Source organism: Ornithorhynchus anatinus, chromosome 18 (genome assembly GCF_004115215.2).
Source record: "Ornithorhynchus anatinus isolate Pmale09 chromosome 18, mOrnAna1.pri.v4, whole genome shotgun sequence".
NCBI lineage: Eukaryota > Metazoa > Chordata > Mammalia > Monotremata > Ornithorhynchidae > Ornithorhynchus > Ornithorhynchus anatinus.
The window spans coordinates 26184463-26299228 of record NC_041745.1 but is presented as its reverse complement, the minus strand read 5'-3'; the positions used below and the strand labels follow the sequence as shown (position 1 = coordinate 26299228).

Genomic DNA, 114766 nt, shown 5'->3' with positions numbered 1-114766 from the left:
CGGCAAAAAGGGTAAAATGACATAAAATAGGGATCTCCCCCACGTGTCTAGGGTTTGGGAATTTTTCTAGGGAGGCACAAGCACACACCCCCTATTATTATCATCGGATAGATGGTAGAACCCAACGGCCTGCTAAGAAATGGGAACTGGGCCACCCATTGCCCCCAGTGGGTCCAGAAGTGACACTGAGTCGAACGGTGACACCCCAGGGCGCACAATTAGATCATATTGTCAAAATAGATTTGGAATTTTTTATTTCTGGTGCTTCTTAGGCGCCTACTATATGCTAGGCTAATGAGGTTGGACCCAGTCCCTGTCCCACATGGGGCTCACAGTCTTTTCATTCATTCATTCAATAGTATTTATTGAGCGCTTACTGTGTGCAGAGCACTGTACTAAGCGCTTGGAATGGACAAATCGGCAACAGATAGAGACAGCCCCTGCCCACGGAAGGGCTTACAGTCTAATCACGGGAGACAGACAAAAACAATAGCAATAAATAGAATCAAGGGGATGTCTTCAACCCCATTTTACAGATGAGGCAACCGAGGCACCGTGAAGTGACTTGCCCAAGGCCATACAGCCAACACGTGGCAGAGGCAGAATTAGAACCCGGGTCTAATTCTCTTTGCCTTCTGCTTTGCACTTGGATTTGCTCCCCTTTTTCACCTGTCCCTCAGCACCACAGCAATTATGTGAGTAATTTGTAATTGTGTAAACAATTATGTAAATAGTGATGATGTAAACAATATATATAATTTACTTATATTAATGTCCGTCCACCCCCCTAGACTGTAAGTTCCTTGTGGGCAGGGAACATGTCTACTAACTCAGTCATAGGGTACTCTTCCCAATGCTTAGTACAGTGCTCTGCACACAGTAAGCACTCGAGAAATGCAGTTGCTTGATCGACAGGTCCTTCTGACTCCTAGGCCAGTGCTCTGTCCAGTCATTCATTCATTCATTCAATAGTATTTATTGAGCACTTACTATGTGCAGAGCACTGTACTAAGCGCTTGGAATGTACAAATCGGCCACAGATAGAGACAGTCCCGGCCCAGTGACGGGCTCACAGTCTAATGGGGGGAGACGGACAGCAGAGCAAAACAGAACAAAACAAAAACAAGACATCATCAAGATACACAGAATCAAGGAGATATACCCCTTGTTAACAAAATAAATAGGGTAATAATAGGGTAATAGATAATATATACAAATGAGCACAGTGATGAGGGGAGGGGAAGGGGGAAGAGCAGAGGGTGGGAGAGAGGGGAGGGAGAGCAGAGGGAAAGGGGGGCTCAGTCTGGGAAGGCCTCTCGGAGGAGGTGAGCTCTCAGTAGGGCTTTGAAGAGAGTTAGTTTGGCGGAGGTGAGGAGGGAGGGCATTCCGGGACAACGGGAGGACGTGGCCCAGGGGTCGACGGCGGGATAGACGAGATCGGGGGACGGCGAGGAGGTGGGCGGCAGAGGAGCGGAGCGTGCGGGGTGGGCGGTAGAAAGAGAGAAGGGAGGAGAGGTAAGAGGGGACAAGGTGATGGAGACCCCTGAAGCCTAGAGTGAGAAGTTTTTGTTTCATGCGGAGGTTGATAGGCAACCACTGGAGGTTTTTGAGGAGGGGAGTGACATACCCAGAGCGTTTCTGTAGGAAGATGAGCCGGGCAGCGGAATGAAGAATAGACTGGAGTGGGGAGAGACAGGAGGAAGGGAGATCCGAGAGGAGGCTGACACAATAATCCAGTCGGGATATTATGAGAGCTTGTACCAGCCCGATAGCAACATGAAGCAGTACTGCTTCTCTTCTTCCCTTGCCAGTCCGTGATCAGGAGAGACTAAGCTGGTTGTGGGCAGAGAGCTCATCATGGGCAGGAAATATGTCTGTCGATTGCTATATTACATCCCCCAAGTGCTTACTACAGTGCTATGCACACAAAAAGCGCTCAGTAGATACAACGATGAATGAATGTAATGTCAACCAACTCTATTGTATTATCCTCTACCGATAATGTGCGCACAGTAAGCACTCCATAAATACCGCTGATTGATTGAAATGGGTCACTGCCAGAAGGATAGTGAAGCCCAGAGTGTTACTTTAACAACTCCTAAATTGTTTTTTATATGTGTCTCGTAGACTGATCCTGAGTGATTTAATGAGCTCTCTGTTGTAGACCAAATGATTCAGAATAATTTTTGTAAACTGACCCTTCTTCTAGTGGGTGTGGGCTCCTGTATGGTCCAGATAGCCAATTTTTAGATTATCCAAAATAAAGAGTTTTTTATAGGATCAAAGAGAAGGGACCCAATATCAACCAATCAATCGTATATCCTGAGAGCTGTAGTCAACACAGCACAGCTTAGGAGAGTACAGTATAACAGAGCTGGTAGACATGTTCCCTGCCCACAACAAGCTGAAGTCAGCAGTGCTATTTTCCCGCCTACTAATAGCTGCAGTGAAACCCTCCCAAGCATTTGTTGTCAATTCCTTTTAAAAATAATAATTTACTCCCAAGGAAATTAGCGATTCGCCAACGTCGTTCATTTTCACTTCTAGTTATAAAACTCCCGGTTTTTCTCAAGTTTAATCAGGCAAGGAAAGGGAAATGAAAGGAAAAGAGAAAAATCAATCATTTGGAAGCGATAGCGTGTGTAGCTCTGATGAGTTGTATAAACAAATGGCAAGATGAAAATTAGCTAACAAACAGTGTTTAGTGAATAATCTTCTCTCCCTCACGGGGAACTTATCTGACTAGATTGAATTTTGTCTTTTATTTGCCCTGCTTGCTCGTTGGCAGTGCCATCTCAAGGACGTTTCACTTACACCAGACCCCAGACTGCAAAAGGCACCGAATTTCCACTGGCATCTGTAAACTGGCCACCTGTTCAAATTGGCGCATTTTAACAGAAGCACAAATGACCGGTAGAGAAAAGTTTCACAGAATCTCACAGGGAGTCATTTACAAAACCACAATCATCAGAACGGCAAACCACAAATCCCTGCCTTGAGGCATCTAATTGTTTATCTGGTTGGAACTTGAATGAAGGTGGTTTCAAGCAAGCTCTTCTTAAAAGGGGGTAGAGATCTGGGGGGGGGTTGTCTCTTTATGTCTTAATCATTTTAGTTCTCCTTGAGAACACAAGAGTTCTCCTCCCTCCTAGAATATAGCATATAATTGCCCCCAGGTGCTCATTTGCCTTCCACCAGTGATAGGGTAGGACTTCTAATAGTTGTTTTTCGTAGCCCACAGTGAGGTCCTTGACCCATCTGAAATATTTACTCTATTAAAGAAATAAGAAGCTGTTTGCTTGTTGGATTTAGATCAATGTAGGGCTCCTTTAATGCTTACGATAAGAGGTCTGCTGGGTCTGGATGAGTATTTTTTCAGTTCTCTATTCTGGGTCCATCAGCTATTCTCCCTCTTTGACTGAGGACCCCTAGCAGTTCAGAAATGAGAATAAAGTAACCCCCTGAGAGGTAATCTCCGAATAAGAAAGATTTGTAAGTACCATGGGAACCCTCAGAATGACAGATGAATTTTACAAATGGATATTTTGTAGAAGTGTGTTTCTTTTCTTTTCACTTTCAGTGCACTTATCATCATGGTAACATGATAGTCTCTTTTACCCCTAAGGAATAGGAAAGCCAGCAAAATGCATCCTTTTTCAGCGAGTCGAGACCGTCACTACCTTCCATCTGAGCAGTGAGCTGCCGCAGTGAAAACTCCAAGAGTCAAAAAAGGTGAGTGCTGTAAACTCCCTCTAGTCTGTAAGCTCGTCGTGGACAGGGAATGTTTCTGTCATATTGTGTTGTCCTCTCCCAAGGGCTTAGCACAGTGCCCTGTACACAGTTAGCACTCAATAAATGCAATTGATCGACTGATAGGAGGAAAACCACTATTCTTTGAGGGAAAACAGTCGGAAAATGGCAAAGGTTGGGTAGGAACGAATACCACAGTCATTATTATTGTTATTAGAAGCAAGCAGAAGAGGAAGCCAAAGTGTGTAAAATAAGGTGTGGATATCAAAGCACACATAGGAGAGTTTAGAGGGCATTGAGAAATTTCCATGGAGAACTATTTATGCATAGGAATAAACATGATAGAGGAGTCAGAATGAATCTAAAACTTTTTCTGGACTTTTCCTTGGAGCTATCATGTATTTACTAGAGGGGGTTACGATGCTCGTCAAAAGGGAATTTAATTTGAACTGTGGATGGTTTTGAAATTATACAAAAAAGTAATGCATATTTATGGCTTTGATTTTATTAACTTATATATTATGCAAATTATTGGGCAGTTTAGTTGCTTCTTAATAACATCTCAAACAAGCTTTTTAGCTATAAAGAAGTCTTTAAGGGACTTCATTTGGAAAATTCCAACTGAGATAAGGATTAACGTTTGCACAAGAGCCCACCAGAAAACATTGCTGTTGGTATCTTCGCTTGTCATTCGAAAATGCTCCTCACGTGCCTGTACACAACGAGAAAATTACATCATTCCTTAAGGAACCATAAAGTTGTCTAATCTTCGGGATTGAGGTGTGACACCCATCCAAAGTGCTTTTATTTGTCAGTGAGAATCGACATGGTCTAGTGGAAAGAGCACAGGCTGGGGAGTCAGAAGGACCTAGGTTCCAGTTCCAGCTCTACCACTTGTCTGCTGTGTGGTCTTGGGCAAGTCACTTAACTTTTCTGTGCCTAAATTACCCCATCTGTAAAATGGGAATAACACTGGGAGCCCCAAATGGGACATGGGCTGTGCCCATCCTGATTATCTCAGATCTGCCCCAGTGCTTACTAGAGTGCCTGGCACATTCGTTCAATAGTATTTATTGAGCGTTTACTATGTGCACAGCACTGAACTAAGCGTTTGGAATGTACAATTCAGCAACAGATAGAGATGATTCCTGTCCAATAACGGGCTCACAGTCTAAACGACCGGCACGTAGTAAGCGTTTAACAAATACCATTAAAAAAAAAAAAGATCTGATTCACAAGTACAGTACTTAATGTTGTAAAGTAGAGGGTTTCCTTTACCCAAGTATCAGAGACGATGTTGAGGAGTATAAAATATTCAAAAAGGGTTGTGACCTTTGTACTCTTTAAGTAATCAATCATATAAAGTCTAGGAATTTATTGAGAGGGAATACCCACCCTTTGAAAAGTTTGTTCTTTGACGATATGCTCAATTTGCTCAGTGTGAGATGTTCGAGTTTGAAGCTCCCTTGGTTCACCTTGTCCTACTCTTTAAGTAATCAATCATATAAAATTTAGGAATTTCTTGAGAGGGAATACCCACCCTTTGATAATTTTGCTCTTTGACGATATGCTCAATTTGCTCAGTGAGATGTTCGAGTTTGAAGCTGACTTGGTTCACCTTGTCCTTTGCTTGAGCAATAGCGGAATCGAGATCATGTTCTCCAACTCGAATGTCCAAGTGGATACGCTATGAAAACAATAGAAATGAAACTCATTCCACGTTTTAAAAGGACCGCCTTCCTGCCTCCACCGCCTTAATAATAAAATGGCGGCATATGTTAAGCGCTTAGTCGAGGCCAAGCTCTGTACTAACCACCAAGGAAGATTCAGGGTAATTAGGTCAGATACAGCCACTGTACCATATTTAAAAGCTTTCCTTGGAAATTTCACACCTATCTCTCTCTTCTCAATACTCCCTCCTCTCCCTCTCCGACGTTCTCCCTTGTTCTCCTTTTCTTAGCCATTGCGTATTGTTTTGTTGTCTGTCTCCCCCTTTTAGACTGTGAGCGCATTGTTGGGCCGGGATTGTCTCTGTTGCCGACTTGTACATTCCAAGTGCTTAGTACAGTGCTCTGCACACAGTAAGCGCTCAATAGATACGAATGAATGAATGAATGAGGAGAGAGGAAACTTTCCAGTATGGAAATTTAATGCTTGTGAGGGTTTAAACCTTTCAAAAGGACCTCTTTCTTTCAAGAACAACTCCTTGATCATTCATTCAATCGTATTTATTGAGCACGTCCTGTGTGCAGAGCACACAGAACCCAGATCCTCTGACACCCAGGCCGGTGCTGTTTCCACTAGGTCCCGTTGCTTGTCCATCCTCTAGGGCGGCAAGAGCACTGGCAGGGGCTGTAATAATAATAATAATTACGGGATTTGTTAAGCGCTATGTCCCAGGCACTGTACTAAGCGCTGAAATGGTCCGGATGCTCAGAGCCCCTTCACACGGCGCGTTGTAGGAGCCCAGCGGGAGAATGAGGCGCACGGGCAGGAGAGGAAGCGGAGAGGGGCCTGGGATGGCAGCACTCGTTCCATGAGTTCCTGTGGTTTTCTCCTGGCTCTGCCTCACTGAGCCAATTTTGGGATTGTGTGGCTGGCCCACACGCCCCTAACCAGTTTCCCTTCCACTGGGAAACTGAGGCACCGGGAGAAGCAGTGGTCAGAAGGATCCGTGTTTTAATCCCAACTCCGCCACTTGGCTGCTGTGTAACCTTGGGCAAGTTACTTCGCTTCTCTGGGGCTCAGTTACCTCCTCTCTCCAAGGGGAATTAAGACTCTGAGCCCCATGTGGGACAGGGACTGGGTCCAAGCTGGTTAGCTTATATTATCTACCCCAACGCTTAGTATAGTGCCCGGCACAGTGTAGCGCTAAACGAACACCATAAGAAACAAATTGCGGAAACTGGTCTAAGTCAGTAGTGTATCCCCTGAGATCCGACCCTGTCCCGGACCTGAGAGTAACCCAAAAGTACTATCCACCACTTGTCCGTTGGGTGGCCTTGGACAAGTCATTTCATTTCTCTGTGCCTCAGTTACCTCATCTGTAAAAAGGGGGATGAAGACTGTGAGCCCTATGTGGGCCAGAGAGTGCGCCCAACCCAATCTGCCTGTATCCACCCGAGCACTTAGTACGCTTAGTACGGTACATCTGTAAAATGGGGATTAACTGTGAGCCTCACGTGGGACAACCTGATTACCCTGCATCTCCCCCAGCGCTTAGAACGGTGCTCGGCACATAGTAAGCGCTTAACAAATACCAACGTAATGATTATTATTACAATTCTTGGCACGTGGTAAATGCAAAACAAATACCATAATTATTATCATTTCTTCTTATTATTACTACCACGGGAACTCCAGGAATTCCTGACTATCCCCATGCCAAAGTCAACTTCCGGAAAGAAATATAAGAACTCAGTCAATCGTATTTATTGAACGCACACTGTGTGCAGAGCACTGTACTAAGCACTTGGGAGAGTACAATATAACAGAGTTGATAGGCACTACCCACAGTGAGTTTGTGTAGAGGGAGCATTAGGTTATCACTCTGATAGCCTGAAAAAAGTATGTTCATCTAAATGCCTAACTTTCTACTAAGGAGTGACTTAGATGCCGGAACGGGTCCTTTCTGCTGGGGAAATTCTTCCTAGAATCCACCCTAAATATCTCCCGCTTCTCATGTCTCATGGCAACGCTCTTACTCTACCTTCTGAGGAGGTGGAGAATACCCGGTCACAGCAAGGCGTAGTGGATAGAGCATGGGCCTTGGACTCAAGAGGTCATGGGTTCTAATCCTGCCACTTGTCGGCAGAGTGACCTTGAGCAAGTCACCCAAGTTGAGCAAGTCACTTCGCTTCTCTGGGCCTCAGCTACCTCATCTGTAAAATGGGAATTGAGACTGTGAGCCCCATATGGGACAGGGACCGTGTCCAACCCGATTTGCTGGTATCCACCCCAGCGCTTAGAACAGGGCCTGACATATAGTAAGCGCTTAACCAATACCATAATTATTATTATCACTATTACCTTGGCTTAGGCTTGAAAACTATGTCAATACCACCCCTCAAGTTTTTCTTTCCCGGACTGAAGAATTCCAAGCGGCGCGGCTCAGTGGAAAGAGCGTGGGCTTGGGAGTCAGAGGTCATGGGTTCTAATTCCACTCCGCCACTTGTCAGCTGTGTGACTTTGGGCATGTCACTTTACTTCTCTGTGCCTCAGTTACCTCATCTGTAAAATGGGGACTAAGACCGTGAGCCCCACTGGGACGACCTGATCACTTTGTATCCCCCCTCCAGCTCTTAGAACAATGCTTTGCACATAGTAAGCGCTTAACAAATACCATTTATTATTATTATTATTCAGTCTGTCCTTTATTAATCAATCAATCAATGGTATTTCTTGAGTATTTACTATATACAGAGCACAGTGCTTGGTAGAGCACATTATAACAGTGTAACAGACACATTCAGAGACACCTTTTCATTAACGAAAATAGCCAAGAAATGTTCTTACCAGTTTACTTCCTCCAAATGTCGCAAGTCGCGTGGAATTAGACTGTAAACAGATGTTATGCTCTCCAGGTGAATGGGTTGTAAAAGAGAATTTTCCTTGCGGCCCATACAATTTGGACATCAGTATCTACAATTTAAGCGTTTAAATATTTTTAGTATCTAATTACAAATCCCCAGCTAGCACTGAAATGAATATTTTCGCCCCAGATGGGATTCTTTCGTGTTGTTTCCATTTTCCATTCTTAAAAATCAAACGTTCTTCGTTTGCTTTTAAAATCCATTTTCCAAGTTGTTGTTGTGGCCTTACGCGGCCGAGTCGCGGCCGACCCATAGCGACCTCACGCACAGATCTCTTCCAGAACACCCCGCTCCCCATCTGCAATTGTTCTGGTATTGGCTCCGTAGACTTTTCTTGGTAAAGATACGGAAGCGGTTTACCATTGCCGCCTTCGGCGGAGTAAACTTGAGTCTCCGCCCTCGACTCCCTCCCGTGCCGCTGCTGGCCGCCACGGGTGAGTTTTGACTCGTGGCAGATTGTCTTCCACTCGCTAGCCACTGGCCAAGCTGGGAATGGAATGGGTAGGCCTCTGCCTGACTCTCCCTCCCGTAGTCGAGACTGGTGGAGGACTGGAAACTCTCCAGGCGCGACCCTGAGAGCCCCATTTTCCAAGGACCGCTGATTAATCAGAACTCCCAAGATGAGAGCTATGAATTAAAAGCACTTCACTACTTCTTAGCCGCAGAAGCGCTATTCACTTGCAACGTTATCTAAAATGAAGTCTTTTAACACTGCTCGCCTTTGCCAATAATAAACATGATGATGATAGTGGTATCTGTTAAGTGCTTACTATGAGTCAGATACTGTACTAAGGGCTGGGGTGGATCGAAGATAATCAGTTTGGACACAGTTTCTGTTCCACACGGGGCTCGCAGTCTAAGTAGGAGGGAGTAGGATTGAATCCTCATTCTATAGATTAGGAAACTGAGGCACAGAGAAGTGACTTGCCCAAGGTCACGCACAGCAGTCAAGTGGAAGAACCGGGATTAGAACCCACTCGCCAAATCTTACCATCCCAACCTTCCAAAGGACTGAAGATACATTTCATTAGACACGATGCTTGACTTTGTCGGTCACGGCAATAAATTTAGGGTTGATGAAGATCACCTCATGAGGAGAATCATATTTTTGATCGTCTCTTAGTTAAGCAAAAATACAGCAGAAGTCAGAAACAAATATGTATAAAATCAAAATAACATCGTCTTTAATCGTCATTCAATCTTTAGCCAGAAATGTGTGGCCTACTGAAAACAGCCCAGGCCAATCTGCTTGGTGACCTTGGGGAAGTCACAACTTCTGTGAGCCTCAGCTTTCTCAACTGTAAAATGGGGATTCAAAACTAGTTTACGAGAAGCAGCGTGGCTCAGTGGAAAGAGCCCGGGTTTGGCTGTCAGAGGTCATGGGTTCGAATCCCGGCTCCGCCACTTGGCAGCTGGGTGACTGTGGGCAAGTCGCTTCACTTCTCTGGGCCTCAGCTCCCTCATCTGTAAAATGGGGATTAACTGTGAGCCTCATGTGGGACAACCCGATTACCCTGCACCTACCCCAGCGCTTAGAACAGTGCTCTGCACGTAGTAAGCGCTTCACAAATACCAACATTATTATAGTTCTCCTTCCTACTTGGGCCGTGAGCTCCATATGCGACAAGGACGCTGTCCAACCTGATTAACTTACATCCACCCCAGCACTTAGAATAGTGTTCCTAGCGCTTAGTGAAATCTCTGCTCTCCCACTGGCTCTCCGTGTGACGTTCCACGGGTCACTTAAGCTCCCGGTGCTTCAGTTTCTCATCTGTAAAATGGAAACAAAATGGGAACCAGCATGGCCTAGTAGACAAGGCATGGGCCCGGGTGTCAGAAGACCTGGGTTCTAATCCCAGCTCTGCCACTTGTCTGCTGGGTGACCTTGGATAAGTTACTTCACTGCTCTGTGCCTCAGTTTCCTCATAAAATAGGGCTTAAGACCATGAGCCCCATGTTGGACATGGACTGTATCCAACCTGATTATCTTATATCTACCCCAGCACTTAGTGCCTGACACATAGTAAGCGCTTAACAAACACCCTAAAAAACGATAATGTCACTCCTTACTTCACCATCATCGGTGGTATTTACTGGGCACTTACTTTGTACAGAGCAGCCCCCTGGGGGACAGGGATCATGCCAATGGATGATCTTGTGTTGACTCCACCACTTACCGCAACGCTTGGGTGTCTACTAAGTGCCCGATAAAAACACAACTCTCAAGTTTCAAACTCAACTTTCAAAACAGCCTCCATGGAAAATATTAATAACTTCAATTTCTATATAGTAATATATGCAGCGGAGAAATGGGAAGCTAATAACGTTGGTATCTGTTAAGCGCTTACTACGTGCAGAGCACTGTTCTAAGCGCTAGGGTAGACGTAGGGTAATCAGGTGGCCCCACGTGAGGCTCACAGTTAATCCCCATTTTACAGATGAGGGAACTGAGGCCCAGAGAAGTGAAGTGACTTGCCCACGGTCACACAGCTGACAGGTGGCGGAGCCGGGAGTCGAACCCGTGACCTCTGACTCCGAAGCCCAGGCTCCTTCCACTGCGCCACGCTGCTTCCCCAACTGTAACTGTAAGCTAGTTATAGTTATCTACACGCAGGGCTTATAGAGGTGCCCACTGTACCTAGATCTCGTCTATCTTGCTGCCGACCTCACACTTTACGTCCTGCCTCTGGCCTGGATCGCCATGCCGATCCAAGCATTTCTCCTACTCCGCCTTGACTACTGCATCCTTGCTGACCTCCCTGCCTCCTGTCTCTCCCCACTCCAGTCCTTACTTCCCTCTGCTGCTCAGAGTCTTTTTCTAAAACAATGTTTAGTCCGTATTCTCCCACTCCTCAAAGACCTCCAATGGCTGTCCATCAGCCATGGGCTTGAAAGGACTGAATCACCACTTGCCTCGCCGATTTCCTACTCGACGCAACCCGCGCACTTCTCTTCTCTAATGCCAACTCACTCACTTTACCGCCATCTCGTCTTTCTCACCGCCAACCCCTTGCCCACAGCTTCCCGGTGGTTTGGAATTCCCTTCCCCTTCATATCTGACAGACCACCACTCTCCCCACCTTCAAAGTCTTACTAAAATCACATCTCCTCCAGGAACCCTTCCCCAACCAAGCCCTCAATTTACTCTCCATTCTGTGTCACTTATGCACTTGGGTCTGATATTCATCCTTCCTCTGGCACTTACGTGCATACACACTTGTAATATATTTTAATGTCCATTTCCCCTTCCAATCTTGACCTCCTTGTGAGCAGAGATCGTTAACTACCCACTCTACTGAACTGTACTCTCCAAGCCCTTCCAAGTAAGCGCCGAATAAATTCCCCCGATCGATTGACATCGTTTACAAAATTGGAAAAGTTTTACCTCGTCACGGAATGTTGTAATGGTCACAAACATTCCTAAACCAGGAGCAGATTCAAGGAAATCATGGGTGGTTATATCCCACTGCTGTACTTTGAAAGATGCTGTTAGAAAGTAAAGAATCGATGTTTATTCAAAAATGAAGCATCCAATAGATGCTGTTAGACTGTTAGTACCACATTGCTTTCTGGTTTTTTAATGCATGCCAAATTAGGTCATTTCATTTCATCCGAATGATAAAAAACAGTAATGGCTCCAAATTTCTTGATGAACCAGATTATAACGACTGAGTAAACTACTTCCTATAAGCATCTAGAGGGAATTCCTGAATTCTTTCAGGTCCAAGAATGCCATTTAATAAATCACCTCATCAGTGTATTCACTGCCAAATATTCGATTCACTTCCAAACGTCTAACTTACACTCGAGGTGTAACGCAGCAGGCTTTACTTTGTTTTTTTTTAAAAAAAAAGTCATCAAATTATATACCCAACTGAGTTGTACCATCACCCAGAAGCGACCTGATCAAGTGGAACCTGTCACTCTAGACTGTAAGCTCACTGTAGACAGGGACCATGTCTACCAACTCCGTTGCATTGAACTCTCCCAAGCGCTTAAAACATGCAGTTGGTTGATTGGAAAGGGCATTTTGGGACCGAGAGGCAAGAGACCCAGGTTTAAGTCGCGGCTCTGCCCCTGCCTCCTGTGCGACTTGGGGCAAATCACTTAATTTCTCCTGACCCCAGTTTTCTAATCTGCAAAATGGGACTAAGATCATTTGTAAACCTTGGGTAGGACAGAGACCGTATCCAGTCTGACAACCGTAGCACATAAGAAATGCTTAATAAAAGCCATTTTAAAAATTATCATTATTATTGTATTTCCCATTGGAGACAGAATACCTGACCAGATGGACTATTGATCTGCTTCGGGATATTAGACTCTGAAGATTGAAAATACGGTCGGATTGTGAAGCTTTGATGAGAATTAAGTACTTGTAAATAGGAAAGTTCCTCTTTTTGTTGGTTATGGTCAGTCGATCTCTAGTACGCGCATTCCTTTTGAAAGTGGCTTTTATTAGTCAAAAGTGCTCTGGGTTTTATATTTAATAATGCATAAGACTTCTCGGGTCATCTTTCACAAAGAGTGTTTTGAAAATGTAAATTAAACCTCTTAACAATGGCTGAAACTGTTAGGGCTGCCAGAGAGATACAAACGAAGCATAAAAGGGGGAGTCTTTTACAGTTTCTTATTTTTTTTTTTTTAATTCCATCTCCTTGTTCGGGACCCATCGAAGCAGACTGCCAGAAATAAAATGAATCAAAGCAAAATGAAGCTGGAAATGAGCAAGACACTAATCCAAATAAACATATTTTGCATTATTCTCTGAAAGGTGCCAAACTCCGGCATTAGCAGACTGACTTCCAGAGACCACGAGCTTCAGAGGCAAGGACGCTGGCCCTCGAGCAACCTGTGAAAATGCGGTCCCCAGGAACCGACGATTTTGATTCCAAGAAGCCGAGGACAATTCTCCGACAAGTGCAGCCCTGAAGGAGCGAATCCATTTTGCTACCGCTCAGCCCTGTGTAGGTCTGTCTGCTTTGCACACGCTGAAGATCTTGCTTCCCACCCTGACGCACAGTAAGCGCTTAACGAATATCATTTCAAAAATCCGAAATACATTTGGAGTCCGCCGCTGTCAATGGTATTCGTCAAGAGCTTACTACGCATCCGACGCTGTACTAAGTGCTGGGGTAAATACAAGGTAATCAGGTTGGACACAGTCCATGCCCCACATGGGGCTCAGAGTCTTAATCCCCCATTGGACAGATGAGGGAACTGAGACCCAGAGAGATGAGGCGACTTATCCAAAATCCCCCATTACAGTCTGTAAGCTCCTTGTTGGCAGAGAACATGTCTAGCATTTCTATAATACTCAGTGCAGTGTTTTACACGCAATAAATGTCCGATAAAGCACTGAGTGATTTCCCTCTAAACCGAAAGTTTCTTGTGGGCAGGGAATATGTCTACCAGCTCTGTTATATTGTACTCTCCCAAGCGCTAGGAACCGAGTAATCAAATAGCAGTGAGTGAGTGATTGAAAGATGACATCACTATATAGATCAATGATGTATATTTATTTGCTGTTGTTTTAATGAGATGTTCATCCCCTAGATTCTATTTATTGCTATTGTTCTCGTCTGTCCGTCTCCCCCGATTAGACCGTGGGCCCGTCAAAGGGCAGGGACCGTCTCTATCTGTTACCGATTTGTACATTCCAAGCGCTTAGTCCAGTCCTCTGCACATAGTAAGCGCTCAATAAATACTATTGAATGCAAGAATGAACACTGCCCGGTCTTACCCTGGAGTTCCTATTCTTCGCCTTTAGCACGGTAACTCGTTTGGGTTAGTCGACTTGATTCTCCTTTTCTCCCCTTTCTCACTCCTGAAAGGCTAACCTGAACCTCATTCTCACTGGGATTGATTGAGCATTAGGCCTCGAGTGTCGACTCCCATTAACGTTGGTACAGTCAGAAAATAAAATGCAAAAGGAAGAAAAAGAATGAATATACGCCATAAAAATTTCACTTTTCACATATTTGACCGAGTAGCTTGTCTTTTTGCCAGGAATCCTCCCACTTACGACTTACTTACCGATAATTAATCCAGTTCCAAAATAGGATGACCGTATCAAAATCGTCCTTGTGAAATAGTGGCAAAGAGTACAGTAAATGTTAGCAGTATTCAAGAGAATAGTTCTAAGACTCCAACGGAGATTATTCTTAGCAAACATTAGTACGCTCAATATCTGTTCTTTTTTGAACATATTGTCAAGGAGTCTTCATTATAAAACACTTGGGGAACAATGTCTTTACAAGAGACCCATAGAGATTATCACAGGTATTTCGTGAGTTCAATTTTTGGGAGTCCGATGTCTAAAAAACAGATGGGTCTATGGCATGCTCTTGATTCTTTTATCTTCAGGACAGTGTAATTCCTTTTTTTCTGTGTCCAGCTATAACGAACCCATTCACAGTCATCAAAGGTTATTTCACTGAGAAACCCCAGAACTGGTAAAGCAGATTAAGACTAAGATGGATGCTGAAATGTTATACGCTATCTTCCTTCCCTTATGGAGGCTCACTTCTGAGGCCATTAATGTTCACTCACATTTTAAATTGGCTCCGTGTAAATTATATATTCCATGAAAGATGTAGGGTCATAAGTGTTCCATGACAGTGGCATTTGCTTCAAGGGATCCATATTATGGCTCCATGAAACAACATTTTGAGTTTAATCTAAAATGCAGTAAAGCAAATATCGCTTACCTGTTATCAAGGTATCGCTTGGAATGTCCTCTATTATGCATTTCTCCTCTCTTTCCCCCGAGTGGAAATAAAAAGCAGGTGAGAACGCAAACCAGAAGTTCAAAAGAAATAACAAAATTGAGATTTTCATGATCTTAGCCATTCTGCGCACTGTGGTATTTCTTCTAAAATGGATCGATTGCAAATGAGGATGGCCTCCTGGTCACCCTGGCTCATTGGGTGTTTTTTGTAGAATTGATTTCTGTGAGAAATGACATCTGCTAGTGACTCCCACGCAGATAATTGTAGTAAAAGTCCACAGAACACGATAAAAAGAAATGTAAACTGTGGAGCCTTTCCAGACTCAAAGGCATCAAAGTTAATTTTGTAGCTCTGACACACTACTGCTTCCTAGGGAGGTTTAAGGGATCAATTAATCCTATTTTAGTGTCTCAACATATGAAAAATATGCCAAGTGAACATTAAGAAAACAAAAAGGACTGGGAGAAATGTCATAAGAAATGCCCAGAAGTGGAATATGGCAAGTCCCAAAATATAATTAAACATATAAGTTATATTCCTCTCTTCTCAGTATTTCAGTAGAAATGCCCATTTGAGGCACCAATGCCATGTTGGAAAAAGCCAAAACCAAACTCAGGTTCATGGTACCCGTACAACTTCCCATTAGAAACCTCAGGATCCGTGAATATCGCACATCGCCCCCGCATTTCTAATAGTAATAATAATTTTGGTATTTGGCAAGTGCTCACTATGAGCCACGTTCTAAGTAAAGGGCTGGGGTATTTCTAATATAATAATAATAATAATAATGTTGGTATTTGTTGAGCGCTTACTAGGTGCCGAGCACTGTTCTAAGCGCTGGGGGAGATAGAGGGTAATTCAATAGTATTTACTGAGCGCTTACTATGTGCAGAGCACTGTACTAAGCGCTTGGAATGAACAAGTCGGCAACAGATAGAGACAGTTCCTGCCGTTTGACGGGCTTAGACGGTAATCAGGTTGTCCCACGTGGGGCTCACACACTTTTAATCCCCATTTTACAGATGAGGGAACTGAGGCACAGAGAAGTTAAGTGACCCGCGCACAGTCACACAGCTGACAAGTGGCAGAGCCGGGAGTCGAACTCATGACCTCTGACTCCGAAGCCCAGGCTCTTTCCACTGAGCCACGCTAATATGATAGGGTCAGACATATTCTCCGCCCTGCCTGAGTCTCACAGCCTAAGAGGGAGGAAGAACATTTTACAGTTGAAGAAACCGAGGCACAAAAAAGTCAACTGACTTGCCCACGGTCCCAAAGCAAGCCGGTGATGCAGCTGGGTAGGACCCCAGGTCATTCATGGAAAACTTCCATTTTAGCTGCTTCTAGGTCACCACTGAGCTGCTGGGAAATGTTCTACTTGGTTAGGAAGCCTAATCAGTGGTATTGGTCGAGCACTTGCTATGTGCTGAACACTCTACTAAGCATTTGAGAGAGTAATAATAGTAATAGCATGTGTTAAGCACTTGCTATGAGCCAATCACTGTACTAAGTGCCGAGGGAGACAGAAGCAAAGGTTGAACCCAGCTCCACGTGGGGCTCAGGGCCTCCGACTCCATTTTACAGATGAGGCAACCGAGGCCTAGCGAAGTGAAGTGACCTGCTGAAGGGCACAAAGAGGGCAAGTGGCAGAGCCAGGATTAGAACCCGTGACCTTCTGACTCCCAGGCCTATGCTCTATCCACTACGGCATCCTGCTTCGAGTACAAGACGAGAAAATTAGCAGACACGTTTCCCCGCGCGTAAAGAGCTTAAATAACGCTGTCAGGATCCAAGACCGGCACAAGTCTGCCCCCCCTGTAAAATTTCCTGATTTTGACCAAGTTCATGTTGGCGTACAGCTTTCCACATCTACGTCCTACCCAGCCGAAGGCCTGGGTGACTTGATGCCCGTCCACTCGCTTCGTTTTGTTGTCTGTCTCCCCGTTCTTGACTGTGAGCCCGCTGTCGGGTAGGGATTGTCTCTATCCGTTGCCCAGTTGTACTTTCCAAGCGCTTAGTACAGTGCTCTGCACACAGTAAGCGCTCAATAAACGTGACTGAGGATGAATGAATGAAGGTTTAGAGCAAACCCTCTCGAGGCAGGCTGATTGGGGCTGGAGGTGAAACTGAGGAGGACAGTGCCTCCTCTCTCTGCCAATCAGGCAATCCATCAGTGGCGTTTGTCGATCACTTGCTCTGAGTCCCCCACTGTACTAAGCGCTGGAGTACGATAGACAAAATGCAATGAAACAGGGTTAGTAGACACGTTCCCTACCCACAGCGAGCTCACAGCCCAGAGCCATAAGGAAGTTTACGAAAAACCTGCTGGGTTGTGATCGAATCAATCAGTGGTGTTCACTGAGCGTATACCATGTGCAGAGCGCTGTGTTAAGCACTGGGGTAGATACAAGCTGATCGGGCTGGACGCAGTCCGTGATCCCACTTGGGGGATCTTACTCTTAACCCCCATTTTGCAGATGAGGCAACTGAGGTGAACCGTCCTTAACTGTGACGCTATACCCTGGTTCTAATCAGCCTTTCGTTGAAAAAATAAAATTGTGGTATTCGTTAAGCGCTTACTATGTGCAGAGCACTGTTCTAAGCGCTGGGGTAGATACAGGGTCATCAGATTGTCCCACACGGGGCTCACATTTTTTAATCCCCATTTTTACAGACGAGGTAACTGAGGCCCAGAGAGGTTCAGTGACTTGCCCAGGGTCGCACCGCAGACCGGTGGTGGAGTCGGGATTGGAACCCACAACCTCTGACTCCCAAGCCCGTCCTCTTTCCACTAAGCCACGCTGTTTCTCTAATTGAAAGCCAGGGGGGAATTCCAAGAACTGTTAAGCAAAGCGCAGTGTCTCTTCAAATTCTTTTTTAAGTTTTCATAAATTCGTAAATCATATGGCATTTTCTAAACCTCTGCCTGCTCAGGCTAAGAGGAGACCTGAAGTACTTATCAATCAACCCGGGGTACTTACTGAGTACTCACGGAGCGCAGAGCACTGTAAATAAATAAATGGTGGTATTTGTTAAGCGCTTACTATATGCAAAGCACCGTTCTAAGCGCCGGGGGATACAGGGTGATCAGGTTGTCCCACGTAGGGCTCACCGTTTTCATCCCCATTTTACAGATGAGGGAACTGAGGCACAGAGAAGTGAAGCGACTCGCCCAAAGTCACACAGCTGGCGAGCGGCGGAGCCGGGATTAGAACCCACGACCCCTGACTCCCAAGCCGGGGCTCTTTCCACTGAGCCACGCTGCGTCTCTACTAAGTGCTCGGGAGAGTACACCAGAGTCAGTGGACATGTTCCCTGCCCGCGGTGAGCTTACGGTCTAGAGGGGGATTGTCTAGTGCTTCAATCACTGTAGAAAACCAATCTGGAAAATTCACGGTCAAATCCCGACCCTTTCCTCTGCGGGGACAGAGAGGAGTTTGGCTGAATTCTGGAGACACACCCATACCTAGCCGCTTCATTTTCCTTCTAGACTGTAAGCTCGTTGTAGGTAGGGAACGTCTGTTGTTACTGTGAACTCTCCCAAACACTAGCGTGCCTCAGTGGAAAGAGCCCGGGCTTCGGAGTCGGAGGTCGTGGGTTCGACTCCCGGCTCTGCCACTCGTCAGCTGTGTGACCGTGGGCGGGTCACTTCACTTCTCTGGGCCTCAGTTACCTCATCGGATTAACCGTGAGCCCCACGTGGGACAACCCGATGACCCTGTATCTCCCCCAGCGCTCAGAACAGTGCTCGGCACATAGGAAGCGCTTAACAGATACCGACATTATCATTATTACTTATTACAGTGCTCTGCGCACGGTAGGCGCTCAGTAAATGTGGTCGAATGACTTTTCTCTCTTCAGAGACAGTCAACGTTTCCTTTTGGCTTCGTCTGTGCTAGGACAAACCTAATTGTTTTTGCAAACAAATGTTTTACTTCATAGTCATAATCGCTCAAGGATAAATTTCAATAGCGAATGTTTGTTTTGCCACCAAATGTCTTCCAGCCAAAGCATTTACTGCTACAAATATCCCAGTCTATCCAACATTTATTTTTAAGGCATTTAAGATAGCCAGATGTTTTTGCAAATATTTATCCCTACCCCGACGAGCTTTCGTTCTGACCGGAAACTCTCTTAAATCTTACTATCTGCCCGGCGGAAACCTTGAAAAAGTGCCCGTGCTCTAATGGCAGATCAAACATTTTAAAAACATTTTCTCTGCGAGATCCCTTTGGGGTTAAGGTTTCCCAAACGGTTTTCATCTCCAAGCGGAACATTTTAAAAATCTCCTCTCCACCCACCCCCATCCCCAAGCTCGACCACTAGCACCGGTTAACGTTAGGTAACACCGTCTTCTACGACCACTTAGGCCACCTATCGAGCCGCAGATTCATCGTGCCCTTCGTCACCGGCACCGTCGTAAACCACGTATCGCCGTCGTCTTCCGCGCGCTTGAGTTAACGAGAATAACGGTGGTATTTGTGAAGTGATTGCTGTGTGCCAGGCAGTGTACTGAAGCTCTGCATGGATCGATCAAATCGACGATATTTACTGAGCGCTTCCTGTGTGCAAAGCACCGCACCACGGAGTCGGTAGAGACGTTCCCGGCCCACAACGAGTCTACACTTCATATTATCAAGTATGCGTTTATGTCAGTGTCTTTCCCCGCCCTAGGCTCGAAGCTCATCAAGGGCAGAGAACACGAAGCGGGGTGGCTTAGTGGAAAAGAGCACGGGCTTCGGAGTCAGAGGATGCGGGTTCTAATCCCGGTTCCGCCACCTGCCTGCCGTGTGACCCCGGGCAAGCCCCTTAACTCCTCCGCGCCTCGGTTTCCTCATCGAAAGAGAGGGATTTAGTATGTGAGCCCCGTGTGGGACGACCTGATCGCCTTGGATCTACCCCAGCTCTTAGAATAGTGCTTGGCACGTAGTGAACGCTTAGCAGATACCACAATTCTTATTAATCCCGTTACGCTGTGGTACGTTGTGCCCTCCCAAGCACTTCGTTTAGTGCTCTGCGCGTAGTAAGTGCTCAGTAAATCCCACTGCTTGCTCGATAAAACCATAATGCTACTATCGCTTCACGACTGCAGTCACTGCAAATATTACCGCTATTACGACCACTTGAATTGTCTCGCGCTACCGGGCCGTTTCCGACCCGCAGAGACTCCACGGACGCATCTCTCCCAGAACGCCCCGCCTCTATCTGCCATCGTCCCGGCGGTGGATCCGTAGAGTTTCCTTGGGCAAAATGCAGAAGTGGTTTCCCGTTCCCGCTCCTTCCACGCGGGAAGGTCGAGTCTCCGCCCTCGACTCCCTCCCGGGCCGCCGCTGCCCGGCGTGGGCGGGTTTCGACTGTAGCAGACGGCTTTCCACCCGCTGGCCGCTGGCCAAGCTTGGAATGGAATGGGTCGGCCTCCGCTTGACTCTCCCTTCCACGGTCAACGCTGGTGGAGGACTGGAAACTCTCCAGGTGCCATCCCGAGAGGGGGACGGCTACTACTACTGGATCACGGGCCTGGGAGTCAGAAGGTCATGGGTTCCAATCCCGGCTCTACCACTTGTCTGCTGTGTGACCTTAGGCAGCTCACTTCGCTTCTCTGAGCCTCCGTTACCTCATCTGGAAAATGGGGGCGAAGACCGTGAGCCCCATGCGGAAGCAGCGTGGCTCAGTGGAAAGAGCCCGGGCTTGGGAGTCAGAGGTCGTGGGTTCTAATCCCGGCTCCGCCGCTTGTCAGCTGCGTGACCCCGGGCAAGTCACTTAACGTCTCTGTGCCTCAGTTCCCTCATCTGGAAAATGGGGAGGAAGACTGGGAGCCCCACGTGGGACAACCTGATTCCCCTGTGTCTACCCCGGCGCTTAGAACAGTGCTCTGCACATAGTAAGCGCTTAACGGATACCAACATCATCATTATTAAGTCACTTAACTTCTCTGTGCCTCAGTTACCTCATCTGTAAAATGGGGAGGAAGACCGTGAGCCCCACGTGGGACAACCTGATGACCTTATATCTACCCCAGTGCTTAGAACAGTGCTTGGCCCATAGTAAGCACTTAACAAATACCAATCTATTATTTATTTATATGGGAAAGGGCCGTGTCCAAACCAATTACCCAGTATCCACCCCAGCGCTCAGTACAGAGGACTAGCGCCTAGCACCCAGTAAGCGCTTATTAAATACCATTATTATTATTACTTCTACCATTACTACAACAACAACGTCATCAAGGAAACAGCATGGCCTAGCGGAAAATGCCAGATTCTAAACCCATCTCCACCACGTACCGGCCGTGTGACCTTGGACAAGTCACTTTACTTTTCTGGGCCTCACTTCCCTCATTGCCAAATGGGGATTTCATACCCTGTTCTCCTTCCTACTTAGACTATGAGCCTCCTGTGGGATCTGGTTATCTTGTATCTCCCGCAGTGCTTAGTACACAGTAAGGTGATTAGCAAACATCACAATTATCATTACTACGGCTACTCTTTATGGGGGAGAGGTGACGAGCCCAAGCCATTCACAAACACTAATGCTGTTGAGAGGAAAAATTCTGAAGTCAAAGAGATAAAGAAGTAAGGTATACAAACAAAAGCTTTCTGGCCAATCCCTGTGGAATGGATGCAACTGTGAGGCTAGAACAATCTGGGAATGTCTCACAGAGGAGGGGAGTTTTCAGCAGCACTTTGAAGATGGGAAAGAGCTGTGATCTGGTGAATTTAGAGGGTGTGAAAAAGGGGCCAGAAGCAGAGGGTGAAACTAATCAAGAGTGTGGTCTGGAACTGATAAGTAAGAGAGAGCTGACAGAAGACTTTAAAGACAGCCGTCCGTGGTTTCTGCTTGATGCGGAGAGGAATGGGTCACCATTGGGGTTTCTGAGAGGTGGAGAGACGGGCAGAATGACAATTTAGAAAAATCATCTGGGAAACTGGAGAAGCAGTCTGGTGGAAAGAGAATGGGCCTGGGTGTTAGAGGACCTGGGTTCTAATCTAGGCTCTGTCAAAAACTTGCTGTGGGACCTCGAGAAAGTCACTGAACTTCTCCATGACTCAGTTGTCCCTCCTTCTTAAACTGCGAGCCCCGTGTGGGATGGGGACTGTGCCCAACCCAGTTCACTTGTATTTACCCCAATACATAGAAAAGTGTTGGACACACAGGAAGCACTCAACAAATACCATTAAAGAAAAACCGAGTTAAGTATGGACTAAAGAGGCCAAACACGGGGAGTTGGTGATAAGACCAGGGTCTTATATTTAGCCTCTATTTTCGCTATTGACAAGAGCAGAGTGAGCTCTGTTGAGCTCTGGAAATAAAAACCGAGAGAACTTCCAGGTCAGTGTTCACCTTCTCCAGAGTCGAAGCACATCCCCCTCCCTCTCTTTGGCAGGGTCTTTTTTAGTGGGGGAAAAGGGTCCATGATACACGGAAGCATTGCAGAGCGACTTCTAAGGATATCGATCGATCAACCAGTCGAAGGATAGTAGGTTTCGTGGAGTTGCCCGAGTAGCCTACCAGGCAGCCAAGAGGCTCATTCTCTTATTCCCGAACGAATTCAAGGAGCCGCCACCTCAGCCCAGATATAGATCCAATTTCAGCAGGTTTTTTTCTTCGCAGTCTTTCAACTGGCCATGGGCCTGGTTCAGTGGCTCTTCTTCCACTCCTTCTCCGCCCCGCCCCGCTCAATGAGTAGATTGCAATCTGCACCCTGAAGAACGCAAGAGTACATGCCGACTCTTTTATGGTATCTTGTAAAATGGGGATTAACTGTGAGCCTCATGTGGGACAACCTGATGACCCTGTATCTCCCCCAGCGCTTAGAACAGTGCTCTGCACGTAGTAAGCGCTTAACAAATACCAACATTATTATTATTATCTGTTAAGCTCTTACTAGGAGCCAAGCACTGTTCTAAGCACTGAGGTAGATACAAGTTAATCGGGTTGGACACGAAGTAGAAGAGAGAACAGGCACTGACTTCATATTGTAGAAAGCTAAGGTGCAAAGAAGTGAAGTGATTTGCCCAAGGTCACACAACAGACAGCTGGCAGATTTGGGGTCAGAGCCCAGGTCCTCTGACTCCCAGGCCTATGTTCTTTCCACTAGGACCTGCTGCTCCTCCAGTAAGCGCTTAACAAATACCATAAAAAAAGAAAAAAGAAAAACACATTTTTCCAATTCTTTCTTGTCATAAAGGAAAGCACTACTTACGTTGGGTCACCTGCATTTCACTCTCCCCGGAGGAGGTGAACACAGGAGGTCAGGCAGGACATGGAGAGGAATGGCTTCCTGTGATTTGTCTTGAAATTAAAAGTTTACTTCAGAATTTTCACCCAGAATCTATTTCTTCGCTGGGATTTTCCATGGAGGTTGGTGATTCCTTTGGATTACAAGCATCCATTACCTCTCCCCCGCATGGTGAGGAGAGTTCGGCTCAATAGCAAATGAATGACGAAAGGGAGATTAAGAAAGCCATGGCCAGCTCTTCGAAGAAGATTAGTACAGACCTGTAAGATTGCTACAGAATAACAGACTTTGCCAAAGACATCGGAGAATAAATGAGGACCAGAATAAAGGTGAAATGATTTATTTCACTTTGCCGAGCAGAAAAGTGTCATATTTTACTTCTAATCGTTATCTGTTGGTTATAGTATTTGTTAAGCGCTGATTATGTATCAGACACTGTTCTAAGCACTGGGGTGGATACAAGTTAATCAGTTTGGACACAGTCCCTGTCCCACAGAGGGCTCACAGTCTAAGTAGGAGGGAGAACAGGCATTGAATCCCCATTTTACAGATGAGGTAAATGAGGCACAGAAAAGTTAAATGATTTGTCCCAAGTCACACAGTGGACAAGTGGCAGAGCTGGGATTAGAACCCAGCTCTTCTAACTCCCAAGTTCCTGCTCTTTTCACTAGGCCACTCTGCTGCTCCATTCGTTAACCCTAAAATTGAGAATCCGTTAGGCACAGGGAATCAGGGAGCCTGGATTCTCCCAGCTACTCTGGAAACCACTGACGAAATGGGGTCATCCACGGTATCTCTGTAGTGGTGGGTGGACTTGTGAGACATCGTTTTAAAGTGCTTTCTCAATTTATAATGCTTCCTTGGAAGAAAACTGCTCTATATAATGTACCATCAAATATACACAGTATATCTATACTATAGAAAGAAATATAAAATATGTATTGATAAAAGAGTCTACTCTCTCTGAACTGAAGCAGTGTCTTCATGAAGACACTGGAAAAAAAGGTCAAACCTTCTTTAGTTTGCTCCCTTTTGCGTTTCATGGCTAACTTGGTGGGGAGGATTGTCCTGTAAGTCATGTAAACGTTTCCTTTCTTTCCTGAACTTGAAGATTATATGAAACTCAAATGCCTTTTTTTTTTTTTTTTGTCTGCAAAAGATTCTCTGCGGGAAGCGGGGGGACTCGTACCATAAAGCAGTCTCGAATGACAGAATGATAATAATGATACTTGTTAAAAATCCTACGGTTGTCAAGCACTGTTCTAAGCACTGGGGTATATACAACTTAATTAGATTGGACACAGTCTCTGTCCCATATGGGGCTCCCACTCTACGTAGGAGGGAGTAGGATTGAATCCCCATTTTACAGATGAGGTAACTGAGGCACAGAGAAGTCAAGTGACTTTCCCGAGGTCACACAGTAGGCACGTGGCAGAGACGGGATTACAGCCCAGGTCCTCTGACTCTCTGGTCCGCACTCTTTCTTCTAGGCCACGCTGCTTTTCTAAGATCTCTATAAGTCCTCTAAGATCTCTTTAAAATCAAGAACTCAATCTGGTCTTTAGATAAAACAAGATGGGTTCACCATTTTTCTTTTTTTACCTCCGTTTTTTGGATTACTTTTAGGTAGGCAAGAAATTTACATCCACCAATACTTTAGAAGAAAAATGAAAACATTTATTCATTGGCCACAAGAGCTATCATTAACAAACAAAAACCCTTTAGGTGAATCCCCTAGTATCCTTTAGTTCCGTCCGGTTCGAAGATGGTTTTATTGGTAATTTGCCGATTCCAAAGGAGCGAAGAACGAGTTTCAAGAATCCCACCAGAGATCCGGCGGAGTCACAACGGATTCTCAGACACTAGCACCCGTAGGTGCTTCCGCCAACTCAGTAAGAGGAGTGTCTTCTCCAATCCCGGGGCAAGTAACTATGCTGTTCTGTGGCACAGGACCTTTAATCATCCCATCTAGCCCGAAACCTCTGGCCACCCACATTCAAATAGGTGTTTCCCGAAGAGACCAACTGCATTTAAAAGGTTACCGAAAGGTCAACATCAAAGGTAATAAATGATCATCCATCATCGTTTAGAGCTACGTAATAATTAGCCGTAAAGGTCAAAATAAACCTCCGAGAATCTAGACTCTTACGTCCGAGAGCCGCAGTGGTCTGTCTCATTTAGAGATTTTGTTTTGGACCGATTTGTTGATAGAAAGGAAATTCCCTATCCCCAAAGTCTTCCTTTCTGCCACTAGAGGGTAATGCTAGTATTTACGGGATTGAAAGAAAATAATTTTGGGGAGGTTTGCTTTCTAAAATGCAGCGAGAAACTGTTGCGGAAACATTTAGAAAGGCAACAAAAACATCTCCGTCTCGAACGGTAAATGTCCTCCCCAGCCTCATAAAAGCCACGTTCAGTAAAACTCCACGACACCCCTGAATTAGAAAAGATATCATGGCTGAGGGGACGTGTCTGTTATAATGTCCCATTGTACTCCGCCAAGCGCTCAGCACAGTGCTCCCCGCACGGTAAGCGCTCAATAAATACGATCGAATGACTGCCTTCTAGCAAAGAATCGGCTCTGGGAAATCTATTGCATTTAAGCGATCCGTGCGCTAAACCTGTTAGACACAATTGTCAGGTTCACATTCGAAATCCTCTTCGAGATCCGGGCAAGGGGTCCCGTTGTTGGCGGACTGGACACGGACGTAGCGAGTTCTGCTTTTGGTCCCTGATTTGCCACAGGTGCCTGTGCACAGACCCCAAGAGGACCACAGGGAAACTTCGCAATCCAGGGGTGTTTCTGGAATACACGGAAACAGGAGAAAGATTCAGCGGGATGGAGAAAACAGGAAGGATGGGTTGGCTTAAAGAAAAAAACACACCAGAGAAAAGTAAGCAACGACGACAAGAGCTCTCAAATTCCACTTCTGCATAACCCCTTCCTTGATTAAACCTTCTATCCTCCACTCCCTCTCCCTTCCGCATCATCCACGCACTTGGATCTGTGATTATCGGGCACTTCTGTTCTTATCTATAAATTATGTGCGCTTAGTACTTGTCCACTGTGTGACCTAGGGCAAGCATCTTAACTTCTCTGTGCCTCAGTTACCTCATCTGTAGAATGGGGATTAATAATAATAATAATAATAAAAATGTTGGTATTTGTTAAGCGCTTACTATGTGCCGAGCACTGTTCTAAGCTCTGGGGTAGACACAGGGGAATCAGGTTGTCCCACGTGGGGCTCACAGTCTTCATCCCCATTTTACAGATGAGGGCACTGAGGCACCGAGAAGCTAAGTGACTTGCCCTAAGTCACACGGCCGACAAGTGGCCGAGCCGGGATTCGAACCCATGACCTCTGACTCCAAAGCCCGGGCTCTTTCCACTGAGCCACGCTGCTTCTCACATTAAGACTGTGAGCCCCACGTGGGACAACCTGATGACCCTGTATCTACCCCCGCGCTTAGAACGGTGCTTGGCACATAGTAAGCGCTTAACAAATACCGTAATTAGTAGTAGTAGTAGTAGTACAGTGCTTTGCACACAGTAAGTGCTCAATAAATACGATTGAACGAATGAGGATTAGAAATTTATGTCTGTCTCCCGCTCTAAACTGCAAGCTTGGTGTGGGCAGGGAACACTTTTAACAGTTCCGTGGTACTCTTCCCAGCGCTTAGGAAAGGGCTCTGCGCACACACAGTAAGCGCTCAATAAATATGACTGATTGAATGAATGAATGTCTAAGCACTCAATAAATAGCATCAATGGTGATGAGGAGAAGGATGAAGAACCCTAAAGGCCCCCCTTTTCAAACTTGATTGTTTTGGCTTTTTTAAAATGTGGGCCTGACATTTCTTTTTATATGTTAAATTTTAGTCAGTTTCCTCCTGGAGGGCATCAAACTGATCTGCTCAAAAATATAGAACTGTAGACATTTTTTTTTTAATTCCTATAATAAAAGCCATATGTTGCCTGGTAAATAAAAGCTTGCGTTTTCTGCTTTTGAAAATGAGATAACATTAAACTGCAGTTTAAAGGTTACTTGAAGTACTGGATTGTGGGTTATATTTACCAGCTGTAAAATGTTGCTATTGTGAAAAAAAGTTCTGGAAAGGAGCACTATCCGATAGTAGTTATAATCCTAACAGTAAATATTTAATAAATACTTAGCTAATGGAACTGTTAGTTACCATGCTTAACATTAACATTTTGATTAAGTATTCTAATCCCTCTCTTGGGTGCGGATATTAATATAGCTCTTTTCCCCACATTTTCCATTTTAATTCTGCTCCATTCCTTTGAATAAAGAAAATATTCGGTTTTGTTTACGGCTGAATCATTTGGTAATATTCTTTAATATTCCTTTAAAAAAAGTCAAGTGCCTCTCTTTGCACTCCCACATGCCTTAACTAATTCCACATGTTCGAAAACAAAATGTATTTTATTGGGAATTCACTGAGCCAGACTGGGCTAATAGATAACGCAGCGGGTAGAGATGCATCCCCGGCACTGCCGATCAATCAGTGGCATTTCTTCAGCCCTTACTATGGGCAGAGGACTGTACTAAGCGCTCGGGAGCAGTAGCACTGTAAGGAGAGTCCATCTGAATCCATGGACTTTAGTTTCCCCATCAGCAAAATGGGGCGTGTAAATCTACCAGCCGGCTACACTGGATTAATAAAATAATGTGGTAAATACACCTAGAGTTGGTTGAGATCCTTGAAAACGGTACTGCTCATAAATACCTGAATTGTCCAGGTCTCCCTAGGAGACCAAGTGAAAGCGGAGTGTGGAACCATTTTATGCCATAAAGACATCATTTAAGCCCTTCATTCATTCATTCTTTCAATCAATCCTATTTATTGAGCGCTTACTGTGTGCTGAGCACCGTACTAAGAGCTTGGGAGAGTAGAAACAACAGTAAACAGACCCGTTCCCTGCTCACAATGAATTTAGGGTCTAGAGGGGACGAGATCTTCTGCAGCCCAGAGTTTCAAAACTTTAAAAGCAGCACGGCCTAGCGGATAAAGCAAGGGCCTGGGAGTTAGAAGGACCTGGGTTCTAGTCCCGGCTCCACTACTTGTCTGCTCTGTGAGCTCGGGCAGGTCACTTCATTTCTCTAAGCCTCAGTTCCCTCATCTGTAAAATGGGGATTAAGACGGTGAGCCCCATGTGGAACAGGGACTGTGTCCCACCTGAGTAGCTGGTAGAACAGTGCTTGGCACATAGTAAGCACTCTTAACAAATACCATTAAAAAAAAATGCAAGATACTCTATCTGATGAGTTTTTGTCCCCATCAAATCACCTGGACCTAGAGGGGCGGCAAGCTCATTATATATTGTGGTGGGCAGATGAAATAATCCAGGAGAACTGCTTTGAGCTACTAAAACGAAAGGTGATCTATAAAATCAAGGTGGTATTATTATTATACACAGCATTCATAACCGAAGGCATAAAAACGTCAAAGACAAAATACAGTTATTCCCTGCCCCAGGTGTGGAAGGCCGTGGCACAGAGACTCAATAACGAAGCCTTTCATTTCACTTCTAGAGACCATTTGAAATCTGCCTTACGTTAGTAGTATATACATAATGAAATGGCACCGGCAGATTAGCGCACCCCATTCCACATACCCAGATTAATAATAACGTTGGTATTTGTTAAGCGCTGACTATGTGCCGAGCACCGTTCTACGCACGGGGGTAGATCCAAGGTAATCAGGTTGTCCCACGTAGGGCTCACAGACTTAATCCCCATTCTGCAGATGAGGTAACTGAGGCGCAGAGAAGTTAAGTGACTTGCCCAATGTCCCACAGCTGATAAGTGGCGGAGCCGGTATTAGAACCGATGACCTCTGACTCCCAAGCCCGGGCTCTTTCCACTGAGCCACGTTGGATGGTCCGATTCCAGGAGTTACATTGGTGTCAATACCTCCTTTGAGATATTGGGCATGTCTGGGCATGTCACTCCCCTTCTTAAACAACTCCAGCGGTTGCCTATCGACCTCCGCTCCAAACAAAAACTCCTCACTCTAGGCTTCGAGGCTCTCCGTCACCTCGCCCCTTCCTACCTCTCCTCCCTTCTGTCTTTCTACCGCCCACCCCGCACGCTCCGCTCCTCCGCCGCCCGCCTCCTCGCCGTCCCTCGGTCTCGCCCGTCCCGCCGTCGACCCCCGGGCCGCGTCCTCCCGCGGTCCCGGAACGCCCTCCCTCCTCAACTCCGCCAAACTGATTCTCTTCCCCTCTTCGAAACCCTACTTAAAACTCACCTCCTCCGAGAGGCCTTCCCAGACTGAGCTCCTCTTCTCCCTCTACTCCCTCTGCCGCCCCCCCTTCGCCTCTCCGCAGCTAAACCCTCTTTTTCCCCTTTTCCCTCTGCTCCTCCACCTCTCCCTTCCCATCCCCACAGCACCGGACTCGTCCGCTCGACTGTATAGATTTCCGTTACCCTATTTATTTTGTTAACGAATTGTACATGGCCTCGATTCTGTTTAGTCGCCATCGGTTTTTAAGAGACGTTCTTCCCCTCGACTCTATTCATCGCCATCGTTCTCGTCCGTCCGTCTCCCCCGATCGGACCGTGAGCCCGTCAGACGGCAGGGACCGTCTCTATCTGTTGCCGACTTGTTCGTCCCAAGCGCTTAGTACAGTGCTCTGCACATAGTAAGCGCTCAATAAATACTATTGAATGAATGAATGAATGAATATTGGAAACACTGATTTTGGAAGAAAGATTTAAAGGATTAAATATATGCAGCTTAGTTCGGCGAAGGCTGAAGGGGTCAGGAAAAAAAATCTAAAGGAGCTTAAACCATAGAAGGCAGAAATTGCTTATGAGTAACTCTCTGGGTCTAGAATGTGTTCTGCTCCATATAAATCTAAATAAAGACTCCTGTGATATGATATGTATTCCTAGACTGGAAGGAAGATTTTCCTGGTAAAGAACAGAAGCTTCAGTGACAGGTCATGGAAAAAAAAAATGTGGTATTTGTTAGGCGCTTAGTATGTGCCAAGCCCTGCACTAAGAACTGGGGTAGATACTGAGGTGGGACCTATGAGGGGCTCACAGCCTAACCGGGGGGGAGAAGAACAGGTATGAAATGCCCATTTTGCAGATGAGGGACTGAGGCACAGAAAACTAAAGTAACTTGCCGGAGGTCACCCTGAAGGCATGTGGTGGAGGCCGGATTAGAACCCAGGTCCTCTGACTCCCAGGCCCGCGCTCTTTCCACTAGGCCACGCTGCTTCCCGTGAAGACGTGACGTGACGGAGAAAAGCCGTAGTCACTACACCCTGAGTCATAATTCTGCTCTGGGTGGGGTAATAAGATAGATCATCCACCACCCTGCCGTCCCCAACTTCTCCAATCCCCGGAAGGACGAGAGTCGACTGGGCCTCCTGCCCTCATACCACCATGCTGGATTTCTCTAGAGGGTGAGGAGCGCTTGGAAACTAATGACACGCAAGCCACGACTCAGTGTGACATCACTTCGTGTACATTTACGGATGCTCGTCTTTCAGCTTCTCTGGATCCAGCAAGATGGGCTCAATACTCCCTCGGCATCTGGGGTGACACTGGGGGGAAGGGGAAAAAGCTCCCACCCTCCCTCTCCATCCCCATATCCCTCGAATATGTGGCAGTAAGAAAGCCAAACCCACAGCACGGCCTAGCGGTTAGAGCACGGGCCCGGGAGTCAGAAGGTCATGGGTTCTAATCTTGACTCCGCCACTTATCTGCTCTGTGACTTTGGGCAAATCACTTCGCTTCTCCGGCCCTCGGTTCCCTCATCCGTAAAATGGGGATTAAGACTGTGAGCCACACGCGGGACGTGGACCGTGTCCGACCTGATCAGCTTGTATCTCCACCAGCGCTTAGTACGGCACCTGGCACATAGTAAACACCTAACAAATACCAGAAAAAAAGCTCACTGTCGGTCTTCAACCCGATAATCCTTCCTGCCTGTGGGGGTGAGAACCGAGCTTCTTCGTTAGTTCTCTCCAGCTGCCATCTGCAGCCACGCTCCTATCCGAGACCCCTTCCTATTCATCGGTCATGGGAAGAGTAATGCGTGTCACGCTGTGGGTGCTCAATAAATACTATTTTAGGGATTAATCAATAATAATAAGAATGTTGGTATCTGTTAAGCGCTTACTGTGTGCAGAGCGCTGTTCTAAGCGCTGGGGTAGATACAGGGTGATCAGGTTGTCCCCCGTGAGGGTCACAGTCTTAATCCCCATTTTACAGACGAGGTCACTGAGGCACAGAGAAGTGAAGTGACTTGCCCACAGTCACACAGCTGACAAGTGGCAGAGCCGGAATTCGAATCCACGACCCCTGACTCCCCAGCCCGGGCTCTTTCCGCTGAGCTACGCTGCTTCTCTAAAATCAATTACCATTACCATTACAATTACCATTAAATCAATGGTATTTAGTGAGCACTTACCGTGTGCAGAGCACCGTACTAAGTTCTTGGGAGAATACAAAACAACTGAGTTGTCAATAATGTTGGTATCTGTTAAGCGCTTACTATGTGCCGAGCACTGTTCTAAGCGCTGGGGGAGACACAGGGGAATCAGGTCGTCCCACGTGGGGCTCACAGTCTTAATCCCCATTTTACAGATGAGGTAACTGAGGCACCGAGAAGTTGAGTGACTTGCCCAAAGTCACACAGCTGAGTTAGATACACTCCCTTGCTCACAAGGAGCTTGATAATGATGATGATGACCACGGTGAGCCACGAAACTGGAAAATATACTCTAAGGATGTACAGCAGGTGCAGGCACACTGGTTCTGTCATACTTTCCTAGGCGCTTAGTAAAGTACTCTGTGCACAGTGAGCGCTCAATTGATTGATTTTTTTTTATGGTATTTGCTGAAGCGTTTACTCTATGCCAGGCACTGTACTAAGGGACGGGGTAGATCCGCTTATCGAGTTGGCCACGTTCCACGTCCCGCAGGGGGCTCACGGTCTCAATCCCCATTTTACAGATGAGGTAACTGAGGCCCAGAGAAGTGAAGCGACCTGCCCAACACAGCAGGCAAGTGGCGGAGCCGGGATGAGAACCCCAGTCCTTATGACTCCCAGGAGGCGACGGCAACGCTGCTTCTGATTAATCGACTGATTGATTGACTGCCTTATTCCACCTGACTCCTCCTACAATCCCACACCCTCCACTTTTCATGGCCATCCCGGGACGGAGAGACGACCCCTCACGCTATTTTGTCCCTGTCCAAGGGAGGCTCTCCGACCATCCAACCGTGCTCCGGACTGACCTACTCGCTCTCAAGCCAACCTACTCACTGTGCCTCGTTCTCATCTCACCCCTCCCTCCTTCTGGGAACTCCCTCCCCCTTCACCTCCAGCAGACCACCGCTCTCTCCATCTTCAAGGCCCTGCCGAAGTCGCATCTCCTCCAGGAGGCCCTCCCTGATTCACCTCTCATCCGCCCACCCTATTTTCCCATCTATTGTCCCTTCAACCTTCGCATTCCCCCGCTCAACTCTGTTACGCTTAACGAACCCTGTGTATAGATGATTTGATATCTGTCTTCCCGTCTAGACAGTAAACTCACTTATAGACAGGGATAGTACGTACTCTTCCAAGTGCTTAGCACAGTGCTCTACGCAGTAAGCACTCAGTAAATACCGCACTTGCACATCCCTTAAGCACTTAGGTTCCTCCCTCCCCAACTTCCATTAGTACTTTTGTGCATATTTTTATAAGTTATTGCTTCCCCAGACCTATCGCTGATTTTATTAAATGTCTTCCTACCTAGGGTAGGTAACTGTGAGGTTGGTCATCAGGTCCATGAATAATTTTGCACTCTCCCATATGCTTAGTACAGCATCTGTCCGGAGTAAGTGTTCAATAAATACTATTGTCTGAGTGAGAGTTGAGCTGTTCAAGTTTCATCGTTCGGGCAGAGATGAAGCTGAGTACTAGATTAGAACAGTTTATGAGTATTGTGAGTCTATCCTAAATCACATAGATAGATAGAAAAGTAGAAACAGCATGGCCTAGTGGAAAGAGCATGAGCCTGGGAATCAGATTCCACCACTTACCTACTGCGTGATCTTGGGCAAATCACTTGTCTGCGCCTCAGTTTCCTCACCTGCAAAATGGGGATTCAATACCCATTCTCCTTCCTACCTAGGCTGTGAGCCCCATGTGCGATCTGATGATTATGTATCTGCCCCAGTTTTTTTTTTGTACACTTCCTGGTACAAAATAAGCCCTTAAATATTAGTTAGTATCCTTATAATCATTACATCTACTCTCCAAAAACACTTGGAATAGTTGTCCAGTGGATCACATCTTCATTTCTCCTCATTAAAAAAAAAACCAACAAACCGGGAATATCTGCAGATAATTACCTGAGAGGGCATCATCTATCTCATTCCCGATGGCGGGGAGGTCAGGTTGAGTAGGTGCGAAGCCCATTCTGTTCTGTTGAAGTTTGAAGAGGGTCACTCGAGCAATTGGGGGCAGAGATTTCAGCTTGGGATAATAAAATGAGTTGGCCGGATGACTCGGAGATGAAGACGTTATCTGAGGGAAAAAGCAAAGCAAAATCACTGGCAAGAGATGTGCGAGACATTCAAATATTTAGGCCAGGCTTAATAATGATAATAATAATGATAATCGTAGCATTTTGGGGTATCTGTTAAGCACTCACTGTGTGTCAAGTTCCGGTCTAAGTTCTGGGAAAAACAAAACCAAACCATTGGCAAGAGATGAGTGAGATATTTAAACATTTGGATCAGCCTTAATAATAATAATTGTGGTATTTGTTAAGCACTTACTATGTGTCAAGCTCTGTACTAAAATCTGGGAAAAACAAAACAAAGTCATTGGCAAGAGATGAGTGAGACTTTTAAACACTTGGGCTAGCATAATGATAATAATCATTATGATATTTGTTAAGCACTCTGTATCAAGCAGTGTACTAAATTCTGGGGTATATGCAAGATAATCAGGTCCCACATAATAATGTCGGCATTTGTTAAGCGCTTACTACGTGCAGAGCACTGTTCTAAGCGCTGGGGGAAGATACGGGGTTATCAGGTTGTCCCACGTGAGGCTCACAGTCTTACTCCCCATTTTACAGATGAGGTAACCGAGGCCCAGAGCAGTGAAGTGACCTGCCTACAGTCACACAGCTGCCAAGTGGCAGAGCCGGGATTCGAACCCATGACCTGTGTCTCCCAAGCCCAGACTCTTTCCACTGAGCCACGCTGCTTCTCGCTACATGGGGCTCACAGCCTAAGTAGGAGGGAGAGGAGGTATTGAATTCGGTAGATGAGGGAACTGAGGTACAGAGAAGTTAAGTGAGTCTCCTAAGGTCACACAGCAGGCCTGTGATGGCGCCAGGATTAGAATCCAGACCCGTGCTCTTTCCAGCGGTCCACGCCGCCTCGCTACCGAAACCCCTCCTTTGCTGCGCCTGGCTGACACCAGGTAGGCCGGAAGATGCCCGTTATCTTGTATATTCTGGAACGGTAAAACAATCGACCAAACGTATTTACTGAGCACTTACTGTGTGCCAAGCACTGTACTAAACACTTGAGAGAGCGTGATGTAACAGATATCCCTACCCACAAGGAGCTTGCAGTCTAAAGGAGGAGTTTATACAGAGTATTTGGAAAACGCAAGCCAGAAACACAACCCTTCTTCAACGATCTAAGCCTGAGCTTTTTTTTTTTTCTCAACAGTATTTGTTAAGCGCTTCTCTGCGCCGGGCACTGTCCTGAACACAGAAGCAGATACAAGGTCATCAGGTTGGACACAGATGAGGTAACTGAGGCGCAAAGAAGTTAAGTGACTTGCCCAAGGTCACACAGTGGACAAGTGGCAAAGCCAGGACTCGTAAGTATAATAATGATGATGATGGTGGCATTTGTTAACCACTTACTGTGTATCGAGCACTGTTTTAAGCACTGGGGCAAATACGAGGTGATCAGGTTGGACAGAGTCCCTGTCCCAGATGGGGTTCACAGCCTTAAGCCCCATTTTACAGTCGAGGTAACCGAGGCACCTCTGTGAAGTGACTTGTCCAAGGTCACTCATCAGACAAGTGGCAGAGGCAGGATTTGAACCCGGTCCTTCTGACTTCCAGGCCCCTTACCTATTCACTGAGCCGTGCCGCTTCTCTCCAGAAATCCTCTGGGGATTGGGGGGAGCGAGGGAAGAAGGGGTACGAGAGACAGAGCAGAGAAGTTAAGACGCAACAAACGGGCAGGGTGCCAGGGGATTGAAGTTTGCGGAGGAATCCTTTCTAAAGAAGGATGAGAAGCCTGAAACGGTATTTTAGCCAAATGCAAGTTGGCTTATTTGGGGCGAGCGAGGGGGGAAGGAAGTCAAGAGGGGCTGCCAATATCCAGAAACTTGGCCAAGCAGACCTTGTTTCAAAACTCAAATTATTTGGCCAGGGTCAAGTCCATCAGGTTTTTTTTAGAGTTTACACGGCAATCTGTTTTTAAACTTGGCCTCTCTTAGCACCAGATTAGATATTCGGCAGCGCAAACAGTGTGAGAGGACACTTCGGAACAGTCGTCTCCCTCCCCGACAAAAACAAAATCTGGTATCTGAATCACAGGATGGCCTCATCGCCAACCCCGACAACGTCGTCACGGAGAGCGGGCCGACTCCGCCGGAACAAAAGCCGAACCAGCTTCGTATGGAATCGGCAGAGGTGCCGTAGTTGAGGACACGTCAGGATTCCCCTCCGCGCTCCCTCCGTTCTGCTGGAAGCAGAAGTCTTTTTACATACGTCCCCGACACGTACCTCCGTAACTGTGTCCTGAGGAATAGTGGCGAAGTTTGGTGAAGAAAAAGTGAAGCCGCTGTCGGTCCCGGCGTCGTAAGGATAAAGATCTAACGTAACTTGTTCTTTCCACTGGTTCCCTTCGCAGAGATTTAAACTGTCGACACCAACAAACCAGTCAGGGCTCGGTATAATCTTCACTACGAAGGAAACCTAGAAATAGAAAAAAAAAGGACTAAATAGTATTATGCATCTACTATGATAATAATAATGTTGGTATTTGTGAAGCGCTTACTACGTGCAGAGCACCGTTCTAAGCGCTGGGGTAGACACGGGGTCATCGGGTCGTCCCACGGGAGGCTCACAGTCGATCCCCATTGTACAGATGAGGCCCAGAGAAGTGAAGTGACTTGCCCACAGTCACACAGCTGACGGGTGGCAGAGCCGGGAGTCGAACCCGTGACCCCTGACTCCGAAGGCCGGGCTCTCTCCACTGAGCCACGCTGCTAGGGGTGGTCAGAGGCCTGGACAATCAATCGATCGATCAATCGTATTTACTGAGCGTTTACTGCGCGCAGAGCACTGTACTAAGCATTTGGGAGAGTGCGATGTAACCGAGTTGGAGAGACGTTCCCTGCCCACAAGGAGCTTACGGTCTAGAGCGGGGAGACGGACGTTGATATAAATAGATAAATTACAGATACGTACGTAAGTGTCGTGGGACTGAAAATACAGGCAACAGATTCGAAAAGGCTGGCTTCGGACCAGCCCCGTCTAGGCTGATTTCATTCAAAGATATGCGTGTATTTCTTACATGCGTGCATTTACGTAAAATCCCTTCAACACTGGCGGATTTTTTTCAGTCCTTGCTTTGTAGGTTTCGGCAGTTGACCAAATGACACTTTTCTTTTTCGTTTAGCCCCCGCTAACAGCTGAGTATAGCAGAAAAAGAATCCCTTAGGTGAAAAATGAAAATGTACTTACTAAAGAGTGTCTCGAATGTACTTCCAGTTCAGTAGACGTTTGCCCTGTGCCACTGGGTATGGCCGAAGCTGAGAAGACGCCGTGAACGCTTTGAATCTTTTCGCCGGCTGCTTCTATTTCCTTCATTAACGCCCAGACTTCTCCTCTCTCAGCGAAATCCCGCACTCCGTTGCTGACGTATTCATTCTCTTTCCACATGTGATAGTCAGAGCTGTGTGTGGCACCTATTTGGGCGAGAGAGTAAGCTGAGTGAGCAGTGATAATAGCAATTATGGTGTGTGTTAAGCACTCGATATGTACCGACCACTGTTCTAAGCGCCGGGGCAAGGCAATCCGGTTGGATACGGTCCCTGGCCCACTTGAGGGTCCCAAGCACAGCCCGGTGGCAAAAGCGCGGGCTCGGCGGTCGGAGGACCCGGGTTCTAATCCCGGCTCCCCCGCCGGTCTGCTGTGTGACCTTGGACAAGGCATTTCACTTCTCTCTGCCTCAGTTCCCTCACCTGTAAAATGAGGGTTCACGTAGATTACCTTATATCTACTCCATCACTTAGAATAGCGTTTGGCATGTAGTGGGTGCTTCACAAATACCATGATCATTGTTAATTATTATTAATCACCATTTTACAGATGAGAGAACTGAGGCACAGAGAAGCGAAGCGACTTGCCCGCGGCCACACCCCGATGTCTCTCTTTGGTTTCAAGAACAGTGGCCCCACTGGGGAACCGACCCAGGGCTGGGCTTTGCTGGCTTGACTTTTCCATGCACTTCCATAAACGTAGTCCGGAAAGCAGGCTCAGACCGTGAACATTCCGGTGCCCTGCTCACAAGCTGTGCCACAATCTGTATTTCTACATCCATCAATCATATTTATATGAGTATTCACGTTAATAGCTGCCCGTCTCCCCCTCTACCCTGTAAATTCGTTACGGGCAGGGAACGTAACTGCTAATTCCGTTGCACTGTACTCTCCCGAGTGCTTAGTACGGTGCTCTGCACATAATGCAAGTTATCTAACTTCTCTGTACCTCAGTCATTCATTCATTCATTCAATAGTATTTATCGAGCGCTCGCTATGCGCAGAGCACTGTACGAAGCGCTTGGAACGTACAAATCGGTACCAGATAGAGACAGTCCCTGCCCTTTGACGGGTTTACGGTCTAATCAGTTACCTCATCTGTAAAATGTGGGACTGGGACTTTGTACAACCTGATGAACTTGTATCCGCCCCGGCACTTAGAACACATAGTACATTCATAACAAATACCGTAATTATTGTTATTTTATTATTATTACATGATAGGTGCTCAATAAACACCACTGATTGAGCATTTACCGTTTGCAGTATACTGTAATAATAATAATTATGTTGGTATCTGTTAAGCGCTTACTACGTGCAGAGCGCTGTTCTAAGCTCTGGGGGAGATACGGGGGAATGAGGTCGTCCCACGTGAGGCTCACAGTCTTCACCCCCATTTTACAGATGAGGGAACCGAGGCACAGAGAAGTGAAGCGACTTGCCCACGGTCACACAGCTGACAAGGGGCAGAGTTGAGCGCTTGGAAGAGTAGCACAGAGCAACATAACTGACACATTCCCTGCCAAAACAAGCTGGTAGTCTAGAGGGAGAGACGGACGTTAACAAAGAGACATAAATTACGGATTTATACACGAGTACTGCGGGGATGAGGGAGGGGTGAATAAAGAATCCCGGCTCTGCCACTTGTCAGCTGTGTGACTCTGGGCAAGTCACTTCACTTCTCTGTGCCTCAGTTCCCTCATCTGTAAAATGGGGATGAAGACTGGGAGCCCCACGTGGGACAACCCGATTCCCCCGTGTCTACCCCAGCGCTTAGAACGGTGCTCTGCACATAGTAAGCGCTTAACAGACACCAACATTATTATTAAAGGGATCCAATCAGGGCGACGCAGAAGGGATTGGGAGAAAAAGAAATGAGGGCATAGGGAAGACCGAGCCAATACACGTCCCAGATCAGCCCGACGTCACAGCGGTAAAAGACACACGTGGGTTCGGGCCCTAGGCCGGCTTCACTTACCTAACATTGACGACCACTGAGCCGGAGGCCGGAATAGGGGATACTGCTTAGGGAAGGCGATCTGATTCCATTTCCCTGTAAAGGTTATGCCGTACTTAGCAAGCTCCTCTGCCCTGCAGACAGAGTCTTCACCCACAGGCAGACAGCTGGCGTAACCCAGGAGGGTTAAAAGGAGAGTCCAGATAACTCTGCAGGAACTGTAGACGAGCGTCAGGTTTTCCATTTTCCCTGCATATGGAAAGGGGAGGGGGGGGGGAGAGAGGAAGAAACGATCCACGTTAGCAATATTAGTCGTGCGGCGTCAAAACGAGTGAGTCCAGTCTGAAGAAATGTAATGTGGTCTGCATCCGAACACAAAGAAAACACACACGCGAAGCTTCGAAGCTTAAGGCTCCCAACTCTGAGGATCGCAGATCCGAACTTTCCATACAGTATGCTGCAAATCTGTCACTCTACTTACAAGTGTTTCTAATGGAAAATAAAAATAATCTTAACCTTATTCGCGATAATGTAGTTGAAGAGATCTGTTTCTGGTTTTCTTCCGAAATCTTATTAGCCTCACATCTTGAATTAATTAGACTAGCAAATGTTTCTAAGGAAAACATTAATGGTAAATTTATTCTTTTAAAGATTAAATTGCATGTTACTTTGCCAAGAAACATGATTTATTTTAAATTTATGGTCTGAAGATGCTGTTCTACGGCACGCTCTTTAAAGTTAAATGAATCACAACTGTAATTCATTATTGAGCTGTCATATTTTGCATGAACTTTGTATTGTATGGAGAGAACTGGGAGAAAACATTGGAAAATGAACACAATAAAACCGCAGTCACGCTGGCATTAGACTTCGAGGACTCGGGCAGCTCTTCAAATTTCTAGATTTGGAAAATAGAGGAAAAAAAGACAGAGGGCTTTCGATGAGAGAAGATCGCAAAATGTAAGAGACCCCATCGGTGGCGTTTTCGTTTACGAAGAGCGTTCACGAACACTCACCGTTTCCTCCGAAGTCCAGCAGAGGTGAGGACACCTGCTTTTCTGGCGGCTGAGTTGGTCTTCAAGCGGGGACGGTGGGAGTCTTGCTATTTATGCCCGAAGAGGCTCTGCTCGGTCCAACGATTACTGTAATCTTTAGACGGTCCAGTTCACAAAATGCACACCACACACCCACTTGAACTCTTTTTGGATCGGTTATCGGTCTCCTGGGTGCCAGTTGGTCCACGGTCCTGTTAGAAACTCCTGATGCTGAGTAGACAAAGCGTAGTTTAAAAAAAAAAACAACTCATTAACACAGAGGCTCAACTTTTCTGGCGACTGCACCGTTCACTATTCTCATTAATGCCTCTGAGCTACGGGCGAACCGATTCCGACACTTAAATAGTTCTGGTGGGAATGCTTTATATGAGAGGCATGTTTTCTTGTAAGTTTTATTGCCTAACTGATGCTTCTTCCAAACATTTACTGAGATCACTCTCTCCCCTCCTCCACCCCCCGCCTTTCTCTCCCTCTCTCCCCTTCTCTCGTCTTTCTCCTCCCTCTTTCCTGTGCACAGTATCTCACTGTCTCTTTCTCTTCTAATACATCTGCAGGCATTATGTGGGTTCGGCTCAGAAGCGGTAGAGTGGGAAAAGTGAATTGTTATCACATTTTTACCCCCACACTTTAGCAAGGGAATTATTTCACACGATCCCCGATCCTCATATCTGTCACTCCTTTCCGCATCTATTTTCCGGCACTCCGCTTCTGACGAACGCCAGGTGCGCAGAGCAGGCTTGCCAAACTAAAGACCCCTGACCTCAGTGGTTCAAGGTTTCGAAGTGGTCAAGGGGATATTCCTGTTCTTGGCAGAACACAACTTCCTGTTTGTGCAAAAAGGCTTGAAAAAACTCAGAAGAATCTTTATGCATTCCAATAGCCCTGTTCAAACAACATTTTCATGAGTTAAGCACAAAAGAATCGGGAGCATATGGATTTGATTTCATATTGCTTAGGGTGACATATTTCATGAGAGAAAGGGTGGACTGTAGGTGTCTGGTGTCTTCCTAACTTTTGAAGGAGAGTTTCAGTGACACTCCCGCCCCCCCCCCCACACAAAATAACCTCGATGTAAGGTTCATTCAAACCTTTGGGAATTATTCAAGTCTAGAAATTTGAGGTTAATGCGTATATCTTTATTAATGTTTTGACCTCTCTGCGGCAACGTTTTATCCCACAGGTTCGGGGGGGAAAGGACCCTGAGAGGTCATCTCTTTCATCCTTTTGAGTAGAATCAGCTTTAACCACCCAGGCAGGAGAGACCTTTCGTAAAGGGAGATTCCTTAATAACTCTCAGGAAGCCCATCTATTGTCTGACATCCCCATCAGCAAATTCTTTCCTATGGCTAACCTAAATCCCTCAAGCTGTAGCCTTAAACCCAAGTTTTGTTCAATTCCCACTGGAGATGTTTCCTTCATATATGTTCAGTGTGATTATCTTCCATCTACCCCAGAGCTTAGTACAGTCCTTGACACACAGTAAACACTTAAATAGGGAAGTATCATGGCCTAGTTGATGAAGCGTGGGCTTGGGAGACGGAGGACCTGGGTTCTAATCTTGGCTCCACCACTTGTCTGCTGCATGACCTTGGGCAAGTCACTCAACTTCTCTGTGCCTCATCTATCTCCTCTGTAAAATGGGGATTAAGACTTTGAACTACATGTGGGACATGGGCTGTGTCCCACCAGATTAAAGTGTATCTACCCCAGTGTTTATTCCAGTGCCTGGCACTTAGGAAGTGCTGAATAAATACCATGAAAAGTACCATAATTATTAAATTCTAATTTCTGCATATAGACAAGACAGTGAATGGGTTTGTGATCTCCTCTGCTTGGCAGACATTTCTCTGCTTTTTTCTTATTTCTTTTTTTTATGGCGTTTGTTAAGCACTTATTATGTGTCAATCACAGTTCTAAGCACTGGAGTAGATAATAGTTAATTAGGTTGGACACAGTCCCTGTTCCACATGGGGCTCACAGTCTAAGTGGGAAGGAGGACCAAGGCACAGAGAAGTCGAGTGACTTGCCCAAGGTCATACAGCAAGCAATTGGCAGAGCTGGGATTGGAACCCGGGTTCTCTGACTCCTAAGGCCATGCTCTTTCCATTAAACAATGCTGTTTTCTTGAATCGAAGTAGACAAGGACAGTTCTCTTTCCTTCATTCATTCGATTATATTTATTGAGCCCTGACTGCATACAAAGCATGGGACTAAGCATTTGAGGTACTCTAATAATACTCACTGGGGTTATAGGAAAGGTGCAAAAATGTTACTTTGGGTGTTGGGCTTCGGGGAGCTTGGTGATAAGCAGGACATTACCTACATTACATCCCAGCTCTGCCACCTGTCAGCTGTGTGACTGTGGGCGAGTCACTTCACTTCCCTGTGCCTCAGTTACCTCATCTGTAAAATGGGGATTAACTGTGAGCCTCACGTGGGACGACCTGATGACCCTGGATCTCCCCCAGCGCTTAGAACAGTGCTGTGCATATAGTAAGCGCTGAACGAATACCAACATTATTATTATCACATTTATGAGCGTGACCTGAAAGTTGTCACTACAAAATGGACCCCAATTTCTCTCTCTCTCTCTTCCTCCTTCGTTCCCTCCCTCCCTCTATCTCAAATACAGTTCACATTCCTTTCTGCAGCACAGCCCATTGAAAGCAAGTCCCTCTGAAATTTTAAGTGGGACCTAATTTAACGTGGTCACGGAAATAGGGGCCCCTCTTCAGTGTGTCTGACTAAATGGATCTGACTAAAAGTCTTCCTCTTCCGGCCAAGTTCTTGGGGAGAGAAAATGCTGCTTCTCTTGGGGCTTTTAATAAATGCTAATTACGAGGGTCAAGTTGTAATAGGAAAAATGTCAAGAGATGATCTCTACCCAGGCAGTTTTAGGCTGCCCCAGAAGCACCCGTGCCCTGCATTCTTCCGGAGGCTAGGGAGACGCAGCGGCCAGGGAACAACTCCACGTTCCATCTCCTCCTTGCCTCAGTGACCCAACCCCTAGAAACTCTGTCCAACAGACTGATCACTTGGGAACTTTCCCAGGCTGCTGAACAGAGTAATTCCACCTTCTTCACATGCCCAAATTGAGATAACATTCAGGGCGGAGTCATCAGGATTTGTTTTGCTCCCCACGTAGGGTTTCCCTTATGTCTTGAGAATGGGAGACCAGTTTCTTTGAGGGGTTTTTTTGTTTTTAACCAATGGCCAGAAACCTCGCTAGACGTTCTAGGTCATGAAAAGGAGGAAAAGATCCCAGAGGGGAGAAGGGGAGAAATGTTAAGATTTTGAGTCATCTAAGGTGTGGGGAATTCTGGTTTGGCCAGTGATCTTTTTTCACAAATTACTTTCACAATTTGTTAACCAATTTTCCCAAATTAGAAATAGTCCTGGAACTGGTTTTTGGGTGGGTTTTTTGTTAAATGGTACTAGTTGAGGGTTTACTATGTGCCCGGCACTGTGCTAAGTAATGGGGTAGATACAAGCTAATGGAGCTGGACACGGTCCTTGTCCCACATAGAACTCCCAGTCTAAATCCCCATTTTACAGATGAGGTGAGGTAACTGAGACACGGAGAAGTTAGGGGACTCACTCAAGGCCACACATCAGACAAGTAGCTGAGCCAGGATTAGAACCTAGATCCTCTGAATCCCAGGCTAGTCCTCTTTCATCTCGGCCACACCGCTTCCGTTGATTTATGGAAGTAAACCAGACTGTGAGACTGGTGAGGACTGGGGAAGGGCTGGAAGTTAGTTTAGAGTCCCAGAGACCAGAATTAGCAACAGTGAGAATGGGGAGAGGGGAAGATGGAGTCAGTCAAAGAGTCAGTCATATTTACTGAGCACTTAGTAGGCAGAGCACCGTACTAAATGCTTGGGAGAGTACAGTATAACTATAAACAGACACACAGAAGGAGGAGAGGGCTATAAAAAGCCGGAGGGACCCACTGGGCTCGTAAAAGTAATAATAATAACAATGTTGGCATTTGTTAAGCGCTTACTATGTGCAGAGCACTGTCCTAAACGCTGGGGTAGATACAAGGTCATCAGGTTGTCCCACGTGAGGCTCACAGTTAACCCCCATTTTACAGACGAGGTAACTGAGGCCCAGAGAAGTTAAGTGGCTTGCCCACAGTCACGCAGCGGACATGTGGCGGAGCTGGGATTCAAACTCATGACCTCCGACTCCAAAGCCCGTGCTCTTTCCACTGAGCCACGCTGCTTCTCTAATAATAAATAATATTATTCTCTAATAAAATAATAACTGTAGTACACGTTAAGTGCTCACTAAGTGTCGGGCACCGTACTAAGCACCGGCCTAGATACAAGGTGATTGGTGTGGACACAGTGCCTGGCCCACACGGGGCTCACAGTTTTAATTCCCATTTGCAGATGAGGTAACTGAGGCACAGAGAAGTGAGCTGAGCTAGGGTAGTTTTTGGAAAGCTTCTTCCCTCTACTCCACTCAGCTTTTCTTAGTCTTAGAAGTTTTTGCCCTCCTCCTGTCGCCTATTAACATTTCTTGAACTCCATCTGAGTGTTCCTTTTTTTTTTTATGGTATTTGCTAAGCGTTTACTATGCGCCAGGCTCTCTTCTGAGTGCTGGGGTCGATACAAGCTAATCAGGTTGGCCACAACCCATGTCCCACATGGGGCTCACAGTCTTAATCTCCATTTTACAGATGAGGGAACTGAAGCGCAGAGAAGTGAAGGGAATCGCTTGAAGGCACACAGCAAAGTGGGGGCAAAACAGGGATTAGAACCCAGACCCTTCTGAACACCCGACCTGTGTTCTAACCAAGAGTCTGCTCTTAGCTGCTTTGTTGCCCCTCCCACTTACTGAGATCCAAGCTCTCCCTCCCGCCGAATTCCCGGAGCAGCGATGATGGAGAATCTACAGCCGCCTTGCTAGGAAGGAAGCAATCATCAAGGCAAGGCAAGGGAGGAGAGTTAAAGTGTTCCAACTGAACCCGATTCAAGATTGGTCCGTACCATTTTTTGAAGCCTAATTTAAAAAACACAGGAGGAGTCAGGCCTCCCTTCCACCCAGCTGCCTCCGCCCATCCAAACCGCGTCAATCCCTGAAAGTGGAAGACCGTGGTTATGAGGCAAATTGGCCCGTTCCCGGGCGAGAATGAATCCGGGACACGGGATCCAAGAAAGGGAAAGGAGGTAAAGGGGGAGAGAGGTCTGGAATGATTGTCACCACCCAGACCTGGAAGAACTAAACTGCCTCATTTCCCGAGCTCTCAATCCTGCACACTCCCAACAGTGGATAATCAGTCATTCCGTTAATTGTATTTATTGAGCGCTTTGAGCACTTAGTACGGTGCTTGTGAGAGTAAAATATAACAATAAACAGAAACAATCGTGGCCCACACCGAGCGTACAGTCTGCGGGGGAGACAGACACTAACGTAAATAAATAAACGACAGATATATTACCGAATAGTGGGGAATGTCTACCAAGTCTATTATATTGTTCTCTACCAAGCATTTAGTACAGTGCCCTGCGCTAAGTGGTCAATAAATACCACTCACTGAGAGGGGGGAGGTTCATTTCCTTCGTTATGGTCATCGTCCTACCCTTCTTCCTCTCCTCTTCCCCTACAGGGATAGCTCTTGAAACACTCTCTCTTCCATGCAGCCTTTCCTGACTAACCATTCATTCATTCAATCGTATTTACTGAGCGCTTACTATGTGCAGACCACTGTACCAAGCACTTGGAATGTACAATTCAGCAACAGATAGGGACAATCCCTGCCCAACAACGGGCTCACTGTCTAAATGGGGGAGACTAGAAAGGCATCAGCAGTGACCTTCAACTAGTCTGATTCGTAAACATTTCTCTGATAATATTTAATAGGTGGGAGAGCCTCTGAGGACGGAATGCAAATATTTCATCTGCATTCCTAATGCTCTTAATAGTAATGGGGTTCATTAAGTATTAACTATGTGCCAAGCACTGCACGAAAGGTGGGGATAGGTAAAAGAAAATCAGGTTAGGCACAGCCCCTGTGCCCCGTGGGGTTCACAGTCTAAGTAGGGGGGAGAACAGGCATTCAATCCCCATTTTATGGATGAGGACACTGAGGCCCAGAGAAGTTAAGCGGCTTACCCGAGGGCACACAGCAGACAAGTGGTGGAGGCAAGATTATAAACCAGAGCCTGTGCAAGTTGATAAACTACTCTTTTTTCATAGCTCTCACCAGCTGCAAGCCTGACTTTCCTCCCACATTCTCCCAGGGTTGGACACAGTCCCTGGGCCACAGGGGCCTCACAGTCTTTATCCCCAATTTACGGATGAGGTAACCGAGGCGCAGGGCAGTTAAGTGCCTTGCCCTATGTCACACGGCAGCAAGGGCCACTCTTTTCCAAATGTCACTGTCCTAGAACTGTCTCCCCACATCCTCTAGGCACATCCCAGATCTACTTTTGCTAGGGCTAAAGTCTCCTCCGTGTTTTAAGACGCTTCCTTCCATTAACACAGAAAATTGGTTTCTACTAGATTGTTCATTTCGGACTAGAGTTCATTCTGGAAACCATCATGGCCTATTGGAAAGAGCATGGGCCTGGGACTCAGAAGGACCTGGGTCCTAATCCCGGCTCTGCCACTTGTCCGCTGTGTGATCTTGGTCAAGTAACTGCTCTGCGCATCTGTAAAATGAGAATTAAAACTTTGAGCCCCATGTGGGACAGGGACTGAGTCCAACCCTATTCGCTAGTGTCCACCCCAGGGGTTAGTACAGTGACTGACACATAGTAAGTGCTTAACAAATGCCACAATTATTATTATTAGCACACACCTAGGAGTCAGGGGATCTGGAGTCTGATCCCAGCTCTGCCATTTGTCTGCTGGGTGACCTTGGGCCTCAGAGCCACTTCTTTGCTCTGGGCCTCAGTTTCCTCATCTGTCAAATGACGATTCAATACTTATTCTCCCTCCCCATTATGCTGTGACCCCCATTTTGGGCCAGGGACTCTGTCTCTAACTATATAATCTTGATTCTACCCCACCGCTTCATACAGTTTCTGGCACATAATAATAGCTTTAAAAACACCACAATCATTATTATAATGTTGCCAAAGGTATATAATTTTTACTTCTTTGCCTCAACATCATCTGTTCAAGATTATAAGCTTCTACAGGGGAGGGGCTGTGCTTATGTTACACATATGAAAGTGCTTAATATATGTATAATAAGCATTTTTGCAAGAGGAGTAGGCAAAGGAAGAAGGAGGGGAGCTCAGATGAGGATTATTTTTTAAATCAGGTTTGTTTTTTTAACTTTTGGAAGGGAGATGAGGAAAGAGCATATGGGATTGTCCTTAAACCATTAGAGATACATGGAAAGTTACATCCAGTAAATAGCCTGTTCCCCATTAGCTCACCCTGTTTATGAGAAGACCAAGACCACTAATGCTCTTTTCCTCGCCGAATGACATTGTTCCAACCAGAGCGCGAGTCCCCCTCCTGTTCGAATGTGCTAGTAAAGTCGCCATCTCTTTCCCAAATGTGGCAATTGGCTTGATGAGTCACAGCCTTGAAGGAGGCCTGGGTGGCCTAATTTATTCCCTACCAAGGGAAATTTCTCTTCCCAATTTAGGATTGTCTCTCAGGATGCAGAAGCTGAGGAGAAAATTCATTCAACTGACCAGAATTGGGATTTTTCTTTGCTTGATTAGCAAACAACTGAGAAGCAAACCTCACTTAACTTCTCTGGGTCACAGTCACCCCACCTCATCTGTAAAAAGAAGCTTTAGAATGTGAGTCCACTGAGAGAAGCGGCACGGCCTAGTGGATAGAGTACGGGCCCGGGAGTCAGAAGGACCTGGGTTCTAATCCCAGCTCCGCCGCTTGTCTTCTATGTGACCTTGGGCAAGTCATTTCCCTTCTCTGTGCCTCAGTTACCTCATCTTTAAAGCGGGCATTAAGACTGTGAGTGTCATGCAGGACAGGGACTGTGTCCAACCTTACAGATTTATATCTGCCTCAGCACTTAACAAAGCAAAACAAAACAAACAGCGCTTAATTTATTGTCCGGCACATAGTAAGCGCTTAACAAGAGGCCACGTACCTAGACAGAGACTCAAGTAGAAGAAATTCTGACCTGGTGGCACAAGCTTTAAAAAAAACATTTATTTTTAAGGAAATATTCTCATTAAAACATAAATGATGTTTCTATCGATAATAATTGTGGTATTTGCTAAGTGCTTGCTCTCCGTCAAACTCTGTGCTAAGCACTGGGTAGATAACGAAATAATCAGGTCAGATCCAGTCTCTGTCCCACACGGGTCTCACTAAGTAGGAAGGAGCAGGATTCAATCCACATTTTACAGATTGGGCCTGTAAACTCCATATACAACATGTCTACCAACTCTGCCGGGGAACGTGTCTACCAACTTTGTTGTATTATACTCTCTCAGGTGCTCACTACAGTGCTCCGCACTCAGTAAGTGCTTAATAAATACCAGTGACCGATTGATTCAGTGACCTGACCGAGGCCACACAGCGGACAAGTGGTAGAGCTAGGATAGTATCCGTTAAGCACTTACTATGAGCCAAGAACTGTACAAAGCACTGGGGAAGATACAAGTTCATCATGGTGCTCACGGTCCAGGTGGGAAGGAGATTAGGTATTGCATCTCCACCCTGCAGATGAGGGACCTGAGTTCTAGAGAAGTTAAATGACTTGCCCAAGGTCAAACTACAGACAAGTGGCAGAGCTAGAATTGGAACCCAGGTCGTCTGACTCCCAGGCCCATGCTCTTTCCACTGGGCCACACTGCTTCTCCTAGCACTTACTTCGTGCTTACTGTTGCTAAATTTAATCTGCCGCTGCTATTTGCCCATTTGATCTCGACTTCGTCTGCGTTTGCTTGGCCATTCAGAACATAGAAACGTCTTTTTAAAGAACTGATTTCTTTCCAGCGACAGAGAGCTGGATAATTCCGTGTCTGTTGCCCATTCCCTGAGCATGGTAACAAAATTCACAAGACAACCCTTGTTCCTCTGTTTATGTAGGGGGTGTACTGCTTTTTTCAGATGCCAGTGTCTATTTACACCTTAACATCAAATGTATTTGAGAAGGCCATTTTCTATACTTAAAATCTGTATGACATAATGGGGAGAATCTCTCTGAGCATGAACTATTTATTCCAGGGGAGAAGTTTAGGCAGGTTAGGAATAGGCTAGGCTAGCATTAAACCTTTCCAAACACTAGTCACCCCGGGACACCTTTTATAAATAAGTCAGCATCAGAGAGCCAAATGGTCATCCCGTAGAGTAGCCTGAAGGAGTTATTGGGGCCTCTCTTCCACAGCCTCTCTCTCTCTCTCTCGTGAATTGCGGTGCATGGCTTCGTGGCTAGAGCACAGACCTGGTAGTCAAATTGCGATTAAGTCGTCTTACTTTTGCCCGTCTGTCTCCCCCGATTAGACTGTGAGCCCGTCAATGGGCAGCGATTGTCTCTATCTGTTGCCGAATTGTACATTCCAAGCACTTAGCACAGTGCTCTGCGCATAGTAAGCGCTCAATAAATGCTATTGAATAATCCTGACTCCGCTACGTGTCCGTTGTGTGACCTTGGGCAAGTGACCTCACTTCTCTGGGCCTCAGGTACCTCATAAGTAAAATGGAGATTAAGACTGTGAGCCCCGTGTGGGACAACCCGATAACCTTGTATCTACCCCAGCACTTAGAACAGTGCTTGGCACATAGTAAGCGCTTTGCAAATACTATCGGTATTATCATCATCCACTAGGCCACCAGGTTCGAATCTCCATTTTAAAGTTGAGGAAACTGAGGTCCAGAGAATTAAGTGACCTGTCCAAGGTCACACAGCAGACAAGGGACAGAGCCAGGATTAGAACCCAGGTCCTCTGACTCCCAGGTCCTCCTTTTTTCAATAGGCCTTACATCTTTCTCCACACATTTTGATTTGAGCCTCTAATCTGAGTTAGAGGTTTCTGACTCTTTTTCCTAGGTCACTCAGCCTAACCTCAAAGAGCTGGTCTCTGCCCCATGTGCTAGGACCCCTGGAGACCACCGGCACTCAGGTTTCTCAATTTCTTCTTTCTGGAAAGATCCGCATGGGCTTTGGAGAGGCAACATTCCATCATGGGCAAGGAACATTTCTACCCACTCTCTTCTACAGTACTCTCCCATACGCTCTGGACCCAGTAAACACTCAATAAATGCCATTCATTCACTCAATAGTATTTATTGAGCGCTTACTATGGGCGGAGCACTGTACTAAGCGCTTGGAATGCACAAATCGGCAACAGATAGAGACAGTCCCTGCCCTTTGAGGGGCTTACAGTCTAATCATTCATCATTCATTCATCGGATCGTATTTAGTGAGCACTTACTGTGTGCAGAGCACTGTATTAAGCGCTCGGGAGAGTACAATACAACAGTAAACATTCCCTGCTCATGACGTTGACCGACTGATTGAAAACAGCCAACGCGGGATGGAGGATTTAGATGGGGTTCAGAAAAGAGACGCGTTCATGGCATTTTACCGACGGAAATTGAGCCTTCTCCTGACGGTGCTTCCAAATTAGTTCCGAACAAGAGTAAAAAGAAAGGCAAAGCTGCTTGCTTTCTATCTGTCATGGATATCAGTCAACAAATAGTCCAGAAGCCAGGTGGCCTTACTTCTTTGCCATCTGGTTGTCAGCGCAGAGCACCTGCGAGCTTTGGTTCAAAACAATGCACGGTAAATAGATTTGTACAGCGACACAGTTTTCCCACTGTCGTATTAAATGGCTAACGATTTAAAAATAAAACCAGAGACTGTTTAATTTCTGATCCCTGCCATTCTCCAAAGAGGGCTAGGACATTTTTTAGCAGTCTTCCATGATAACGTCTTTTCCCAGGTGTAAAAATAGTCTGCATCCAAAGAGATAATGGAGTAAGAGAAAGTTCAAGTATTGGGGACAATGGGAAATTTCTCTGTCTCAAGAAGAAACAAGTTACTGTTAAAAGCTTCTTGGAGCAGAAACCTGTTTGCTGACCAACGTTCATTGTTAGGATAAACACAGGGTAATCTAACAACAATTAATTAGCGGTATTTATTGAGAGTTTACCATTTGCAGGGCACTGTACTAAGAGCTTGGGAAAGGACAGTACAACAGACACAATCCCTGCCCACAGAGAGCTTATAGCTTTCGGGAGGAGATAGACATTTATTTATTGCCCAGTTGTCCTTTCCGAGAGCTTAGTACAGTGTTCTGAACCCTGTAAGCGCTCAATGAATGCAACTGAATGAATGAATGAATTCAAGTAGATTAGGGAGCCGGGAAAACAGTACTGTACAAGAATATTTAAAATAGCTTTGCGCTGAGGCGAGTTTCACTTCACTAAGGGGAACGCAGCTGAGTTCATAGTCAATGAAGAGGAGAGAGCAGATGGGGAAATAGAGAGGCTTAGTCTGGGAAGCCCTCTTGGAGGAGATGTCTTGTCTCTTGTCTCGCCCCATCTGGGAAGGCCTCTTGGAGGCAGATGTCTCCTGCCTCGCCCCACTCCAGTCCATACTTCGTTCCGCTGCCCGAATCATTTTCCTTCAAAAATGTTCAGACCCTGTTTCCCAACTCCTCCTCAAAAAATTTCAGTGGGTGATCATCCACCTCTGCATCAAACAAAAACCCCTCATCATTGGCTTTAAAGCACTTCATCACTTTCCCCCTCTTACCTCACCTTGCTACTCTCCTACTACAATCCAGGCAGCACACTTCATTTCTCTAACACTAACCTTCTCGCTCTACCTCGATCTCGTCTATCTCACTGTCGGCTTCTCGCCCACATCCTACCTCTGGCCTGGAATGTCCTCCTTCCTCATATCACACGGATAATTGCTCTCCCCCACTTAAAAGCCTTATTGAAGGCACATCTCTTCCAAGAAGCCTTCCCTGACTAAGCCCCCCTCTCCTCTTTTCCCACTCCCTTCTGCACTGCTCTTACTTGCTCCTTCATTCATCCTTCCTCCCATCCCCACAACACATAGGTACATATCAGTATATATCTGTAATTTATTCTTTTATCTTTATTTATTTATATTAATGTCTGTCTTCCCCTCTAGACTGTGAGCTCATTGTGGGCAGGAACGTGTCAGTTTCTTGTTCTATTGTACGCTTCCAAGCACTTGGTTAAGTTCTTTGCACACAGTAAGTGCTCGATAAATATAATTGAATGAACGAAAAGATGGGATTTTAGGAAGGCGTTGAAGGTGGGAAGAGTGGTGGACTCTCAGATAGGAGGTGGGAGGGAGTTCCAGGCCAGAGAGAGGACGCGGTCAAGGGGTCGGTAGCGGAATAGATGAGATCGAGGTACCGAGAGTAGTTTGAAATTAGAAGAACGGAGTGTGCGGGCTGGGTTGTAATAGGAGATCATTAAGGTTACATAGGAGGGGGTGAGCTGATGGAGTTCTTTAGAGCGTCTCCCTTCTTCAGGAAAAAAGGAGGTTTTTAATCCTGTGGGAATGAGCAAAATGTCTGAATTGCATAAGAACGTTTAAGTTCCATTAATGACAGCGTGTTGAGGTGTGGGGCTACATCTGTGCTTGCTACTCGTGTGTTTGCCTCTTTGAGTCCGTGTGTGCCTCTACTTCCTTATGTCTCTCCCGGCCTGTCTCTTTCTCTCTCCTAGCATGGCAAGTTCCAAACCCAGACCCCTTCACTTTAACAATGTGCAAACAATGGTTTCAGAGTGGGTAATGAGCCTCTCAGATGGGCTGCCATTAAAGAAAACTCTCCAATTACAACCCAGCCCGCACACTTCGCTCCTGGAATGCTAACCGTCTCACTACGCTTCGATTTTATCTAACTCCGACCCCTTGCCAACATCGCGCCTCTGGCCTAGGACACCTTCCCTCCTCAGATCTGACGATAATTACTCGCCCCCCTTCAAAGACGCAGTGAAGGCACATCTTCCCCTAAGAAGCCTTCCCTGACTAAGCCTTCTTTTCCTCTTCTCCCACTCCCTTCTGTGTCATCCTGACTGGTTCCCTTCATTCATTCCCCTCCTCCAGCCTCACAGCACTTATGTACCTATCTATCATTTATTTAAATTAATGTCTGTCGCCTCCTCTAGCCCGTAAGCTCATTGTAGGCAGGGAAAGTGTCTATTTATTGTAGTATTGTACTCTCCCAAGTGCTTAGTACAGTGCTCTGCACACAGTTAAGCGCTCAGTAGATACAATGGAATGATTTAATGAAAAAAATCTCTCTAGGGCAAGCAAAGAGCAATACTGAACAACTCACCCACGTAATCATTCCTCTGCTGGAAGAAAATGTACTTTCTCAAGCAGTACCACTTGTCCGTAGCCCGTGTAGGCTTCTCCTTATAAAACAGCTACCTCTCTCCGTGGGCGCAGTAAAGGCATTGCCAGACAGGATGACCTTCTGGGAAATCACATCAAATTTATTCTCCGGTGTCCGCAACATTAAGATGCAGATAGAAATTCATGGGTATGAATGAACCAAGATTGAGTTTGACTCTTTCAAAACTATTTTCTTTTTAGTGTGCTCTGGAGTTATATTGGTGAGCCATGCTGTCTAAGAGCCTAGAGCGCTGCTGTAATAAATCAAATAATATCTGGGGATGTTTCATGCATATTTGGCCCAAGCAGACTGGGGAAAAGGAAGTTAATTTCTCACCTTTTGGAGAAATGTTAACTCTTTCAGGCTAGTGGAGTGGAAAATCGTCATATATGAAAAAAGACTTTTGGCATCTGTCCCAGAATAGGCAAGCAGCTTTGGAACTGGACTTTGGAGCAGGGGAGGACTCAGAGGCCTAGTAATCAGGCCGATGGGAGACCAGGCTGAGAGGTCAAGAGGTTGGTATGGAGCACGGAGACTGAGAAGAAGCACAGGATGGGTCCGCGTGGCAGGAACAGGGGAGCGGGGAACCAGAGACTGAAGAGGAGCACCAGGCTGAAGCCTGGGGAGAGCCAGAGACTGAGGAGGAGCACTAGGCCAGAGCCTAGGGAGGAGCAGAGAGTGAGGGAGAGCACATAGGCAGAGGCCGGGAAGGACCAGAGACTGAGAAGGAGGAGCACAAACCTGGAGCCTAGGGAGGATCAGAGACTGAGGAGGAACACCTGGCTGGGGTCTGAGGAGACCCAGAGATGGAGGAGCACAGGGTCAAGGCCCAGGGTGGACCGGAGATAGGAGGAGCACAAGGCTGGGCCCAAGGAGGACCAGAGACTGAGGAGGGGCAGAAAGTTCAGGCCCAGGCCTAGGACAGAGAGTGGAACTGGATAGGCCACAGTTGTTTTAGGACATTTTGCTGGGACTGCAATACTGGACGGGGATGGGGACCGTCAGTGACAGGGCAGGCCGGAGCTGAAGGTGAAGCTGAAACCAAATAGCAGCTGTCTGGCTTCTCTGGGGCTGGGCGGGGGCCGGGGGGGGGGGGGGGCGGGGCGGGAGGGGAAGAGAGGGTTTCGTTACTGCCATCGCAGGTGCTTAAGGGGAGAATTTTGCTCATCGTTTCTCTGAAACTTTCCTGGGGTTGGACAGGTGTGCTTTAAAAACCTTAATAATTTAGTCCAAGAAATGGATCCAGTCCTCTCATCAAGAGGGTGGTGCCCGGGAATGGACATGTTACCTTGTTGCTGTGACACTTAGCAGCGTTCAGGGATAGTATTTGTGGATAGGGACCAGGCCCTAATGACATTATCCACTATATGCTGGACATGCAGAGTAATGAAATACATTCTAGGGATTACGTTGCAGAAGCCCCCCACAAACTTAGGTCACTCAGAGGGAACCCCTGGCTGCCCCAACCCCTTGTTACAGTGGTACTGTATCCCCACCCTGTGAACTGCTTCTGAGCCACAGACCCTAATAATAGTAATAAAAATAACAACCGTGGTATTTGTTAAGCGCTTTCTACGTGAGCACCGTTCTAAGTGCTGGGAAAGATACAGGGTAATCAGGTTGGGCACAGTCTCTGTTCCACACAAGGCTCGCAATCCAGGGAGGGAGAAAAACAAGTACTGCATCCTCATTTTACCAATGAGGTAACTGAGGCACAGAGAGTGAAGTGACTTGCCCAAGGTCATGCAGCAGGCACGTGGCGGAGCCGGGATGAGAACCCAGGTCCTCCGATTCACAGGCCTGCGCTCTCTGCACTAGGCCACGCTGCTTCTCTTGGAAGCTAAAGTGAAGGGAGTCAGGGCTCTTAAAATAAAAATTCCAGAGAGGGCAAGGGGTCAGACCAGCTGAAAACTGCACTGTCCATTATGAACCGGACAAATGGCCAACCTTAGAGCGGATCTTAGGGTAAAATATCCTAAGAAGTACCAAGGAAAATGCTGAATAATGTTCTTAGATTGGAAGCTCCTCGGAGACAGGGTCGCGTCTCTGTGTTAAACCACTGCTATCACCTCATGTGGTTTTATGTAGCTCAATAGATACTCGCTGATGATCCGTGCCAATGTCAACGGCCTATCTGCTTTAAGGAACTGGATTCCTAATGCTTAAATTCACGTCAGCCCCACTTCCCGCAGCCCAGATGTGTAAGCATCTGTGAACTCCAGTAAGATACGAGGAACATAAAAAGCAGGAAATAAAAGTTTACAACCAAAGTCACAAGGCGAATTTCAACATGAACAACTCCTTCTTAACTCTTTCTGTTCTTTTAACTTGAAAGCAAGGAAAAATGGAAAGCAATTAGATGGCAGGATCGGTGACTTCATCCCAGAACAAAATAATAGCTGAAAAACAGGTCCCTTTCTCAAGCTAAATTAACCGATCTGCAAAGCTTCACAATGGGAGAGAAGATAGCAGCAGCCTAAAATAGCCAAGAAAAAAGCTAAAAACAGAGTTAAAAAAAAGCGCAAAGATGCATTTATGTATGAATGCAACCGAAAACATAATGCATATGTAATTATGGAAATTATGGAAAATGGTTTCCTTTTTTAAAAGACATTTTACAGTCTGACCTCTGCTTCAGCTTGCAGCACTCTTTTGGCAAATTCCATTTTCAAAAATCAGAAGGGTTCAGCCTATAATGTCTGTGACAACGTGAATTGAAGTTTTCTCATCCCACGTTCCACTGATTCCTTTCTTTTCCTCCCTTTTTCTGTTTATTTTTACCTTCAAATCTTATTCTTTTCATTTTTTCTATTATGGGAACCTCCCCGGGTATCATCCACACTCTTAAAATCTGATTCCGTCTTAAAAACTTTGCTGATCTTGTGTCAAGTGTCTGAGAAATATTTATTGCTCCAGTGTTCCTCTGATCCTCCTGTTCCCTCAGCGGGGGAAAAAAAAAAAAAGCAACAACATCCTTCTGGCAAGAGCAAGTCAGAGAGTGCATTAGACCGGCAACTGGTCAGTGAAGCTATAATAATAATAAAAATGTTAATTGTGATATTTGTTAAAAAGTTACTCTGTCCCAGGCACTGTACCTGGCCCCGGGATGGATACGAGCAAATCGGGTTGGACACGGTCCCTGTCCCACGTGGGGCTCACAGTCTTTAATCCTCCTTTTTTTATTTTTTTTTTTTTTACAGTTGAGGTAACTGAGGCACAGACAAGGCAAGTGACTTGTCCCAGGTCACAGAGCAGGTCCTTCTCACTCCCATGTCCACTAGACCATGCTGCTTCTCTACATCTATCTATAGTAGGAGTAATAGCAGTCGTGGTAGAATTAGCAATTATGGCAGCAGACGTAGTTGTAGAAAAAGAAGAAGAATGCATAATATTGGGACTCGGACCCGGTCCCTGGTCTATAAGGGGCTTCCAACCTAAAGATACAAGGTGGGAGGGGGAACCGGAGAAAAGACACACACAGTAAAACACTAAATCAACATAAAAATGAGAAGCATTTCTTATGAGAAGCAGCGCGGCTCAGCGGAAAGAGCACGGGCTTTGGAGTCGGAGATCGTGGGTCCGACTCCCGGCTCTGCCACTCGTCAGCTGTGTGGCTTTGGGCAAGTCACTTAACTTCTCTGTGCCTCAGTTACCTCATCTGAAAAATGGGAATTAGGACTGTGAGCCCCACGTGAGACAAGCTGATTCCCCTGTGTCTACCCCAGTGCTCCGCACACAGTAAGCGCTTAACAAATACCAACATTAGTATTAAAAACGACAAAGCACAAAATAAAAATCGCCATTTGATATCATGGCACCGGACACATCGACTGAATGAGGGGTGGGCAAGCAAATAAGGAGGCTTGGGGAATGAAATGAAGGAGTTTGCTAAGCTAGCTGTTTTACCGTTCAGGCAGAAGGCTCAAACATCTGCCTGTGACCCTTGGGAAAGCCCATTCCAGCAGAGCGTACGAAGGGAGGACCATCTGAAAGGCAGCATTCCCTTCCCAAAGGATTCTGGGAAATACCCTTAACGACGGGATAGAGACGAGGCGACGTGATATTCACTCAGTAGTATTTATTGAGCACTCACTACGTGCAGAGCACCGCACCAAGCGCTTGGAACGTACAGTTCGGCGACAGAATCGATAGCCGACCAAGAGCCCAGATGAGCCCGCTCAGCCAGGTGGGCTGAGTGGACTTCCAACACCGTGAGCGGACGCATTCGACCGAGGAGCTGCAGGAGACTTTTGGATTGGGTCGAGGAGAAGGCGTGAAATAGGGCACGGCTGAAGACGAGGGAGGGTAAGGATTTCGGGTGGAGCGGGGAGGCATTTGATTTTTATTCAGGAGGGGTTAGGAGCCACTGGAGGGTTCTGAGTTGAACGGGTGGCTTGGGCAGGATGGTGGGCAAGAAAAATGAAGGGGGTCCCGCTAGATGCTAGGAAGTCAGCGGAGAACAATAACAATAATAATGTCGGTATTTGTTAAGCGCTGGGGGAGACACAGGGGAATCAGGTCGTCCCACGTGAGGCTCCCAGTCAATCCCCATTTTCCAGATGAGGTAACTGAGGCCCAGAGAAGTGAAGCGACTCGCCCACGGTCACACAGCCGACGAGTGGCAGAGCCGGGAGTCGAACTCGTGACCTCTGACTCCGAAGCCCAGGCTCTTTCCACCGAGCCACGCCGCTTCCCCAAGAGACGGTAGTGAGTCTAGTCAAAATGAGACCAGCCCCCGGACCAGGGTCTGGGAAGGGATGGACGGGAGGAGCCGTTTTGGGCAAGGAAAACGCGTCAGGCTTAAAGAAATGGTAGATCGCCGAGCCAAGGACAGCGGGGAAATTGCGGAGGAAGGAGAAAGAAAGAGAAGAACTTAAGCTGTCCCCAGGGTCGAGGTGGAGTGGACAACAGCACTGCTATACATGGCTAAGGGAGACAAGCTATAAACCCGTGTGGGTGGGGAATGTGCCTGTTTATTATGATATTGCACCTCCCAAATGCCTAGTACAGTGCTCTGCACACAGTAAGCACTCAGTAAATACGATTGACTGACTGACATTGAATCTGATAAGTTGGAGTCCCGCCATGGACACCTTCTTCAGGAATCTTCAGTCTTCTTTTTCCCATTCATAAAACAATTCCTAGTTTGGGTCAAGCTAATAGTATAAACTGCATGATTATTTCTGACAAAGTAAAATTATTACAGTGTACATGGGGTCCTGGAGGAGTCTCTCAAGAAGACAAGTTTCGAAAATGACTCGAGGACCCCCAAAGGGAGCCGGACCTCCTTAGGTTCCACTTCCTGTGGTTGTGACTTATGGAAATGAAATGTGCTGCAGTATCGTGCGGGGCAGGGAGGGGAAAAGGGCTGCAATAAAGATTTGGAATGAGGATTTGTGGGTTAGTTAAGGGGCAGTTTTATTTTGGAAGCTGAGTACGTTGAATCGAAGTAGATTGTTGTCATCGCTTTGTTACATTCTTTCTTAAAGTGACAGTTGCAATGAATTCTGTTCTGTTCAGAAGTTAGGTTTATATTTTCCAGGAAGCAGCGTAGCTCAGTGGAAAGAGCACGGGCTTTGGAGTCAGGGCTCATGAGTTCGAATCCCAGCTCTGCCACTTGTCGGCTGTGTGACCGTGGGCAAGTCACTCAACTTCTCTGCGCCTCAGTTCCCTCATTTGTAAAATGGGGATTAAGACTGTGAGCCCCACGTGGGACAACCTGATTCCCCTATGTCTACCCCGGCGCTTAGAACAGTGCTCGGCACATAGTAAGCGCTTAACAAATACCAACATTATTATTATTATTATTATTATTATTATGGTAATTGGGAATCCTGAGCCGTGACAGAGTGATTAAAAGGACAGAGAAGTCAGAGAGAGCTGAATTAGGGGCAAGACATCCGGTAAGATCCCGTCTGGAGGTCTGGGATTAGACTGTTGGTAAGAGAATCCCAGCTCGGCCACTTGTCAGCTGTGTGACTTTGGGCAAGTCACTTAACTTCTCGGTGCCTCAGTTCCCTCATCTGTAAAATGGGGATGAAGACTGTGAGCCCCACGTGGGACAACCTGATGACCTTGTATCAACCCCAGCGCTTAGAACAGTGCTCGGCACATAGTAAACGCTTCACAAATACCAACATTATTATTATTATTGTTAGTTCTAGGATGAATGGGAATAGCTGGGTACCAGCTACTTAGAGGTAAGAGCTGGAAAATGCCGTATTCCCAGATTAAACGAAAAGAAGACAACGGAAGGTGCGGCAACAGGTGAAAGGAGGCAGGATGGAAAGACCACTGGCCTGGGACTCAGAGGACCTGGCTTCCAAGTCCCGGCTCTGCCGCTTGTGTGTGTGTGTGAGACCTTGGGTAAGTCACTTGTCTTCCTTGTACCTCAGTTTTTTCATCTGGAAAATGAGAATTAAATAACCTTTCTCCGTCCCATGTAGGAGAGGGAATGAGCCCTGTCTAGAAACCAAGTGCCCCATAGCCCAACTGGGCCTCCACTGTCTTTTCCCACGCTCACCACCCACACGTCACCACCACATACAAGCCGGAGCAAAGGAAAACAGGGACCAGCCCTGGTGCCACCTACAGTGAGCGTGGCTCAGTGGAAAGAGCCTGGGCTTCGGAGTCAGAGGTCACGGGTTCGACTCCCGGCTCTGCCACTCGTCGGCTGTGTGACCGTGGGCGAGTCGCTTCACTTCTCTGGGCCTCAGTTACCTCATCTGGAAAATGGGGATCAACTGGGAGCCTCACGTGAGACGACCTGACGACCCTGTATCTCCGCCAGCGCTTAGAACAGTGCTCCCGCACGTAGTAAGCGCTTAACAGATAGCAACATTATTACAATGAAGAGGATATGGATTTCTTCTCCAGGGACAGAGGGAGCCAAGGCAACGAATGGCTGGAAGCCTGCCCCTTTCAGACATTAATGAGTGCCTAAATATTTTGGATTGGAGCGGGATTTTTCTCAACGACCCTCATATGACTGCGCTTTCAGTCCCACGACGCTTAAATTTGTTTGCTCGTCATCACCTAGTAGAGTCCTTTGCACATTGTAAGTAATAATGATAATAATAACTGTGGTATTTAAGTGCTTACCGTGTGTCAGGCGCTATACTAAACACTGGAGTAGATACAAGAAGCAGCGTGGCTCAGCGGAAAGGGCCCGGGCTTTGGAGTCAGAGGTCATGAGTTGGAATCCCGGCTCTGCCACTTGTCAGCTGTGTGACTGCGGGCGAGTCACTTCACTTCTCTGTGCCTCGGTTCCCTCATCTGGAAAACGGGGATGACGACTGTGAGCCCCACGTGGGACAACCCGATTCCCCTGTGTCTACCCCAGCGCTTAGAACGGTGCTCTGCACGTAGTAAGCGCTTAACAGATACCGACATTATTATTATAAGACGACCAGCTTGGACACAGTCCAGGTCCCCCATGGGGCTCACAGTCTAAATCCCCATTTGACAGAGGAGGTAACGGTGGCACAGAGGAAGTGAAATGACTTACCCACGGTCACACAGAGGACAAGTGGTGGGGCCAGGATTACAACCCAGGTCCTTCTGACTCGCCGGCCTGCGCTCTAACCACCAGGCCATGCCGCTTCCCTGCCCCGTTTAATGAATGTCAATAAGAATAGCATCCCTGCTTCTTCTTGAGTAATGAGAGAAATGGCTTCTTCGTTGCAGACCTGGTTCTGAAAGTGTGGTAATCTGAGGTTTCCAGGGTTCCTCTGCAGCTCTGATGAAGATGCCAAAAGAGCACTTCCGAGAGAGAGGGACGGACAGGGAAACATTAGCTCGCGGCCAAGGTGACACAGAGGGAGGGATAAAGCCGAAACGGGGTCATTAAAATGAAAAATAATTAGTAATCTCTGCGGTTATTTATCTTGCTAATGTCTAAAGCGGTGGTGGCCAAAAGTCTTTCGAGGCTTCTTAACCGTTTCCTTCAAGTAAACAGAGGACTGGCATAAATTTGAGATATACCAAACCCATCTCTATTTTCAGTTGAAAAGACCATGTGCGCATTCTTGAATCCAAACAGGTTGTTTCGATAAACCTATAAATACCTAACATTTCTTGTGACTCCCTACAGAAGCAATAAAATGGGATCGCTTAAGACAGTTTATGCTCCCATTCCATCTCCTTTAGTTACCATGGCTACCTGGACTTGTTCCGTAGGACTCTCCCTCCGTCGGTCTGTTTAAACGCACAGTCTGACCACATCTCCCTTCATTTCCGCCATTTCGGGTTATTGAGGCAAATCTTCATTTCGGCTTTTGAAAATAGACATTTTCAGCGACGACCTTACGGTGGGGGGGAACCTATTATTTGGGGTCCTTAAAAAACAACAACAGAGTTGAGATTCTTCAGGCTCCGTGAATCGCAGCAATTATGACCCAGCTGTAATCTCATTTTGATGGACCCAAAAAGAGCTGGTTTGGAAAATGAAACAGAAAAGCAGCATGGCCTAGTGGAAAGAGCATTTGTCTGGGAGTTGGAGGATTTGGATTTGAAATCCTTACCAGCTGTGTGAGCTTGGGCCAATCACTTGACTTTTCTGGGCCTCAGCTTCCTCATCTGTAAAATGGGACTTCAATTCCTGTTCTTCCCGCCTGATGTGTTAGCCCCTATTTATTTTATAATTATCCCAGCATTTAGTACAGTACGTGACCCATAGTAAGTGCAAATACCATCATTATTATTATCAGCATTATCATCATTATTACTCCTTTGAAGCTCACAGCTTCAGAACTTTCAGGCCCCTAGTGATAATTCTTTGTTTCGAGTGCCTTAGCCAAGCCAAAGTCCAGAACGAAAAGAATTAGAGATTTGGAAATAGAGTTTAGCGTATATTTTTCCCCGGGAACCTGTCTAGAGATACAATAAATCAATCGGTGATATCTTTTGAGCACTCACTGTGTGCAGAAAACCGAACTGAGCACTTGAGAGAACATGACACAGTTGGTAGACACGTTCCCTGCCCACAGCAAGATCGCAGTTTAGAGGGGAGACAGGCTGGCATAAATGAATAAATTGCAGATACGTACATAAGTATGGAAGAGTTTCAAAAGACAGCTGATCCACATAGCTCTGAAAAATGCTACCCAACACAGATCTCAAGGTGTGGGTAGATACTGGGGTTTCATATACCAAAATATTCTCTTGTTAGAGATACTTCCTAAGGCAAACCCAATCTGACTCCAGCAGTCTCTTGATGATATCTACTTCTTTAAAAAGGGAGATCTAGGCAGGGAGCCCTACTGTGTGTCTGGCACATAGTAAGCGCTTAACCTATACCATAATCATTATTAAGAACAAAATCTGTAGGAAGGAAAGGCGTCTTCCTATCGGATTGTATTCTCCCAAGTGCTTAGTACCGTGCTCCGCAGCTATAAGTGCTCAATAAATATCGCTGATGACGGCAGACCGTCAGCTCACTGGGGACAGGGAATGTGTCTGTTTATTGTTGTACTCTCCCAAGCGCTCAGTACAGTGCCTCAGCACACAGTAAATGCTCAGTAAATACGATTGAGTGAATAAATGAACGAACCAAATAAAGGCAGGTTTCAATCCCCCGGACCAGCCTCCATCCAGGAAAGGGATAGTCACAGTTCAAGCTACAAACCCTCCAGACTGTAAGCTCCTTGTGGGTAGGGAACGTGTCTATCAACTCTTTTTTGGGTTTGGGGGGAGTTTTTAGGTAATTTGTTTAGCTCTTATTAGATGTCAAGCACTGTTCTAAGCACTAGATACAAGTAGGTCAGGCTGAAAACTGTCCCTGTCTCACATGGGACTCGTAGTCTAAGTAGGAGGGAGAACAGAGGGAGAATCCCCATTTTGCAGTGGAGGAAACTGAGGTACACAGAAGATAAGAGACTTGCTCAAGGTCATACGTTAGGCAAGAGACAGAGGTAACCCAGGTCCTCTGGCTTTCAGCGTGAAGCAGCGTGGCTCAGTGGAAAGAGCCCGGGCTGGGGAGTCAGAGGTCATGGGTTCAAATCCCCGCTCCGCCGTTGTCAGCTGTGTGATCGTGGGCAAGTCATTTAACTTCTCCGTGCCTCAGTTCCCTCGTCTGTAAAATGGGGATGAAGACTGTGAGCCCCACGTGGGACAACCTGATCAACTTGTATCCCCCCCCGCACTTAGAACAGTGCTTTGCACATAGTAAGCGCTTAACAAGTGCCATCGTTATTATTATTATTTCGGGCCCGGGCTTTATCGACTAGCGTATTGCTACTCTCCCAAGCATTTACCCAAGCATGGTAGGCTGATCACCAGTTAGCGTTCAGTGAACACCACCGACTGATTGACAATTTTCATTTCTTCTTCTTCTTTGTAAGGATTGGATTCATCGAATTTCTCCTTCCCAGCTAATTCGGAATTTTAAAAAATATTTTGGCATTTCTTCCCAGTGAATCTTCCTTCCCTCAGTTTAGAGATACTGGTAAATTCATCAGTTGCAAATAAAGTAGAACTGTCATTTCATGATGTGCATTAGAGAGATGAGGCTGAGGAAATGTTCTACAAAAAATGTTTCAAAAATGATGTTATGACAGTTAAAGAGTGAAGCCCTAGTGAGAATCAACAGGGAAGAAAGTAACGACCAAATAATTCAAACAAAGAGCAGACCCTTGCTAAAGGGGATGCGTGTTTGGTCTTCCGAAAATGAGTTTGTCAAAGCTGAAAGAGTGGGGGGTATCAGAAATGGTATTTCCTTTTCGCCTCTCAACCCCTTAAACGGTAGATTATGCATACTAGGACAGCTCTAACTCTGAGATAAATAAATTTGTAAAGGATGCATTGCACTCCAATCTCGTCTGTCTTCCTCTTGGTGTGATTTATAAAAACAAATCAAATCCTCGCTGTCCCAGATTCTCTCTTCAGACAGGGCCGCGCTCCTGGTGGAATGGAATCCTGTCTGATTTTCAGGGGCTCCCAGATCCGATTCGGGTTGACACTTCCTGCCAGTCACAGACATGAATAAAATGATCTAACTGTACCGGAGCTGCAGCTTGATGTGCTCAAGTAGGAGAAAAACCGGTTCTAATCTCGGCTCTTTCACTTGTCTGCTTTGACCTTGGGCAAATCACTTCACTTTTCTGTGCTTTAGCTGCCTCTTCTGTAAAATGGGGATTAAGACTGGGAGTCCCACGGGGGATGTGAACTGTGTCCAATCTGATTACCTTGTATTTGCCACAGCATTTAAAACACTACCTGACACCTAATAAGGGCTTAACAGATACCATAAAAAAATCGAGGTGGAAACAGGAAAATGTCGGGCAACTGTTGTTGCTATCAGCTGAAAACAGATCTGACATAAAACTACCTAAAGAGGCATTGATTGCACATGACTTTATCGTGATAGGTAAATCTTTTTTTGCGTTGTTTTTTTTTTTTTAAGAGTGTCTCATCTATTAAGATTTCCTTCTCAAATGATACTTTGGGAACCCCTGCTGTTTCTGTTTTATTGACTGATTGATTTCATCTTTATTCAGAACATTTTTTCCATGTAGCTCCCGACGCCATTGTGGAAGGAAGGTCAATAGAGGAGATGTTTTCTAGAAGCAGCGTGGCTCACTGGAAAGAGACGGGGCTTTGGAGTCAGAGGTCACGGGTTCGAACCCCGGCTCTGCCACTCGTCAGCTGCGTGACTTTGGGCAAGTCACTTAACTTCTCTGTGCCTCAGTTACCTCGTCTGTAAAATGGCGATTAACTGTGAGCCTCACGTGGGACGACCTGATTACCCCGTATCTCCCCCAGCGCTTAGAACAGTGCTCCGCACATAGTAAGCGCTTAACCCAAACCAGCATTATTATTATTACAGTGTGTTGCATACAGTAAGTGCTCAGCAAATACCACTGAATGAACCATCCACGCTAGGAGCTCAAAAGAAATTTGAATACTTCCTGGAGCCCCTTCAAATCCCTCCCTGTCCCTGTTTATCGTTGATGCTGCTCCCGATGGTATTTGTTAAGTACTTACTGCGTGCCAGGCACTGTCCTAAGCACTGGGGTGGATACGAGCAGATCGAGTTGGACGCAGTCCCTGTCCCACGTGGGGGCCACAGACTCAATCCCCATTTTACAGATGAGGTGACTGAGGCACAGAGGAAGTGAAGTGACTTGCCCAAGGTCACACAGCAGACAAGTGGCAGAGCTGGGATTCGAAGCCATGAGCTTCTGACTCCCGGGCCCACGCTCTACCCACTAAGCCTCATTTCTTATCAAAATACAATTGACTGACTCTCTGTTTGGGAGGAGGACTTGCTACTTACTGAGGGCTTATTGTGTGCCGAACACTGTACTAAGCGCTTGGGATAGTAAAGCGAAACAGAGTCGGTAGACATATCCCCTGCCCATAAGCTTACAGTTTAGGGTCCTTCTGGGAACCCAGCAGAATTGGAAAATGGGTCAACAACTGTGTCCAGCACCGTACTAGGCTCTGTGATAGATACAAGATAATCAGGCCCCCACTTGGGACTCACAGTCTGAGTAAGAGGGAGGGCAGATATTGGATCCCCATTTTGCAGATGAGGAAACTGAGGCCCAGAGAAGTGAAGTGATTTGCCCAAGGTCACACAGGACAGATGCCAGAGCTGGGATTAGAAGCCAGGTCTTCTGACTCCGCGGCCCAAGCTCTTTCCACACTGCTTCTCAGAAAATCCTCCCCGCCTCCCTCTCTGTCTCAGGAACCATCAGCCTCGGTACTGCCGTTCCTCGGCTCTCTCCTGACTGGGTACCCAGGGTTTTCATTCGGCTTCAGAAAAATCTGTGTCAGCATCGGTGCCCCAACACTGTCAGTTTAGGAGCCAACGTCAACAGAACGATCCCCACCCCGTCTGGCGATTCCTTCTTCTAAGCATCCCTGTGCAGCCCAGACAGTAAAACAACCTCCCTTTGGTTCATACTCCTGTTCACACAAAGCGTCCTTGTGCGAGTTCACGTTAAAAAAGAGCCTGTCCGATTCTTTCCCCGACATCGATAGACCCAATCGATCAATAGTAATGATAATAGTTGCGATATCTGTCAAGAGCTATGTATTCAATTCAATTCAATAGTATTTATTGAGCGCTTACTATGTGCAGAGCACTGTACTAAGCGCCTGGGATGAACAAGTCGGCAGTTGGGATGTACCAAGCACTGTACTCAGCTCTGGGGTAGATACAAGATGATTAGGTAGGAAATAATCCATATGGGGCTCACGGTCTAAGTAGGAAGGAGGAAAGATACTTCAAACACCAAAGCGGCAGGGGTTAGTGGATAAAGCAGAGAAGCAGCTTGGCTCAGTGGAAAGAGCCCCGGGCTTGGGAGTCAGAGGTCACGGGTTCCAATTCCGGCTCTGCCCCTTGTCAGCTGGGTGACTGCGGGCAAGGCACTTCACTTCTCGGTGCCTCAGTGCCCTCATCTGTAAAATGGGGATTGACTGTGAGCCTCACGTGGGACGACCCGATGACTCTGTATCTACCCCAGCGCTTAGAACAGTGCTCTGCGTATCGTAAGCGCTTAACAAATACCAACATCATCATCATCATCATCATCATAGAGCATGGACCTGAGAGTCGGAAGGACCTGGGCTCTAATTCCAGCTCTGCCACTTGCCCGCTGTGTGACTATGAGCAAGTCACTTCATTTCTCTGGGCCTCAGTCTCCTCATCTATGAAATGGGGATTTCCACTGCGAGTCCCGTGTGGGACAGGAGCTGTGCCCAAATCGATCGACTTGTATCAACCCCAGCGCTTAACAAGTACCCTTATCGTTATTATTATTTTAGAGTTGAGGAAACTGAGACCCAGAAAAGTTAAGTGATTGGCCCAAGGTCGCAAAGCGGGTAAATGGCAGAATGGAGATGAGAACTCAGGTCCTGTGAATCCCAGGCCTGTGTTCTTTCCACTAGTCCATGCTGCTCTCCCAATTCTTAGACACTGACAGAAACAACTCCGTGGGCTATTATGGCAAAACTTCACCCTTCAGTCAATCAATCATATTCACTGAGGGCTCACTGTGTGCAGAACACCGTACTTAGCGCTTGAAAGGGCACAACAATATAACTGGCATATTCCCTGCCCGCTCTATCCACTTGGTAGTAATTTGGACTCAGAGAAATACGTTAGTAAAAACTAAAATAATAATAATGATAACTGTGATATCACTGGGGTAAATACAAGGTAATCAGGTTGGACACAGTCCCGGTCCCACAAGGGGCTCACAGCCTTAATCCGCATTTTACAGATGAGGTACCCGAGGCCCAGAGGAGTGAAGTGACTTGCACAGGGTCACGCAGCAGACAGAAGGCGGGGCCGAAATTAGAACTCGCATCCTCTGACTCCCAGACCCGTGCTCTTTCCAGTAGGCCATGCTGTTTTACAACAGCACAGATGCATCTGTCTTGCACTTTTGCACTTTTCTCTTTCAATTTAGAAACCTGGGTGTCTCTGAGAAGAAATTCAGGCCGCACGTTTCTCTCCCCGCCACCACACCCCCCTTATATCAGGCAGTTATATAAATTTGTCATCTTCCCTACCACCCTCACCCCCAACCTGTTCCCCTCCCCTATTTCGTTCCTCTGTCATTTTACGAAGAGGTAGCAAAACCTGAGCCTAACAAACAATTGGTTCCAAACTGAGAAGCCAAAGCGGTGAGGAAGGAGTCTAATTTTGACTAAATGAGCAGGGAACATTTTACCAGCTCTTTTGTACTGTTCTCTCCCAAGAATAATAATAATGATAATAATAATGTTGGTATTTGTTCAGCGTGCAGAGCACTGTTCTAAGCGCTGGGGGAGATACGGGGTCATCAGGTCGTCCCACGGGAGGCTCACAGTTAATCCCCATTTTACAGATGAGGGAACTGAGGCCCAGAGAAGCAAAGTGACTTGCCCACAGTCACACAGCCGACAAGGGGAGGAGCCGGGAGTCGAACTCATGACCTCCGACTCCGAAGCCCAGGCTCTTTCCACTGAGCCACGCTGAGAAGTTAGTACAGTGCTCTGCACAAAGTAACCACTCTAAAAAGACGATCGATCGATTGAAATGACAGCCCAAATAGGCTTACTCAATATAAATTTCATAACGCCAAAGATTGAAAGTCCATTATCAAGAAGCAAGAAACCGTCTTTAGGCTTAGGATGTTGATCGGGCAACATTCTCTAGACTGTAAGCTCACCGTTGTTTTGTACTCTCCCAAGCGCTTAATACAGTGCTCTGCACACAGTAAGGGCTCCGTAAACATCATTGATTGAAGGGAAGTCCGCCCCCAACGTCAAATAATAAAGCCTTCTGACTTCCTGTCTTTCAACACTCATCAACACTACATGATCACCCAAAATAATTTCGTGCACATCACCCAACCGTGGCAAAGTCCTGGGACTAAAAACCCCTGGAAATAATTTAGTATTTCGTATAAGTCAACTGTTAAGAAATGGCAGTCTGTTCTATCCCGGCTAGACTACCGTGTCGGCCTTCTCTCCGATCTTCCTTCCTCCTCTCTCGCCCCGCTCCGGTCTATTCTTCACTCCGCTGCCCGGCTCATCTTCCCGCAGAAACGCTCTGGGCCTGTCACTCCCCTTCTTAAACACCTTCAGCGGTTGCCTATCGACCTCCGCTCCAAACAAAAACTCCTCACTCTAGGCTTCGAGGCTCTCCGTCACCTCGCCCCTTCCTACCTCTCCTCCCTTCTCTCCTTCTACCGCCCACCCGGCACGCTCCGCTCCTCCGCCGCCCGCCTCCTCGCCGTCCCTCGGTCTCGCCCGTCCCGCCGTCGACCCCCGGGCCGCGTCCTCCCGCGGTCCCGGAACGCCCTCCCTCCTCACCTCCGCCAAACTGATTCTCTTCCCCTCTTCGAAAGCCTACTTAAAACTCACCTCCTCCGAGAGGCCTTCCCAGACTGAGCTCCCCTTCTCCTTCTACTCCCTCTACCGCCCCCCCTTCGCCTCTCCGCAGCTTAACCCTCTTTTCCCCCCATCTCCCTCCGCTCCTCCCCCTCTCCCTTCCCATCCCCTCGGCACCGGACTCGTCCGCTCGACTGTATATATTTTCATCACCCTATTTATTTTGTTAATGAAATGTACGTCGCCTCGATTCTATTTAGTCGCCATCGGTTTTTACGAGACGTTCTTCCCCTCGACTCTATTCATCGCCATCGTTCTCGTCCGTCCGTCTCCCCCGATCGGACCTTGAGCCCGTCAGACGGCAGGGACCGTCTCTATCTGTTGCCGACTTGTTCGTTCCAAGCGCTTAGCTAAGTGCTCTGCACATAGTAAGCGCTCAATAAATACTATTGAATGAATGAATGCAAAAAAGAACCATTCAGTCCAACTTTTCAGGAATCCCATTGAAATAGACAGTTGGGCAATAGTGATTTGAACGGTGCTCGGTACATAGAAAGCATGGAAATACCATAATCATTATTTCCCCAAGTAAAGTCTAGAGGAAATAGAGGTGAGGGCTGAGATATTCAACTACTGTGTCCGGGTGATAAGGCTCCGGGACATGTTTGGGAAACTGGAGGTGTGGAAACACTTAAAACCTTGGGATCCAGAAACCTACACTGTGTAGGGATGAATTTTTTTTTTAAATTGAGTAGAATTTAGGAATTTAGGAGCATCCATTGCATTCTGATCAGTGGCAACATTGTTCTACGCCCAAGCAGAAAGATTTTACACTCATATTTTCTTGCATTTTTCATTTATTCCGAATATTAAAATTGGGCTTAGAGAAGCCTAGAGAGAAAGGTGGCTCTCTAAAAGTTAATTCAAACTTTAGATGCCTTTAAATATCTCGGTGGATTTAACTCAAGCTTTTCATGAATGTCTGGAAAGATGAGAAATACCAACTTGGCTCATTTCTAGGAAATTTCACAAGACGTAGAAAAAAACCCCATAAAATACACATTTTAATTATTGATTTTAAAAGGGAGAATTTACATTTCTGTACCCTAAACTATGTATTTTATGAGATCAGACTAATGTGGAATATTGACTTTGGACCTCGTAAATCGCATCAAGCGACAGTTATAAGGAAGGTGGGAGGTTTTTTAACTGAAATATGTAACCTGTAAGGGTCATATGGAGTGATTTTTTTTTGACTTTCAAAGAACCGTACATTAACTTGGTGGAAAAAAGTAACTTCTGAATTCTGACCTTTCTGTTAATCTACTTAGAATTAACAGGATGGGTGAGGCAGATGGAAATTTCCCTGACGGAAACACCTAGAAAATTTCCAGCATCATATGAAATTCTGTGAGAGAAAAAATAAGGCATCTAATGTCAATGACTGAATAATGTGCCAAAGCTGTTATACTCTGGGAGCTGTTTTCAATGAACATTCTTTTGGGATGTGTCTTTACAAAGAACCCAGGCCCGGGAGTCAGAGGACCTGAGTTCTAATCCTGACTCCACCTTGTACCTGCTGTGTGACCTTGGACAAGTCACTTAATTTCTCTATGCCTCAGTTCCCTCAACTGCAAAATGAGGATTCAACACCTGTTCTCGCTCCTACATAGGCTGTGAGCTCCATGTGGGAGTTGATTATCATTTATCTTTTACAGCCCGGCACACAGTAAGCATTTAACAAATACAATTTTTAAAAAATCTTATAAATTGATTGATTGATTTCCCTTACATGTAATTTATTTTAATGTCTTCTGTCTTCAGGGAGAGATACTGTAATTTCTTCGTGGGCAGGAATTGGGCTACTAACCCTATTGTATTGTACTTTCTCAAGCTTTTAGTTCAGCGCTGTGAACATGGTAAATGCTCAATAAATATCGTTACTTGATTGATCCATGAGCCAAGCCATAGGCTGATGGCTGGTCTGAATCCAGACCAAACTCTCTGATCTGGAGGGTTTTAAACAGATTAAGTCACGAGCCGCTATGGAATAATTCTAATTTTAGCTCCTCAAATCGCATGATTCTCTTGAAATCGATGATAACATTATTACCTTCTCTAAATGAGGACATCGTCTTTTTTCCCAGCTGAATTTCATCTAGGTTAAGCCTAACGTAATTCGCTTAAGTAACGGCCACATGGTTTGGGCTGCGTCAATGGAAAAAAACATCAGCAGAGGCAAGAAGTAGCATGGCCTCGCGGTAAAAGCCCAGGACTTGTTTTTTATGGCATCTGTTAAGCTCTTCCTGTGTACCAGGCACTGTTCTAAGCATTGGGAGAGGCACAAGTTAATCAGGTTGGCTACAGTCCCTGTCCCACTTGGGTCTCACAGTCTTAATCCCCATTTTACGGATGAGGTAACAGACACAGAGAAGTGACTTGCCCAAAGTCAAACAGCAGACGAGTGGCGGAGCTGGAATTAGAACCAGTTCCTTCTGACTCCCAGGCCCGGCCTACATTCGCCAGGCCATGCTGCTTCCCCTGGACCTGGCGGCAGAAGGACTGAGTTCGAATCCCGACCCTGCCACCTGCCTTATGAAAGCCATTTAGCTTCTCTGTTCCTCTGTTTCCTCATCTGTAAAATAGAATTTGAATTCCTGTCTTCCCTAGGTGGGACAGAGACTATGTCTGGTCTGATTATATTTTATCTCTCCCGGCACTTAGCACATTGGAAGACCTTGATAAATTCCACAGTCATTACAATTAATAAGGTTGGTATTTGTTGAGCGTTAACTATGTGCAGAGCACTGTTCTAAGTGCTGGGGTAGATCCAGGGTCATCGGGTTGTCCCACGTGAGGCTCACAGTTAATCCCCATTTTACAGATGAGGTAACTTGCCCACAGTCACACAGCTGACAAGTGGCAGAGCTGAGAGTCGAACTCATGACCTCTGACTCCGAAGCCCAAGCTCTTTTCACAGAGCCATGCTACTTCCCATATTAGAGAGGTCTAGTGAAAAGAGCCCGGGCCTGGGAGTCAGAGGTCCTGGATTCACAACCCGGCTCTGCCACGTACCTGCTGTGTGACCTTGGGCAAATTGCTTAACTTCTCTGGGCCTTAGTTTCCCCCATCTGCAAAATGGGGATTCAATAGCCGTTCTTCTTGCTACTTAGGCTGTGAGTCCCATGTGGCACCTGATAATCTGGTACCTACCTCAGTCCTTGGCCCATGGTAATCACTAAAATATTATTATTATCATTATCATTCATTCAATTGTATTTATTGAGCGCTTACTGTATACGAAGCACGGTATTAAGCGCTTGGGAGAGGACAATATAACAACAGACACATTCCTGCCCACAACAAGCTTACAGCCTGGAGAAAGTACTGAACACTTCACAGATTTGCGTGTCATCCTTGCCCCAATCTTCTCTCTCTCCTTACAATTTTCATATGCGTGCTCGTTATCATCATCGTCGTTATTACCCATTACTGGTCTGCCCGCGGGAACCCTGAGATAACAACTCAGCCTGGTTGGACAGGATATTCCAGGAACGGACGACTCTCTCCGGTGGTAAGGAGTTTCTGTGTTTCACTCCGCTACCCGGATCCTTTTTCTGAAAAACCGATCAATCCGTATTCCCCAATCTTCACAACACTCCATCCACCCCACATCGAACGGAAACGCCTTCCCATCGATATTAAAGCACTCGGTCAGCTCTCCCCGTTCTACCTCACCTCGCCGATCTCCTACTGCAGTGCAACTGCGCACTTTGCTCCTCTAATGGCAACCTATTCACCATACCTCAATCTCATCTCTCCCACCCCTGGTTCCCTGCTCACGTGCCTGTGCCCTGAATCCGACTCCCCCTTCATATCCGACAATCCATCGCGCTCTCCATCTTCCAAACCCTTCTAGAATCGTATCTCCTGCGAGAGGCCTTCCCCAAGTCCTCACTTCCCCTACCTCTCCTCCCGTCTGAATCGACTCTGCACTCGTCTGTGTATCCCTTAAACGCTTGATCTTCACCCCCAGCCCCAAAACACATAAGTGCCTATCTTTATAATTCACTATTTCTCCCGTCTGTAATTCATTATATCTGTAAATAATGTCTGTCTCCCCCTCTAGATGGAAGCTCACTGTGGGAATGTGTCCATTTCTTACTGTACTGTACTCTCCCAAGCGCTTAGTACAGTGCTCTGCACACAGTGAGTGCTCAACCAATGCAACCGATAGACCATCTGTAATTTGTTATAATATCCGTCTCCTGCTGTAGACCGTAAGCTCTAGACAGAAGAGCGGACTGAAGAGGGAAGGTACTTGAGGAGACTGGTAGACTATTCAAGTCAGGATACAACAGGTTCTTGGACCAGTGAGATGGCAGTTGGATGGAGAGGAAGAAGCAGATTCTGGAAGCATCGGAGAGAAAGAATCGACGGGGTTTGAGGACAGATTGAATATAGGGGTGGAAGAAGATAATGTCTAGTTTACAGGCTTGAGCGTTTTTGGGGGGGAGTGCAAGATAATTAATCTCCCCAGCAGTGGCAGTCTGCCCTGTCCTCCTTTATTAAATTCTGAGCAGCGGCCAGATTGGGCATCAGGTAAGGTGGCTTCTGGCCCAGAGCTTAGAACAGTGCTTGCCACATAGTAAGTGCTTAACAAAAACCATCATCATTATTATTATCATAACTGGCAGCAGCTGCAAAAGCAAGATGCCTCTTGGCTGACCCAAAAGTTGCAGAAATGTGGTGCGCTGTGGGTACTATAGGCTGGAGACAGGAGACTCTAGAATGTAAGCCTGTTGTGGGCAGGGAATGTGACTATTTATTGTTATAATGTACTCTCCCAAGGACTAGTACGGTGCTCTACACACAGTAGGCGCTCAGAAAATATTACTGACTACAATTCACTGACTGTTATAATAAGAATGATGGCATTTGTTAAGCGCTTAATATGTGCCAAGCATGTTGTAGTCTCCAGAGGTCTTGGTACTGTGTGCCCTGCACACAGTAAGCGCTCAATAAATACGACCGACTGACAGTTGATTGACTGCTATATTATCGCACTGTACCCTCCGAAATTCTCAGTACAGTGCTCTGAATACAGTGCGTACTCAATAAATACGATTGACTGATGACTGACTGATTGTTATATTATTATGTTGGACTCTCTCCAAAAACCATTGATGGATTGGGTCTGATTGATTGACTATGCAACCTGTCCAAAGGAACAAGATGAAGCCATACCAAACTTTCTACAGAATTCCAAGTCCCGAACCCACCTCTTTGCTCCACATTCATTACGTTCCCCGCACTGGGTCCATCTCAGGAATTCTGTGGTGGAAACTAAGGGGAAGGGAGGCTAAGTGCTTAAAACAAAAGTATCAGGCAGGCATCCAGTAACATATCAATTCTAGACAGGGGACACGCCAGCTGGAAACCCGGTCATCTGGTCTAAAACCGGAAAAACGGCCACCCTAGCAAAAAGATAGCAGGTTGAGGTCGAGAGAAAATCCTCTAGATGCCAATTAAAATTTACCCCCCAAATCACAACAATCCGTGACCCTTTTTCTCCTCACTTCTCTCCTCCCTTCCCCCGGAGATATTATAATAATTACGGCACTTGTTAAGTTTTTACTATGTTCCAAGCACTGTACTAAGCGCTGGGGCAGGTACAAGTTAATCGGGTTGGACACAGTCTATCTGTTCCTCAAGCCATCAAAGTAGAAGCCATTGTTCCCCAGGCAACGGATTATGAGGAATCCATATTTAGATTAGTCTTTTACCCAAAGATTTCTAAGTTGAACAAATCTTTCTATTACAGACCTGACAAAATCATGCAAATGCCTTGCTACGGGTATAAAATTCATAACAAGCCTTCAATATTATACCAAAAGAAAAATGAACACAATCTAAATGGAGCCATGATTTATTTTATCTTTTCTAGTCCCTGTTAAAGCCCTGAAGTTGAAAAATTGCACTTTGCTTTTCATTTTAGTGTTTCAAGCATCTTCTGTTTGGGTTCTGCATATCTAAACTGGCCTGATAGTCTGGGGTCTGGAAAGATTATAAAAAGAACGCCGGTCTGAGAAACTGGTACCTTTGCATCTGGTTATAACTTTGCCTGACTTCAGTGGGAATGCCAAGGGGCAAGATGGGAGTAAGCTTCCCTTCTAGACTGTAAATTCCTTGTGGGAGAGGATTGTGTTTTAACAATTCTGTTGTATTATACTCTTTCTAGGGCTTAGTACAGTGCTCTGCCCATAGTAGGCCCTCAATAAATACTACTGATTTATTAATTGACTGAGAAAAGTCTAGAGGTCATTACTCTTTTTTCGAATAATAATAATAATAACCACCATATTTGTTAAGTGCTTATTATTTTCCAAGCACTGTTCTTAGAGCTGGAGGAGATAAAAGGTTTTCAGCTTGTCCCACATGGGGCTCACAGTCTTAATCCCCATTTTACAGATGAGGCAACTGAGGCACAGAGAAGTTAAGTGACTGGCCCAAAGTCACACAGCTGACAAGCGGCAGAGCCGGGATTAGATCCCACGACCACTGACTCCCCCACGACCTCTGACTCCCAAGCCCGTGCTCTTTTCACTAAGCCGCACTGCTTCTCACGGTTCTCATGCTTCTCACTAAATCACGTCTTCTTCTTTATGGTTTTCATTAAGTGACTAGTAGGTGCCCGGCACTGTACTAAGCGCTGGGGAAGATACAAGTTAATCAAGTTGGACACAGTCACCGTCCCACATAGAGCTCACAGTCTTAATCCCCATTTTACCTATGAGGTGACTGAGGTACAGAGAAGTGAAATAACTTGCCCGAGATCACATACCATACGAACGGCAGAGTCAGAATTGGAACCCAGGTCCTTCTGACTTCTGGGCCCGTGCTCTATCCAGTAGGCCATGCTGCTTCTCTATCACACACTTGAGAGCAGAGGGTTGACTTTCAATCGATCAGTCCATCAGTGGAATTTATCGAGTGCTTCGTTTTTGTGCAGCAGGGTTCTAAATGCTTAGGTGAGTATAGTAACATTGTTAGATAGAATCCCTTCCTTCAAGGAACTTACAGTCTGACCTTGTTTTTTTTGTTTTTGGGGGTTTTTTTACATGGAGCGGAGGCCCAATTTCCTCTTTCTATGAATCTATATGGGTCAACAGAATGGGGCAACATTTACTTCAGAGCTAGCATCCTGCGGTTCTCCGACAGTAAGTGTCCTATCCTTTCTAGGATGCCCTGAGTGAAATGAGAATGACGAATTAAGTTTCGTTTTATGGAAGATAATGCATTTCCAGGAACAAATGGGGTGGGGAGAGAGGGGATTTTGAAATTTTTCTTTACTCACCCTCTAGACTGTAAGCTCGTTAAGGGTAAAGTGTCCGCTAATTCCGTTTATATCTTACTGTCCCAAGCACTTTGCCCAGTGCTCTGCACGTAGTAAGCGCTCAATAAATACTACTGATTGATTGGTAGATTACCCATTCATTCTTCGAGTTTCTCTGCCTTTCTCACGACCAACAAAAGACCGGCAGGCTTTCAAATCCTGAAAATCAATTCATAATTATCTGCTGATGGGAGTTTGATAAATGTATACCTTGTTCCAGAAAGCAGTTTTCACTTCAGCTTTCCATTTATCATCCTATACAGAGAGCAAGAAAGAGAGCAAAGGAGAAAGCAGAAAAGAAATATAGAGAGTTCTGACTGCTCTCCCCCAGCCCCCCACCCGCAGAATCATGTTTCCTGGGAAATCAGAATTGTTCTTTAAAGACATTTGCAATTAATCATGCACAGATGAATTTCCCCACAATGAAAGCTTCCAGTGACATGAGTTTCTCCATGTCACGGCACTTTAATTACCCTCCATTATATCGCTGCCCCATATCTTTTTCCCCTGCTTTGTTGGAAATCCATTTAAAATGATAATTCAATTGGACCAATAACAAAAGCAGTTGAAAATCCATCCAAATATTTCTCAACAATCTGACGGCAGCAATGTTTCTTTTGCCAAATGAGGGGATCTGGGGGGGGGGTAGATGTTGATACATGCTAAATTTTAAAAAATCTGGTGCGTGTACACTACAAATAACTCATTTAGTGAGAAGTTTCTGAAATGGAAGAAAATCTGAAAAGTGAAAGGGACATAAAAGCATAGCAAATACATCTTACTTTTACGTACGTTCAGAATCATAGTTGAGCTGAATGATCTTATGTAAATAGAAACAACAAAAAACTCCAGCAGCACCATTGGGAATAAACATATGATTTGAACTAATGCAACGAGACCGAGTGGCAAAAAGACCACGGGTGATAAAAATCGACTGTCATTATTGATGTTTGCTATTAGTGAGGGTCCATAATATGTTAACTGCTCCACATTCCTACCCTTCAGGAATTTGCTTTCAGAGGGGAGATGATCCGAACATGCTGCGGTTCATCCGCTTATCCGCGTATCAGTAGCACATAAACATATACTGATTAACCAGTAACATATATTGAGTACCACCCACGTGCAGAGCACTGTACTAAGTGTTTGGGACGGTACGAAAGAATTAGAAGACGTGCTCCTCGCCCTCCTCAAAGAGCTTACAGTCTAGCACGGTGGACAGAAACCTAAATGAATCACAGATGGGGGAGTTCGATCCGTCACCAAATCCTGTCGGTTTTACCTTCACCGCGTCTCTCCATCCAAACTGCTACTGCGCTGATCCAAATACTAGTCATATCCCGCCTTGACTACTGCATTTGCCTCCTCACTGACCTCCCTGTCTCTCCCATCTCCAGTCCAACTTCGCTCTTCCAACTTGGCTCTGCAGCCCAGATCATTTCTCTAAAAAAAAGTTCAGTTCCTCTTCTCTCACTCCTGAAGAACCTCCAGTGGTTGCCCGTCCACCTTCATATCAAGCAGAAATTCCTTACCGTTGGCTTTAAAGGACCCAATCACCTTGCCCTCTCCTATCTTACCTTGCTGAATTACTATTACAACCCCGCAGGCTCCCTCCACTCCTCTAATGCCAACCTGCTCACTGTGACTCCGTATCATCTCTCTCACCACCAACCCATAGCCCAACTCCCGCCTCTTGCCTGAAAAGCCGTCCCCCTTCATAGCACACTGACCATCACTCTCCCCATCTTGAAAGTCTTATTTAAAGTCTTCTCCAAGAAACCTTCCCCAACTAATCCCTCATTGCCTCTAATTCTTCTCCCTTTCTGCTTCATCCTTGCACTTGGATTTGTACCCTTTAGTCCCCCCCTCCCACATATGCATAATTGATTTTAATGTCTGCTTACCCCTCTAAATGGCAAGCTCCTTGTAATGGTAAGCTACCAAATTTGTCATGTGGCACTCTCCCAAATGCTTAGTTCAGCGCTCTGCACGTAGCAAGGGCTCAACAAATATTATTGAGTGATTAAATCTGACCTCACTATTTCTGCAAAACCTCCTAGAAAATTTGCCCTCTTCCAGGCCAGATCTTGGAGGATCTAGTATATTAGCCTTCCTGATGAAGCAGCAAGGCCTAGTGGATAGAGCACGGGCCTGGGAGTCAAAAGGACCTGGGTTCTAATCCAAGATCCACCACTTGTCTGCTGTGTGACTTTGGGCTAACCACTTGATTTCTCTGTACCTCACTTACCTCGTCTGTAAAATGGAGATTAACACTGTTAGCCCGACCTGGGGTATGGACCGTGTCCAACCTGACTAGCGGGTCTCTACCCCAGTGCTTAGTACAGTGCCTGACACACAGTAAGCGCTGAACAAATACCATAAAAAACAACAACGAACAAAACCTATAGTTCTCAGACTTCCTTTGGCCAGGCAAAATTCCCAGAGTCCCAAGCAAAGACTGATCAATACTGACATGATTGCCAATGATACAACTCAGTCCTCCTGCTAAATCATTTCTATGTGACTACATGGCTGACTTTAACAACCCAGAACTGTGATCCTGGGCCTAAATCCATGATAGCTCCTGGTTACTGATCCTCAGTCAACAGCTACACCATGAAATATTATTCACTGGCTAGTCATCAACACTTAATAATAATAATTATGGTATTCGTTGAGCACTTACTCTGTAATAATATTAATGTTGGTATTTGTTAAGCGCTTACTATGCGCAGAGCACGGTCCTAAGAGCTGGGATAGACACGGGGGAATCAGGTTGTCCCACGTAAAGCTCACAGTTAATCCCCATTTTACAGATGAGGGAACTGAGGCACAGAGAAGTGAGGTGACTGGCCCACAGTCACCCAGCTGACAAATGGCAGAGCCGGGATTCCAACTCATGACCTGACTCCCAAGCCCGTGCTCTTTCCACTGAGCCACGCAAGCGCTGCGGTAGATAAGAGAGAATCGGGTGAGCCACAGTCCATGTCCCACATGGGACTCACAGTCCAACTACAGAACACGTTTGGAGTCCCTGTTTTATCAGTGAGGTAACTGAGGCACAGAGAAGTTAAGTGACTTGCCCAAGGTCACACAGCAGCCAGGTGGCAGAGCCAGGATTAGAACCCAGATCCTTTGATGGTCAGGCATGGGGTCTTTCCATTAGGCCACTTTGCTTCTCAAGGGCCCTGCAGGCCAAGTTGTAAACACTTTGTTTTTCAAATAGACATTTTATTATTATTAATAATAACAATAACAATAATAATGGTATTTGTTAAGCACTTACTATTGTCAAGCACTCTTGTAAGCGCTGGGGTTCTACAAGCTAATCAGGTTGGACACAGTCCACGTCTAACATGGGGCTCGAAGTCTTAATTCCCATTTTATGGATGAAGAGCTTGCACAGAGATATGACTTGCCCAAGGTCACACAGCAGACAAGGGGTGGAACCAGCATTAGGACCCGGGTATTTCTGACTCCCCAGACCCATGCTCTATCCACCAGGCCATGCTGCTTCCCCGCCTCTCTACCATTCAGCTGTACTGAAGGGATTGAAAATCAGTGACTTTCGGAAAACCTTAGAATATTCAGCTGTATCTCTGGATTTTTGACAACGTATCATAAACATCTTAACAGCCAGGTATTAACCTTCTGGGGTAAATCCATCTGCCACACACACTGGCCCAAGGTGAGAATAGAGACAAATGTATTTCGCGTCCACACGGTATCGACTTCGGTCAATAGTCTTGAGTATTCTCCATGCATCATCCTGTCAGCACTCTGAATTTCATGTGTAGGTTGGTAAAGGGTCACGGGGTATTTTCCAAAGAGACACTCCCTCTTTTTTGCAATTCCCTGCTTTCCTGCGGAACCCCAATCCGTTGGATGTGGGGAGCTTTAAAACTGACCTTGAACTGGGTTTCCTAGTTATGCGCATTATATTCTAATCACAAGGGGAGGGAGTCTCCAGATTTGTGCCTAAAATATTTTGATACATTAGGAGCATCGTGGCCCACAGCACTTAGAACAGTACTTGGCACATAGTAAGCTCTTACCAAATGCCATCATTATTATTATTATTACTGGAAAGAACACTGGCCTGGGAGTCAGAGGGTGTGGGTTCAAATTCTGTTCAGTTCAGTTCAAATTCAGTTCAGGCCTGTTGTGTGACCTTGAGCAAGTCACTTAACTTCAGCTGTAAAATGGGGATTCAGTGCCTGTTCTCCCTCTTACTTAGACAGAGAACCCCATGTGAGACAGGTTCCGTCTGTCTTGATTGCCTTTTATCTACCTCAGCACTTAAAACAGCGCTTCGCCCATAATACGTGCTCAACAAATCTAATAATAATAATAATGTTGGTACTTGTTAAGCGCTTACTTTGTGCAGAGCACTGTTCTAAGCACCGGGGTAGATAGAGGGTAATCGGGTTGTCCCACGTGAGGCTCACAGTCTTCATCCCCATTTTACAGATGAGGGAACTGAGGCACAGACAAGTTAAGTGACTTGCCCACAGCCACACAGCTGACAAGTGGTTAAGGTGAAATTTTAAAATAAAATTCAGCTAGTAAAATAAATTTACATAAAAGGACAAAAGAGTTGCGATTGAAGAGTTACGGTATCAGTGTGGCCTAGAGGAAAGAGCGGGGGTCGGAGAGTCAGGAGTTCTGGGTTCTAGTTCTGTTTCCGCCAGTGACCTGCTCTGTAACCTTGGGTAAGTCTCTTAACCTCTCTGTGCTCCTTTTTGAAAATGAATGATCCTATTCTCCCTGCCTCTTAGACCGTGATCCCCGTGTGGGCCAGAGACTGATCTGACCATCTTGGTCTCCACCAACCCCAAGCACAGTGCTTGGCTCCTTATAAGGGCTTAATAAATATTATAATGGGCAATCTTGTTTCTCAGGGAAACAAAGTTGAGGATCGCTGAAGAGAAGCTCGGTGCCGGAATGATTTAAAGGAATCACAGGTTCTGTCACAGAGACATTCCTTTCAAGAATGACAAAGGTATCAGAGACGCCATGCTCTGCTTGAGGAGATCGAGGGAGATATTAGCGATCTTAACTTGCCGTGCATCTTCCAAAGATGTGGCATTCTCCGAAGAGGTGGTTAAATCGAGAGAACAGATTTTAAAAACATCTCAATAAAGATATCTCCGGAATACGGCCTCATTGGTTTGATATCTTTATTTTCAATGGCTATATCTTAAGGAGAGACACTACCAGATGTTTTTCATTAGAAAACCACATTGTTCTACCACATTTGCAGCTGTGGCCCTCATTTGGGAGCTTGAACACCCAAAGGGCATAATAAAGTATCATTAGAGCCATCGCAGCCTCCAAGTTATCACCCCTAAATACTAAAAATAAGTTCGAGGGAGAAAGATAAAGAAGTATGATTTCAACAATAACAGTGAAGTTAAACCCCTAAGCCTTTATAAACTGTACCAAGTAGCAAAATTAAGCCTGATAGGGTACGGAAGATTAAGTTCCGCTATTTTCCCTTTCACTTATTAGGAAATCTGGCTCAGATGAAGACATCAAATGCTATACTTCATTATCATCTTCATCTTCATTGTATACACCAGTTTGACATACGTATCACTGAACGAACTGACAGAAATATGAACGTACTATCCATCCTGGAGAATTTGTTTGGCAGTCACTTATGACTGATGAAAGGAAAATGATGGTCCTATTTTCTTTGTCTGAATCAGCCGCCGAGGGTGTATAAATGTATTTCTAAACAGTTGTCATCAATCAGAAGTGACTAGTACAGCACAGAGTTGAAATAATCAACATTTCCTTATTGTCTGTTCCCTTCTCAACAGGTTTCCCGTTCAATAAAGCCGTGTAACGCCAGCATGAAAATGCGGTCTTGATCAGTAATTTGATAACAATCTAATTTGGGTTTAATACAATTCCTTTCATTTGCTAATTACTAAACTCCCTATCCGTTCCCAACTCAGAAAGTGCTTCCTATTGGTTGAAGAGGGACGATTAATCTTTCAGGATATGAATAGGGTCCACTGGATCTGCCCCATCATTTGCAGTAGAGCATCATCTTTTATTAAGAAGATGTATGAAAAAAGGATAAAGGAATTGGAATCATTAGGCAGGTAGAAGAAAGGTCCAGAGTCGGCTGAATAATAACAGTCTTCGGTTTCTTCTAGGGATTTTATGCTGATCGATCATAAACCACCGTTCCCCATTTGAATGCAATATGCCAACGGAACTGAATGTCCAGCGGAAAGGGAAATAGGCTCAGGCTGCGGCTGGAAGGATTTAGGTTAGTAATGATAATACCGACGGTGCTATCTGTTAAGTGCTTACGATATATTAAAATCCCATCAGGCCAGGTCCCTATTCAACATGGAGCAGCCTGGACTTTCACATCCAGATCCTATCAGGGAGCAGTCAGGGGACTTAATGAAGACATTCAAACGTCTTTTCCTCTCATTTCATTCTGGATCCAGCGCTCTAAGGAAACCAGCACATGCCGGGAGGTTCATCTGTTGCAGGTAGCGTTTTGAATAGTCAGTCTGCCAGTCATATTTATTGAGCGCTTACTGTGTGCGGAGCACTGTACTAAGTGTTTGGGAAAGTTCAAGATAACAATAAGAATAGAATAATTCTAGCAGGGTGATCTGGAGAGCAGCACCATTGCCTAAAAGCAGTGGGATGAGACTGCGTGGTCAGCACGTGACCCTAGAGATTTGGACCTCTAGAATGTAAGTTCATTGTGGGCAGGGAATGTATATGTTATATTGTTCTATTGCGCTCTCCCAAGTGCTTAGTATACGGTAAGTGCTCAATAAATATGATTGACTGAGTCCCGCATTTCCCGTCTTCAAGACATCTCTACTTAGATAGCCTCCAGGAACCTCAAGCTTAACATGTCCACAACAGAACTCCTCATCTTCCCACCAAAACTTGTCCTCTCCCTGCCCTTGCCATCACTGAAGACGGCACCGTCATTCTTCCTGTCTCACAGGTTCGCGACCTTAGCGTTATCCTTGACTCCTCTCTCTCATTCGACCCGCTTATTCAATCCGTCGCTAAATCCTGTGGGTCCCACCTTCACGTCGCTAAAATCCACCCTGTCCTCTCCGTCCCAACTGCTGCCACGTTAATCCTCTCGTTCATCTTATCCTACCTGGATTGCTGCATCAGGCTCTTTGATGACCTCTCAGCCGCCTGCCTCCTCCCACTCCAGTCATTACTTCACTCTGCTGCCTGGATCATTTTTCTTCAAAACTACTCGAGACGTGTCACCCCACTCCCCCCAAAACTCCAGGGGTTGCCCATCCACCTCTGCATCAAACAAAAACTCTTCACCGTTGGCTTTAAAGCACTCAATCACCTTGCTCCCTCTTACCTCACCTTGCTACTCTCCTACTACAACGCAGCAGATACATTTTGCTCCTCTGACGCTAACCTTCACACTGTGCCTCCATCTCATCTATCTCGCCGCTGACACCTCACCCACATCCTGCTTCTGGCCTGGAACGCCCTCCCTCCTCAAATCTGACGGACCATTTCTCTCCCCCCGCCGCTTCAAAACCTTACTGAGGGCAGATCTCCTCCGAGAGGCCTCTCCTCTTCTCCCATTCCCCTCTGCATCACCCTGACTTGTTCCCTTTGTTCTTCCCCACTCCCAGCCTCACAGCACTTAAGTCCATATCTGTCATTTATTTATTTATTACATTAAAGTCTGTCTCCTCCTCCTAGACTATAGGCTGGTTGTTGGCAGGGAATGTCTGTTTATTGTTCTATTGTCCTCTCCCAAGTGCTGAGTACAGTGCCCTGCATACAGTAAACACTCAGTAAATACAACTGAATGAATCCAGGAATGGGGGGGGGGGGGGCAACTGACATCAATAAGAATAAAGTAATTAATTAAATTATGGCTATGTACATAAGTCTTGTTAAGTAATAAGGCCAAGTGGTATCTGAAAGCCAGTGGTCACAAGGCTACTTGAGGGCCATTGGTATCTGTCTAAGCAAGGGGTGGATGGGGGAGACTGGAAGGGAAAAGGAGAATTTGGCGGTCAGGAGGCCCCAGGGAGGTGGGCTACAGGAAAATTTCATCGACAGAACTGGTACAGCCCTGCAGGAATATCCCGCTCTGCCACTTGTCAGCTGTGTGACTGTGGGCAAGTCACTTAACTTCTCTGTGCTTCATTTTCCTCATCTGTAAAATGGGGATTAAGACTGTGAGCCTCTCTTGAGGCAACCTGATTACCCTATATCTACCCCAGCGCTTAGAACAGTGCTCTGCACATAGTAAGCGCAACAAATACCAACATCGTTATTATTATTATCATTATTAATAATGTCTGTCTCCCCCTCTAGACTGTAAGCTCGTTGTGGGCAGGGAATGGGTCTGTTCATATAGTGTATTCTCCCAAGCGCTTAGTACAGTGTTCTGCTCACAGTAAGCAGTCGGTAAATAAGAATGAATGAACGGATGGAACACCAGAGAGCGGCTACAGGGCTCTTTAGCCCCACCCTTTCTTGAAGTATCTGTAATTCTGAATTTCCTCTCCAAAGGTCAAGCAGGGACTGAAATAGAACACCAGAGACCTCCCGGGCTCTTTCTACATGTTCAGAGGTGAAACTCGGTGATTTGGTCGAGAGGTCAGATATTCATATTTATGGAGCGCTTACAGTGCGCAGAGCACTGTATTAAGCATTTGAGAGAGTACAATATAACGATAAACAGACACAGTCCTTGCTCACAGTGAGCTTACGGTCTAGAGAAGCAGCGTGGCCTAATGGACAGAGCCCCGGCCTGGGCGTCAGAAAGACCTGGGTTCTAATCCCTGCTCTGCCACCTGTCTGCTATGTGACCTTGACAAGTCACGTCACTTCTCTGTGCCTCAGTCACCTCATCTGTGAAATGCGGATTGAGGCCCCGAGTCCCTGTATCTTACCTGATTACCTTGGATCTACCCCAGTGCTTAGAGTAATACCTGTCACATAATAAGTGCTTAGAAGTACCATTTAAAAAAGTCTCTCCAGATGCCACAGAAAAGAATGTCTCTGGCAGTGTCGGCCTCTCTCCCCTGACTGAGGACTCTGGATTTTGGTGACAGACTTTGCTCTGGAACCGAAGATTATCTGTTCCAACGCAGTCTCATGGGAAAGGCAGGTCTGATGCCCCAACTTGGATAGAGCGGTTACAGGCTGAGGCCCTGATAAGACTGGAAGCCCGTCAAAGGGCAGGGACCGTCTCTATCTGTTACCGATTTGTACCTTCCAAGCGCTTAGTACAGTGCTCTGCACATAGTACGCGCTCAATGAATACTATTGAATGAATGATAAATTTACCCCAAAGTGAGCAGTACAAACCCCAGTCCCTAGAAGGGTCTCAAGCCTTCCCTCCGGTGACAAGGCAGAGCTCGGATCTACCACGAGATCAGAGGGCAGGAACCTCATTCCCTCTCCCTAAACCCACAGTGCTTTTCAAACTACGTTTTCCCCCTCTAGACTGTAACCTCGTTGTGGGCAGGGATGTATCTGATATATGTTATATTGTACTCACCCAACCTCTTAGTAAAGTGCTCTACATGCAGTAAGCTCTCAATAAATATGACTGATTGACGGATTCAAACCTCTCATTGCGCTTTGAATTGACTCAACCCAGTCCCAAGCCTACCAGGGAGCTGTACTATGATAATGTGAAGAAAAGAACTGCCCAAGGAATCCTTTACCTCTCAGGAAAGAATAATAATAATAAAAACGAGAGTTTTTATTTTAAAAAATAGAAAAAAAAAAAAGGGAAGTAACTTGGCCGTCCATAGAATGTGAGCCTGGGAATCAGAAGGATGTGAGTTCTAAGCCCGGATCCACCACTTGCCTGCTGTGTGACCTTGGGTAAGTCACTTTAACTCTCTGGGCCTCAGGTACCTCATCTGTAAAATGGGGATTATGAATGTGAGCCCCAAGTGGGATATGGGCTATTTCCAACCCGATTATCTTTTATCTAACCCAGCGCTTAGTACGGTGCCTGGCACAAAGCAAGTGCTTAACAAATACCATTACTGTGTCCCACCTTCTCACCCGGTTTCTATCCCATCACTTCGAAGAGTATTTGACACATAGTAAGCACCTAACAAATACCATCAAAAATAACAATAATAGCATTAGTGAAGCACTTACTATGAGCCAAGCATGGTACTAAGTGCTGAGATAGAATCCAATCAGATAATAATAATGATAATAATAATTACAGGATTTGTTAAGCACTTACTATGTGCCAAGCAGTGTTCTAAGATCAGACACGATCCCTTGTCTAACATGGCATTTACAGTCTAAGAGGGAAGGAAAACAGTTCTTTAATTTCTAATTTATAGATGATAAAACTAGAGTACAGAGTTAAGTACAGGAAGTACAGTAAACAGCATGGCATAGTGGATAGAACTTGGGCCTGGGAGTCAGAAGGTTATGGATTCTAATCCCCGTTCCACCACTCGTCTGCTTTGTGACCTTGGGCATGTCACTTTACTTCCCCGTGCCTCATTTACCTCATCTGTAAAATGGGGATTGAGACCGTGAGCCCCACGGGGGACGGGGACTGTGTCCAACTCGATTTGTCGTATCCACCCCAGCGGTTAGTACGGTGCCTGGTACATAATAAGCACTTAAATACCATTATTATTATTATTGACTTGCCCTAGGTCGCACGACAGGCAAGCGTGGAGTCGAGACTAGAACCCAGGTCTCCTGACTCCCAATCTTACTCTTGCCATTAGAAAAAGGTCAAAGAGCTTGGAGAACCACAGTGGATCTAGGATCACCCTAATACTAGCTGATCCTGGACCCGTTTTTTCATCGGAGACTCCTGACCTCTTTCTGAGGATTAGAGCAGATTTTCTTTGCCAAGTTTCCTTCTGAGTCTCAAGCTAACAACCCAGGCGGATCACTGCTACTGTTGCCATCCAGGGAAGGAATGAGGAAGAGCTGAAGCCAGTACTTTTGACAGGGGAAAAAGCCCTGAGGGAAATTTCCCATTCATTTCATTCATTCAGTGGTATTTATTGGGCGATTACGGTGCGCAGAGCACCGTACTAAGCACTTGGGAGAGTACGGTATGACAATAAACGGACACGTTCCCTACCCATAGTGAGCTTACAGTCTAGGGGGCAGTTTACACCGCTCTGACCCATCAAAGATGGGGCAGTTATTCAAGTTCTCTTATCCTCCTGTCCTCTGGGGTGCTTCCAGAACGCTCCGTAAGCTCTTTCTGTCCTTCTCAATGTTGAATTCAAGTAGAGATCGTCCCTGTTGTCCTAGAAACTGGGCACCTGCTCAGTTGCCATCTTTGGCAACTCCCCGCGCCAAAGACAATCAGCAGGTCCAGACCCCAGCATTCCTCCACAGAGCACCTGCACATATACCTATCATTTATTACTTATTGATCGCTTACTGTGCGGAAAGCACTCCGCCAACCCTGCTCAGCCTGTAACATCTAGAATCAAAGGCAGATGATTACCAGCACACGACTTCTAAGTTTTAACACCCCTGCATTTTTTTAATGGCACTGTTTTAATGGGGAGATGCAAGCAGTCGGGTTGGACACGGTACCTGTCCTACATGGGGCTCACCGGCTTAACCCCATTTTACAGATGAGGGAACTGGGGCCCAGAGAAGCAAAGTGACTTGCCCAGCATCACTCAACAGACAAGCAGCAGAGCTGGGTTTAGAACAGTTAATCTGATTTCTCTATTGAGTTTGCCTGCCTCCCCATACCTTAGTACTCATGCGTTAGTGCTGTTGCTTCTTTAGCTTGGCCTCATCCTTTTCTCCTGCACTTGCTCTTGGGGTTTCCTCCTTTCTTTTCTGGGTTTGCCATAACTTGCCCTCTAGCTTCATCCCTCCCCTCTTTCCCGCTGTCTCTCCCACGCCCCCCCACCCCTCACATTCACCTTTGCGAGGAAATTCTTGAAGCAGTTGACGTTGTTGAAAGACATAGGGAACCTCACCTGATCTCAAGATCCACGAAGTAGAGCAGAAGGGACATCTTTTTGCCCGAGGTTAGAGAGATGGCAACCGGAATGAGACACACCCCATCTCTGCCAATAGACTGTTTGTTATCCAGGAGGCTCAGCTGTAAGCTGAGAAAGAACTCCAAATCCTCTTCTAATAATAATAATAATAATGTTGGTATTTGTTAAGCGCTTACTATGTGCCGAGCACTGTTCTAAGCGCTGGGGTAGACATAGGGGAATCAGGTTGTCCCACGTGGGGCTCACAGTCTTAATCCCCATTTTACAGATGAGGGAACTGAGGCACAGAGAAGTTAAGTGGCTTGCCCACAGTCACACAGCCGACAAGTGGCAGAGCTGGGATTCGAACTCATGAGCCCTGACTCCAAAGCCCGTGCTCTTTCCACTGAGCCACGCTGCTTCTTCTCCCACCTTAGAGAAGCTGCGTGGCCTACTGGCAAAAGCACGCGCTTGGGAGTTAGAGGACGTAGGTTCTAATCCCAGCTCTGCCACTTGTCTGCTGTGTGACCTTGGGAGAGTCACTTAATTTCTCAATGTCTCCGTTACCTCATCTGTAAAATGGGGATTAAGACTGTGAGCCCCATGTGGGACAACCTGATTACCTTGTATCTACCCCAGCCCTTAGAACAGTGCTTGGCACGTAGTAAGCGCTTAACAAATACCATCATTATTATTACTATTATTCAGGGGTTGCCCATTCACCTCTACAACGAACAGAAACTCTTTACCATTGACTTCGAAGCACTCGTGGGCCTTGTTCCCTCCTATTTAACTTTGGGGACTTCTTACCTCAATCTGGGCCACACATTTCTCTGTTCTAACCCCATTCTACTCACCATGCCTCAGTGACATCCATCTCACCATTAACCCCTTGCCCTCATCCTCCCTTGGGCTTGAAACTCCTCCCCGCCGATGTACAACAGACCACCACTTTCCTCACCAACCCACCATCTTCCAAGAGCCCCTCCCCAAATAAATTCTCATTTCCCCTATCAATGTCTCCCTGGCACTTGAATTCATACCCTTTAAGCACTTGATATTCATCTCACCTTCGGTGCCACAGCACTTATGGTATGTATTGTGGCAATTTGTTTTAAGATCTGTCTTCCCCTCTATAATGGAATCTCCTCAAGGGCAGGGGACCTGTCTACTAACTATTGAATTGTACTCTCCCAAACACTTAGCATAGCAGAGCACACAGTAAGCGCTCAATAAATATCATTAATGATCATGATGATGTTAATAATAATAAATTTAAGGTATATGTAAAGCGCTTATTATGTGCCAAACACTGTACTAAGCCTTGGGGTAGGTACAGGTTAGTGTGCTGTACACAGCATTGGGTTCCCAGTCTAAGTTGAAGGGAGGGAGATTTAATCCTCATTTTATAGATGAGGTAACTGATCTACTTATTGATTGAGACGCTAAGTGGCTTACATAATAACGCTACACAGCAAACAGCACAATCCTCTGACTCCCAGGCCCGTGCTCTTTCCACTAGACCACACGATTGACCGAGTCCCCTGCTTGCAGAGCAGGTACTAGAATTCACGTCTTCCAGGTCCCAGCGCTGTGCTATTTCCACTGGACGAACCGAAGGGCTCCGTCCCGCTTTAGGCAATGAATCAGTGGGGGACAGAAATCCAAATCCTCAAAAGAATGAAAGGTAGGAAAAGGGGTGGAAAGACAGAAAAGTCAACGGTCTCTAGACTGTAAGCTCACTGTGAGCAGGGACTGTGTTTGTTTATTGCTGAATTATGCTCTCCCAAGTGCTTAATACAGTGCTCTGCACACAGATAGCGCTCAGTGAATACGATTGAGTGAATGCGTGAATAGGCTGAATTGCCTCATCTAGTTCGTAAGATCACTCCCAAATTGCTTCCCATTTTGCTGCTACTGCGTTTTTAATTCCTTCCCAACGTTATCAGCCACTATAGCATTTCACCAATGGGTATAGCTGCAGGAAACTCACTCTTCTTTGCTTTTAAATAGCTATCAGTGGGTGCTTTGACTAAAATCCCGGTATGGCTTCTGGGTGTTGTCATAACCATTAGTAGCTATGGAAAGTGATATAGTACAACTTCAATTCCCTCATCCGCTAAAATAATGTCGCTTGCCTTTTATGTCTCTGCTATCTTGAAACTCCCTGTGGGTCACAGCGAGAATGAGGTTGGCTCAGTATTTAGGGATCCTATGAAGAAGCTCTCCGCTTTGGAGATTAATAACCAATGAAATCCCGTCGTAGCAGAGTCCTTTTTGACATGCAAATGCTTCATAATAACTGCAAATTTATTGTGTCCAAAATTAACCATTTTCTCCTCCATTTGTGCCTAGAGGCTGAAGACATCATCATCGCCATCTGCATATCGCCCTGTATGAACACACACGCATAATCCATACTCTGTACTTCAGTCGCTTATATATTATTTTTTACTGTTGTAATTGTAAAATATGTTCTTCTTACAATCGTAAATGAGAATAGAACAGATGGCAAGAGCTTAATTTAGAGTAATTTGTCCATTAAAATATGCTGTGTTGCCAATGATTCTTCATTATAACAGTCGCTCATTACAAGAGGATTTTCATTTGCTGGAACGAACTGAAAGGAATTGGGCCTGAAGGAAAAGTTTATAATGGAAGAGCATTCACTCTAGGAAAAAAAAAAAAGTTAAAAAATGGAAGTTCAATACAGCAGAGGGTTTCTGCTCCTGATTTCCGAGAGGCCAAAGGGAGCGGAGGAGAATTATCTGACAAACTGCAGTCCTCTTGTTTCCCCGATTACGTGTTCTTTGGCACTTGGAACTGAAAGCGATAGAAAACATCAGTGCGGCCTCTCAAATTCTCTTCTCTGACATCCTCCCTGGGTCTTGTGTTACGGCTTTTTCGTTATGACCCTCCCCAGTTCATCAGGTGGGACGTCAACCACCACCACCGGATACTCAGTCACCCCCAGCTCCCAACTTCCTCTCTGCCTACCTCAATGCCCGCACAAGGCTAGCGGCATGGCGTAGTGGGCAAAGCAGAGACTCGGTCTCGACATCACCATCCCAAGTGGGAAACTGACAGTTATCCAGTGGAATCGAGCCTGGGAAGACGTTTAGACCCCTGTCCCCCCAAAAACCTGCTTCTGGGAGACAGTTGGACTGGATGTGAAGCCCCAAATTCTCCACGTTGGCCCAAATTATCAATATGGTCAATCACTCAGTGGTTTTTAGTGAGCAGTCAATCCATGTGGAACACTGTAGTAAGTTCTTGGGAGATTATAACAGTGTGTTGGTCCCTTGTATTCCAAAGCGACACCAATCATGGGGATCGGAGATGGCCTAATGGAAAGAACACGGGCCGAGGAGTCAGAGGACCTGGGTTCCAAGTCCTGGCTCTGCCAATTGCTTGCTGAGTGACCTTGGGCAAGTCATTTGACTTCTCTGTGCTTCCGTTTCCTCAACTGTAAAATGGGGATTCAATGCCTGCTCTCATTCCTGCTTAGACTGTGAGTCCCTTGTGAGACGGGGACTGAGTCTGACCTACCTCAGAACTTGGAACAGTGTCTGACACATACATAGAAAGCGCTGAAATGAACATTTATTTATATTAAAGTCTGTCTCCCCTCCAGAATGCAAGCTCGTCATGGGCGTGGAATCTGTTTATTGTTATATTGTACTCTCCCAAGTGCTCAGAAGAGTGCTCTGCATGCAGTAAGCCCTCAGTAAATACAAGTGAATGAATGAACCGATGAACGAATACCATAAAAAACAACTCTCTGCGTTTAGGGTTGTTCTAGAGCGAATGATCAAAATCAGGGATGGAATCAGGGGTCAAGTCGGCACCCAGATCTGCCACCGCAGCTCTTCTAACCCCGTCTCTGTGGCAGCAGAGACCCGAAGAGATTCCCTCTCCCTCTTGCGTGCTGTCTCTCCCCTGCTTTCTCTCCGCCGCTGCCCTGCTGGTCTGGATGTCTGGAACCCAGCACAAGTCTTTGACGTTCATGCCCGGGACCAGGGAGGACTTTAAAGAGAGAAGCCATCTGCTGCTTCAGAACCGTTATACCCCAGTTAGCAGTCTTAATCAGTTCCATGAAAACAGAGTGTTAAGGGACAGTGCTAAACGAAGTCACTTTTCCTGTGGGAAATAATATAAAGTGCCCTGATGCATTCCCAAGTTCCAAAACAATAGAAATATGGTAAAATGCTATGATGAGAAAACAAAATGAACACACTAAGGTGATCAAATAACAATGTGAATACGTGCCAATAATGAGAGATTTGGAATTAGTTTTTGTACTCCTGTGTAAATAGAGTGCGTCATTTTCCAAGGGTTACCTTTTATATCCAGTTCAGCAAAAAAGGATCTCGTGCTAAACCAGGTCTCTCCGTGATCTATGCAAATTAAAATTCATTACCTAATGCTAAATGGAAATGGGCTCTAATTACTCAAATAGGAATCCAGTAGTCAAGCAAAACAGAAGAGGGTGGCCTAATGAAAAGAGCACAGGCCTGGGGATCTGAGCACCCGGGTTCTAAATCTAGGCTCTGCTGGTTCTCTGCGAGCTTGGGCAGGTGACAACTTCTCGGTGACTCAGTTTCCTCAACTGTAAACTGAATACCTGTTCTCGCTCAGATTCAGGCTGTGAGTCTCATGTAGGACAAGGGCCGAGTCCAACCTGATTATCTTGCATCTATTCATTCATTCATTCAATAGTATTTATCGAGCGCTTACTATGTGCAGAACACTGTACTAAGCGCTTGGAATGAACAAATCGGTAACAGATAGAGACAGTCCCCGCCCTATGACGGGCTTACGGTCTAATCGGGGGAGACGGACAGACAAGAACAATAGCAATAAATAGACTCAAGGGGATGAACGTCTCATGAAGACAATTTAGTGCAGGGCTTAGGACATAGCACATGCTTAACAAATGCCATAATCACTATAGTAGTAGGAGTCATAATGGTATTTACTGAGCGCCTACTGAATGTATCGCGCCATGCTAAGCACTTGGGAAAGGTACAACAGATGCACGAGACAAGTTCCCTGCCCGCAAGAAGTTCCCACTCTAATGGGAGAGACAGACGTAAAAATAGTTCAAGGGTGGGAAATAGAAACTTTGCAGGTAAAATTGGAAGCTTTAGCGCAAAATGAGAGCCTTTTAAATGAGCCTTTTAAAATCCAATAGCTCTACCATAAAAGAGGGCCGAGAGAAGAGGAGTGTGGCTTAGGGGACAGAGCATAGCCTGGGAGTCAGAAGGACCTGGGTTCTAATCCCTGCTCTGCCGTTGTTGTGTGACCTTGGGCAAGTCATTTCTCTAGACCTCATCTGTAAAACAGGGATTAAGACTGTGAGCCCCATCGGGGGACAGGGACTGCATCCAACCCGATTTGCTTGTATCTACCCCAGTGTTTGATACAGTGCCTGACACATAGTAAGTGCTTAACAAATAACACAATTAGGGTTGCTATTATTAATAAAGGGGATAGCTGCAGTTCTGCTCCTGAAATAGTCTGGGAGGAACTTGGGGAAATGTCAGGTTCTGGACTTGAGGCCTCCCAGTTGCAACCCGGAGAGTAGGTGGCTTTAGAAGCAGGAATACTGAAGTGAAGGACAGTTGCACTATTCATTCAATCGTATTTATTTATTTATTGAGCCCTTACTGTGTGCAGAGCACTGTACTAAGCGCTTGGAAAGTACAGAGAGAGACGATCCCTACCCAAAAATGGGTTCACAGTCTAGAAAGGGGGAGACTAGTGAACCTCCTGCTCTGAAATTACATTACTCCCTGCCCTGGATCACCGTGTATTGGCTCTGATCACCTTCCCTGACACATTCACCCTGAAAATGAACTGCAGCTACCTCTGCAGCTCAAGGGAAGGGAGGAAAAAACAACCTTGTCTTCTTGACTCAATATCAGTCCAAACCTCTAAGTCCTTACTGTGTGCCAGGCACTGTACTAAGTGCTGGGGTAGATACAAGATAATCAGGATGGAAAATCTGGTTAACCCCCACTTTACAGATAAGGTGACTAGGGAAGTAAACTGGAGAGAAGTTGGGGGACTTTAAATTCTATATTATAAATGACATTATAAAACGAATTACAGATAGGTACATAAGTGCTGTAGGACTGAGAGGGGGAATGAATAAAGGGAGCAAACTAGCAAATTCTATATTATAAATTAGTACAGTGCTTTACACAGAGTAAGTGCTTAACCAATGCCAGGAAAAGTGACTTGCCCAAGATCACACAGCAGACATGAGGTGGAGCAGAGATTAGAACCCAAGCCCTCTGACTCTCACGCCCATGCTCTTTCCACTAGATCACATTGCTTCCCTGTATTTATAGGATTGCCAGTCACATTCTTGAACCATCTAGTATAAGCAATTGGAACTGGATATTTAAATGTTCATCAGCCACATTTTTACACAGTATATAGCTAGTTTTCTTCCTGTTCCTCTCCAATAATCCAGACTGTGATAGAAAAGTCTTCTATAAGTCTGGAGCTAGAGTGGGAGATAGAAAAGAGAGAGAAGAAAAAGGAATGGAATCACGAAAGATGTAACTGGGAAGCTGAAGGGTCACATTTTACGCTTGAATTCGTTCCTGGTTCTCATGCGTACAAAGGGTAAAGCTGAGTGCCCGGGTTGGACCAAGTTCTGTTCTCCCTCAGACACGGTATCATTTCACATCAAATCACTTCCTTCTATTTATTCACAATAGTAATAATAATAATATCTGTAGTATTTGTTAAGCATTTACTCCACGCCTGACACTGCGCTAGGCGTTGGGGTAGATATAAGCAAATAAGGTTGGACACAGTCCCTATCCCATATGGGGCTCACAGTCTTAATCCCCATTTTACAGATGAGGGAACTGAGGCACAGAGAAGTGAAGTAACTTGTCCAAGGTCACCCAAAAGACAAGTGGAGGATCCAGGATTCGAGCCCAGGTCCTTCTGACTCCCAGGTGCGTGCTCTACCTACCAAGCCAAACTTCTTCTTTATGAGACTGCGAGCCCCTTGTGGGACAGGAATTGAGTCCAATATGTTTACCTCTTATCTAATCCAGTGCTTAGAACAGTGCTTGACACACTGTGAGACCTTAACAAATACCACAGTCATTAAGGAAGCCTGAAAATAATGAAAACAAGAACTAGGGAATCGTGAAAAATCAGTAAGAACCAGAAGAGGAATCAAATAGTTGAAACTTTGGCTAGGAGAGACATGAATAAAAGATGTCTCAACTCTCTGGGAGAACCTGAAGAGCGGGAAATATCTGAAAAAAACTTCCCAAGAGGCACCCCTGAAATGATTTAGGAGTTTCCAAAGCTTGATTATTTTGGAAGTAATGTTTTAATGATGTTTCCTCACAAGGACCTCTCGGTTACACAATGGGCCCGCTTTTTTTTTAAGCTGGGGAGGGAAATTAAAAAGGACTGTTTGGGATAATCCAAACATTCATCCTCTGGGAGCACATCAAAAATTCCGGCTATTTCCAAAGCGACTACATTCTGAGCCATCATGCGTGTATGGTAGCTCGCCCCACCAGGGCTGCTGAGTTAGCCAATCGAAAAGCTCCCAGTCTGGCAGAAATCTGGACATCATGATGTCACAGGATGTCTCTTCCAACCCCACTTCCTACGACCCCTCAACGTTGCCAAAAATCACAACTTTCCTCCTGCGGGCCAAAGTTGTGGCAAGTGTGTTTTAACAGCCTCATTGGCAGTTGGGTTTTCTTTCAAAGTAGAGATGGGAGAAAGGCCACTTGGCCAGAGTCAAATGGGGTTTGTTTCGTTTTTTTAATGTACTATGCACTGAGGTAGATCAGGTTGGACCCACAGACCCACATCCCCATTTTACAGATGAGGTAACTGAGGCCCAGAGAAGTGAAGACATCTGCCCAAAGTCACACAGCAGACATGTGGTGGAGCTGGGATTAAAATTCAGGTCTTCTGATTCCAAGGCCCATGCTCTTTCCATTAGGCCATGCTGCTTCTTCCCCAAATACGTTTGAAGTTACAACCTTCTCTTCCCGAAATCGAATGGTTTGGGAGTAAATGATCCCTAGATTAAGTTATACCATCGACAGTCTGAAACAGCCAAAGTCAGTCGATTAACCATTTATAGTGACGAGTATTCACCGTGTGCAGATCTACATGCTAGACACGGGGGAGCTTCCAGAAGGAGAGAGCCTAAGGGAGAGAGCATGGGCCTGGACTAAGTCCTCTCTTCCCTTACCCCTTCTCCCTCCTGCTTCACTCTTGCACTTAGATTTGTATCCTTTTAAACACTTGACATCCACTCCACCCTCAACCCCACGGCACTTACAAACCCGTCCGTACTTTAACATCTGTCTCCCCATCCAGACTGCAAGGTCCTTGTGGAGAGGGAGCATGTCTTCCAACTCTTCCGTAACTGTACTCTCCTAAGTGCTTAGTACAGTGCTCTGCACACGGTAAGAGCTGAAGAAGACGATTGATCGATGGTTAAGAGAGCTCTGAAAATGATGTGGAATAGTCCACAAATTAGCTTGTAAAGTGAGTGCTCCTTTAACACGTGGCCTATATTCTTGAACCGAGCTCCTCAAATTATAACACTGATGCCTTAACCAGTAATAGGTGGTTACAGAAAGGGCTGATTTCCATAGGTAATAATTATAGTATTTGTTAAGTGCTTTGCACAGCAGTTTCTTCAGACACTGCATCGCCATCTGTCCCTATCCACAGATGTGCATCATGAGAAGCATGTTTCCTTATTTCCCAAGATTATTCTAACCAAAACTCATTGTGGAAAAAATAGGTAATGGAAAAACTATTTCAGGAGAAGAGGAGAGAGGAAATCCAGGCTAAAGACCAAGGATCAGAGAGAGGGCTAAGGACAGAAAAATCCATAGTGATTATTAGTGGTTGAAAGATCTAAAGACCGGCGTCCTCTAGACTCTGAGCTCACTGTGGGCAGGAGATTCTGTCCGTCTGTTATATTGTATTTTCCCAAGTGCTTAGTACAGTTCTTTGCCCACAGTAAGTGCTCAGTAAATACGACTGAATCGAATCCGCGTCCCTAAATCTTCCACTGACTTTTGAGACCATGGACGGATTACCGCATTTTTTTTCTTAGAACTTGTTCTTAGACTCCTCATCTTCAAAAGATGATAAATCTGAAGATCAAATGATATAATGTCTATGTGAACTTAGTAAACACAGGTGCCACATAAATACGAGGTATTTAATGTTGTCCTTTGCAGTTAGTCACACTGCACCTTAGTACTTTCACCTGTAAAATGGGAATGATGACCAGTAATTGAACAGTGGGTTGCTTTTCAGGTGTAGCGTGTTCAACTAGGGATGCAGCATGGAGAACTTTCCAAGCGCTTAGTACAGTGCTCTGCACACGGTAAGCGCTCAATAAATCCGATTGAATGAGCGCTTAGTACTGTTCTCTGCACACGGTAAGCGCTCAATAAATCCGACCGAATGAATAGTGGATAGAGTCAGGCCTGGGAATCAGAAGGTTATGTGTTCTAATCCCGCCCCCGCCACTTGTCTGCCGTGTGAACTTGGACAAGTCACTTCGCTTCTCTGGCCCTCAGTTCCCTCATCTGTAAAAGAGGGATTGAAACTGTCAGCCCCACGTGGGACAGGGACTGTGTCCAACCCAATTGGCTTGTACCCACCCCAGCACACAATAAGCACTTAAATACCACAGGTATTATTATTATCTGCCTCCGCCTTAGTAATTTCACCCATCTGCCTCTTCCAGTAAGAAAAAATAAGGTATTCTCACCCCTGCTTAGTCTCCTTCTGTAACTCCCCATACCACCTAAGAGGAACTCAAAGAAGTATCGCGGTCTGAGTGACTATTGACTTAATGGTCCCCTGTTGGCTTGAAAAAGCAAAGGTAACATTCCAAAACCCCTTCCCAGTTCGATACTTTCTCGGGGAGAGTCTGGTTTATTAAGCTGAGCCGTCTCCTCCCACTTCAAATGAGGAGCTCAGTAAAAGAGAAAAAAAAAAAAACCTTTAAAAACCCCTTCAGTGGATCAACACTTAAAAATACTTCATGTCGCAAAATAAGAGTGACTTGAAGTATGAGGCACTTCTACAATGTGAGCTGCTTCCGGCCCTTTCAAGACAAGGCAAAGACCAGGATAATAAACTAAATCCCGTATCCATGGCAACTGGTATTAGGCTTTTAACTTTAAACACAAAAAAACACGGAGAAAGGTAATTAGTTTTTCTGTAATATTTTCCAGGTTTATAATAGCACGCATGCCCTCTGGCTCAAACATTTGCTGTCAGTTATTGACCAGAGAGATTAATAGTCTGACTGCCATCGCCCTCTGTTCTCCCCACTCCTCACACCTGTAAAGCGGGTCAATTATTACTGCCCTCATTCTGTGAGAGATGACATTTCAGAGAGGGGGAGAGGCAAAGTAATTTCCCTACTGCTGCACCTCTGGGAAAGGAACAGAGGCGGGATTGAAACGCGAGCGGAGATCCCGCCACCCAATCCCTGCCTCCATTCCAGTTTGCCAGATTCTTCCAACCCATCCCTGCCCCTGCTCCAGCTTGCCAGATCCTTCCAAGCAATCCCTGCCTCTGTTCCAACTTGCCGGATCCTTCTAACCAATCCCACCCTCCTTTCCAGCTCGCCGGAACCTCCCAACTGATTGCTGTGTCTGTTTCAGCTCGCCGGATCCTTCCAACCAATCCGAGAATTGTCTGTTTATGTGCTAGTGTCCACTTCCAAGCGCTCAGTGCAGTGGTCTGCATACAGTAAGCGCTCAGTAAATATGATTAAATGAATGGAATTAATCCCACCCTCCATTCCGGCTTGCCAGATCTCACCGACCAATGCCGGCCTCTCTTCCGGATTGCCATTTACCTGTGAAGGAACCAAACCTTTCAAACCACTCCTGACCCCACTGAACCACGATGTGGGAGCGATTCGAGTTGGGCCATTTTCTTTGAGGAGATAAATTCCTGTCGAATACGACGATTCCTTTTAGAGACAACTACATTCAGTTCTGAGTCACCTTCTCTTTTCAATATACCCTCACTCGCCCGCGGAATTCGTCTGTTCCCCGGCTTCAGCTGCCACTTGTGCATGGATGACTCCCAGATCTATCTCACTGGACCTGACCTCTCACCTCCTCAGCAATCTGGCACCGTAAAAATCAGTATGACTAAAATCCAACTCATCTCTCCTCCCAAACGCTTTTCCTCTCTTAACATTCCCACCACCTCCTCCCCGTCTCCCAAGTCCACAACGTGGACATCGTCGATGTGGCCAGGTGGATAAAAAGCATGGGAATGGGAGGCGGAGGACCTGAGTTCTCATCCCAGCTCCGCCACTTGCCTTCTGTGTGGCCTTGGGCAAGTCATTTAAATTCTCTGGGCCTCAGTTTCCTCAACGGAAAAAATGGGGATTCAAAACCTATTCTCTCTCCCTCCTACTTAGACCGTGAGCCCCATGTGGGATGGGGACTGCGTCTGACCTGATTATCTTCTATTTACCCCACTGCTTACAATAGCGCTTGACACAGAGTGAGCACTTAACAAATACCATAAAAATAACTCCTTCTTCTCTTTAAGCATTCTTATTCCCGAATCCTGTCGGTTGTTATTCCGAAACATTTCCGGGGTCTGCCTCCTTCCTCTCAACCCACATATCCACCGTCGTGGTCTAGGCACTTGCCATATACCGCTAGACTGTAAGCTCTTCGATGGCAGGGATCGTGTACTCTATTTGTACCCTCCCAAAGACCTGGTACACTGCTCCGCACACATTTGAGTGTTCAATAAGTAGTATCGATTGATTGATAGATGTATGCTGACTAGACTAGTATTTTCAAACTCCTCGTGGATTTCCCTGGTAGAGACCTGGCACGGAAGTGGTCCGTAGTCCCTTGCTGAACCTTCGAGCCGATGAGTTCCCTGCTGCAGAGAAATCCCTGAGTCTGTCCAGAAGAGGCAGTGGCTGCCGGTGGTTAGGGTTGCCTCACGGGGGGAGCTGGACACTGGGCTGGGTGAAAAGCAGCGTGGCGTAGTGGATGCAGCACGAGTTATGAGTTCTAATCCTGGCTCCGCCACTGGTCTGCTGTGTGATTTAAGACAAGTCACTTGACTTCTCTGAGCCTTAGTTACCTCGTCTGTAAAATGAGGAATGAGACTGTGAGCCCCCATTCATTCATTCAGTCGTATTTATGAGCGCTTACTGTGTGCAGAACTCTGTACTAAGCGTTTGGAAAGTACAATTCAGCGCGGGGCAGAGACTGCGTCCAACCCAATTTGCTCGGATCCACCCCGGCATTTAATATGGTGCCTGACACCTAGTAAGCGCTTCACAAATACCATCATTATTATGATTATTATTATTAGCTCTGGTTCGTCGAGACCAACACCAGCCCCGGTTCTGGGTCCACGTATCCTCTCCCGGCAGCTCCGGGCTGACGGACGGGCCGCAAATCCGGGTCCGGAGGCTCCCTCAGAAGCCGGGTCCGTGGATAGAAACTGGGTCGGTAGCAGAACCAGAGAAAGGAATCTGGCTTCGTACCACTCCTTTGCCCAAGACCCCTTACCATTAATCACACGGCTCTGTGCTTGTTTGTGTATACGCGTGTGCGTCTGTGTGTGTCTGTGAATGTTTCCACCGCACCGGCTCCTTGCCAATCCGATCATTTATCCGATTTCCCCTGGTTCCCCAGTTTTACCTGTCCTTCCCTCACTAGCGGCCTGGAGTTGATCAAGAGATCCAGTTAATCGAACCCCCCACAACATCCTTCTGCTGAAAGGGAAGGAAAAAGAAACCTGTGCATTCTACGACATTCCCATGGCAGCCCGGGGGGGGGGGGGAATCGTCCAGGGGAGGATTTCCTGCGCCATTTCCTGGGACCGTATAAATAAAAAGAACCAGAGGAACCTTAGAATGATGAAAGTTACTTTCACACTTGGGAATACGAAACAATCAGCCCAAACAGAAAGGCCTGGCGTGTCGAAGCCGTGTAAGCAAGCAAGTCTGAAAGTCTGTGCCCTTCTTCAATCCAGGCACTCATGCGTCCCTTGTTCACACTGTCCCCCAAACCTGGAACCCCCATAAATCCACCAGACCTCAGTCTTCAAAGTTCCTCACCTTCAAAGCCCTTCGAAAGTCCCACCTCCTCTAGCAAGGTTTTCACATCTGATTATCAGACCCCGAATGTTCTCAACCCTTCAGCTGCCTCTTGACGCAGTGGACAGAGCACGGGCCTGGGATTCAGAAGGTCATGGGTTCTAATCCCAGCTCTGCCACGTGTCAGCCTTGTGACTTCTCTGTGCCTCAGTTACCTCATCTGTAAAATGGGGATTGAGGCTGTGAGCCCCATGTGGGACAGGGACCGTGTCCACCCCGTACTTGTGTCCACCCCAGCGCTTAGTGCAGTGCCTGACACATAGTAAGCACTTAAAGACCACAATGATCATTTATTCATCCTCATCCTCAGTATTTGTGGGCATATCTTTATTCTTTCACACATTCAATGTTATTTATTTGATTTCTACTAATTGTGAACATTTCTACAACTGTTTCTCCCACTAGAGTGTAAGTTCCTCATGGGAAGCGGCTGTCTTATGCGTTGGTTATACTTCCTTGAGTACAATCAATCCGTCAGATGTACTGAGCGCTTACTGCGTTCAGAGAACTATACCACGCGCTTGGGTCAGGGAGAAAATTTAAGAGAGTTTATAGATGTATTCCCTAAGGGTTTACAGTCTTAACGGATAAAATCTGGTGCACTGCATTCAGTAGAAGCTCAATAAATGCTATTCCTAATTACACTGCTCATATCTTTCACGACCAAAAAGCCCTTTAACCCATAAGCACATAGTATGCGCTTTACAAATACCATAAAAATTTCCCCCATCCAATAGCAAATATGCTCATAGTTTAAACTCTGTTGCTTTCTCCTAGCTGTCATTTATTTTAGTGTCTACCTCCCTCTCTGGAATGTAAACTCTTTGAGGGTGGGGATGATTTTTATTAATGCTACCCTACTCTCCCAACCGCTCAGTACAGTGCCAATGCTCAATAAAAGCTTTTGATTGATTGACCTACCCTTGGATTTGATGCACTTGGATTTGTAACCTCTATTCACCCCCAAACTCAGCCCGGACAGCACATATGCATATTCATAATTCATCTTTAGTGTCTGTCTCCTCCTCTCGACTTGAAGTTCCTTTAATCATTCAATCAAGCTGCGGCATTCATTGAGCACTTTGTGCAGATCTTGGCAGTGTACGACAGTTGGTAGGCAGATTCCCCGCTCACAAGCAACCGGTCGATCATATCTGAGTGCTTCCTGTGTGCAAAGCACTGTACTAAGCACTTTGGAGAGTACAATATAACAGAGTTGGTGGACATGATCCCTGCCCACAATGAGTTTACAATCCAGAGCGGGTGACAGACACATCCTCCCTCTTCGAGGGCAGGGAACGTGTTCACCAGCCTTGTCGCGGCGTACTCTCCCAAGCACTTGGTACAGTGCTCTGCCCATAGTAAGCGCTCAAAAAATACCACCGATGGATTCATACAACCGGCTCCACCATCGGAAGCCCTTCAGCCAGGTTCTACGATCCTCGCTCAAGGACCAGATGTCCCCTGTGCCTTCGGCATTGTATCAGAAGCCAGACTGTCACGTCAAGAGTAGCTCCTGATCATAATTCTTGTCAGAACAGCAATTCCGACTGTAGCTATCCTCTCCAGACAGAACTGAGCTCAACGGGGGATCCAGGAAGGACTTGGAAGGGAGTTATTAGCCTAGATTAGCTTCCCTCCCAGGCCCAGCTAACCTTGCCTTGTCTCATCCCCTTGGGAACTTTAGCATCACCTGGGGTCTGGAAGAAGGCTATTTACTTGCCCGGCAGCTTAACAGGGAGAGACAACTGCAGGAATCTCACTAAATTCCAACCCCGTGTAATTTCCATGTAAATGCCGTGCCCTGCGTTCTCCCCGGTGCCATATAGAAAGTGGCGTTAATGTAGACACATCCCATAAATGTTTTATGAAAGAAATAATGGATTTCTTGTAACTTTAAATGAAGTTCATTTTTCAGCACCTGACTCACAGAGAGGATCTCCCAGGATGATTTAACGAAAACTGCCCAGATCGAGAAAGGTTTTTTTTGTCCCCATAATGGAAACTTATTGGAGAAAAAAAGTTTTATCAAGCAATAAATAAATAAAAAAGCTGCCCCTTCTGCGTGAATACCAAATATAGGATTCTCTTTCAAAGTCTCTGAGAAAATGGCTCGGCTAATCCTCTCTCCTGGCAAGTCTTTGAAAGTCTGCCTAACAAAGTGTATGGTTACTACATTTAAACTTAGCAAAACCCCAAGGAATACTGTTTTACAGTTTATTTTTTTTTTTCCCTCTTATCAAGTTGGCTCACAATTTATGTCTTAAAACACTCATTCTGCTTATGGGAACATGTAATCCATTTTAACCCAGCACATTAAGATTCACTGTGTGGTTTGCCTAATGGATGGGAGAATTTTTGTTTTGTCTACGGCTAAATTTAACATCCCTGCCTGCCTCTGTAGTTAGCCTTGCTATCAGAGCGAGATTCTTGAAAGGGCCTAAAGAATGATGCAGTGTGAGAATGAGTTGGGGCTCAAAGCTGGAGAGAAGAGCTTTCATTTAGGTGTACCTGATTAGGTTTCCTTTGTGGCATGGAATCTTTTATATTTTTTTTCCACCAACTAAGCACCAATTTAACAGTGACCTCTTAAGCTGCAGATTATGAGACCAGAACGGGGGGGCCCCATGCATGAGGGATGTCCTGGAAATAGCAGGAGCATGGGAGTCAGAAGGTCATGTGTTCTAATCCCGGCTCTGCCACTTGTCTGCTGTGTGACCTTGGGCAAATCACTTCACTTCTCTGAGCCCCAGTCATCTCATCTGTAAAATGGGGATTAAGACTGTGAGTTCCATGTGGGACAGGGACTGTGTCCAGCCTGATTTGCTTGTATCCACCTCAGCACTTAATACAGTGCCTGGCGTATAGTGAGCGCTTAACAAATGCCATCATTATTATTCTGCCCTGACATACAACTTCGCTTTCTGAAACCTTCTTTGGGATCTCATGTCATCTCTTGGGATGAGAATGTGTCTGTGATATAGTACTCTCCCACGTGCTTAGTACAGGGCTCTGCACACAGTAAGCACTCAATACATTTGACTGATTGACTTTTGGATCACAGAGCTCCTTGCCAGATCAAAAATCCTGGGCACGGCAACCCGGGGAACTTTGACTCTAAAAAGGGAAAGCAAGAAAAGAAAGGCCTTGTCCCTCTTCACTGATGAGAGAAGCCTCCTTGCCATTCAACCTGTACCCTTTCATCTCCATCCTTCCACTCCTTGCTGCGACTCAGATAATCACAGCAACCCTGCCTTTTGCAGGAAGACTCCAAGCCCAGTTCTCCACGGGCTGGTGGTTCTGAAGATAAAGACACCGACACAAGTTTGGTCATCAGAAAGCAGCACCACAGCTACAATCGGTAGAAACTCCTCATCGTCCGCTTTAAAGCGCTCAGTCGTGTTGCCCCTTCCTTCCTCCCCTTACTCTCCCACTGCAATCCAGCCTACACACTTCACTCCTCTAATGCTAACCTTCCCACGGTACCTCGTTCTTGTCTACCTTGCTGCCAAACTCTCACTCACGTCCTACCTCTGGCCTGGAATGCCCTCCCTCATCACATCTGACGGACAATTACTCTCCCCGCCTTCAAAACCTTATTGAAGGCACATCTCCTCCAAAATGCCTTCCCCAACTAAGACCTCTTCCCGTTTCTTCCACTTCCTCCTGCACCGTCCTGACTTGCTCCCTTTATTCATTCCCCCTCTCAGTCCCACAGCACTCACGTTTATATCTGTAATTCATTTACTTATATTAATGTCTGTCTCCCCTTCTAGACTGGAAGCTTGTTGTGGGCAGGGAATGTGTCTGTTTCTTGTTATAATGTAATAATCATAATAATTATGGTATTTATTAAGCACTTACTACATGCCAAGCACCGTTCGAAGCGCTGGGTAGATACAAGGAAATCAGGTTGTCCCACGTGGGGCTCACAGTCTTCATTCCCATTTTACAGATGAGGGAACTGAGGCACAGAGAAGTTAAGTGGCTTGCCCAAGGTCACACAGCAGACAAGTGGTGGAGCCTGGTTTAGAACCCAAGTCCTCTGACTCCCAAGCCCGTGCTCTTTCCACTAAGCCGTGCTCTTTCTCAGTGTACTCTCCCAAGCACTTAGTACAGTGCTCTCCATACAGCAAGTGCTCAATGATCCAATTGACTGACTGAATGACCTACTATTTATTGAACATTTATCTGGTGCAGAACACTGAAATGAGCGCTAGGGTGAATTCCATTCAAAAAAGCTACAGTGGGCAGTCATCTGTTTTTATACCGGACAGTCTGATTTTCAGCCGTCGTGTCTCCCGTCTGGGATGGTTCCAGAGCCGGGTGCCTTTTTGCCCAGCATTTTGTGGTATTTGTCACTGTGTGCCAAACGCTGTGCTAATCACTGGGGTAAATACAAGATAATGGGGTCGGACACAGTCTCCGTCCACATGGGACTCACGGTCTAAGGGGAAGGGAGAATCCTGGGCTCACAGTCTCAATCACCATTTTTACAGATGAGGCAACTGAGTAACAGAGGAGTGAAGTGACTTGCCCGGGTCACCCACCAGGTAAGTGGCAGAGCCCAAATTCTGCCTCCCAGGACCGTGCTCTAGCCGCTAGGCCATGCTGCTTCTTGTGAAGAAGCAGCGTAGAAATACATGTTCTATATGTTTGCGTCAGGATCCAAACAGGGCGATGGTGCACCTTCTTTGGGGAGAGCGCTGAGCTAGAACCATCCAGCATTTATCAGTCATATAACTGTGTGCAGAACACTGTACTAAGCCCTCGGAAGAGTACGATACAACGATAAACAGACATAGTCCCTGCCCACAGTGAGCTTACAGGCGAGAGAGGGACAGAGACATAAATATAAATAACTAAATCAGCAGACTGGTTCCCTGCCCGTAACAAGCTTACATTTTAAAGGGGACTGTCTCCTCTCCAGGACATTGCTTAGGCAGAAAGCATGAGATTCTATAGGTTTTAATTTCCATTATTTATTTAGTTTTCATTTTTTCCAAGCCCCCAATACCGGTTTTAGTATCATGTATTTCCAGATCATGGGCAATATGTTTTCTCTCTTCCTTACCATGAGCCTGCCCTGAGCCAGCTGAGTACTATTTTTTGATAAGGACATCCTGTGTTTATTTTCAGGTCTAAGCTTAGAAAGATCAGGCTTTCAACTATCAGAGTTAAGAATGAGAGGACAGAAATAAACAATTCAAAATAACAAATACCTGAATGATGGTCTCAATCCTGATGGGGAAGCCCCCGGGCTAGCAGAGCCACGGCCCTCCATTCCCACTCTGAGTAGAAGACGGAGCTTCTGCCCTCAAGGAACTTCCTTCCCTGTGGGTATAAAAGAGGATGTCTGGAAGTGTTTTGTCTGGGCTAGTAGTTAAAGAGAGTGCCTTGCAATAATTCACTGGGAAACCAGACTTACTTCCTGCAGAGGTCTGTTATGTAGTAGGTACTTCCTGGAAGAGCCTCCATTAATCAAAGCTAATTGGGTTCCCCTTGGCCTTGTTAATTGGGCTTGTAATAGTAGTAATGCCCAGAGTAGTCACAGTCGTATTTAGAATAATAATAATGTTGGTTTTTGTTAAGCGCTTACTATGTGCCATTCATTCGTTCATTCGGTCGTATTTATTGAGCGCTTACTGCGTGCAGTAAGCGCACGGTGCTAAGCACTTAGTACAACTCAGCAATAAAGAGGGATAATCCCTGCCACGTCGGGTTTACAGTCTAGGAGCGGGGAGACAGACATCAAAACAAGTAAAGAGGCAGCCCATCAGTTTCATTACCCCATTTATTTTGTTAACGAAATGTACATCGCCTCGATTCTATTTAGTCGCCATCGGTTTTTACGAGACGTTCTTCCCCTCGACTCTATTCATCGCCATCGTTCTCGTCCGTCCGTCTCCCCCGATCGGACCGTGAGCCCGTCAGACGGCAGGGACCGTCTCTATCTGTTGCCGACTTGTTCGTCCCAAGCGCTTAGTACAGTGCTCTGCACACAGTAAGGGCTCCATAAATACTATTGAATGAATGAATGAACGAAATCAAATTACATACGCATATCTAAACCAAAAAACAGGCATTAATGTAAATAAATAAAATGACAGATATGTACATCTGTGCTGTGGGGCGGGGAAAGGGGGCGTTGAGCAAAGGGAGCAAGTCGGGGGTGGAGTGGATAGAGCATGTGCCAGGCACTGTGCTAAGCGCTGGAGTGGATACAGGCAAATGGGGTTGGACACAGTCCCTGTCCCAGGTGGGGCTCATACTCTCAATCCCCATTTTACAGATGAGGCATCAGCTGCTGGCAGTGTGCAAAGCACTGTACTAGGCCCTGGGAGAGAAAAAATAAAATTAGAAACAGTCCCTGGCCATCAAAGGGCTCACAGTCGAAGAATATAAACGATGGTGGGAGGGAGGCGGGGAGGACTGGCAAAAAAACACTTAATGAGCGTTGGAACGATAGAACGCTAAAACGGTGTTAAACCCCCACGTGGGACAACCTGGTTCCCCTGTATCTACCCCAGCGCTTAGAACAGTGCTCTGCGCATAGTAAGCGCTTAACAAACACCAACATTATTATGTGAAAGACAAGAACAAATACACAAAATAAAAACAAAAATCAGCAGGGCGCCGCGGCTAGAAGAGCAGAACTTTAGGCTCCTTGTGGTTCAGGGTCGAAAGCAGCACGCCCGTGGCCACGGGGGCCTCGACAGCCGACACCAGCCTTTCCAGGGCTCTGAGGAGGTTCTCGTCCTTCGCGTCCTGCTGTTTTCCCCACCAGGCTGGTCTCCCCCGATTAGACCGTAAGCCCCTCAAAGGGCAGGGACTGTCTCTGTTGCCGATTTGTACAATCCAAGCGCTTAGTACGGCGCGCTGCACGTAGTAAGCGCTCAATAAATACTATCGAATGAATGAAAGAGTGAAAAGCAGGAGGGAATGGACTCTTCTCCAGGACGCAAAGGAGAGTCAGGGTGGGTTCTGACATATCCAGAGCACGTTGGAACGAGAGCCCTGTGGGGCAGGGAGTGAAGGTCACGGTGTTCCTGGTCGGTCGCCCAGCCGACGTGGAGAGAGGCCAAGGCCGTGCAGCTGCTGAGATGACTGGGAAGGGGATCCCCGAACCACTGGAGGCCAGTTATTAAGTACTTACTTTATGCCAAGCACTGGAGACATCAGATACGGTCCCTATCCCAAGAGGGCCACCCGGTCTAACAGGGAGGGAGAGTAGATATTTTACCCGGCTTTTACGGTTGAGGAAACATTTCACCTCGATTACTGCCTCAGCCCCTTTGCTGACCTCCCAGCCTCCCGTCTCTCCCCACTCCGGTCCATATTTCACTCTGCTGCCCAGAGGGTTTCTCTACGGAATTGTTCCAACGTTCCTCTGTCCTCAAGAAACTCCAGCGGTTGCCCTTCCACCTCCACATCGAACAGAAGTTCCTCACCGTTGCTTTTAAAGCGCACGATCACTTGGCTCCCTTCGTTCATTCAATTCTATTTACTGAGCGCTTACTCTGTGACGCTTTATTACTCTCCTACTACAACCCAGCCCCCACACTTTACCCTTCTAATGCCAATCGTCTCACCGTACCTCCGTCTCGTCTGTCTTGCCGCCGACCTCTTGTCTGTGCCCTGCCTCTGGTCTGGAACACCCTCCTTCCACAGATCTGACAGACAACGACTCTCCCCCTCATTCAAAGCCTCGTTGAAAGCCCATCTCCTCCAAGAGGCCTTCCTTCACCAAGCCCTTCTTCCCTCTCCTCCCTCTCCCTTCCGCGTCACCCTCATCTGTTCCCTTTATTCCTCCCCCTTCCGGCCCCACGGCACTTATGTAGGTATCTTGTAATTTCTTTATTCATATTAATGTCTGCCTCCCCCTCTGTGGTGGGTAGGGAACGTGTCTGTTCTATTATACTCTCCCAAGTGCTTAGTACAGTGTTCCGCGCACAGTAAGCGCTCAATAGGTACAATTGACTGAGGCCAAGAGGAACGAAGTGGCCCGCCCAAGGTCACACAGCAGACAAACAAGCAGAGAAGCAGTGTGGCTCAGTGGATAGAGCAAGGGCCTGGAACTCAGAAGGACTTGGGTTCTAATCCCGAGTTTGCCACGTGTCCACTGGGTGACCCTGGGCAAGTCATTTAAGTTTTCTGGGCCCCAGTTACCTTATTTTAAACCTGGGATTAAGCGTGTGAGCCCCACGGGGGACAGGGACTCCGTCCGACCTGATTAACTTGTATCGACCCCGACGGAACAGTGCCCGGCACATAGTAAGCGCTTAACGAGTACCATTATCATTATCATTACCAGTCCCGGGCTCCCTCCTCTAGGCCAGATGGTCTGCAGAGAGGAGCAGGACTTCTGGACTAGAATGAGAGCAACAGTCAGACCGGTGCCAGCGAAGGATCCTGTTCTGGCCCAAGGCACGAATGCGGATGGGCCAATATGAAAAGAGGCTCAAGTTAGCAGCAGGGAGCTCCCTTTACCCCAGATGTCAGGGCTTCCTGCCTCTGGCCCGGCCGGGCCCGATGCCAACCGTTTAATAAACGCGGGGCCTGAAAGAAGGATTTTAGCAGGCACCAAGCTCCTGTCATCATCTGGGTGTTCCTTGGACCTTCACCGACTGTCCGAGTCGTTCCAGGATGGGCAACAACTCAGCAGATTCCTGTTTCTCCTCGGCTTTGGGGAGTCTGGAAAATCCCTCCGGCCTAAGGAGTTCTGGTGTAGATCTGGAGGGGGTGGCTGGGGGGCATCCGGGGAGCCTCTCCGTTTTCCCAGAGGGGACACTCTCTCCGCCCCCTCGTCGGTAAACTGCTTCTCGGGCCGAAAAAGAAAGAAAACGCCCAACTGCCTCAAGATACGTGAGACCCTCGTCTCCCCGTGAAGGAGCCCATGATGGAGGAAAGGTAACTAAGTGGGTATCAGGAAGAATCCGAGGCCTGGAGTGTTAGAAAGGGCTCACCCACCCCCACGAGGTCAGGGCGATGTTTTTTCTCAGGCCGCTGTCCCCTTGATACAGCACCCCCAAAGTCCAGAGAGCGGTCTAAGTAACGATGGCATTTGTTAAGCGCTTACTGTGGGCAAAGCACTGTTCTAAGCGCTGGAGAGGCTACGGGGTGATCAGGTTGTCCCACAGGGGGCTCACGGTCTTAATCCCCATTTTACAGACGAGGTAACTGGGGCCCAGAGAAGTTCAGTGACTTGCCCAAAGTCACACAGCCGACGAGCGGCTGAGCCGGCATTTGAACCCATGACCTCTGACTCCCGAGCCCGTGCTCTTTCCACTGAGCCATGCCGTCTAAGGGAAGGAACAAGGGTCCGGGAGACAGAGGGCCTGGGTTCTAATCCCGTCTCTGCTACTTGCCTTTCTGCGTTTATCAATTTTTTTGACTTCTTTTTAATGGCATTTGTTACGTGCTTATGTGCCAGGCGCCGTACTAAGCCCTGAGGTAGTTACAAGATTGTCAGGTTGGACATAGTTTCTGTCCAGCATGGGGCTCACAGTCTTCATCCCCAATCTGAAGATGAGGTAACCGAAGCAGAGAGAAGTGACCTGTCCAAAGTCACAAAGCAGATAAGTGGCGGGATTAGAACCCAGGTCCTCTGACTCCCAGGCCCGGGCTCTATCCACTAGGCCATGCTGTCTTCCAACTCTATTATATCGTACCCTCCCGGCACTCAGAACTGTGCTCCGCTTACGGAAAGGGCTCGACAAACATGATTGATCGATTGCCCTCTGGAGTTGATGGGAAGAACCCGCCGCCCCCCCATCTCAGAGACCAACAAGAATGGCTGTGACCCCGTGAGATTTAATAATAACAATAATAATAATAGTGGGATTTGTTAAGGCTTTACTAGGTGTGGCTACGAGAAGCGGCGTGGCTCAGTGGAAAGAGCCAGGGCTTGGGAGTCAGAGGTCACGGGTTCGAATCCCGGCTCTGCGACTCGGCAGCTGTGTGACTGGGGGCAGGTCACTTAGCTTCTCTGGGCCTCAGTTCCCTCATCTGTAAAATGGGGATTAACTGGGAGCCTCACGTGGGACAACCCGATTCCCCCGTATCTACCCCAGCGCTTAGAACGGTGCTCTGCACATAGTAAGCGCTCCACAAATACCAGCATTATTGTTATTATTATTAAAATGGGGATTAAGACTGTGAGCCCCTCGTGGGACACCCTGATTCCCCTCTGTCTACCCCAGCGCTTAGAACAGTGCTCTGCACATAGTAAGCGCTTAACAGATACCAACATTATTATTATTATTATTAAAATGGGGATTAACTGGGAGCCTCACGTGGGACCACCTGATGACCCTGTATCTAACCCAGCGCTTAGAACAGCGCTCTGCACATAGTAAGAGCTTAACAAATACCAGTATTATTATTATTATTATTATTAATCCCGGCTCTGCCGCTTGCCAGCTGGGTGATTTGGGGCAAGTCGCTTCACTTCTCTGTGCCTCAGTTACCTCATCTTTAAAATGGGGATTAAAACCGTGAGCCCCACGTGGGACAACCCGATCACCTTGCTTCCCCCAGCGCTGGCACCTAGTAAATGCTTAGCAAATAGCACAATACTAATTAATGATAATTACCAGAGAGGAGCACTGGGAGGAGGGAATCTCTCTTGTTCCCGGGTCGGGGACTTCAACCAGATAGACTTAAATCCCCCCGAGCGTTTCGAGTTCAAAATTTGGGTCGTGCGTGGATGAAGACGCAGGTCTCCGCCGACAGACAACTGGCCCTGGCCTTTTCTGCCTGCCGAGTTGGCAGAAATCCGTCCCTTCTCGCAAAAGGACCGCACTGCCCATCCACGAGCCATTTAAAATCAGGGCAGCAGCTTAACAAGCGAAGCGTTCATATCCTGCAATTGGCAGAATTGTGCTGGTCAAGAACCGGGGAAGCCGCACGGCACAGTGGATAGAGCGCGGGCCTAGGAGTCAGAAGGTCGTGGGTTCTAATCCTGTCTCCCCTGTCCGCTGTGTGGCCTTGGGGAAGTCACTTTAACTTCTCTACGCCTCGGTTGCCTCATCTGTAAAATGGAGATTAAGACTGTGAGCCCCGTGTGGGACGGGAACTGCGTCCATCCCGGTTAACTTGTATCCACCCCGGCACTTAGAGCAGTGCTTGACACATAGTAAGCCCTAACGGATACTATCATTATTATTGTTATTATTACAGTACAACAGAGCTGATGGAGTACGGTGCTTGGTACGGCCCAAAGCACTTAGCACAGTGCTCTGCACACGGTAAGCACTCAGTAAATATGATCGAATGTATGAACAGACGTGTTCCCTGCCCGCAACGATGACTCTCCAGCTGGCTCTCGGCTACGTTATTCGGCGCGTTAGTGTGGGTCGGTAGCTCTCTGAAATGGAGAGTTCGCCAAGTAGCCAAACATTAGGGTGAAAGCTTGGGTCTGGTGAACCCTCGGGCCACGGAATCAGCAGCCAGTTGAGTTCGCGGGCCCGCAAGTCCTCTAACTCGCTGCCACTCATCTCCCAGGGATGAAACGGGGCGAGTTCTTCCAAGCCAAATAGTTTTCAGAGTTTATGACCGCCTGTTGCGGAGTATTAACGGGTGACCGTTCGAGATGTGAGTTGGAAGCTCACCAACGCCACAGCTCTCGTCCTTTTTTTCCCCCTTTTCTCTTTTAACAGGCTCTGCCGGGGACTTGGGCAAGATGAAAAGTTCAAAGCAGCTCTGTCAGGCAAGCGAGAGGGAGAGGGATCAATTTGCAGTGCAGGGGCCTGGGGGGTGGGGTGATTTAATCCTCACTTAATAAATAATGAGAATAACTATAGAATTTGTTAAGCGCTTACTATGTGCCCAGCACTGTTCTGAACAATGGGGTAGATGCAAGGGAAATCAGGTTGGACACAGTCCCTGTCCCACGTGGGGCTCACAGTCTTAATCCCCAGTTCACAGTGAGGTAACTGAGGCGCAGAGAACAGTAATAATAATAATTGTGGTATCTGTTAAGTGCTTACTACGTACCAGGCACTGTACTAAGCGCTGGAGTGGATACAAGCAAATTAGGTTGGACACCGTCCCTGTCCCACATAGGGTTCATCGTCTTAATCCCCATTTTACAGATGAGGTAACTGAGGCCCAGAGAAGTGAATTTCCCCAGGTCACATAGCCGACAAGTGGCAGATCCTGGATTCGAACCCAGGTCCTTCTGATTTCACGGCCCATGCTTTACCCACCAGGCCACGCTGCTTCTCAAGTTGACATTTCTCTACCTGCGGTGACGGTAATATCTTGGAAAAGAGGCAGTTAAATATCTCAACTCTCTGGGATTTGTGTAAATATCACATCTAAATAAAAGCCAACATTTTAATGAGCGTCTCAGTGTCTATCCCTTGGCATGGGAGGGTACAGTGGCATGACAAGAGTACAGTTTGAAAATGGAAGAATGGATTTATTTTCGATACACCGAGAAAGGAGTTGAAAGAAGAGGGAACGTAAATAGCCAGCATGTAAGCACCCTGCGTGGAAACCAAAGCAAGGAGCAGTGATTAGCAACATTAAACCAAAACACAAATTGAATCTCACAATTCTCCGAATCACTCCTTTCTGTTATTCTCTTGAACTCGCCTCAGGGATTTCTGCTCCCTTGATCTGACCTCAGCGCCTCATCCCTTGAGGAACACGACTGTCGTTTCCATGGAACAAAAATTCTAGACTTTCTGTTAGAAACTGACCAAACGACCCAGTCTTTCCTCAAACCTGGAATAGCCAAAGCGCTCTCACCTGCTTTTCTGGTTTAAAAATCTTCTCCCTGGTAAGGAAAATGGAATGGGCCCGGTCCACTCTCCCCTACTGGCCTGCTGTGTGACCTTGGGAGAGTCACTTACCCTCTCTGTAAAATGGGGAGAAGGTACCTGCTCTCCCTA

At 46.4% G+C, this 114766-nt stretch overlaps 2 protein-coding genes and 1 non-coding gene across 7 annotated transcripts; all 3 read right to left on the bottom strand.

Moving 5' to 3' along the window:
* Positions 1-4290: 4290 nt before the first annotated feature.
* LOC100079957 (transmembrane emp24 domain-containing protein 11-like) lies at positions 4291-15182 on the bottom strand. The gene is made up of 5 exons (XM_001510819.3): positions 15053-15182; positions 11728-11828; positions 8266-8391; positions 5291-5437; positions 4291-4462 (listed from the first exon to the last, which is right to left on the bottom strand). The coding sequence occupies exons 1-5, from the start codon at positions 15180-15182 to the stop codon at positions 4313-4315; spliced, it is 654 nt and encodes a 217-aa protein (XP_001510869.2). The 3' UTR covers positions 4291-4312.
* LOC114805616 lies at positions 8787-8924 on the bottom strand. The gene has a single exon (XR_003753587.1). It is a non-coding gene; the product is annotated as a small nucleolar RNA SNORA7 (small nucleolar RNA).
* A 9782-nt stretch (positions 15183-24964) lies between the features above and the next one.
* On the bottom strand, positions 24965-107203 carry SPON2 (spondin 2). 5 transcript variants are annotated; one of them, XM_016228302.3, is made up of 7 exons: positions 107090-107203; positions 40116-40364; positions 39121-39348; positions 37066-37289; positions 36103-36294; positions 33692-33866; positions 24965-26115 (listed from the first exon to the last, which is right to left on the bottom strand). In XM_016228302.3, exons 3-7 carry the CDS (start codon positions 39341-39343, stop codon positions 25937-25939), a joined length of 993 nt encoding a protein of 330 aa, XP_016083788.1. In that variant the 5' UTR covers positions 39344-39348; positions 40116-40364; positions 107090-107203; the 3' UTR covers positions 24965-25936. The 5 variants fall into 5 exon arrangements, with proteins under 5 accessions (XP_016083788.1, XP_028902665.1, XP_016083787.1 ...); XM_029046832.2 differs by lacking the exon at positions 107090-107203 and adding an exon at positions 53423-53440; XM_016228301.3 differs by lacking the exon at positions 107090-107203 and adding an exon at positions 40773-40848.
* Between the last annotated feature and the right edge of the window lie 7563 nt (positions 107204-114766).

Bases quoted from the DNA above. Each gene is read 5' to 3' on its own strand.
- LOC100079957 (XM_001510819.3), bottom strand. From the start codon at position 15,182: ATGAAAATCTCAATTTTGTTATTTCTTTTGAACTTCTGGTTTGCGTTC. The intron at 11,829-15,052 runs GTAAGCGATATT...ACTTTCTAACAG, and splicing joins AAGCGATACCTTGATAACAG to CATCTTTCAAAGTACAGCAG. The intron at 8,392-11,727 runs GTAAAACTTTTC...CTTAAATTGTAG, and splicing joins TTACAACATTCCGTGACGAG to ATACTGATGTCCAAATTGTA.
- SPON2 (XM_016228302.3), bottom strand. From the start codon at position 39,343: ATGGAAAACCTGACGCTCGTCTACAGTTCCTGCAGAGTTATCTGGACT. The intron at 36,295-37,065 runs GTAAGTACATTT...TTCTATTTCTAG, and splicing joins TACATTCGAGACACTCTTTA to GTTTCCTTCGTAGTGAAGAT. The intron at 26,116-33,691 runs GTAATTATCTGC...CGTGTATTCCAG, and splicing joins GATAGATGATGCCCTCTCAG to AAACACCCCTGGATTGCGAA.